The sequence below is a fragment of the Notothenia rossii genome (genome assembly GCF_949606895.1).
Source record: "Notothenia rossii genome assembly, chromosome: 1".
Classification (NCBI taxonomy): domain Eukaryota; kingdom Metazoa; phylum Chordata; class Actinopteri; order Perciformes; family Nototheniidae; genus Notothenia; species Notothenia rossii.
The window spans coordinates 87,239,234-87,383,412 of NC_136912.1; the positions used below are offsets into that span (position 1 = coordinate 87,239,234).

Sequence of the window (144,179 nt, forward strand, 5' to 3'; positions counted from 1 at the left end):
CCACAGCATAAAGATTTATAATCTTTGATTTCCAGTGGTGAATACTGTCTAAGTACATTTTTAAAGTGTATTTTACTTGACAATGTCCATTTCTTACCACCTAATACATCTAACTTACATTTACTTTGCAGATTAAGCATGGTTGAACTTTCCCACTCTACTATTTAACAGCCTGCAGGTTTAAAGTGAGGGAAAAGTTAAGGGGTGTGGAGCAACACCCCTTCAAATTGCATGCCTGTGTGTAAGGGTTTTACAACTTGGTAATTTAACCATGATGTTTGAAGTTTGCTTTTTTAGGAGCTATTTCGGGCTGTGTCTTGCCTAAGGACACCTCAACATCAGAATACAGGAAATGCTAATACAAATACATTAATATGTCACACTGGAAGACAAGCAATGGCTGAATCTAAACCTCTATCTGTATCACCAGAGAGATACCAAAGATTTGTACATTTAACGCTCAAATCTCTTCTCTAAAAAAGTCTGACTGTCCTCCCCTCAGCAAAAATAAATAAATAACCCTGCCTCCCATAGTAATTAGTGTACAGCCCTGTTAAAATAATGTGTCTTCACTTCAGATTGGAATAGGAAGTAATCAAACTTCCCACCTCAAATACACCAGACTGCACTTTGACACCTTCACCCACGATTAATTGGCAATAAAAAATGAATCAGACCAATTTTCTCTCCATGTACTTCGTGAGGTGGGAGAACACAACACCCAGAAGTCAGGGCAGAGAAGAATGATGGTTCTCCTGTTTAATTTAATTGGGTCCTGTGTGGACACAGTCACATTTCTAGGCAGCTCCTTAAGCTCCACTATGGAAAAATAAATGTTCCAATTCAAAGACTAACCCAATGAAACACGATGGGCTGATAAATAAATGGATATAATTTCCCCTGTGACCCCAAAGACAGGTCTGAAGCAGGTCGTAGTGCAGTCAGAAAAACATGTGATAACGGGGAATAAAAAAAGATGATTGTCTTTAACTTCTGAGTGCCTGCCCTAGCGCTGACAGAGTCTGTGATGGAGAGAACAGATTATAAAGGGCTCTGGAGAGGCTGTTACACGTAGCCTCTGTCACCTTGTTGACTCACCATGAAGTCACTGCAATAAGTGAGGGGGAAGATGAGAAAAATAGTTTCATAAGGAAGTCTAAGCTATTACAGTAGAGACGGACGTACTGGAAATGATGCTGTACTACGTGAGACCATGTGTATTTAATTAAATCAGGATCTCGAAAAAGAATTGGAAAATTGTTGTGGTGACTCCTACACAGAATATGCAGGAAGATGTTAATAACTATCATTTTGATTCTGCAGTCAGCCATTAAAGATCAGTCATGAAAATGTGTGTAAATCTGAACGTGTGTGTGTGTGTGTGTGTGTGTGTGTGTGTGTGTGTGTGTGTGTGTGTGTGTGTGTGTGTGTGTGTGTGTGTGTGTGTGTGTGTGTGTGTGTGTGTGTGTGTGTGTGTATGTGTGTGTGTATGTGTGTGTGTATGTGTGTGTGTATGTTGTCTTGCTAGGGGGCTGACATTGGCAACATGCTGCAATTAGCCAAACGAGAGAAAATGACATATTGAGCGCTGCTAGCACCTTCTGTTAGTCATCCGGAAAATGTCTCTTCAGGCCGTGGCTGTGCTGCTGACACAACTACAGCACCATCCTGCACAGCATCACTCTCTCATGTTCAAGCAGGAAAAGTCAATGAGTTGATATTACTCAGCCTAATTCAGTGCTTTTTTCCTCAAACCAGTAAAATGTGATGCATATTTGGAATATACAACATACCAACTTAATGAATTGGTCTTTGGTTTCCAAATCATTTTGAGGAACTGACCTGAAAAGAGTACTGTATATGCTGTGGACAGTAGGTCAGAAGGTTTGTTGAACATACAACACTGTGAAATGTGTCTACAGGCAAGCATATAAAACATATATGAATAATAATTTCAAACTCAACTTTCATGAATAAATCATGACAATGCATGGCTTGGGTTTTAAAAAGAATATTCCCATTTTTACTATGAAAGTGCATGAAGTGCATAGTCCTTTCCCAAAAACATCTTTGAGAATGATTCAATACAGACCCATACAATTAAACTTTAAGAAAGCTAATATCATAACAATGACAAAAGCACATAACAAAAACGTTTTACCGTAGCAATCTATTGGTTGTCACCACTGCAAAAAACTGAAAAAAAGCAAGAGCAGCAACAAGAACAAGATTTGTGTAACCTCTTTGTTTTGACTGTGGTAGACTGGCATTATTGTCCAATAGCATCCCATCAGCTTATTTACACACAACCACACTCTTTTGTATTCTACTTAGCCCAATCTCTTTAATATTTGTTATAGTTACAATAATGTTTAAGTCCAACGATTAAATACTTCCTTGGTCCATTGTTCTAGTGATGTGACGTTCTCGAACGATCTAATTCTTTTGAACGGCTCTTTGGTACGAACGAAGGGAACCGAGTCGTATTTGGCCGTTCTTTTTATCGTTGGTTAACTGCCTGCCATAAATCCACTCGCCTTTACTTAAATCCCACGGACCCGCCGAAGGGGCCGAAATCACAACATCTGCAAGCAAAAGTGTCTGAGGGCTTCTTAAGATTTAATAAACTATGAATGTTTCATATCTATGTAACGGGAAGAAACTCAGTTAGCTGGTCTACTAACCCATCATCCAAGGGTAGTTTTCTCTTCACTATAAGTACAAAATAATCTTTGGACGGACACTATAATTTACAGTTTTTTACTATGTTCAATCTGAATTTTTCTTTAAAATAAAAAACATCTATATTGATTCTGACTTTTCTACATCCAACTCACAGGTTTATCATTACTTTGAGAAAAAAGATGATTAATTTTCCCCTTTTAGAAGTGTAGTTATGGTCATTTGTTCTGGAAATGTCATTTTCGAGCCTGAGACCTGAAAAACAGGCTTGGGGTCCAACTCAAAGAAACTTGCTTTCCTGAATGCAAATGTTCCATAGATGATGGCATAACGCATGCTGCTTGAGTAGTAGTTTGGCTGGCTGAGGTGTAGCAAGTTATACATTTTTTGTGTTGAAATGACTAATTTGTTAAGATAATATTACCTATCATGGTTACACCAAATGCAATCACAAGCCCTTAGCTTTTCTTCTGAACCAAGCTTAAACTTAAAGCTATGTTATTTTGTCTCTATTAAGGGATACCACTTTACAATAAGACTACCCTTATAAAGGATTCATAAAGGGTTTATAATTAGGTTATGAATTAGGTTGTAAACCCTTTATTTATCATTAAGAACCATTTATAAACCAGTTCTATACATCAACACAGGCTCATTATTTGGCAAGATGACTAAGCCTTATATTGGCTACTTAGCGAGAATCAACTCAGTGAACAACAGATACCAAGGATGCTGGCTGATGAAGAAGACGAAGTAAGCTAAGTAGCCAATATAAGGCTTAGCAGTACAGATAAATGTGGGCTCACTATTTGGCAAGCAACCGGTCACAGTTGCCCTGTTTATCTCATGTCTTATAAAAGTTGTTCACAACCTAATTAATAAATGAATTACAAACTAACGTAAACGTAAACCCTTTATAAGGGTAGTCTTACTGTAAAGTGGTAACCTATTAAGTGATATTTTTGATCCGGCAACCCCTATAACTGTGATATTCTGGCACAGACCAAATACGCTCTCTTGTTTGTTTTTACTCCAAGTGTCACAGGATATACTGTAGCAAGAGGCAAACAAACCAAAAGGCGGAAATTGCCCAACACTTTGAAATTGAAAAAAACATCATTAGCAGGCTATTATGCTGTCATCAGGCCCGCTCCTGTACCAGCCAACACTGCCGTGATAGAGTGCCTCATCACATGGGGGAGGGGGGGGGAAATCATTTTCTATAGCAGCTCCTCTCTCAGAGTGGTTAAATCAGGGGAAAGGTAAAGAGGGACAGAGAAAGTGGAATGAAAACCAACAAGGAGTGTGTTAAAGGACTTAAGAGGTGTGTGTTTGCTGTGTGTGTGACACCTGAGTGAAAGCGCTGAATTGGAGCAAGACTCAATCTGCTGATATTGTCCCTTGAAAATGTTTGGCACAAACAGCATGTCTACATGGCCTTCAGTGAAAAGAATGGCCATGTAATGTTACTGTCGCCCTTGATGTTGCCTTAATATTTAATACAACGCGTTTCCAGTATTCTCTCTGCACTCGTTTTAGATATTCTTACTGATGTAGTACTCAGCTGCACTTTGTGAAATGCTCAAAGAAAAGCTACAGAAAAAGAGGAAATAAATGTGTTAATCATAGTTCCACACCACAATAACTATATTGAAATGCACAGAGACATTTCAATGTTTGCTTTCTGTTGTCTCTATCTCATGCAATAATAATGAGCGAGGCATGAGGCCAACTCATAAATGGCTATTCACAAAGCCAGTGTTGCACAAGTTGATCTTTTCAGAATTTATAATTCATTAAATGATTTTCTTTATAATTTACCACTTTATTTTTTTTTAACTCCAGGCCTCAAACTTAAATCAGTTTCTATAAGTATGCCGGCAATTCTTAATGCTGTTCCTTTATTGTCAATAGAATGAAGCACATGGTTTACATTTTTTGTGAACATGTTTAATATTTGTTATTTTAAAGGCCCTTATGGGACGGGCATCGTAAATTAACAGTAGCTATAGATGCTGTGATGTATAGTATGTACAGCTGTTGTGAATATGTATCTTGTATTTATCCATAATAACTAAAGACTAAATGAGTGGATCTGCTGTGTCCGGCCCCTCCTCTGCCCTTATCCTCTCATTACTCTGCGGGGCTCAGCCTAATATAGCACCACACTTACCTGGAGGGGGGATGACATCATTCTCCCCGGAGAAGGGCTCCCCTCCTCCTCCTCACAACACAGCATCATCTGGAGGAGAGGACAGAACATCTATTGATGCATTTTGTTTTGATACATGTTACTCTTTGATTTTCCCTCCCTCTGGAACTAAAATGTATCTCCCCGTTCCCTAGAATAAAGTGTCTTTCTGACATATAATTTATTTTTAATCAAGAGCTCACTGGCAGGAACAAAGACGACACGTCAACGCTCTGACAGCTTGTTAGCAGATAAGGAACAAACCCACGGATCAACAAAGGACATACTGACAAAAGTGGGACAAAGATGTGTATCAATCGGTGTGTGTGTGTGTGCGCGCGTGTGTGTGTGTGTGTGTGTGTGTGTGTGTGTGTGTGTGTGTGTGTGTGTGTGTGTGTGTGTGTGTGTGTGTGTGTGTGTGTGTGTGTGTGTGTGTTGTGCAGAGAGTCGTGACTAGTCTCCTCTCATAAGGGAGTATGCCCTTTGTCTTTCACACTTGACACACAGTCCACTCAAGACACTCGCATCCACACTTTATTAAGCCCTGGTGGCTACAGTTGGCGCTTATTAAGATTCACCCCCCTCCAGACTAGTATGAATTGTATCTTAGTCAATCAGGAACATCAAAGTAAATGTTTAATTCAGAAACATTGTGTGATTTACCCTTTGTGGACATCCATTCCTGGTATCAAAAACACACTTTTTAATGTGGTTTTTACATAGTTTCCCCCAAAAGTGAAGCCAATGCAGAAATGGCTTTAACTTGCATTTTCCCTCATAGCCAACAGGGGGCACCTACATTAGTTATAAAAAGACAAAGTCAATTGTATGGAAGTCATTAAGAAAATGCCCATATTTCTACTTCTGTCTTACTTTTCACAAATGTCCTAATTGGTTAATGGCTTTAATCACCAGTTTGAAATCTTCCCTAATCCAAGTTCCTGTCCCAAAAACATAGTGAAGACAAAAAGGGAGCATGTGTCTTAGGACGTAGATACCTTGCGATTGACAGGTCACTACTACAGTGTTGTCTGTGTTTTTGATTTCAAACTCAAACCCCTTTCACAGTGTGTTTCCAGTTCATGATAGTTAAATTCTACCATTTTGGTCGGCAAAACAAAATGGTCCGACACAAAGATGGGGACAAGCAAAATACCAAACTTGAGGCTTATGCTGTATCAACGAACGCTTGGTTGAGAATACAGGCGTCTACTTCTAATATATAATCTTTGGATAATTAAAAGCTGATGAACAGCGAGCTATCAATATTAGCATGTCACCCACAAGTTTTCCCTCCAACCTTCCCTCTGAAATAAAAAAAATGGTCATATAAAGAACCATTTTGACATTCAACGTGGTAATATTCAGGCAAAGCAACAGGCAGAGTTTATAATAGAAGGTTTCACAATGGTTGTATTCACCGTCACTTTAGAACTCAATGTGTCCCCAGCAGGTGGCTTTCCCTTCTTCACATTACGCATCTCCCAGGAAACAACAATGTCCTTCCAACTGCCAGAATTATTGAGCAGCCCACTTCTTGAACACACACATCCTCTGTGAAAACAGTGAGTAATGTTTGGAGATGGAGGGATGAAGACCTTTTTTTTGTAATAGATCCAAGAGCACGAGTGATGCCAGCTGTTCCACAGGGGCATGAGGTAGGTAGGTTGTGTGTGTGTGTGTGTGTGTGTGGTGTGTGTGTGTGTGTGTGTGTGTGTGTGTGTGTGTGTGTGTGTGTGTGTGTGTGTGTGTGTGTGTGTGTGTGTGTGTGTGTGTGTGTGTGTGTGTGTGTGTGTGTGTGTGTGTGTGTGTGTGTGTGTGTGTGTGTGTGTGTGTGTGTGTGTGTGTGTGTGTGTGTGTGTGTGTGTGTGTGTGTAGAGACCTTTTTATAACCTAACTGCATGAAGTAGTATGTATGTGTGGGCACAAGTGTGGAAGGTGTGAGTGGTGAGTGTAGTGAAGAGTGTGTGTGTGTGATGCGTGGGAGGTGCATGTGTACACTTTGATAGTCACACACACATGCAAGGATACATTGGTTGCTTTGTGTGTCTGTCACATGTTAAGTCCATGTTTGTTTGACTTGTTATTGTCACCGCTTTATACTTTCCCGTAATTGTCGATACCCATTATTTTTTCAGAAATTAGTTTTTCTTCCTTTTTCCTGTGCTCTTCTATCCACTCTAGAGAGTTTAACAGCTCATCCACACCTCCACCACTACAGTTACATACAAAAGTAAAAAAACATTGAACAGGGACAGTTTTCTGTGATTCCACCAAGTTCAACAATGAACACAACATTTCTTTAAGAGGAGTGATTTTGGAGTTATCCTGTACTGAGGACTTCAAGGTTTCAAATTCTCTAACCTTGTTAGAAAATGGATTTAGATACTTTCGAGAACAAAAAATAATTTTCATATTAGTTGAACATATTTATTTTGGAGTAAATACATAAAACATATATCCTCTATTTATTTAGAAATTGTCATCATGACCAAAATGTCATGTTTAATTGAATGGCTGTAAAAGTTTTTTTTTTCTTTCTCCAGTTAGCCCATGTATTGTTTGTACTTTGACTCTTTGTTATTGAGATTAGACTTTTTTCATATATTTTCTTGTTAACGAATACAAATATTTCTTGAAACATGTTTTTCTTTTCTTGCATGATAAACAACGATATCCAAAAAGCTCATTTATAGATTTTAATGCTCCTAAAGGGTAGTTTTGCTTTTTGAGTTTTATGGATAAAAGAAAAAGTGTAATTGTTCCTATATTTAAACAAAACGATTGAATGTTTTCACATTTTTTTACATTGTGTCCAGTGTTTAAACATGGGTGTGTAAAAACAACATGAAAGTACATACGCAGTATACAGTAGGTATCATCAGCGTTTCTGACCATATCTTATTTGGTTTTGGATAAAAAACAAATGTTGTGGTATTGCCTTCTGCTGTCTACAAGAAGCTTTTATTAAACCAGATAATCTCTTGAGTGTGTTCTATAGCTCATGTAAAAAATCAGTCTTTGAAATGTTCTGAATCAATGTCTACAATATAGTAACTCACATGATCCCAAACTTCATCATGTGCTGCATAACATTGCTCTAAAGGCCCGACATTTAGGCTCTTACCTTACTAAGAGTGCTGTCAAGTATCAATTACAATTATTTCTTATAGCAACAGTAGTTCTGTGAAGCTTGCATCTGCAGCCCGCTGAACATATTCCACTTTAAAGAGGTGTTTTGGCTGCCGATCATTAAAACTGCATCGACTCCAGCATGGTGCCTTGACTCACCGTAAGTGGCCCCTCATGTTCATATTTACAATGAGCGGGGTAATTAATTCTACAGATCCATCTGCCCTTTTGCTTGTTTAATTATTTATACAGCAGCCATTTCTTTTCCATCTACCAGTTATTAAAATCCTCTGTCGCCTGTTTTGCTTGGCACTGTCAGGAAGCAGCGACCATATATGGGCCATCAATTGATTTCATTCTCTGGAATAATGCTGTTAATGACCAGAGGGAGGAAGCTCATTACTCAGCTTGTCAAACATGAAGCTGCAACCAAAACTCATCAGCAAATCACGTGTGGTTGTGTAAAATCATGCTGGCAGTGCAAATAGTAGTATCAGACTGTGAACTTGACACATGAATGTGGCTCTTATGATTCAGTTTCACCCTGAACGCATCGAATCAGAGTCACATGGTCGCAGAGCTGTCACATGGAGCTCATTCGTGAAAGACAGATAAAAAACTTTCCCTCCTCTGTTTTGGTTTTATTTATCTGTTTATGACAGCTTTCAATGCGACGGCGGCAACAAATACATTTCAGTCATTTGTTGCCATGGTAACTGCTGCCAGCATGAGTATCAGCGTGTGTGCAGCCAAGAGTCTTTAAAGGGCTAGCTCATAGAGACACACGCGCTGGAAGAGATGGTATAGAGATGTACGATTAGTCAAACAACATATATGAATGTGTCCTTCCAGTGTGTACGCGGTGAAGCTTTAAATCCCCTGTTATTTCCTTTCACAAAAACTCAAAGTGAGGCATGTGTGTACTACAAATAAATCTGTGTTTGAATATTATTTCTTTGTAGGTCTTTGTCCGTATTTCAAAGCGTGAAAAAGCTTGTTAGAGGTCATTAAAAAATATGATGAAACATAGACAAGCCTTATTGTCTGTGTTGGAGCCATGAGATCCTGCACTGAGGTTTGACGAGTGAAGATGAAAGGCTGGAAGACAGACACGCTTCACTTCAACACAAAACAGCCTCGAAAAAGGGAGCCAAAAACAAGGGGGCTTAATGCAAATGTAAAATAAAAAAAAGCTTGTTTTCACACACACACACACACACACACACACACACACACACACACACACACACACACACACACACACACACACACACACACACACACACACACACACACACACACAAACGTTGTTGCATTTGATTCAAAATGTAATCTTCACTTTTAAGGAGCATGTGCTCTCAGGCCTGTGTGCAAGTGAGTTGAATTGCTGCTTCAGAGGCAGAGAATGATTACTTGCTCACGCTGTGTGATGTGTCATATCAAGAACCTCTCTGCTGGCTCCTGTTCAAGCATCGTGAAACAACAGCACACGGGCACAGTTTCAGTGTGATTTGAGGACAAACATGTTCCGTGCTGATCTCAATGTTTTGTCACATAACTGTAATAACACAACATTTTCCATCAGACAGTGGTCTTTCAGAAATATAATCATCATTATCTTTCATATTTGTTTTTGCCATCTATCCAGCTATTATGTTTTCTTTCATACCTGCAGCAAAGGGAACATGAATGTCATAATGTTCTGACATATAACCCTTTGGTTGTATAAAGTGAACATAAGTGAGAAAATAGCCTTTACAGGACACAGACTGGCAGATGTCTATCTATGACTCATACAGATGCAACTACAGCTGACATTGTGGGACTGTTTTCTTACCTGGATCTAAAATACTCTCCTTATTTGCGCTAAAATTTGATTTCTTTCTCTCATCACAATGCAGATCCCCAAGCAAATGATAAAAGCATTTCCACTGGACTCCTTTTTTATTTGATCAACTAGTATTGATTAAAAAGAGATCTACCTTACAGCAGCTCATCTGAAACAAGAAGCATAGAACATTGATGGATTATAGTATTCAACATTTACCCTGGTATATGAATTAAGTGTTAAGAAATAGCTGAAAAAGCACCATATAAGATTTCAGTAAATCTCATTAAAGATATCTTGCCAGTAGTGTTAAAAAACCTATTAACACCTCTGATGAAGCTCAAAAAGTAATTTTTATCAAGACTTCCAGTTTGTGCTGAATTAAATCGAAAGTTTGTATTGCTGTTGAGCAAATATCTGATTTTGCGGGTGCAGGAAAGACTCTGAAAGTCCTTATTGTCTTACGTCTGTGTTTGACTTTTGAGACTTTTTTCCCTCTGCACATTACATAACTTTGCAGTTTCTGCCATTGATGCAACAGCAATCCAGTAAACTGCTACTGTAAGTAGTGGCTGCCTGCCTACAGTAAGTGAGTCACATCGAGTAGAATACCAATTAGCTGTACGAACTGTGGCAGCTTTAAATGAGGTCTGACAAACACTGTTTGTATAAGTGAGCTCCCAAGGCGACATAAGGCAAAGTGAAGTGTAGAGACAGCAGATGGTTTCTGGCACATCAGTTGTAATCTGACAGACAGGGTATGTACTCGTGATCAGGAAGCAGCTGAAGTCAGCACTGGCAATGTGGAACTCACTTTATAAGGGACTTGATCAAATAAAAATGTATAATGCTGCTCCAAGTCTTTTGATTCATTTAATGTAAATAAGGACGGTAAGGTTGACAAAACTGATGAGTGAGTTTCTAACTTAATTTTCATTCATTTAGAGAACTGCTATTGGATCCCACAGAATAACAAAATCAGACCTAGAGTTAAGTTCAATATCTAAAACGGCAGGCTCTGTACAACAGAATACAATAAAGGAGATATCAATATCTCCTCCTCACACAGAACTTCTGCAACCCCCAGGTCAGACGCTATCTCTCTCTCCTTCACTGTGCGACTACTCAAAAATATATTTTAGTAACTTACTAACTTGCAAAAAAAGAGACACAGCATTTCAAAAGGAATAGTTTGCAATGCTTGTTTAACAAAAGAAATGCAGTGGCAATTATTGGCAAGGATGTAGTTAACAAGTAATGACATGGCAAGGGACTACACAGGAAACCCTTTCTCAGGAAAAATATCTGGTATTTCCTGCATCCCCTGATCCCCGACACACTCAGCAGTTTATCACAACATAACACAGTTAAGAAACTAACCACCTAACATATTTCAATAGAACAAACAACTATTGACTGAGGCCATACTCGGCCATAAAAACGGATTACAAACATTCATCACCCAATATGATATTTGACACAGATTGTATTTGTTGTTCAATATGTTGGATATATGGATGTACTGACTTATTATTAGCATCAGCAAGGCAGCAGTACAATTACTATTAGTGAGAAATTACTCGCAACTTTTTAAGACGTGTATTTCATTATCATCGATGTCATATGTGTTAAGTCTGGACGCACCAGGGTTGTGAAAGTCTATTCTTTTAGTTGAATAAAAACTATTGAGAGCTTGTCCATCTTGACAGGAGGCATTCAGCCAAGATGACCACCAGGGGTTAAAAACAGCCTGCTGGGGAAGGGCAAGAAAGATCCAGAGCGGCACACAGATGGAGCTCAATTGACAGGCGCTCTGACACCGAGGGAGACCCCTAGTCACGACCACGTCAGTGCCCTGCTCTGATTACGAATTGAGCCCCGAAAGAGGGGGCTCAAGAGAGCGGAAAGGGCGAGATGGTGGCAGGGAGGGAGGGAGGGAGGGCAGGGACTGAGGGAGGGAGAAAGGTGAAGAGGAAGAGAGTGCTGTTTGTATGAGCAGCGCGTGTGCCGACATTAACCTTCCCCATTAATGAACCACTGGAGGGACTTTACACGGTCAACGTTTAACACAGGTAGGAAGCAGGGAAGAGGAAAGTTGTGTGCAGAGGGGCAGAGGGGGGGATTCTATCCGGTCTTGTCACTTTCCTACCCTCATTGCCGGTTCAATCAGTAACACACATTAGGGGTAAATTGAGTGGATAGATGACGCAGCTGCTTTCAGCTTTCAGGGCAGACAGAGCAATTACCTCTGCTGAGCCCTGTTTAGCCGTGTGACGTTCACAGCAACTATGACTTCAGAAAGGCCAGTGGGTGGATTGAAGGAGCATGTATATATAAACAAGGGCTTTTTATCATGTCTTGTAAAGTCCTCATTTCCTCAATCAGTCAAGAGTGCAGATTATTTTACCCGTAAAATGAAGAATGTTCTTCACAGAATAGCTACAGCGCTTTTTGAAATGTAATTCAGGGGAAATAGCTAAGTATCTTTCAACAAATTGGGGAAATACATATAAGAGATAAATTACAAAACAGGAGGAAATAATGTTGAATATGTCAGTCACCATGAAGTAAATCAGCTTTTTGGTGTCATTCAGTAACCACAGGAAGCACATGTGACTAATCCTCAAGGTCTAAAAGTCATCACACTGACCTGTCAGCTGTCCCTCCTTATGGGCATATCAAGCAGATGACAGATGTAACTAGGAGAGACTGAGAAAACATAACAGTTATCATCTGTTGATGTCCGAAATTAAAGGTTAAATACTTTTTTTAAGTTAGGCATATGTTGGCTTTAGCAGGCTGCAGAGATGGACAAACATTGTCTGAAGAAAGGATGGAAGATGGAGAGACAGGCGAGGGGCGCCCCCATCTGGTCATTTAGGTTGTTTGCAATGGTAACTAATGTAAAGCAAAGTTGCAAGCACTTCATTGGTATTATGCAAGGACTATTTTAAAGGTTTTATGCTACATGTTGCCAAGTGTGCATGACTGTAAGATATCCTTAAATTGAATAAATATTCATCATCACATGAAAGATATCAGACTTTGGACTATCCACTTCAAGACACTGGTACTTGCGTACCATGCTGCGAATGGTTCTGGCCCTTCCTACATCCAGGACATGGTTAAACCGTACACCCCAACACGTGCACTCCGCTCTGCATCAGCACTGCGAGGGGGACCCAAGTTCCCATCAGCAAAAACACGTGGGTTTGCTATCCTGGCTCCAAAATGGTGGAATGAGCTCCCCATTGACATCAGGACAGCAGATAGCTTACACATCTTCCGGCGCAGACTGAAAACTCATCTCTTTCGACTCCACTTCGAGCGATAGAATTAATAACAAAGCACTTATATACTAATAAAGGACTGGCTTATCAAAAGCCAGTTGAGTAGCACTTGAAATGTTTGGCTCTATGAAACCTGATGTACTTATATGATTCTGTTTTCTTCAAGGTTGTATCTTCCTGGTCAAATGCACTTATTGTAATTCGCTTTGGATAAAAGCGTCAGCTAAATGCAATGTAATGTAATGTAATGTAATGTAATGTATTTTATCAACACACAAGTTTGTCATTTTGTTCACCAGTTGAAGTAGATATTCAGATGTTTGACATACAAATCACAAACATCTTTATTAAAAATAAAAAGTGACTTAAAAAGTTATTGTCGTTGACACCGCCCTTCAAATCCAAATCATATGTAGGCCTAATGCTACAGCTATTTTGCCTGCAGGCCCAAACTATTTAACTGCGAGACAAACAACCGTTAGCTAATTAGCATGAGCTTTAGCTAGCGACCAGGATACTCTCACAATGTACTAGTGAAAGCTACACTTTGTAATTATTCCGGCTAAAGATACTACTTAGCAAAATGTTGTATGAAGGTAAATTAATACCAAACTTCCAAAAAAATGCTATTTTTCTGGCTTACTTCTTTGGCCTTGTCAGTTTACTTGGAGTCATTAGCTTACTTTGCTAATGTTTACTAGTTTACTGTGTAGCCTAGATATTTGAAATTAATAAAAGTACAAATAGCTTCGCCTGTACGTATTTTAGATTTCAAGGCAAAAACATGGATCAGGGAAAATAAATGCTAATGAATTCACTTGTTTCAACCGTGGCGTGTAGGCCTATAGGGTTGTATCCATAGACTGTATATAGGCTCCTACTGTTGAAATCTGCCTTTAGTTTAGATTGAAGACGAATACTTGTATATGCAGCTCATGTTTCTCATGCTACTGTAGAATATAGTAACGTATGCACAAACTCTACTTACATGAGAGTTCAGTCAGAAAGTTAAATGGGAGTATGGGACTCCCATCTCTAACACTGCTTTCCACAAACCTGCAAACTTCCTCCACTAGATGGCAGTGGTGCTTTTATCTTTTCTGTTATACAAACAGGCAAATAAGTATGTTATGACAAACTGAGCTCCACACCTGCCCTGTTGAGATGCACAGACTCTATTTCACATTAGAGAGTCCACCGTGGGATTCTTTAATTTCATGCTTCCCTTCAGAGCTCGGCCACTTGAAAGACACCAATATATCTCAAAGACGGGACACAGTAAGCTGCACCCTAATACAGATCCTACATTTGTGGGTGCTCCAAAGTCCCCCCACCATGCTGCATTCATTTGTATGGCTCGGCAGTGATGATCCAAACCATATGAGGAGCTGAGTGGATCTGCAGAGACCCGGTGAAGAAGCAGGCCACCCACAGACACCGCTCACTGCTCTCTTTTCGTCTTTCCTCCCCTCATAGGTCAGGCAGCATTCCTTGGGTACCCTGGGGATCTACGCTGAAGCAGGCAACATCATTCACATAGACTCAGATACAAGCTTACTACTATCAAAGCATATGCTACTTTTATTGATCAAAAGGGAACACATAAAAAAAACGGTGACAGATGGGCAGACTCAAATAACTTGGCATTAGTGAGTACCTCTCAGTGTCAGAGGGTGAATGAGTGCAAGAAGAGAGAAAAGTGCAGATGTTCATATCAAACATGATGATGATGCACATTAGCCTTTTGTTACCTTTTATTTGGGACTTTTTTAAAAACTTGATGGTGTCTGGTCGACAGATACTGTAAATAAACCCACACTATTTCAATGATTTCAGTCTGGTCTGTTGTGGTCGTCTGTGTTTAATCATCAACTTACAATGAGGGGACATGAATGTTCTTGATAAGCTCCAACATTGTCGTGTTTATTGGAGTTGATATATTGCTCAAGGGCAGACCACCTTCACTCCCATATGTCAGTATTTTTTGCAGCTGTAGTGTGCAATATCAGCATTCATTGATAAACCCAGACAGTCAACAAAACAAGGTATAACGTTGTTGGGGAGGCAGATGACTTCATTTATTCATGGGCTGTCATATAGAATGATTTCGGCACTTGATATACATTTCATGTGGCATGATACGGATGAAAACCATTTGAGAATAAAGTAACCACTTTTCTGCGGTGGTTTTACTTTACTCTGATTTTACACTACAAAGAAGCAGAGTTTCAGATCAGAGCTGGATCAAAGCTGCTTCAAAGGACTGTTGTTTGAACAGTTTAATGAGATAAAAAATCAGTATATCATTTCCCTCCGAAAACCACAAAGAGCAGCTTCTAGACAGAAAACTACCGCGATCGAACTGTATGTTATTTATGAGGAGAATACACTTTTGAGGTTGTCACATTACAAAGAAAGAAATGACACCATATCAAAACATCCCACCAGACAAATAAAAAAGTTGAACTGCTTTATTTAAGGTCATATTCAGAGGTTATGCTGAGTAAAGTATTCTCCCAAATACTTAAACTTTTAATCAAATGTGTCCATTTAATAGGCCATGTGACGAAAATTTGATTTAAAGTTTAAAGAAACTCACTAAACCTTTTCTTGGACTTAATTAACCTTTAATGGCCGTAGGAATATGGTGTGAACATTTTTAGTGAGGTCATATAAGTGCCCCGCGTCTGGCACTGGAGGGCATGGATCATTTCCCGACTCTGGAAATTGAGTCAGAGTCCCACTGTGTCCTGCCCTGGCTTATTACTGGCTGAGAGCATCGCCCATCCCAGCAGCACAATTCCATCTGGGCTAAATATTTATACAGAGGGGGAACGACATCACTTATCCACAACACATCCATTCACGTAAGAGAGAGCTACTTCCAGAGCTGAGCTAGAGTGATCCACTCTGTTTGCCAGAGAACATCACTTCTTTTTGCTGATAATTTGCAGAGATAAACTTTCAGAAAAAAGAGTTTTGAACAAAGTAGAGTCACAATGATCTTTTTTGTTCCTGTTGTTGCTGTGCTTCTCACTTTGTATCAGATTGGGAGGAATCCTGCCAGTGGTGAGTGGACTTTTTTTTTAGTATTTTGAAAAAGTAGGACCAAAAGAGGTCAGAATTTTTAACATAATTGTAAGACTCCTTTTGCAGTTTTCATAATGATTAAGTACTTTTTCCAGAACTCATATTTATTTCTGTTATGTACCTTTTATAAGCCCTTTTTAAGAAGCTACTACAGGAAAGTCATGTACTCTTTCTTAAAGAAAAACTTACAATTAATATCAGTGATAATGTCCTTGCATAGTTGCTAGGTTAATTTTCATTCAACTACAGTTCTATAATCAACCATTGATTACAAAAAGTCCAATCATCAATAATTCTGAATTATACACTTTTTTCTGTATTTATATCAACGTTTATGAGTCAACTTATCTTATTGATGTACTTTCTGCAGCGGGGATGTGCTGGCTGCAGCAGAGTCAGGACCAGAGGTGCGACATGGTGCTGATGAGAGGGGTGACCAGAGAGGAGTGCTGTGCCGGGGACCGCCTGGACACAGCCTGGTCCAACTCCAGCCTGCCCATGAATGAGGTCAGCCTGCTGGGCTTCCTCGGAATTGTCTCTTGTAAACCATGCAAAGGTAAACAAACAAACATTTAAAAGATTAGTTGAACCTGCCAAGTAGAAGGAATCCATTAATGGTGCTTTGATTTGGTGTATCACTGCGGGGCATGGAATTAGTCATTGCATGTAAACCAAAAGTGAAATGCTCTACTTAAGTACCTAAAACCCACATTTAAACAATTTACAGTCACATTGTGAGTAGACTTTTGAAGTTTTACAACCGGAGCAGGCTGTTTCTGTCAGTAGTAGTCTTAAGGTAAGTACCGGGAGTTCTAATCTCTGCTTGGATATCATTTGCAAAGGCTTTACTTGTGTTTTAAAGATCAGAGGGACAAAATTGGCTACTCTGTTACACAAAATGAGTCTTTGGGAGAGTTGGTGAAAATGAATAAGAACCATTTGGCAACTGTAAATCAAGATATGTACACAATGATTTCCCGGAGAAGTTTGCTAACAAAATGCAGACCTGGATCAAGGAGAGCTGTTTCACATTACTACGCCCAGCTGTCCTAAAAATGTTCATCCTGTTGAATCTCTGCAAGGTTCATTCTGGTTCACTTACTGATAAATTCTGTTTAATGAGCAGTACTTAAAAATGAGATTTCTCCACGCTAATAAGGTCCAGTAAAAATCAACACATTTTTGGCAAACCCACACAACCACAGCCTCCTAAAATTTGGATTGTATTTGTACACAAAGGTAGCCTGTTGTTCTGTCAAAAAGGACTCACATGAAGGTAAACAACTTTTACACGGAAAATGAATAAAAGTTGGGTGAATCACAACTTAAATCGCCCCCTTCCCTTTTAAAAAAAAAAAGCTACTTAAAAAAAAAAAGCCTGTTTGGGTCCAAGAGCAAAATAAGAAAATACATTCCTGCAGGCTGGAATAAATGCCTGCCACATGCCCAGAAGTCTGGGACTCATAATGTGCTTCACTATCTTGATCATTTAGAATTCTGTGGAAGGAAATACGCTGTCGCTATCGTGAATGTCCCGCCAATAAAGTCGACCCTGTCATCATCCCAAGACTGTAGTTTTTATCAAACATTTGCTTATTGGTAACTGCAGAGGAGATATAAAAAAAAAATTCACCAAGAGACAGACGGAAACCACACAAAAGTAAGACCAGAAGAGTATGAGAAATAAAAAGCACATCTGAAATAAAACAGGATATTAGGTAAAGACTTCAAATAATAAATACATTTTTATAGTTTACAGAATCCTCAGGACTCAGTGCTGATCAGGCATAATTTCTAAAGGTCCTGGGAAGAAACCTATGGAAGAAACATGTGTGCATTGTCTAACTCAGCACTGTGTAAGATTACAGTTCCCCCTGTGCTTTGACATTATGGGGTGTCAGAGGAGCCCGGGGGCTTCCTCACTTCTGAGCCTGTAAACTTCTCTGACAGCTATTTGAGCTCCGTCTACCACTGAGCCCCTCCGTCCCTCTGCAGGAGCTTAGCCCAGTCAGTGTGCCGCCGTACACATAGATCTGTTATGAAAACACGCCAGCCTCACATTCCAACAGGCGAGATACCCCTGTGTGTAACGGTCAATAAAGAGATGTGATCATTGTAAATATTGTGCAAGGTGAAAATTGTGTTATGGTCTGGGAAAACCCCAGATCCCGAGCTTGTTTTGTATGAGAATTCCTGCGGATCACCTGATGTCTGCAGACTTGTTAATACAGTAACATTACACTGAAACTGTGCAGTGCTCACGCATATATGAAACCACTGGCTGTGCTTTTGTAGAGACTTGCGATGGAGTCAAATGCAGTCCCGGGAAGGTTTGCAGAGTGAAGATGGGAAGGCCTCAGTGTGTGTGCGCTCCAGACTGCTCTCAAATTACCCGGAAGCACGCTGTGTGCGGCAGCGACGGGCGGTCATACAAGGATGAGTGTACTATTATGATGGCGCGCTGCATGGGGCACCCCGACCTGGAGGTCATGTACGAAGGAGACTGCAAAAGTAAGTAACATGTTTCTACTTCATGCTATTTTCAAGATACGCCGTTCTGCACAAAGCAAGTTTAGTTACTATTTGTATTTGTTGCAGAGTCGTGCTCTAACGTGGTGTGTCCCGGTACCCACACCTGTGTGACTGACCAGACCAACAGCGCTCACTGTGTCATGTGCCGCACAACTCCCTGCCCAATGCCCATGCTATCTGAGCAGTCAATCTGTGGCAATGACAACATCACTTACCGCAGCGCCTGCCACCTCCGCCGCGCCACCTGCTTCCTCGGCCGCTCCATAGGAGTCCGCCACTACGGCCAGTGCAGCAGTAAGTCAGCCAAAATACCTTCTCTTCATCAAGTCTTACTTGTCTATAACAATGACAATTCTGCAGCTTTGATGGAAGCACATTTTAACCCTTTTTTTTGTGCAGATCCTCCTCGGAAACCTCAAGATTTCGAAGGAAGTGAAGAGAACGCAGTCTAGATGGACAACTCCTGACTTGGTCCTTTTTCAAGAGACAACTTGGTCGACAAACCTTTCAAAGTGTCACACCACTAGCTTACCATGAAGACCTCTTTTTTGGGCAATCACTCCCTCAATCCTTTGTGCACCGATGACCATATATTTGGATCTCTGTTGGAATACATTATATAATGTAATTTCCTCCAAAATAGCTATAAAAACCCTGTGAGAAATGTGTGCTAATCTTGTGTTAGTTTGGAAAATAGAAGCAAATTAACACATGTTTTGAGATACAAATATCTCAGGCTCTTTGGGAGATGTGTGCATATTGTAAATAGAATACCACTACTATTTATTGGAGAAGGTATCAAACTCTATTTATGTTTTTATTAGTTAGTTACAGCTCCATATATCCTTGGTAAAGCTGATGCATAAAACGTATTTATTGTGTTCGGTTTATTGTGTTTTTACAATTGCGGCCACTGGCATTTTTACAGCTTTTTTTTAATACCGTTTTTACAATCTCGATGCCAAACAAACAAAGTGATTTTCCCAACAGGCTGATGGAAAGCATCACTAATATGTTTGTAAGTTGTAATCACTTCCAATGTGGATTCAATTCCCCACAAACAAAAAGTACTACAGTTGTACTGCTTCTACTTTTTGTAGTTCTCGTCTGGAATTGAGGAAGGGGCTTAGCCTAAACAAACCTGCATAGTCTCTCTATCCCTCCTACCACACATGTTTACTCTGGATCCTGATTCAAACTCTTTGCCACCCGCAAAAATTAACAGTTTGGTTTTGTTTGGAGTTTCAGAAGACTGTTGGTACAAACCCAAAGTCCTTTACAATACCTCCTCTGTTGACTGCTTGGCTTTGTTTTGTAAATGCATTTTGGAAGGTTGTGCTAGTTCAATCTGTGGCTGTTTTGCTGCTTTTAATTCGATTGAAATATTTCCAAGAATTGCCAGACAAATGTAATCAGCATCGTCTGATTGAAAGGAAAATTAAATTTGTCTGGGAATTGACTGCAGTTATCGCCAACTGAACATACATGGTTATACTGCTATCGGAGATGAGTCAACCGGTTCATCGTTGACACTGTAACATATCGATAGAAGTCACCAATTTCCAGTCCAATTCAATCTTTAAGCTCAACGCAGACTTATGAACTACTTTCAATAACACTTATTGTGTATTATGCAACATCTCAATGAATCTCATGTAAATAACAGACTTGTGTGTACCTGCCTGTGTACCTACTGTGAAATGTGATCGACAAATGCATCAACATATTTTTGTATTTTTGTACTGCCATTTCAAAACTACATAAAGTGTATTATTTGTCACAATGTGTCCTCTTTCCTTTTTATCTTTTATAAGGTGAATACACTGGATTCCCACTTTGCAATTGGTTTTTTCTCCAATCCACGTCATCACATCATCTGCATTTGATTATAACACAGTTTGTCATGCATTTTAAAATATTTAGATTTTCGACAATTTTTGAACAGTATTAATCATCAAGCAATTTTCAGCCAAATGAGTTCATACTTGTTTCCTAAAGTTAACTGGATGGTGTTCTTATGCTCCAGCAGCCAGGGGTGCTCCCCTTAAATGCATGCAGCGGTTAGACCTTTTCTCCTGTGCGTGCCGTGAGTCGCCTCTCTGACAGGCCTCTCAAGGCTAAACGTGAGAGGCGGCAGGGAATCAAATCCAGGCTGAGCAGCTTTTTCTCCCCTTGTCTCCTCAGGGATATCCCCCTGATCTGGGGTAGGTGGGTGGGTCAGGGGGTTGGAGGGTGAAGAAACGTAGGAATGAATGTTTCAAAGTGCTGAGGCCTGGGTACTGACTCACTCCCCTGTAAAAAAGTACCTCCCTTGTTTTTCTGTCTTCTCTCTTTCCTCTGAATCCTGTTCTCCGCCATGCTGCAGCATCTGGTTCGACTTTAGGGAGATGTTTATATTCCTGTCCAAGAACCCTTTTATTACACTGGGAATGGAATTAGATGTTTTGTTAGTTTGAACAGGGCAAATAACAATGCCACTGAGGGGCTGTTGTTGTGCCCACACATAAAACATAACACACATAATTGGCTTTTTCAGATATATTTGTATGTTTTCTGTACATTGTGTGTAAAATTCCATAAGAATGATGGATCCAAAGAGCCATACAAACATAATGGTCACATATAGTCTCCAGAATGGTAGATGTGACTTCAGAGGGACCCTCTGTACTTGTCCAGGCAGAGGTTTACTTCTGTAGATTTAAGCCTCTCATTTCAATTCAGTTTTTCATCTTTGGTTTTATATAGAAACCTAAACTTTAACTGCCTAATCTACACCTCGTTATGAAGGATGTATATGGAGAATGCAATCTTAAAGCCAATTATCCCCATACCTTTATGAGTCTTCTATAAATTCCTCTGCGACCCACACAATAAACTCACCAAACCCGTGTTTCTCACCATAGTTTAAAAAAGTGGCAACCCCACAGGAATTTGCAGTGAACACCCACTTAAATAAAACATTTGTCCGCATTTTGCGGTACATGTGTTGAAATGACATGGTCTTCCAGGAAAATAAACAAACTGAAAAATAAGTTGAGACAGCACTTTTGATAAATGTATCTGGACAAACAATCCTGATGATGGATAAGAGACAAATCCCATTTGCTGTTGTCATTATGACTGTGTAATACATTCACCAGGAGCAACCTGTATCTCATCACCACACAGGCCTCTGACTGATGTCGGATATGAAGCGCCTGTGTCACACCAGCGGTGGGAAAACCACAAAACCACAGAGTAAACCTATGAGCCACTTCAGAGCTATCCACATTACACTTAACATGAGACGTCAGGAATTCTCTGCCCACTTTACTCCCTAATTCACTCTTTTTTCCTTTAAGTTATGGTTTGTGGTGCAGCAAATGAGGAGTCAGCCTCACTTGCACTGGAACACAGCTTTGTGTGTGTTTGTCTGCATGTTTGAGTATGTGGGTGCAATGCATCTCACCTGTTATGAGCAAGGGATCAGTCACACACATTACATCACAACCTCTAGCTGAGTTGTTTATTTCCCTACAAACACATGGGGCTGTGATGTGACGACGCCCACACTGACATTGCAGCGGTGCGTAATCACCCTGCTCTGAGATGTCGAGCGTCTTTCTCAACGACGTCCACATGGTATCATTTCCGCCAAAGTTGCTGTACTACTTCCAGTAAGTGAACAGCCAAAACTTAGATTCAAATGATGTTGTGATGAGACCAAGGCACCGTGGAGTGTTTCAGACCACCCACTCTCCGGATCGCGCCACTGCATTGTAAACAGCTCAGACTCACAGCTGAAACTAATAGATATCAGATCCATCACTCCATCAGAATATATCTGCCTCACACTTTATTTACTAGGCTTGCTCTGTAACACGGCAAGCCTTTTACTTTCCCACATGTGCATGAAATTACATTTTGACAATTGATGATTAAACTGACACAATGGACCACTCTTCAGTCTTAAAGTTTATACTGCAGCAGATGACGTTCTATGAAATTCTCAGAAATGCTCTTTATTTTTTCTTATCCCTGATGTGGAATCATGTATATTTCACTGAGTCATATTTTAGACTACCAATCTGTCCAACTTCCATCATCGAGTGCTGCTCATATAAAGATGATGAAAATATATTGAGAAGAAGAACGGAATTTGTGACATCTTTAAACCCTATAATCACAAAACTATAATGATCATGTCAATCATCCTTACAAGGCTGTAGTGCTCCAAGATGTTAATGTTTGCCAGGCGTAGGACACGTTTTCCCTTGCCTGGCAAACATTAGCTTTACCTGTCAACACAGCAAGTGGTTCATTTGAAACCAAAGCATGTCTCACTTTGCGCAACAACTGAAACTCCAGGTATTCTTGCTGCAAATTGTTAGTGTTTTTCAGGGATTTGCCCAGGATCCGATCACCGATAAAAAATCGGAGTTAGGAAATTGTGCAAATGCAAATTGTCCACAATTATTCTGGGGGAATTGTCTCACTTCCTTGTCCAGACCTCTGGGACGTCTTCTAGTCTGTGTGTGGTCTGGCCCATAGCCTATATGTACTGCCAAGAGGAAAATGTACTGGGAATAAAACGTTAAAGATTATATACTGTATGTTAAATGTAAATATAGAATATTGATTTGAAAAAAAGTCAACTGTAAACAAAATCACCTGCTATTCCATTTTTACGGTATTAAATAAACATTGAGGTACTGTGTGAGACTACTCAAGAGTTTTGTAACACGTGTGCCTGAGACAATATGAGATTGTTGGCTCCCTCTGCTTTGCTCTGACAGGTCATTTAACTCAGTCTGGTTTGAGTTCATGTTGAATTATCTAGCCACACAACAACAAAACATTCATTGAGGTGTGAAAATTGCGCTCAAATTATGTCAAATTGTGCAATTAGAGGCTTGGAAAAGTTCCAGGCCTCGTTTTTTCACCATCAGCTTTCTAGGTGGCTCTCGCATAACAAGAAAATGCATTTTTTTACATGAGCCTTGTTTGCATCAGAACGTGGTTGCTTGTAATGAACAGTTGTGCTGTCTTGAGTGAAAGTATGCAATGTAAACTCAGCAAAGTGAGAAAGTTCTAGATAGGATTTAGTTATATCTTGCCCACTCAATATCAACCGTTTATTTTAGTTGAACAGGGAGCCACTGCAGGACAAAGCTAAATCTTTTAGGAAATTCTCCGCTTGCTAAAGTAGCACAGTGTACCACAAATGAACTCAGAGGCCCATATGGTATCTATTGCTCCAAACCACAGAGCTGCACATCTTGTAAACACACCGATGATCAGTTTTAGATTAGAGGAGTAACTGCAGCCATGCATCATGTCATTAGTTCCACTGTTGTTGTTGTGTACTGCGGAGGCTACGAGACAACTGCGTGCGCAAATATATAAACACTTTCCCATACTGTATGTACAGCATGCCATGGTGAAAAAGTATTCAAATCCTTTCTTTCAGTACAATAGTAACACCATAATGTTCACATTTTATACACATGAAAGTCCCACTTTCTAAAACGTTACAATTGAAGGAATGTTAGTAGGGCCTACTATCACCAAAAGTAAAGTATAAAAAGTGTGTATTCATTTTGAAGAAAATAAATTGAGTTTTGTCTATTTATATGAGGCTTCTTGTTTGGATAATATCGCTGCTGCATACATGTGTATTCTGCATCTTTGTGCTTTGTTCAAGGTCAGTCACGAGCAGAGGACGTTAGAGGGGAAGGGGCTTAACTGTATAAAACGACACATCGGCGAGTTTTGTTACTAATCTAATACAAATATGCCTAGAATGACTAATTTTTGTTCAAGCAATATTAAATTGTATGTTTTTAAAACAAATCACTTTACACACTGCTTCATGACAGCTATTTAAAAAGTAATTGCAAATCAATTAAATGTATTTCTGTAAATTCTTCTAGTTACTATATTCTTCAGTAATAGCAGCCACTAAGAACATGCTAATATTGTATGTATTAGACACAGGTTTAGGTTTCTCAAAGATTCTTTTTACATAAAAGGCAAACACACTAAATACAGTGCAACTTAGCACAATTGTCTTTGGAAGAAATCAGATTCAATAAGCACATGACATAAAATACAAAACACAACTTATTTTGCTTATGAAAACTGTTCAGTAGCACAAGGAACTCTGTGAACTGGGTTACATGTGCACACAAAATATAAAATATATTTGAATTTATATTCTCTAATAGGAGGGCAAAAGGGCAGGTGCTGAAGCCCCCTTTGGGGTCTATTTGTGCACGTGCCTGTTCAAGGTTGTCATAATTCAACTCCGTTATAGAATGTTGGCTAGTTAAATCTACAGGGAGAAGCACATATTCCTAAAAAAGTCAACTTTTCATGTGCTCAGATAAACATCCCTGTGTGACAACGCATTTTCCAGCTGATTCGGGATGTTTTTATTTCGTGCATTCAGTTTAAGAAGTACAATTTTGATTCAATGGAAAAAGAAGAAAAAGTAAATAGGCTTTTTCCTTGGAGAGGAAGCGTGTGGAAAAACTGTAACCTGAAAAGTAGTAACTAAAACTGAATGCCAGCCAATAACAATACTCCATTAGATAATATTTTGAAGTGTTCCTCTTGTACACACACTTGTTATTGTCCTTTTTCTCCTTCATTACACATTCATCCACCTGTTGGGGAATGATGTGGAAATGCTATAGGCTTTGTTGTTATCCTTGGGAACTTTTCTTCCCTGCTGTGGAGGTCTTTCAGTTGGTGTTGATGTGTGGGATGGGCTGGGTAGAACAGATAACATCACAGTATGTCCTTCCAACATGATATGGTTTGTATCTTGTGCTCAGTGTCCTTGTGTTTCCTTTGACTTTACACTATATTGCACCATTCGAATTTTGTGAATGATTCTTTATTACTCATAATATCATAGACAAGTTAGGATTTTTTTTTTTTAAAGGGGGACCAATCATGCTAATTTGCAGCTTCATATTTGTGTTTTGTGCCTCTGCTGTGACATGTTTACATGCTTTAATATTGAAAAGTATTTTATTTGCATACTGCCTGTGCTGCAGCCCCTCTTTCCACCCTCTGCCTAAAACCAGAGCCCAGTCTGCTCTGAGTGGTTAGCTGGCCAGCTCTGTTGTGATTGGTCAACCGCTTAGAGATGTCCTGGCCTATCATGTGTCAGAGCACTCGGTTACAATGTGATGTCACTATGTTACGGAAGTAAACAAAGGAGTCCAATTGAGGCATATCAGGCGGGGGGGGGTTGTGTGGTGTGGGAGAGAAACTCCCTCTGGAGGACAGGGAGTTTAGCCTTTGAAGACACTTTACATGCACAAAAACCTACATAACACACTATAGGAAAGGATAACCCCCAAAAGCTATAGGACATTTATATGAATAAAGAGAATAAAGAATAAAAGTCCACAGCTATGCTAGCACGTCTGTGAGGCTAGTCATAGCAGTCATTTCAGCTTAACGCAAATGTTTATCAAGTATAATATTTCCCATGTTCAATATCTTTGTTCATCGCATGAGAATGCTAAAATGTGTTAATTGATACAAATGTATTGAGTAAAGCTGAATTGGATGGGAATGACCATACTGCTAGTTTGCACCTTAAAGTGTGAAAAGAAACTAAAAGAGAAGGCTATAAAAAAAATTGAAAGTAGATAAAGTCGAACTTTACTGAAGCATCTGAAGCATCTGACCACAAGCACTCTGCTAAAATAAAGCTTCGAACTTAACTTGCTAACTGTACACATATGTTCCTTGAGCAACATCTATATTTTGTTAGCTGCCCAGTGATGTAATCAAAAACACTGATGTGCCGATGAAGTACCACGGGATTATGTTTTGGATCACAGGCAGAGCAGGAAAACACTGTGGGATATCTGCTGGGATTTAAACATGTGAGGATGCATGTTTAGTAAGTGTGTGTGTGTGTGTGTGTGTGTGTGTGTGTGTGTGTGTGTGTGTGTGTGTGTGTGTGTGTGTGTGTGTGTGTGTGTGTGTGTGTGTGTGTGTCTGATGCACAGCTGTGTGTCTGATGCACAGCTCTTGTGACACATGGCCTCAGACAAAGTGCGTCTGGAGGGAGAAAGAGTCTTCGACGGGTTGGACTGAAAACAAGTGACGCATGACTAAGAGGCCCAGGAAGTTCCAGCAGGCGGCTGTTGTTACTGAGTGTGTGAGCGTGTGTGTCTGTGTGTGTTTATGTTTGTACCCGAGTCTGATTAGAGGGGCCCAGAGGGACTATGTGGGGCAATCCCGGCTGGAGTGTCTGGAAAAACTCTGTGGAGTGACAAAAGCAGCAGTGTCCCTGACAGCATATCTGTCTGCCGCCGTGGCTGCAGCACTTAATTGCCTCATAGTGTAATTGAGTGTAATACATAAACCTTAGAGAACACAACAACAAACTGTACGTGGATGTATTACAGCATGTGATTTTACATCGATACATGTGCAATCTAAAAGTGGGTTCATCACATAAGCAGGAATAATTCAAATCCCTTGCAGAGTTTTACAGCATTTATGCAAATAGCAGCATGAAAAAATCGAATGTATTAATATTTCTTCAAATACCACAACTCAAGTACTACGTGATCATTGCTCTGTCTGGTAAAGTTGTTTTCTCCTGCTCTCACGACCTGTCCCTGACCCAAATTCACCCACTCCACAGATTGAATTGCTACAATGAGCATTTGACTGGGCTGGAGGTGACGCACTGGGCGCGGAGAGACAAAAGCTTACCTCAACCAGGCAGACATAGCAAACCTCAATACTATCAGACCCTCTCTAATCTCAGCCCATGGGACAGTCGTGTCTTTCTCGCTCCCACATGGCCAGTTCAGACATAAGCCGGCCCAGAGACGAGTTAGGTTACACTGTGAGCTTTGAGAAAACATCCATGCCTAATATAACTAATCATATTTTTGTTAAGCCTGCCAGGTTGGGAAATTAAACCATTGGGCCACTTAACATCTTGCAGTATTAGAACTTTTGACAAAAATGATTTTCTGCAATATTATGAATACAATAGAAACTAATTGCATCCAGGGTTACTCTCATCTAGAAAAAAAAATGAACATTTTAAAATAAAAATCAGGCCAGATGGTTTGAGGGATGTGATTGGCTGATAAGAGGTCGGATGGGAACTCCTACTTACTCTCAACATGTGACGCCAAGCACCAGAGATAGTGCAGACATTTTTACAGCCGTCACACTGCAGTTATATGGTAATCACATTATGGATACCTGTGAAACAAAAATATTGAGGACATTTTTAATTTACAGCCTCGAAAATAAAAACTGACCCAAAAACAAAACAAAATCAATCATTTTCTTCTCCAGTTTTTATGCAACTAAGCAAGAACTTCACTGCTATCACAGGGCCGACAGATATCCGCCAACAAGAACTTGGCTGTGTCCACACAAGACGAGAGAATGTCTTTCCCATGTGAAGGGCTATTTGTTAACTGATTTATTTGTCTGATTTGACACTTGATAAAATGGTTCCAACAACAACTGTCAAATAATCAAGGAAACACACAAATCCACCTTCGACGAGATGCGTTTCTCAAACAAACAGATGCTACTTTTCAACACTTTAAGTATGACAGTTAGGCTCAAGAGGTGGTTGACAGGAATTCAATGGAAAAGTAAAATGTGTCAAAATAGATCAAGTGCAGTGCAAGATTGCAAAAACACATCTCTGGTTTATATGTGAATAGGGACAGAAGAAGGCCCTGATCAGGAATATTACAGGAGTTCAATGGAGACACATTGTGGTGATACATAATACAGACTTTGTCATTGGTATGTGAGTATGAATTAAGGACAACTAAACCTGGTTAACCCGAAGATATTATAACCTGAATTAATATTTCATAATTTCTAAGTCAATATAGCAAGAATGTATTGTGTCCTCAGTCCCTGGCTACAATGTGAAGTACAGTACAACTCTTCATCAATTGGTACACAAAAGCACCACCATGTGGCCATATTCTTTATCACACATAATGGTTAGTCTTTTGGAAATGCAAATACATAGATAATTCAACAGTAAAATAAGCCTGGTTTTAATTTCTTATGTTTACACCTTTTGTAAAATAAAAAGCCAAATTACTTCAATATAGTCAATTTTTCAAATTCACAATCCTAATCTGTAATTATAGGATAGAATATATAACGTATATCCATCCAGTAATGTTGATTTTGCTTGTTTTTTCTACATTTTCATCTTTCATATATAACACATTTATATTGTAGGCCTATTATTATTAGTAAGTTTGTTGTATTTTCTCGGTCCGTCAACATTGACCTCTCCGGTGCTCCGTAGTCCTTCCTCCACCCCTCTACCTGTTTAGTTGTTAAAAATGGCTGAAGCTCCTCCATGGCCCAGCCGGTTCTTCTGTCACAGATGCTCCGCAGAGATTAGTCCTCGGCTTCCCGTAAGTACCGTGTACATAAAGTAAACATGGATTCAGTTGTACAAATGAAAACCACAGTGGTGTTGTCGTTACTTTAGTGGAAAGCGTTTTAGCAACGGCCCCAACAGTTAGCATGCTAACAGTGTTAGCTGGCTACTACGAGGGTCCCGTTTATCTTGCTAACGCTAATACAGCGTTAGTTAGCTTGTTATCTAAGTAGTAGATCCACCAGCATACAAACTTATACTACGTAGTCATTACCCAACAGCCACTGCTGCTTTGTCATGTGTCATTTATAACATCGTTTGGCTGGATAATTCGTTGATTACTCTGCATTTTACGGGGTATGTTAGCCTAACTGTTAGCTATATTCACTAACAAAAACGGTCTACTCTTTAACACTGATCGCCTCAAATGATCGAATTCAGGTATTCGTTTCATTTGTGAGAAGCTGTCCTTACTATGTTTGCTTGGTTATTAATCACTCCAACAGCAACAATGCCATTGCATCCTTTTCTTGTTTTGCTATTCAATAAAAGCACACAAGTGGCATGCCTGTCAGGGGCTAGAATGATCTGTCACAGAGCTGTAAATGTGCTCTTCACAATACAAAGCTCAGCCATAGGTTTCTGTAGGATGCTGGTTGGGCCTGTGGCCACATTAACACCCCAACTGCTGTGTTGTTGTTATTAATAGCCACTTATTTTAGTTATTTTGAGTTTAGGTTAATTTTATTTTGTAATTGCAGCCATCTCATATGCATCTGATTGACACATGGCCATCATAAAACAAACATAAGGACAAAACATCTATATATACTAAGAAAAAGCACAATACCAAGGATGATGTGGTGTGTTTTGAGCCTGGGAGAGAAGTCGTAGCTCATTCTGGTGGTTGAGCGTATGCAATCCACTACCTGATTTACATCTCTGCCGGTGGATGTCCTAAATGGATAAAAATAAAATCCAGTTGGTGACCTGCTGACCTTTGTGTTGGCTTACTGATTACAGTGTCCTTATCAAATAGTGACACACGAAACAGCCCAACAGTCTTTTGTCAGACCTTCAAACATTTCACACTGCTTTTCTTTGTTTAGATGGTAGTGCTAAATTAACAAGGCATGCTGGCTTTTACAACCTTTTGTTTGTTTACAGGAGTACACATGTCCAAGATGTGATTCAGGGTTTATTGAGGAACTGCTGGAGGAGAGAAGGTGTGTATGCATTTTATATTGAGCCCAGTTTTCCTAATCAAGGCCCTTTTTTGTGACTATTACACTGTACCTCTAAGAAAGTTATGAAAAGTATTCAATCATTCCCTATGTGTAATGTAACTTCATAGATGTTCTTTGTAAAGGAAATTATTTATTCTCTAAATGTCCTTATTTTCATACAATTAATAACTGTTTATACTGTATAGTAGGGTTCACATAATTGGCAAATAAAGCCGATTATGAACATGCCTAAGCTGATATATAGTATAAGAACCCCTTAAACCTTTTACATTTGAACACTTGCATATATTAGATCAAGTAACAATTGGGGAATAAATAAGTCATAGAAAAGCTTGATTTCATAATTGCAAATTATGTAAACTATGATAAAATGTAAAGCATCCCTTGGTAACCACTTGTCCCCTGTTTAGTGCTGACAATGGCTCCACGTCTACCATTTCCAGTGCCCCCCAGAACCAGCAACCATTTGAGGTATCTAACCCCTTTTTTCACTACAAGGTTTCATAATGTGTCAGAATGTGCTGAAATGGTTTCCATCTGCATGTTTTGCTAATCTAGAACTGCACAGGATGGAAGTCTTGTCATAGTTTCCACTTCTGCTTTTCTAACAGAACAAATTCTGTCTCTGTAATGTTATATCGGATTGATTGGGCTGTTATAACTGTGCCCAAAGACAGGTAACAGTGATGGCCTGATATGTAGGTTATGTTAGTGCTATAGGGTAACCTTTAAATGTTACTGAGGATGTGATGATGATGTTAATAAAGTTAAAGGGGGGTTCTCTTTGCCGGCATGCATTTCCATCGGTTTGAAATTTGACCTCACTGTCAACAAAACTCTAGTGCTTCAGGTGTTTGTTGGTACAATAAATAGCTGCAGGTATGTAGAGGACTTGCAAAGCTTCACATGTTTCTACCATCAAGATTACAGCAATCCGGTTTTCCTGTTTTTCTCCCAGAATCCGGACCAGCACATGTTTACATTCCCTTCGGGCTACGGGCAGTTTGCCCTGGGTGTCTTCGACGATCGCTTCGACTTCGGAGCTGGCCTGGGAACAGAGGACAACAGGGACGCAGAAAACAGGCGAGAAAGGGAAACGACATCGCGGCAACGATATGGTGCTAGGCAACCGAGAAGTCGTCATGGCTCAAGGCGACAAGCAGGGAGGCCAGAGGGAGTTCCCACTTTAGAAGGGTAAGAGTACAGACTGGGACTTGATTCAGAACGCAAGCATGAGTGGGACTAAGAGGTTCCTTAATAGTGGATCACTTGTTCTAATTTATAATACTGCTATCTTTTCTATTATAGAATCATTCAGCAACTGGTGAATGGAATAATTGCACCCACTGCAATGCCAAATATTGGTGTTGGACCCTGGTGAGTATCAGGCACGGATCTATATTTAACAATAAAAATGAGTTCTCCACAAAATGCACTAGGTGTCTCCTAACTGCTCTAATGTTTGATTGTTCTTTTTAAGGGGTGTCCTTCACTCAAATCCTATGGATTATGCCTGGGGTGCTAATGGACTAGATGCAATTATAACTCAGGTATTTATTAAGAAGTCCTCATTGTTTTAAATTGTTTCATGTGTGATTACTTCCAGTAGGGATTTGTTTGAACATTTTGCATATGCTGTATGGAAATCTGCAGTATTATGCATACAAACTACATTTAAATAATTGTCCATCTTTTTTTCTCGTCTTTAGTTATTAAACCAGTTTGAGAACACGGGTCCTCCGCCTGCTGATAGGGATAAAATAAAAACCCTTCCTATAGTTCATATTACAGAGGATCACGTTGGTAAGTTAAACCATTTTTTAGAGTGTAATATAATGTGTTATGGCTGGTTTTCTTTTTCGTTCAAATATACAAGATGAAACATTGTTTGTACAGCGATATCCTTTAATGTTGTATTGAAAGTTGAGTGCGCCAAATACATCAGTGGTATTTCAATGCATGAACCACTTTGCCAAACTAGCCACCTTCAATCCCTTTAGCTTTAAACATTTAAGAATGTTTGATTCAAGTTTTTCAACAAGTGAGCTCAAAGGGATGATTCTGTAAAAAAGTCGTCTTGGAGGTATAATCTGACTTATTGGTAGACAGAATGTTTTTTAAATTCAAACATGTTTAAAGTCCATCTATATGTGCTGTTTTTATAGTTATCATCCTAGGTACTGAACACACCCATCGCATCCTGTTTTAGATAGCACAGCATCCTACCCTCTTTCTGAACAAAACCAACCCTTCATTATCACATCTTATTTTAAACATTTCTGTTGCCGTTTGTTTTTCTTTAAACCCCTTGTCCCAAACTACTTGACAAATCATATAAAATAATGTTATTTACACATTTGTTTTCAGCTTCAGGACTGGAATGTTCAGTGTGTAAAGACGATTACAGTGTTGGAGAAATTGTGAGGCAGCTCCCATGCAATCACATGTTCCATAATGACTGCATAGTCCCCTGGCTGGAACAGGTAATGAACCTCAGCTTTCTTATGTCTGATATATCAAACTGTGTGATGTGGAAGTATCATCAATATCCGTTACAGAGCTTCTTTTATCACTCTTTCTCTCCAGCATGACACCTGTCCAGTGTGCAGGAAAAGCTTGAGTGGACAGAACACGGCAACAAACCCTCCAGAACTATCAGGGATGAACTTTACCCCCTCCTCCTCTTCCTCCTCCGCCTCTTCATCTTCCTCTACACCTCAGTCCTCGAGTTCGACCAGCAATGAGAACTCCACTGATAACTCATAGAGGACCACTTGTCCTCATCACCCTACGAGCTGTTTATAGCTCCTAGGCTGCTGTACTTCAGAGCTGTAACCTCCAGTCCCGTCCCTTCCCCCCCCCCCCCCCCCACGCCCCCCCGCTGTAGGGTAGGGACCTGAGCAGCGGCCAGGAGCACACTGGAGCCTGATCAGGGGTAAGTGATACGTGAGGTCCATGCAGTTCTACCTGCCCTGCTGCTCCCACCTTGATCAGGGATCTGAACAAAGGAAAGGCCGAGGGAGTGCAGCTTCTGTCAGGGCGGATGTGGAGAAGCATGGAAACTTCAAAAGGCCTCGATCTGCCTGAATCCCCTCATACAGGAAGAGAAAACAAAGGGATCCAAAGGTAGAAGACTCGGGACAACGAGACAGTCTCTGATTTTCTTTTCTTTTTTTACACTCAGACTTGTATGATTTAAAATTGGCCCACTTTTGCCAATGAAGCAAAAACAAATGTACAGTTATTCCTTTTTATAAGTAGCATTCATATCTCTGATAAAATGACCCTAAGTGCACGATTAGTGTGCATTTAAGGTTCTTCGTGGTTTAGAATATTGCATTTGATTTGTTTTTAATCTCAAAACAAAATAGTTTATAAAATGATTTTATTTTCAAGATCCACTTACAGATGACCTGAGACCATACAGGTACTGTTGTTTGCACTGAAAATGAAGCGTCAAATTTTGGATAATGGTGTGGAAAATCATTACTAAATTAAACATAAGGATTTTGTTGTGTTATCTGCAAGCTTAAAATAATTAGAAACATTTCATAGCTTTTTTGCATTTTTAACTTAAAAGGTAAATTAAATATTTTCTAAAGTTGCCAGTTGAAATCTATTGATTTGCAGTATGGTCGTGTCAAAAAAATAAAATGATATGAAAAATAAAGCTGTTTGGGTGCTACCACTCAAAATTCATGTAAAGCATTCTCTGTGTCTGCGTTTGGGTGTGTATATAATCCTATTGGAAGTCTTATCATGAAAATCGAGCTTGTTTCATAAAGTGACAACATACATGGTCAACCACTGGGACAAAGTCTGTTAGCTGCACTTTTAGTGTGAGTGCTGCGGTTAGACACTAGATGGAAGTACGGTGAAACAAGAACATTTTCCAAAATGTAGTTGTTTGTACAGCAAATCACAATAATTGAACAAAAAAATATGTAATACGGTAAAGCTTTTTTGAAAACAGGCAAGCTATAGTCTGATTTTCCCCAGTATAATTTATATCCTTTTAAGGACATCTTGGCGGCTCTTGGACCAACCATTATTATATAAGGTTTCGTGACCATTTTGTACTTTCAGAGAAAGTTCTGAACTCGTGAAATGTTATCAACAAGCCAAAAATATTCTGCTTCCTTTTATTGTTAAGCAATATGGGTGTATTTCCTCTGCATTGTACCTCTTCTCCCCGGGGGTTAGGGTTCAAAGGCCTTTCATCTGAGGGGATTGTTAAGAACAGAACATCTTGTGTAACTATTTACCTTAAAAAATGAAATGGTGTTTTAATGTTCAGTGACTACAGATTCAATGTCTAAAACCACTATTTTAGCTCGGTAAAAGTGTGTGTGTATGTGTATCTTTTTTCAGTGTTGCAGCTCATTTCTAGAAATGATTCAGATTTTGTGACTAAACAAATAATTCAAACAAGTGAAAACATTTAAAAATGCATTTTTTTAATAGGCAGGGTTGTAGTAGTCTTAATTCAACAATTGGGTTTTCTGGAATTTGCCTTACATGTGTTTCATTGCTTTCTCTACAAGTTTCCATTTCACAGCTAACTTCGTAGAAATATTTCTATCATCTCGATATTTCTTTGCTAATATCTCAATTGTGTTATTTGTCATTATGTTACGTCACTGATTACAGCCTACATTTTTTAAATGGTCAGAGATGAATGCTGAGCCTGGTCCATGCCTTCTGATCAATTGTTTCTTACCCAGTACTAACCTCATAAATCAGATTTTAAATAATGCAGACAATTCATTACCCAATTTTTGGTATTTACCAACATATGGGTGAATTTCCTTTAGACACTGTATTAAGTTGACTGATGTGCATGCTAGTCCTGTAAATATGTGATACAAATGGTGTTCTCTCTTAAACATCGACATAATTATTCTGTTTTGACTTTATTATATTTGACATTAACATCCCTTTAAAATGTTGTTCCCCTGAAACACATGGAAATGGAACTTTCACCACTTTTCCTTTAATACCATTAGATTGAGCCTATTTTTTTAAATAACAGAAATATGATCATGAAATATCTGGGGTGGAATGTAACTAAGTACATCTACGCAAGTACAATTTTCAGGTACTTGTATTTCACTTATTTTCGCATTATGCTACTTTATACTTCACTCTACTACATTTTGGAGGCTTATTACACTACATTCTTTTTCTTTTTTAAAAAATAGTTACTAGCTACTTTCCCGGTATGGATTCACAATAGAGAATATAAATCAAACAATAAATCAGTATAGGTTAACCCAACAGTAGCCTATAGCAAGTCATTTCAAAAACCTAAACAAAAATGTATTTTTAAAAAATCTGATATGGTCCGATATGTTACTGGAAAATGTGTGCTTTTACTTAGTACAATTTTGAATGCAGGACTTTTACTTCGTAAACAGGGTATGTTTACAATGTATTATTGCTACTTTACCTTAAGTAAAACATCTGAGTACTTCTCACTGTTAAATAGGTTTAGAAAGCATTAAGAGGTCTTATTATCCATTCATGGTGGCGACCGAGAGCGTGGCCACGCCTCTAAAGTATTACGTCACGTTTACGTGCTGATCAGGGCGTATGCGTGAGGTGCAACCAGAGGACGACATCAACTGAAACATTTCAGCGTCCACATCTCGCTGGAAGTTCAGAAGGAAAAGGAGGAAGAAGATTCCGACCATCAAATTAAACATTGTGTTTATTCGACGGCTTAGTTAATATTTAATCATCCACCATGAACTTACTGTGGGCTGTCAGTGCCCTGCTGTTGAGCTGTTGGCGAGCCAATGCTTCCACAGGTAAGAATTGTTTGTCAGCCATGTTGGGAGAAAATGTATCGTTGACTTTGCCCTTAATGGTTAACGCTAAGAACATTCAACAATGGTTAATTCTGCTTCTTATTAGCCAGTGTTATGAAACGTATTTTCTCTGTCGAATATGTTTTCGCAGCTACAACTATTACGAAATGTAACCAGCGTGAATAGGAAACAGTCACGTATTAGAGCTAGCTGCATTGGGTTAGTGTTATCGCCATGGACACATTTAACGTTAGTCGGAAAATCCTTTTGGAGGATTTACCAGGCCGTTTCGTGATAACACCATTTACATAACGTTGGATTTGTCTTTTTATCTGCCTTAGCTTTAAAGAAACGAGGTGAGATTGATAAAATGTTAGCTGTGTAAACGGTCACAAGACGTTCATTTAAAGCGTATGGTGGTTCAGTAATGTTTGCTGTTGTCCACTGAGATAAATGACAGTTGCGTAAGGTTGGTAAGTTACGATAACCGTTAGTAATTATCGTTAACTGCTGTTTTCACGTTCACCCTGAGGGTACAATAGTAATTTTAGATCTTTAATAGGTTTCCTCAGAGCATTTAAGGAACTGGAGCCTTGCTTTGTGACGTTAGAAGAGCCCCCCTGGGCATAGTTGGTGGTTTGTTCTGATAGACCGGCCATTGGTTGTCTTTTCTGTGAGCCAGTAACATTAGGCCCAATCAACATGATGCGTATCAGCTGTCACAATACAGTATTTGCAGCTGTCTGTCATTTTCTGTTGCAGTATTTGTACTACTATAGGAGGGGTGTCCACACATTTTTCCCTGAGGGCCACTCACCTAGAGATGATGTATGTTGCCCCATACATTAAGTTATAAGTAAGCAAAATCAATCACATGTAAGTATATTATTCTTGATAATTGAATATGCTTAAAGAAAAAAATAGTCTCCCTCCCAGCTTTCCAAAAAGGGTAGAGATGTTGTATTGAGGGTCTTAAAATGACCTGCCACTTGTCCTCCTTTGCCCCACACTTTTTATGGCATGGGTTGCATTTGAATAACATTACTGTGCAAGAGCAAGTCTGTATTCATATATGAAGCTATTTTCTTAGTTACAGCAAGCATAATATATTTATTTTAGAAGTTCAATATAGGACAAGCACAACTTTCATATGTGGGCCGTATTCCATTATACTTTTAGAATTTGCTTCGGGCCAATAAAAAATGGACGGTGGGCTGCAGTTTGGACATAGGGTAGAGATGTTACATTGAGGGTCTTTGAATGACCTACCGCTTGACCTTCTTTGCCCAACTCCTATGACGACATGTGTCACATAATAACATTGCTGTGAAAATAAATCTATTTTCTTAGTTACAGAAAGCACAATGAATTACCTGTTGGTTGCGTCACGTGACATGGGTGTCAGTATTGGCTATTATGACAAATGACAGGCTTGGCTTAAATGCTCCTTGGAATTGGGTGTGAGCCATATTTATGGGGATGCTTACTGCGTACTTCTGCCGTTAGCTGTGCATATAGCAGTTGTGTTTTACATTTTATAATAAAGCCACCTTCAAATTGTTACCCTAATGCCACATCTCTATGAACGGTCATCCCTTAATGAGCTTGTAAGCCTTTACATATAATAGTGAACACATAGGACACCATTTATACGAATGGGAGTTATTCAGTAGGATTTTGATGTCTGTTTTCATGAAATATATGCCTTTTTTTACGTAATATAAAATGAAATACTGTTGAAATGGGTTCATGCTTTGTGAAAGAGCACACTTCCTATTACTCAAACTGAGTCCTTTTCCTCTGTTTTGTCATTTAAAGGCTGTTAGGTGAGATGTGCAAGTACATACACTGACTCAATATGATGCTGTTATGAAACTATTTTCTTAGCCAAATGTCCCCTTTTATTTGGTATGGTTTTCTAAAACACGGGTAAGACCATGTAACCTTGTTTTGCACGGAGTTGGTCCCAGCAACCAGACGTTTAATGAATGTGTACGTGAATTAAAACACAAAGCCCTCACGCCATTCATTGTTCCCGGTTTTGGTAATGACAGATATTCTAGAGCCTTTTCTGTGGCTTTACCTTTCATGAACAATGGGTTAAAAGGCAGGCAGAGAGTTAAAACTACATTGAATGAGAAAGACAGGAAAAGCTTGTTTTTTGTCACATATTTAAAGTACTGGATGTTTGGTCCTAATCATTTGCTAAACGGTAGGAAATACAGACCACCATTTATAATCCCGGCTGCTCAACCTGCTTCATTCAAATGATTCTATTGCAGTCGGCACAGTAGCACCGACAGTGACAGGTTGTTGTATTTTGGTTGTGGGAGTTGACATACTACTTATAGTGTTGATCAATCTTTATTCCACCACAACTGAGTGACTAAAAGGTTGGCTACTAGATCACTCTACACTGGAAACTGAAAGCTTGAAAAATCTAGTCATATTCAAAGGATTTTATGTCTATAGTATTTGAAAGGCTGAAATGAATATCTTAACAGTGTGCCTGTTTTCTACGAGTGTAATTGGTTTTTGCATGTTGCACCACTGGCATCCATTTTCTTTCTGGAACGGTTCTTGCATTGTACGAGGAGTGTTTCCCACATTCTTTTGTTAGATTTTAGGTTGGGTGGAGTCATGCATTTTAAAGTTAAATTAAATACATAAATATGGCGCTCTTTAACGGCTACATTTGCTCTTTGGTGGTTCCCATTGAGAAGTGTAAAACTATTTCGAATTTATTATGAAACTGTAGTGGGATAAATCAAACGATGGAGGGTTGCTGCTGTCTGGGTCACTAATGGAAATCACAGACTAGCTTTTCCTGTTCAGCTTAAACCTGTCAATACACTTTGTCACCCAACTGTTGAGAGTGGCATGAGGATCACATGTTTTAAGCTTTGTGTGTACCCTTTGACTTTTTAATAGGATCAGTAAATTCCTGCTTGAGTTGTTGATTTTCCAACCAACTCTTTCTCACTCTAAGTTATGAGCACATATCCTCATGGTTATGGTTTATTTGCTATCTCTGCATGACATTTGTTATTATGTTTTTCCGTGTACAGTATGCTTTAAGGTTGTCATGCTCCTTGTACATTATTCAGGCAATTCACTTAATGTTAATCATACACAAAGGTAGAATATTAGCTATGGCATTCTTTTTCTGAAAGGGCTCCAGGGCTAAAGAGCAGAGTGCTAAAGTTAATCATCATGTGCTACGAAGTTGACCTTTTATGTAGTGCTGATGGAAGCCACCAAGCTTCCTTCATAGGTTACATGATATTTGAGAAGAGAACGAGGGTCTCGGTGAAAGTGATCTAAAAGTGGTTTGTTTTGTCTGATTGACTCTATGTTCATTTGTGGCGTTTTTATTCTTGGTTTTCTTCTGCTCTATTTGTTAACGTTTTTATGAGAGGAGTTGAAAAGCTGTCCGTGCATTGGCCTGTAGCGTGATAATGGTATTTTCTTTTTGACCCCCTCCCCCCTGGCCACCACTGAGTGGACAAACAAGTCCTCCCTGCCTATTATGAAAATACAGATCTTCAATTCTCGGAAGAAAACAAATGTTTAAGTTTAAAGTAAATCCATCAGAAAGGGATTTTGTATGTTATGAGACTACAATTCGTGAGCATAAAGTCAAAGGAAAAATAATTCCTTCACACAGCTCAGTCAAGTACAACCAAAGTGCTTCAAATGTTTTCCCTTGTAAATACACCAATGGCAAATGCTGAATGTTGGCGCCTCTCAGTGGGGATTGGAAAAATAGGTGTTGGCACAGTCTAACACCCTTACCACTGTTGGATGTCACGAGGCAACAGCCCGAACTGTTTGCCTGTCCAAGGCTTTCATGGATTTTTCTTAACGTGTGATATGTTTTTCATTTGAAGCTCATCTGCCTTTTTCTTTATATTTCATTCATTCCACATTGCTTTGATTTCATGGGAATGCTTTTAATGTCTTTGTCTTTGTATGCTTTAACTCTTTTGGGGATGCCTTGATCAAGCTTATTCCAAGATTGACAACATTTATTTTTCAATAATTGCTAATTCAAGTACTTTTAAAGCCTTTTAAAACGGCTATCGCACTGAAATTTAAAAGACCAACTTGCTGTTAAGTTTTTAAATATAAAAAACATCAGCTTGGCTCATCTGTAACTACCTCTTTAGGTTGCATTTGTTATTTGTCAGAGTGCCAGAAACAAATATTTAATTTACCAAAATAACTTGTGGAAAATGATGCTCTGATCTTTGTTCTATGTTCTTCATTTCATAATATTCATTTCATTTGTGTTCTATTAACTTTGTCTCTTTTTCTTTCTTTTTCCTTTATGCTTGTCTTTTTTCTATCACGGCCTTTTATCACCAATCCATTAAATCACATGGCTTGCTTTAAACCCACCGCCTTTAAACAATACTTTAAAATCTCTGTTTGCTGGGCTGGCTGTACACGTTGCTCAGCGGGATTTATCAAATCCCCCATGTCTCGGATGAAACTGATGAGTGACAGCGCAGAGCTGCACTGTGAAGTGGTTGGGAACCCACTCCCTGAAGTGCAGTGGTGGTTTATACAGGGTGAAGAGCCCAACGAGAGCTTCACCCAGCTCTTTGACGGGGCACACGATGACCGTGTGCTGATTAATGCCACATATATAGCACACGCCACTAGCACCCTTCACATCTCTAGCCTCAACCTCAACGACTCGGGCATGTACGAGTGCCGAGCTTCCAACGATCCTGACCGTAACGATCTGAAGAAGACGCCGAAAATCAAGTGGATCCGCTCGCAGGCAAACATTATTGTGATTGAACGTGAGTGGCAGAGGAAGCATGAGGAGACTCCGGTCAAAGTAGCTTGGCTGTTCTCTCCTCATTACTGAAGTCCTGGACATTCAGCTCCAGTTCCACTCCCAAGCCTCCTAGTTCCACTCCCAAGCCTCCTAGTTCCACTCCCAAGCCTCCCAGTTCCACTCCCAAGCCTCCCAGTTCCACTCCCAAGCCTCCCAGTTCCACTCCCAAGCCTCCTAGTTCCACAGTTCCACTCCCAAGCCTCCCAGTTCCACAGTTCCACTCCCAAGCCTCCCAGTTCCACAGTTCCACTCCCAAGCCTCCCAGTTCCACAGTTCCACTCCCAAGCCTCCCAGTTCCACAGTTCCACTCCCAAGCCTCCCAGTTCCACAGTTCCACTCCCAAGCCTCCCAGTTCCACAGTTCCACTCCCAAGCCTCCCAGTTCCACTCCCAAGCCTCCCAGTTCCACAGTTCCACTCCCAAGCCTCCCAGTTCCACAGTTCCACTCCCAAGCCTCCCTGTTCCACTCCCAAGCCTCCCTGTTCCACTCCCAAGCCTCCCAGTTCCACTCCCAAGCCTCCCAGTTCCACTCCCAAGCCTCCCTGTTCCACTCCCAAGCCTCCCAGTTCCACTCCCAAGCCTCCCAGTTCCACTCCCAAGCCTCCTAGTTCCACAGTTCCACTCCCAAGCCTCCCAGTTCCACAGTTCCACTCCCAAGCCTCCCAGTTCCACAGTTCCACTCCCAAGCCTCCCAGTTCCACAGTTCCACTCCCAAGCCTCCCAGTTCCACAGTTCCACTCCCAAGCCTCCCAGTTCCACAGTTCCACTCCCAAGCCTCCCAGTTCCACAGTTCCACTCCCAAGCCTCCCAGTTCCACTCCCAAGCCTCCCAGTTCCACAGTTCCACTCCCAAGCCTCCCAGTTCCACAGTTCCACTCCCAAGCCTCCCTGTTCCACTCCCAAGCCTCCCTGTTCCACTCCCAAGCCTCCCAGTTCCACTCCCAAGCCTCCCAGTTCCACTCCCAAGCCTCCCAGTTCCACTGTTCCACTCCCAAGCCTCCCAGTTCCACTCCCAGGCCTCCCAGTTCCACTCCCCGGCCTCCCAGTTCCACTCCCCGGCCTCCCAGTTCCACTCCCCGGCCTCCCAGTTCCCCTCCCAAGCCTCCCAGTTCCACTCCCCAGCCTCCCAGTTCCACTCCCAAGCCTTCCGGTTCAATACCCTCTCCAACCCGGAATACCCTCTCCCTCTACTCTCCTCAAAAGCTCCAAGGATGTCCTGTAGTTGTGTCCGAGCCTGGTCATAGAGTTTGGCTGGGCTTTTTCCTAATCCTGTGTTACCTGACACAAAACTGTGTCTTTAATCTGATGCCTTTTTTTCCCCCTTGTTTCAAGCAATAGGCACCACAATGATACAGTTTTAAAATATAATACTGGTCATAAGGTTGAACATGTGCAAGTGGCTCCTGCAGGAAGGTTATTCCATGTGAGCAACAAAGAGGATTTAATCTTTTAAAGACAAACAAAAAAGGGGTGTCAGATTTCTTGATTAGCCTTTCTTCTTCGTAGACATTAATTAAAGCTATCATTTTCCTTAATAGGTACTAACATTGGCAGTGCCCCCTTTATTTCTGCTTTTAGACCATCCCTGTGGCTTATAGCATACTACACTGTATGCACAGAAGATGGCAACTCATTATTACAAATCTCAGTCATGGGCTGTCTTTCTTCCTTCTGCTCCAGTATTATGTTTCTCACTTTGAAAGATTGGTCAAGTTATTCAAGCTGTTTAAGCAAAAATATATATTATATTTCAAACCACAGTTGTTGCATCTTCTGCGTATTTATTTAAACACATTTTCCCCATGACCTTGTAGACTACTGTATCTGCTAGGTGTCCAGTAGAACTCCTATTCTAGCCTCTGTTCTACTGTTGTTGGGACAGACCACCCCAATTAGGGGAGCTCTTTCCTACTTTCTTGGAAGTTCTGTGAATTTGTGTCGAGCCTGTATTTTTGTCACATTGATATCTTGGTTTCATTTGTGAGAAGAGATTTGTTTTGCTTTTCAAATGTGGTAAGTTGAAAGTCAATGTGATGCCTTGGTAATTTTTTTCACTTAACACTCAACAGTCACCTCGACTAAAACTCTAATCTATTCACACCCTGGCATGAGCAAGAGGTTTTTATTTCTTTGCCCACAAATTCATGTGGGCATAAGGCTGTCATGTACATGATAGGCCCTGTTGCATTTGAGCTAAAACATCTCTATTTTCTGTAAGGAGAACTGTTGAGTGTCAAAAGCAAACATACAAATGAACTATATATTACAAGTGATCGCACTTATTGATAATGATACATTTGCAATACGGTCAGGGATAAAGAAGTACAAAGGCATTAAGACAGCCATTCTGCCCTGAAGGACAATAACTGCACACCAAAGTGCAGATACTACATTTTGCTCGTTTTTTTAGTTACCTCATGAAAATCACACTAGTTTGACCTTTTTAGGGCAGCCTTGATGTCTAAACTTGTCTTAAGCTAGAATTCAACCATTTTAGAAAAAGGGTGTTCATATCTTATTTGTTCTCTCTCTTCATCTTAAGCTCCAAACATCATTACCGAACCCTCTGAGGTCAACAACCAGACCTCTGCAGTCCTCAGCTGCAACCTGACGGAGACCACCCTCCACATCAAGGGCTCCCACTGGGTCTACAAGGGCAAAGTCATTGAGGATTCCGACTCCAAGGAAGCCACGGCATACACAACCCTCCAGTAAGTAGCTATATCCCCCCCCCCCCCCCATAGTGTGCCATATGGGCATATCTGCCCTGCAGTTACTATGGCACAATAAAGGAGCTCATCCTCTAGTTGTGATGTATATGTCCTTTGTCTTGAAACCGGTCATTAACATGCCGTTTTCCACTAGCTTGTATTGAAGAACAATGTTTTGCATCACTCCCCAGCCAAAGGTGACTGGTTACATTTCAACATTACGAACAAACGGCTTTGTGTGTCTTGCTCCAGCCTTTTTGCTCTGATTCTAATGCTGTCCCTTTCTAGCTCTCACACTACAGTCAGTATCCATCTTCATCCTTAGTTCTCTCTCACTTGCACGTTTGTGTGCCTGTTGTCCCCCCCCCTCTCACACTACTCTCTCTTCCTCCCTGGCTGCCTCCATTAGCAGCAAAGCTAGAGGCGCCATTCAGTGCTCTTGATTATCGGAGAGATGGACCGTGCAGTCGTGCAGCTTTGCCTGTAGTCTTGGCAGCGCGGATAAGCGCCCCTAGCAGTGTGCTCACTTGCCATGACCTTAATTCCCCGTTAGAGAGAGCGGGCAGAACTCTACGGGACAGCAGCACCGAACAAAGCGGGATTGTGATTACCAGGGGAAATCTGAAATATTTGTTGCATGAACAAGCAGCTTTATTTGTAACCCCTGGCCACTGAGCATTAACGGGCCTCTGTTGAGAATGTTTACTCTCACTGATTGGATAACTGATCGCTGCCACATGAAAGTGTTTTCAGAGGACCTTTTAAAAAGTCACCACCGGTTTGCAAAGAGTAATGGAATCCCTCTTTCTTTTTTTCTTTCAATAGTTTGAAAAAGATCAGCCACACTTCTGCTGGGAAGTATGAATGTGTGTTCCTGACCGAACCAGAGGTGAAGCAGACTATTGAAGTCAAAAGTGAGTTCATTAATATCACAGATCAAAGTTGCATTCATCGATCGTTTTAATGTCAATTCAACTCTATTTTTACATATGGGAGTTGCATGTCAATTGACATTGGCAGACTACTGCGCTCTCAGGTTGCCATTCTAGTTTGATGATGTGTTTCTCTTCTTGCCGTAGTCCTTCCCCATGTTGCTGCCTACAAGCACTCCGAGCACGGCAATGAGAATGACATAGGCGTGATGGTGTGTGTGAGCCACGGCTACCCACTGCCCACTGACTGGACCTGGTTCAAAGGAGAAGAGGGCAGCCCCCCAACGGTATTTGTTTCTTAAGCTTGGATTATCTTTAAATGATTCTTGTTAATTATCCCCTGTACTGATACATGCAAATAACATCAGTCAACTTAAATATTGTGATTACATCTTTTTTTTATTTCCAGTACTTCTATTGTAAAATAGAAGGAAAATCATGTCAAATACCTTTCTTGCATTTTGCATTACTAACTTATTAATGAAAAATACCCCTCAGCCTATCATCAACGGCACTACCGACAAATATGAGATCAAGAGCACCCCCAACAAGACCACCCTGACCATCAATGACCTGAGCATCGAGAACGACATTGGGGACTACAGCTGCTCTGGAACCAATGAACTGGGCACCAACTCTGATAAGATCCACCTGCGTGTGCGCAGTCGCCTGGCCGCTCTGTGGCCCTTCCTCGGCATCGTGGCCGAGGTCATCATCCTGGTGACCATCATCTTCATCTACGAGAAGAGGAGAAAGCCCGATGACGTCACTGACGGTACGTACGCCACGCTGCCCACACCACTATATACTACATCAAATCGTAAACATTGTTGAGACAGACATTAGCCTTCTTATTCACTGTTATGAGACATTGTGTCTACAGCAATGTATGCTGTCATAATGAAGTCAGACAAATCGGCTTCTTTAATCCTAGGTCCTCTTTAATCTTCTAACTGACGTCTGAAGCCTACACAACTCCACCACTGCTTTCCCCTTTAGTCACTGTGCCTTTTGTTTTTGGTGTGAAATAATGACACAGGTTTTGATAGTAGAAAAATGCCCATATATCAGGAAAAGATTCAAATTGGCTTTGGTAAAAATAACCACCAGCAGACGGTAATTTCCTACTTGTGCTCAACTTCTCTTGATGCGTAGACTAAAGGAATTTATAGTAGCCTCTTAAAAGTCATTCAACTTTCAACAGGAGAAAAGGGCATCAAACTGTAGGCATTGTTTATTTGACTATGAGTAGGAAAGATTGAGTCCCCCCCCCAGTGGAATTCAGAGACCGTTAGGACAAAGCGTTTTCCAAAGTCAGAGATATAAATGCTGTAGTTGCATGCATTTATTCTGAACCCTTATTGTCTATGGTTTGTCTGTTATTTGTATTTTTTTTTAAATTATGACCAGATGTTAGATTCCCCCTTTTTGTGTAAACGATCTGTGATAGAAACTATTATTTTTATTATTTACATTTTTACTTCTCTGTTCGCTGCTGATTTTGCATTTTGGTAAGTGGACAAAACTGCATGTCAGACTGAAGTGGTTGAGCTGAGGTGACCGCGTGGAAACAAAAAGCTATGGGAGTCTGAATGATCTGCTTTCATAGTCACCACTTCTAAGAGGAATGTGCTCAAAGATTTGGTCACTCTTTCACTGGCCCTGCAATCAGAGCGAGCTTCAAAACATGTTCCTTCCACTCTCTATTGACCCTTTTTAAAAAACCATGTGTTTGAGCCAATGAAAGAGTCAAATGAGACACATAATCTAGTGTAATGGTTTGACATGAACACGTTGAGAATGTAGAGGTTCAAGCATTCTGTCTGCATGCCCTCCGCATCTTGTACTTTATGCATGAAATAGGCTCGGTACTTCATTTACATACGTCTCATTCTCATTGGCCACAGATATAGGGTTTCTTTGTCAATATGTTCTCTTGCTCTGGTACACGCCAGGTTGTGTGTTAGCTCTGTCATATGAATACAGCCAATGCCGTGTACCTCTTGTGTGTTTTGCTTGTATTGCATGAGCCTCTGATGCTAGGGAACGACTGCACCACGTACACACATTTAGATTCATGGGAGTTTAAATATTATAGAGCCAATAAAGAGACATACGCCAGTCCGTTAGGTGACATTTAGTAATGTGTTCTTTGTATTAACACAACCAGGGAATGCAGTTTTAAAGGTCCCATGTCATGGCCATTTCCACTGATCATAATTCCATTGTTGAGGTCTACTAGAATAGATTTATATTGTGCAATTTTCCAAACTCACATTGGTTTCTCATACAGCATCTCTGTAAACACTGAATTTCACTCTCTGCCTTTAACGGCTCGTTGTAGCTCCAGTAGCTCCAGCCCCCCACCCTCCCTGTGAGCACAGTGTGCTCTGATTGGTCGGGACGTTGTGAATCGCGCTGAGCTCCGTGGAGGTGTGGTTTCCTTGTTTAGCGATACACAGCGAAACACAGCCAAACTCACCCTGAGCACACACAAAGTCACAGCCGAAGTAAAAACAATAAGTGTGGCTTGATATTGAGTAAGAAAAAGGTTTATAGGTTGATAAACGCTGTGAGAATGGGTCTGCAGAGAGCATTTTGCCGCGATCCCAACTGTCTGTTATCAGCCTGCAGCCAGGGAGGAGAGATCAGCAGAGCTGCCTGCACTGAGTGTGTGTGTGAGGAAGTCCGTGGATTGGTCAATTTGGACCAATCAGCGGGGGCTTAATGTAACGGCTCCGCAGACGTAACGTAACGGCTCCACGGATTGGTCCATTTGGTTCAGGGTAACGCATGACATCATGAGTTACCCGGAAGAATCAATGGACAGTGACGTATCTCCAACGAGGCGTTTTGGGGAGGTATTTTCTGTGTTAGAGTTTTACTCGCTACAGGGTGTACTTTGAGGGTTTTGACTCTGCAGACCGTTTACATGCATACAAACCTTCATAACACACGAGGGGACGGGTAATAACTGGAAAAGCATGACATGGGACCTTTAACATTTGCTACTATCATCTGTGGGAGAGGCATGTCTTGCTCACACCAGTAACACATGAAACTGTTATTGATAACTGACTTGTTTTTTGTTTTTCTCCATTGACCGGTTACTGCTGTGCAGATGAGGACTCAGGATCTGCTCCTCTGTAAGTACAGTTAGCAACTCACCAACTTCATTTTCTCAAGATCTTTTATTTTTATCGATAACTCATGCTTGCCTTTATGGATTTTTTTTTTTTTTTTTTTCAGGAAGAGCAACTCTACTGAAAATCACAAAGACACGAATGTGAGACAAAGGAATTCTAATTAGAAACTGAAAGAGGTGCGTCAAAGTTATTACTTCATTTAAACTATAATTAGAAAAAGCATGTATTTCTTCCCCACTCTGTATATTAAAAACAAAATGGAGACACCTTTTTGAATTCTTCATCGTGCAACTTTTCTCTATCCTAGATGGACATCCAGACGGCGGTCCAGGACTCGGCTGTTGTGGCACATTATACCGTGCACCCTGCATTCTGAAGAACCTGTTTGTGCTTGGGTGTTAATGTTTTAAGAAACTGACTGATTTCCTTCTTAGTTTTGTTCTGTATTCTTCTCCACATTGTGCAGCCACAGAACATAGTGTGAAGTGTTTTCTGCTTGAGGCCGCTGGGCAAATATTGCATGAGTGTAAATTACCGGTATAGCAAAGTGTTTGTTTGTTTGTTGTAAAATCATTAGACGGTTCATGTGAAGAATGCCTCTTTGTGGTCGTTTTGCTGTTAATGCTGACGCTCCCTTCGCTGGCCTCACAGTTGGCCTCACAGTCTGTGCTTTTTATATTCTCCAATCTGGAAGACTTCTTTGTAAAACAGCACAAGTCCTGTTATGAGGAAAACTTTTTTGATCCTAATCACTGCCATTTAATATCAAAACAACAAGAGTGTGTTTTTAAATAATCCGAAGCAGAGTTTCATACTTTGCCTTTACAACCACTATTTAGCTTTTGTGTGCAAATGTGACACTTCAAATGGAAATCAGACATCTTTTGATTTAATGTCTTTAAGGTTTTGTTGCCATAAGAAATTACAGTTCTTTAAGTGGGAAATCATTGGTCCTTTTTAAAATCAAGCTTTTATTTTTCCGTTAACATATTTTTTACATTTTTAGTTTGTCACTTGTGTTTTTGTTGCTAATCTCACATCCAGAGTAAAACATATATTCTTAAGGACTAAGTGCAAGAGATGTAACACTGCTTATGTTGAATGCAACTTGAATACAACACACATGTTTAATTTAAGTACAGAAGATAAACACTTAATTGGATGTTTTTATTGCTCACTCGATCAGATCGGAGACGAGACAATTGTGTGCGATTGTTGGACCGTTGTCTCTGTTAACTTCACTGTGTAGATTATGCAGAAGCCATATGTTCCATTTAACCGGATTAGTGTTGTGATTGGATATTGCGAATTCAGAATTACACAGATATTAAGATCTAGCCAGAATTGTTGTAAATGGAACACCATCTGATGTACAACTCACAGAAACTGAATAAAGGCATTCCATTTGACATGCTTGTTTGTTGACTTTCTTACATTTTGCTCAGATCAAATGGTGACTAAGGTCAAGAAGCACTGTGTTTAAGGAGAGCCTCATCATCATTTGTTAGTAGGATTTATCTTTGTCTTAAGAATGACCTATTACACAAACAGTTACTGCTATGAAAATGTGTTTTTGATAAGAAATGTAAAGCATGTCATTAGGCCTGACATCCAAATGCTTTATGCCTTTTAGCCTGTCTATGATCTGAGAAGGAGAAAAGCTCTAGACTGTTTTTTGCCTCAACAAACGCACACATATTTCCCCCAAAGAAACGTTGAGTGTTGTATTATTAAACATGGAGAGCACATAATTTGTAACCCCACTCCAACAATGTTTTGGGTGCTTCATGGGCACTAATATTTAACAAATAAAGATTGAAATGAGCTCAACCGTGCTCTTGAATTGAAATGACCTTGTATGAATGATAGTTATCTTTAAGAATCTGAATTATCTTGGCTAATGTCATTACGAACGTATTATTTGTTGTTCGGAGGACTGGCATTTTAGGAGGCTTGATAGTGTGCAACGTGTATATTTCTCCACAAGGTGGAGCCATTTGACCAATAATCTTGAACCCTTGACCCCTGACCTGCCCCTGACTGTTAACACAAAGCAACAGGCTGCTGTAAATACAGCCTCTCTGAGAGGAAAGCCTACATCTGCAATTATTATGGATCACCTGACCAGGGATTACAAATGGTTGGCAGATGGTCTACCTGGGATCAGCTGTGCATGACAACAGATGGAGACCTTGATAGTTTCTGATGACCTTCTGTCACCTCTGTCCTGCCTATCCTTGCTCAGATCAGGTGAGCAATGAGCATATATTTATTCATAGATTTGTGATTATTAATTAGATGGGAGTTTTTTTGATTACACTGCCAGGTTATTTTGTCCACATAGTTTCTTCAATATCACCAGGTGTTTACGACCTAAAGGTGTGGTCTCTTGCTCGCTCTCTTACACACACACTATTTTTCTAACAGCAGCGAAGTTGCAGCCATAGCAACGCCACCGGTGCTCTGTTATCCTAAATTGGTGTGTGTGGAGAGCACAGGCTGCTGTTGAACTCCTCACTCTCTCCCTCTCCGCCGCCGCCCAGTCTGCCAGGTTCAAGGTACGGGGAGTGTCTCCGTCTGCCCCTCTTCTCTTGGTTCCGCCTGTGATGGACGAGGCGGAGGACGGCGAGGAGGAGCCCAAATTCCAGCAGCCCAGACCGCCTCAGGTATACAGTTTGGACCGTGGGAGCTGTGGAGGAACCAAGATGAAGAAATTTACGCCAGGAGGCGGAGCCGCGTCCATTACGCGTAAAAACTCCAACAACAATGAGCAGTGGCTCCTGCAAGAGGACGAGGACTCCGGACCTGTCGGTGCCAGTGGCAGCACCACCTCTGCTCTGCTGTGCCGGAGGGATGCTGATGCAGGGAGCGCGCTCCTAGAGGCAGGCGTGAAAGGAGAAGGAGCCTTCGTTATGATATGCAACAAAAACGGAGACTGTAGAAGGGACCCGGCCAGTTCAGGGAGCCTCTCCTCTCTCATCTCCAGGCAGGAGAGGAAAACAGATGGAGTAGTGTCAGCTGAAGACGGGAAGGGACAGTTTGCAAGTATGGACGGCTCCATCACTTCAGTGGGGTCCCTGACACAGGGTCCAGTCGCCGAGGTCAAGACCGGAGCAGCGATGGAGAAGAAGGACTCCAGAGTTTCCTTCTCCAACGCCGCAACTAGTAAAGGACAGACTCCGAGTCAGCAGTCGAGAAATTCATTCACATTTTCCAAAGCTGAGGATGGCTCTCAAATAGTTCCAGATGATGAAGACCTCAGGGGGAATCAGACTTACATGCAGCGGCAGTTTAGCTCCATGCTTCAGCCTGGAGTTAACAAATTCTCCCTGCGCATGTTTGGCAGCCAGAAGGCAGTGGAGAAGGAGCAAGAGCGCGTAAAGTCAGCGGGTAATTGGATTATCCATCCATACAGCGACTTCAGGTATGGGTCAAATTGAGTTAGATTCTTAAACACTACTCTTATATTTAATGGTGTTCATACAGTAGAAGATACAGATCCCTGTTTGACATTAGCCAACTGTCCAGTTGTCTTCTCTAACTTTATGTAAAATAACAGAGAACATATGATAAAATAGATTAAAATCCATATTTATCCCTTCATTTTAGAATATCTTTGAAAACCTGAAACTTGCATTGGGGTATAATCTGATCCATGAAAAACACTGTGAAAAAAAAACATTATGGCAACTAAAATATGTCACACAATTATAACGAGCACATTTCCTCTAAAAGGCTTTGTTTAATGAGTTTCCTATTAAAGATGAACTTGATGTGAAGTCTGAGAAGTTACATCCTTGAGTCTGAATGCTTCTTAACATTTTATTTTAGCACCAAGGAGAGCTCCTCCAAATATCCCTTATAATAAGTATGACAAATAGCAGTCTGAAGATAAAGCCAACTATTTGAGCTCTTAACAGGCTGTGCTCAGATTTGTATTAAAATATTTTATTATATAATTTTGGTTAGTGTTTTTTGGGGGACTTATGTCAACATTCATGACTCAGCAGCACTATCCAGTCAGCTCCCTCTCTCTTCTTTGTAGGCACTAACATCCGCAGCTACTTTTTTTTTAACTATTCATCTGCTATTTATGTGCTTGATTTAATGTTTGCTGTGTTACAAAAAATCAGTTTCTTGAGGCTCAATTTGACGTCTTCCTATTTGTCTAAGCCAGCATTTCAAAGATATTAATTTTAAGATCACATAATAACACAAACATGCAGCAAAGCTCACATTGAGATTACAGGAACTAGTGTTTTACATTTAGAAGAAAGGATAGGCCGATTGTGAAAATAGTTGTTGGTTGGTTCTCTGTTGATGTACTGTCTCAGCTCTTAAAAGAAAGGCATCACTCTTATAATGTAGCTCTTAACTACAGGTCGATTGATTTAGTATGACTAAGCATTTCAGAGGGGTTGTCTTGGACTAAATGCAAACAACTATAAATCAGAAATGGAACATTAGTGCTGGAATAACTGCTGACGCATCCTCCATCAGGAGCTTTACTGATATGGGTGTCTGTGTCTTTTGTTCTTTGTGTTGAGATGAAGTGCACCCAGCTTATCTTCCCTGTTCTATTCCTGTCCCTTTGCTTGTCCTTGGCATGACCTTGTCTTGAGTCAGATGGCATAGGTTACCTCATTAGGAGAATACAGTGCACTTAAAAAACAGGCATTTCGATACAAGATCAGCCATTTGTCACTCCCCCCCCCCCCCCCCCCCCCCCCTAAATATAATCTTCTACCCACTGCTCTACCCTAACAGGTTCTACTGGGACTTCACCATGCTGTTGTTCATGGTGGGAAACCTGATCATCATCCCCGTGGGCATCACCTTCTTCAAAGACGAGACCACGGCTCCCTGGATCATCTTCAACGTGGTTTCTGACACCTTCTTCCTCGTCGACCTGGTGCTGAATTTCAGGACCGGCATCGTGTTCGAGGACAACACCGAGATCATCCTCGACCCCAACAAGATCAAGAAGAAGTATCTGAAGAGCTGGTTTGTGGTGGACTTTGTCTCGTCCATACCTGTGGATTATATCTTCCTCATCGTGGAGAGAGGGATGGACTCGGAGGTGTACAAGACGGCCCGGGCGCTGCGCATTGTCCGCTTCACCAAAATTCTCAGTCTGTTGCGGCTGCTGAGGCTGTCCAGGCTCATCCGCTACATCCACCAATGGGAGGAGGTAAGCTCAGATTCAATTTTTATGATCCAATGAAAGGGTTTGTTTGTTACTCTGACCACACAGAGACAAAAGCCTTAGGTTGGAAACTAATCTTTATGATTTGATTTTAGATATATAATATATTGGAGCAAATACACAAGGGAAAAATACAGCATGAGCACCACTTTTGAGGATGTTGTGCTATATTTAGTAAAAGGAAGTTGTTATGCTAATCTATTCCATCTGCACAGCTGTCACTGTCTGTTACCAGACTGAAATTGGGTGATATATGGGCAAATATTTCATATAAATAAAACATTTTGGTGATAATACATCAAATGTTATCACTCAATCATTTTGTTAAATATTTGACAGTAACAATAAATGTCATATTTACTGTAGCTGTCAAAATAGGATAGCAGCAAACATTTTCTTACATTCAAACTTAAAATATTGAAATTGAAAATTGAATTCCTGTTCCTTTTTGGTTGATAGGTACATGACATAACCGATATATCGGCTAAGCAACAACGGCCAATATATAGAAATCCCTGAAATATTGGAAGTTGAGATTTGTTCATTATGAAGGTTCTATTAAAATAAGTCTTACCAACGTAATGCCTGCCCCTGATCACAGCCACCACTGCTGTGTTACTGATCACTGGCGTTTCAGTGAAGAAGTAAGCTGCAGTTTGGTTATGACAGAGTATTCCCCCATCACTTTGATTTGTGTTTGCTCATAAAAAGAGAGTCTGACTGTGTTCCAATTAATAATACAATATTGGATTCCAGGTCAGTGTTTTGTGAGTATACAAGTAATTGTGTTTGTACTTCAAAACAATCCTCCCTATAATTACTTCCTGACACTCAAAAACAGAGAGTTTACCTTGTTGTATAGCAATAAGCCGGAGAGCTGAATAATAGCTCATTATATCCCAGTGTAGTGATGTAGTTAAGAATTCATTAAATATGAATATGTGCCTATCAGTGGGAAAGTGAAGAGGGATTTTCCCAGGAATGAACACAACCATGGGAGACACTAATTGGCTTTTTATTTGTTCTCATAACAACAGATACATTTTTCCATTTCAATAATCGTTTTAATGCAACATTGCAACTACACAAGCTTTCTGATCTCATCATGGGCGTAGGAAGCATCCTCAATGTGGGTGGGACAATTTGACAGGGCGTGTGGGCAGGTGGTGGACCTCACTTCCTCTAGGGGGGTCCAGGGGCATGCTCCCCCGGGAAGATGATTGTTTAAATATGGAAGTTAAATGCATCAATCTGCTGCACTTTGAGAGCCAAATTAGGGACTAAATCTTTGGATACATCTCAACACCCATATGAAACAGAACTGTAAACAGATTTACTTTTTCTTTATGCATATTTTAAAAATCACTCCCCTTTTAAACTGTATTCTTGTGTTACTGTCCTATAGTATGAGTTGGAATTATTTCATACCTGTTAGTCTCTTGTTTTTTATAACTATAATGATCATATAAAAGTGTGCCTTGGAAATACTTATTTACATAAATGATTACCAAACCGTTTGAGACCCACTACTTAGACTAAAGTGAACTATCTAAACCCTCAGAGTCCTTTACCTCGCTGAGCTGTAGTTATCAGCCTCTCAGTCTGACAGGAGAGAGCTCTCCCTCCACCTCTTTAATAACAGCGCCTTATATCTGTCGTGTTGTTCAATAATACACGTGAGTTCAACTGTGACAATTACGTGTCTCTTTATTGGTAGCTCACATGCTAGAACACACCTAGCTCACATGCTCCGTTACCCTAACATGTCGTCTCCCTATGACGTCACTGAACCGTGCCCGTAAGGATTCACTCCTATTGGCTAACACACACACATACACCACAATATCCGGGTGCTAGTGGAGCACGCTCGTGAACTGTTTGCGCCGGAGCCTCGCAGCGTGGAAACTGTGGCGGGCATAATTTTACGACTAAAGACACAGCTACACAAAAAACGCAGCATGTGTACAGCTCATGTGTGTTCGGCTCTGAGAATCTGCCTTGGTACAAAGTAGCAGTGAAAACATGGTACGGAGTTTCATTGATTTGGGCATTCTCACAATAAGCAAGCGGAATGGATTTGATAATGAAGCACTGACAAAGCGCTCTACAAAGAGTGGCGAGTGGACTTTCCACATAGTAAAAGAGGGGGGGTCTAAACTAATCATTTTAAAAGGTGGCGGGGACTTGTCCAACCCTCAATCAGGGCTTCTTAAAATGTAATAGACTATTCATGTGTCCTACTCATTTAACGGGAAGAAGCTCAGGTAACTGATGATATGAACCATGTTTACCGAAACAAAACACAAGTCTCACAAGAAGCGTCTAAATGAGCCCTGAGCGAAAAAATGCTAACGCACTCTAGGTATAAATCAATCGATATACTTATCGGATATGCACAAAGAAGCTCAGCTAACAAGCTGAGATTCCACAGATTCCAGAAATATAAGTATCATCACTGAGCAATCAGAACTCGCGACAGGGGAAGCAAATACAGACATTGCACGACGTAGCTTTAGGTAGCAAAACACTGAGATATGCTCACCTTTTGCTGGTATTCTGATAAAAAACGAGAAAAACGCGGCTGAAGGTTAATCCATAGGTTAATCCAATGTGTCTGTCACTTTGCAAAAAATTATTGATAATCCATAATTATTTTTTTATTTAATTGTTTTGTCTCCTTGGATACGAGTCCAAACAACTCACAGGCTGCACCGGGCGCTGACGTAGGCGCCCCTGTGACCATCAGATTTGACGACGCTGATTGGCTGAAATTATGTTTCGGGGGCATAGTTTAAAGATAGCAACAGTTGGCTTCTGCTGCACTTGCTGGACTCTCGTCTGGGCGCTGTGCATAGCGCCCAGACGAGAGAGGGCAATGATACACGGGCAAGGCCAGACAGGAAACATGTGACTTATCAGTAACTTTAGACATCGTAACACAATTTTAAACGAGATTTTATTGTAGATTATACATCTTACTGATACCAATTATATAATATTTACCTTGTTTATTAAAAAAAATATATATATATATATTTGTTAAATATATATTTTTTTATTCTTTTTATTTTTAATGTGGGAAGAGGGGGGGCGGCGCCCGTAACGCCCCCTATGGGCCGGCCGTCACTGACCCTCATATAATGGCTGCGACGCCCATGGATCAGGGAGTGCATTGTATACCTATTTAAATAAACACAATCTACCCTGGCCTTCTAGGTGCTTGTGTATATAAACTGAGGATCCCTATTTGGTCTGACCAAGCATCCCTGAATAGGATTGTGTGCCCTCGGGCTGAAAATAAACACTGCTCTTCTGATTACAGAGTGATAATTTGAGCTCCAGGAGAACCCTGATTACTGAATCAAACATTCACAATGAGCGCTGATTTTCTTCGACTCAGCCCTGCTCTGATCCGCTTATTCCAGCCGGGCTCTGCTCAGCTCGATACGAACGTGGCTGGCAGTGTTTCCTCTCAGCTCAGCTCGGCTCAGATCGGGGTTTCCTCAAAGATCATGTGTAATAAATTATAATTTCACCGTTTAGCTCAGCTGCAGTGGGCCGACCGAGTGTCCAACTGTGCTCATAATTAAAAAAAGAACGAGCATGTTGTGTACTTTTTAGACGTGATGTTTGAATCGACTGGTGTTTGTGCTTATTGTACAGCCAACAGAGAGGCAGAGATAAGCGTTGTCGGGAAGTAACAAGAGCAATTTCCTGACACAGGAAGCTGATATCGAAGCTCTCCACTTGCTGGCATGCGTTAGAGAGGATGCCTTTTTCATGAGCCCGACAATAATGCTGAATGGTTGGAAGCAGGTTTGTATGCATGGGAGCAGAGATTGGCAGTGGGAGTTATATTCATCAGATTCAATATTTATCTTTAAACGTTGTCATTTTAATCGCCAGGATCACCGTGTCATTGACGATGTGCATCAGACAGGAGTAGACAGTTCTTTATCTGTGTTGCTCAGAATGTGAGTAGTGGTCACAGTATTGTGCTCTGACCCAGATTGTGGTCTGACAGTGACACATGGCCAGGTGCTGTTCAGGTGTCGGGGGAGGGGGGGGACATTAGTCCTGGAACCTCATTAATCATGATGGGAATGCTTCCTAATCACAGGGCAAGGCCTCACAGTGTGATTCGCGTTCTCCCTCTCCAAATTAGCTACGTCCATTGCCCATTATGCGAGGAAAAAGTGTCAGTATCTGCAATGTGCAAGGGGGAGGAGAAACCTAAACAAATATGTTTGATTCAATTTTGAATAATGATGTACCATCCTTTACCAAGTAGAGACACCTTGATGTTGAATATATATGATATTCTAGATGTTCTTTGTTAAGACAGCTAAGATACAATTTTCAAGAGCATTCAAAGCACTTTTCATGTAAATTGCACAGAAAAATTATTTAGCAAAGGCACATCATTAGAGAAGGAGTGTGAGCAAGAATCATGGACATCAGTGCATCGAGTTTAAAATGTGGGTCGGTCTGTGTGGACGGAGAAATATGTTAGACCAGTCAGCTTCAATCAAATTGTACATTTAAAACAGAGGACCCTCACACACAGTGTATGGCCTAGTTCACATGTAGGACAGCTCTCTAGTTTCAAGTGAGACTTTGTTTTTGATATAAGAAATAATCAAACCAGGCCCATAAAGCAGGACTTTCCAGTGTATTATATATGATATATGACATACATCCACCATCTGGCCTACATGCCCTCTAAGATCAAACTCTTTCCCAACCGAGAAACAAACTTTAGCTTATGATTCAACAAGTGCATTGGAGTTAACCTACTCTCTGCTCACATGGTGGTATCGGCCTGGCCAACAGCCAGCAGGAGCCGCAATGAGTGGTGTTTACAAGGCTGTGACCACAACACCAGCTCCACACAGATGAGCCTCCATACCTGAGGGGAGTAAATCTGAGAAACAGCAGAGAGAGGCCGACCGGGCGGCTGATCAAAGCTTTATCAATGTCTTCATTCATAACACAAACTCTTGTTCATTTCCCCCGACTGCTTTAAATTTGTAAACCCCCAAACGGACACTATTATTCTTCTAAGATTGATGAGGAATGACATAGCATTCATTCCTTTGTTACTCATTATTATTGACATCATCATATCCTGTTTGAACTTTTTAAGTGTATTTCACTATTTGATATATAGTGTACATGAATTGGAAACCCAACTAGTTTTCAACACTTTCTATTTAAACGTATAGCTCTCACGCTGCTCTTTGCCTAGCTGTGGTTTTAATTATCCGCACTAATCAATACTTTTATTGTAATGGTGAATACATTGTTTTCAATTTGATGTATTATGTATGTTTTTTTGTTTCTTGTCTTAATTTAGAATATACTGTCTCCTGTTGGAGTTCCAACTTCAGCAATTGTGAACAATTCAGACTTGATTTGACTACAAAAAAACAAACTACATTCATTATCATCTTCATTATCAATAGGTGGCTTATTTTGCTAAACTCAAAAATGATTTCCAACCGACTAAGCAGTTCCCTTCAGCATCTATCAGCATTTTATACTTTATTTTCTGTTCCATAACACTACAGTTTTAGATTATTCTCACCACTGTCATCAGTGTTTGAGAAAAAAAGTCTAATTTGAGATGCATTGTGGGACATGTAGTTTATGGGTAACATGCTTCTGTAAAGTAGCATGTAACCGTATAATGAATATATTATATTCTTTGCACGCTCTTGTGGGGCCACATACAATGAAGCCGCAGGCCGGATGTGGCCCCCAGGCCTTGAGTTTGACACCCCTGCCATAGAGCAACAAAACATGGCTTAAACAGAGAAGGTGAATGTTGGAATTAAATTATCCAGTTGTCCTGAAACACAACCCCACATGATGTTTATAATTAGTTTTTATTATGCCTCCTGTAGCACCTTGGGATTGCTGTTAGCAATGAAAGGTGCTTTAAAAGTCGAATTTTATTATTATTATATTATTATTATTACATAATTACTTTACAATTAAAAACATGCTCACCGAACATCTGATTTTCTCCTCAGCAGTAATACATGCTGGATGTACTTTTTGTGATTCCAAAGTTTTTACCTCTATCTGTAAAAAAATACATTTTATTCCGCTCACACATCTATTTCTGTCTTTTTCCCTCCTCTTCACTTTGATGACCCTCTGACTGCCCGTCTCCTCTGTTGCTGTCAGATCTTCCACATGACCTATGACCTGGCCAGTGCTGTGATGCGGATTTTCAACCTGATTGGTATGATGCTGCTGCTGTGTCACTGGGATGGCTGTCTCCAGTTCCTCGTCCCCATGCTGCAGGACTTCCCGTCAGACTGCTGGGTCTCCCTCAACAAGATGGTGGTAAGCAAAATGCTGTGTGTAGTGTGTGTTTATGTTTGCGTATACGTGTCAAACAATACCACAGATATCAGTATGCAAAGCTGTTAAGAACAACTGTTAAAAGAGCAATTACTGCACAAACCCAAGCACAACCCCCCCCCCCCCCCCTCTGTGGAGCAAAAGGGTGTGTTATTTGCAGGCAGATCTATTTAAGGATGAGTCTGCAAAAACACACACACACACACACACACACACACACACACACACACACACACACACACACACACACACACACACACACACACACACACACAGGCTGGCCTCAATTAAACGCTATGCCGTGTACAGAAACCAGGAGTGATGGATGAGAAAATAAAGCCTGTTTTTACTCGCTCGCACACTACATCATGTGTTTATTCTTTAGCTGTTCTCTTCTTTATCTCGCTCTTATTTACATCTCCTCTCAGATGTCGGTCTCTCCTTCTAACTGGCAGGTAGCTTCTAGCCATCTGCTGATAGACTGGCTATTAGGAGAGTTTTTTCCTAAATGAATTCCGGCATGAAAGAAAAACTCTCTGGAGAGCAGTGTAGTGCAACAATCAAGCTGCATGAAAAATTATGATCTAAGCAGATCATTCATGATGAAGAATCCTTATTAAAAGCATGTTTTGAACTTCACACCTTTAACGAGCCAGCATCACATGCTCAGTCAACATTTCCCCTCTCAAGGGAGTTTAGATGTGGAATAATGAATCAATACATTTAAAAGTAACAGAATCTACCACACCATTAAGTTGAAAGTTTCTGTCTTGATCACTTTGGCTTAGACCCTTCCTTCCTGTCTGACTCGTCATTTTTTATCAGAAATACCTGACAGCGAGTTTGTGATTGACAGAGCCAGATGCAGAGAGAAGCTGTGACACCTGTCTGTTCTCATTCATAACACTCCGTTCGATGTCTCACTATGGGATGCGCCTCAACGCGTATGCAAACAGAAGCATCAATCTCATTACGCCAATCCTGATTGGCTGGTGATCTTGACGTCTACGTCAGGGAATCCACCCACCCTTTAAGTAGCTTGCGCTACGTCGCAGCGTCATTCAAACACCTCTTCTCGCTTCAGAGCACATCTCGAATATCAGTAGCCGGGCTAGCTTAACGGTCCACAGACTGAACCCAAGCTAACATTCAGTCGACGGGCGTTTGCCGGTTACTTTTTTGCTTTGCAGAAGAATTGAACAAATATTAACACATCAGTTAATATTGTAATCTGCCCCGCCATTTTTTCTTTCGAAATAACGGTAAGGTTTGATTTTTTTCTTCAAACAGTAACATAACTGTTGCTAGTTTATCCCTCCGCGCCGACACCACGGCAAGCGAGGACGGACTCTTCTCTCCCTCACACCAGACCAGACAGAGATAAGAAAGATATTAACACACCAGTTAATATTTTTTAAAGAAAAATCTACCCCGTCGTTTTTTCCTTTCAGAATAACGATAAGGTTGGATTTTTTTCTGTAACATACCTGTTACTAGCTTGTCCCTCCACGCCGACACCCCAGCAAACGAGGATGGACCCTTCTCTCCCTCACACCATAGGAGTCGGAGAGTCTGAGGCTCGGAGGCTCGGCTCAGGGTTTAAGATCTCGGGCACGGACTCACACCAGGTCTGCTCGTCCTGCCTTGGGCTGGAACACGCCCAGGAAGCTATCGATACCCCCGGTTCGTGCGGGCATTGTGCCCCCTTTACCATCAAGAGCCTCCGCCGACGGCTAGCGCGCCAAGCTAGCCTGTCGGGACAGGACCCCTTCATGTCCGTTGATTCGCCGGCCGGCAATCGGGACATGGTGGCGACCGCCGCGGAGATTGAGCCCCGCGCTGTGTCAGGCCTGTGCTCAACAACGGCGGTAGCCGCGGAATCGGAGCCCCGCGCCATGTCAGGCTGGGGCCCGGTGGCGGCAAGAGCCGCGAGAGCGGAGCCCCGCGCTGTGTCAAGCTGGGGCTCCCAACTGAACCTCACCGTGGTTCCACCCCCGGAGGATGTCCTAGATCTGGATTATATGGAGGAGGATGAAGAGGATGCCTCTGAGTTCCTCTTATCCGACTCTGATGAGCACGAAGATGACATCTTCGTTTCATCTGCCCAGGCTGCCAAGCCGGAGGCGATGTCCGCTCCCCCGGGCGAAAGCACACCAGCTTCGCCCTGCATCAGTATGGACTTGCAGGCCGTGTGCCAACGCGCTGCGTCCAGGCTGGACATCCCCTGGCCTGAAGTGGCCAAGGAGACCTCCAGATCTTGCTATGAGGGGAAGACCTTGCCCCAAGCAGCGAGGATGAAGAGGCAGCTTCTCCCAGTCTTTCCAGAGATGCTGGACGAGGTGTCGGTCTCGTGGAGAGACTTGTTTCAGCAACAAGGCCCCAATCCAGGGTGCCTCCTCTTTGGACTGTAACGGTATGGAGAAGCTCGGCCTGCTCCGCATGCCGCCCATGGAGCCGCTGGTGGCAGCCCACCTCCAACCGTGGCTGGCTTCGGCACCGAGCAGGAACCCCACGCTACCGGCAAAGGCGGACCGCTTCCAGTCAGCAATGACCGAACGAGCCTATAAAGCCGCAGCTTTGTCCGACAGGGCGCTCAACATCTCCTCGCTGCTGACCGCCTACCAGGCGGAGCTCTGCGAGGACATGACGAACAAACCTGAGCCTGTCGTGTGGGACGAAATCGCAGCGATCACGGACATTTGCTTCCGTGTGCAGCGCTGTGCAGTCCAAGCCACGGGCAAAGCACTGGGGATAATGGTGGTACAGGAGAGAGCCAGGTGGCTTAACCTGACGAACCTTCCAGACCGGGAAAAAGAGGACGTCTTGGACATGCCTATTGTTCCCGAGGGCATATTTGGCTCCGCTCTAGCTTCGATGCAGCAGCGGTTTGAATCCAAAAAGAAGGAGGATAAGGCTCTCCAGCTTTGTGTTCCCTGAAGGGTCCAGCCGCCGCCTTCAACGGCCCCGCGGCAGTCCTTCGCTCAGGCTGCCTCAGGTCCTGCCCGTTTCAAGATCCCGAAACAGCAGAGGCCACAGCCCGCCCCGGGTCTCCAGCCCAGACACGAGGCGAGGACGAGCTGGCCAAGAAAGTCTCCGGTTCCGGCAGCAGCCGCTCAGGCACAGCCGGTCCAGACTTTCAGCCACCAGACGAGGAAGAAGAAAAGGGCGGCTTGACAGCCTCCTCTCCTCTCCTCGATAAAAGAGCTGGAAGTTCCCTGTTCTCCAGCTCCAGAATACGTTCCAGTGTTAGATGCTCATGTGTTTCCGGGGTGCAACTATGCCCCCATCTTCCCGCCGCCTCGAGTGATGTCAGAACATCATCCTCAAGTTTGCGCCATGAGGGAAATGGACTTAACATCAAAGACAGCAAGCTCCGCTGCTCGTTTAAGTCACACAAACACATGTCATCACTATTGTTTCTTAATAAATCATTTCCACTGTCGTTTCCAGGCTTAAAGCCAAGGGCGCAGTCAATAAAAATGAAAAGAAAAACAATAAAAACAATAAACAGTCTGACGTCTACCCCCCTTCTAAGAGTGGCTGCTGCCTCTCTCAGAAGGCGGAAGATGGACGGGGCTGTGATGGTCACTATGAAATGCGTAATGGCACTGCGCCATTGGCTGCACCCGACTTTTCTAGTACGGGGCGTTCCTATGGGTGCTGTCCTATCGCGGAAGGTGGTCACCACAGACGCATGTCTGACGGGCTGGGGGGGTATATACGAAGGTCGACCTGTGAGGGGTCTCTGGAGCAGAGACCTCCAACGGTCACACATAAATTATCTGGAGCTTTTAGCGGTGTTTCTCACCCTGAAACACTTTCTGCCTTTTCTCAGAGGACATCATGTCCTCGTGAGGACAGACAACACGACCACAATATCGTATATAAACCGCCAAGGGGGTTTGCGTTCTCTCCGGTTACACATGCTGGCACGCAAACTGATCTTATGGAGCTGCGGACGTCTCCTCTCTCTGAGAGCGACGCACGTACCAGGAGTGATGAACCTCGGGGCAGATCTGCTGTCCAGAGGTGCACCACTATATGCAGACTGGACTCTACATCCAATAATTGTGAGTCAGCTGTGGGTGCGTTACGGCCGGGCCGCGGTGGATCTGTTTGCATCAAAAGAAAACGCTCAATGTCAGCTGTTCTTTTCAATGCGCGATTTAAAGTGAGTGGTATAACCTGAATACAGTGGGGCTCCTTCGGAAGGTGATAAACACTATTCAGAGTGCAAGGGCTTCCTCCACCAGGTCCCTCTATGACTGTAAGTGGAGGGTGTTTGAGGAGTGGTGCCTTCAAAAGGGACACATCTCTTTTCAATGTCCTGTCGGGGTGATTCTATCATTTCTACAGGACCTGATTGAGAAACATAGAGCTTTCTCTACGATCAAAGTGTACCTGGCTGCTATTGCTGCATGCCATGTGGGCTTTGAGGGAAAGACGGCTAGCCACCATCCCTTGGTCTGCCGTTTTATGAAAGGGGCTCGCAGGCTCTTCCCTGTTTCCAGGTCACTGGTGCCCTTATGGGACTTGGCAGTGGTTTTAGATGGGCTCACTCGACCTCCATTTGAACCCCTGGAAGAAGCTGAAATGAAACACCTGTCACTGAAGACAGTGTTGTTACTGGCTCTGGTATCTGCCAAGCAAGTCAGTGACATTCATGCGCTCTCTGGGCATCCTTCATGCACTCAGTTTTCCCCGGGGCAAACGAAAGTGTTGCTGAAGCTCAACCCTGCCTTTGTACCTAAGGTGGTTGGCTCATGTACCCCCATTGACATTGAGGCATTTCCTCTGCCACTGTGTTCCTCTGAGGAACAGCGGCCGAATTTGCTGTGTCCAGTTCGTGCTTTACTCACCTATATGGACAGGTCAAAAGAGTTTCGATGCAATGACCAACTCTTCGTATCCTGGGCTAAACCTCATAAGCCCGTTACCAGGCAATGGCTCTCCCACTGGATTGTGGAAGCGATTGCGCTGGCTTATACGAGTCAGGGTTTGCAGGCACCAACGGGCCTGCGTGCTCATTCTACTCGTGGACTGGCTACATCCTGGGCTTTGTTCAAGGGTGTTTCCATCCAAGACATTTGTGCAGCAGCGAGCTGGTCCTCACCGCTCACTTTTGTCCGCTTTTACAGGCTAGATGTCTCTGCTCCAAGTGTGGCCCGCGAAGTGCTGGGCCCCGTGTTGAGACAGGGTTCTACCTGTTAAGTTCTGGTTGTTTTGTTGATTTCAAGATAAGCATGTCTAGCAATACGGGAGTTTCAATATCCCATAGTGAGACATCGAACGGAGTGTTATGAATGAGAACTATAGGTTACTTACGTAACCCCAGTTCTCAGAGTAACATGAAGTGAGATGTCTCACCTGACGGCCCTTCTTGCTAAGGCGAAGCGAGAAGAGGTGCTTATTTTTGAATGACGCTGCGACGTAGCGCAAGCTACTTGAAGGGTGGGTGGATTCCCTGACGTAGACGTCAAGATCACCAGCCAATCAGGATTGGCGTAATGAGATTGATGCTTCTGTTTGCATACGCGTTGAGGCGCATCCCATAGTGAGACATCTCACTTCATGTTACTCTGAGAACTGGGGTTACGTAAGTAACCTATAGTTCTCCCTGTTGCTCAATACTCGCATCTGTCACACTGATTTTGGTTTTTACACTGTATTACACACAAATATACACATTACACATGTTGCCTATAATCCCAGTGTCAGGCCTGTTAGTTAGGACAACTAGAGATACCCACCACTCAAATTCAGATTTGTACCATTTTGTATTTGTCATGATGATCCATGTATGTTAAATGATATGGTGTATTTTATTTGTGGGATATAAATATCTATTCACACAAAATGGGTATATACATCATCTAAGATTCTGAATTAATTTAAAAGTCAATTCTTAAAAAAAGTATATTTCTTTCTTCAAAATAGCCCAGATATTGATAAAGACTAACAGTAAAACCACACACCAAGCATAGGTTGTGCAACACATCGTTGTTTGATTTGTTGCAACAGTTTTACCCTGTTATTTTGTGTACAAGAATATTCTTGAGAAATACTGAAGACTATTGTTGTTGCGTAATGTACCGAATTGATTTTGAATTCAAAATCGAGAATACATTTTGATCAAAATGTGACACCAGGTGTAAAAAATAAATAAATCAGGTATCAATTTCCACTTTTCACAATATGCAGATAAGTCAAATTAATGCATTTATTGTGAGAGTGTTTTATATCAAACCTATGTTGTCCCAGTTTTGAAGTCTAAGTAAGTTCAGTAGACTGGATGATTCCTTCCTCTCACATTTGTCACCTAATTTTGGCACATTAGTGACATTCAGCCTTTAAATAGTCCTCTGAAAACACTTTTTACTGTCACGTGTTATTGTGTGTGTGTGTGTGTGTGTGTGTGTGTGTGTGTGTGTGTGTGTGTGTGTGTGTGTGTGTGTGTGTGTGTGTGTGTGTGTGTGTGTGTGTGTGTGTGTGTGTGTGTGTGTGTGTGTGTGTGTGTGTGTGTGTGTGTGTGTGTGTGTGTGTGTGTGTGTGTGTGTGTGTGTGTGTGTGTGTGTCCTGGTGTGAGATATTCAGGAACAGATGGATCTCACACCCATTGACCCTGGGGGACATCACTGTTGACTCTTTCTCATTCAATCACTGGTTTCATTTCTGGATCCATCTTCTTTTCCCACTCTCACCCTCTACAGACACACCATATATGCGTCTCTTCTATTTCTATAGGGGCCACAGAGCCACTGCTGTGTGCCAACTCTGTATGTCAGTTCTCACCAAAATGCAGTAAATTAGTCATGTCGTTGCTTTTCGCTAAGTAACCACATATTGGATGTCACTAGGCTCCAGATGTATTCTGCACAGTGTTCAGACATGCCTGCCCCCCCGACATCACCCCGTTTCTTCATCTCACATTTGCAAATATAGACGTGTTAATAGCCAATTTGAAGCTACATTTGGTGTTGCTGCCCATGTTTTCCATTCTCTAGGAACAGGCCTTTTTGATATTGCTTGACAACATTTTTTAATGTAATTATCCCCAAAGGGTTTAATGCATTGAAAAATATATTTGTTTCAAGCCGACGTCTCTCCTCGCCTCTCTTCCTTTCCCCTCGCCGTGCTTACTTCAGTCTTGTCTTTGAAGCCTCAGAGTGATGTGCTTCTTTACGCTTGTGTGCAATTGTCCAAGGGAGATGCCACGATGCCAGAGAGCACCCCTGGGTGCTGCTCTCCATCTCAGGGTAATCAAGGTCAGAGATCCTCTTCAGAGCGGCTGCAAAGGAGTGACGCAGCGTTAAATGATACTCACCCAGGCTGTCCGCAACACTCTACCTTTCTTTTTGCATCCTCCATGCACTTAAGCTATCTTAGGGTCATTCACTCGCTCAGAGGGCACTTTCATTTGCACTTTCATTTGCCTTTCATACCCTCTTTTAACCCTCCTGTGGTGTTTGTTTGCCCCCCCTTAAATGGTGTTCGCCGTCAAATTTGACCAGTTCGGTTTTAACTGCTATTACATTAACACAAAAACCGTTAATCATCACCACATTTCATTTAACACCCTTTCAAACTGTAAATATTGTATCAGACTACTGATATGCATGAAAAACTGCAGTAAATATACAATGAATAGACACTGAACATGTATTGCGTGTGCCAGGTGGGATTCACATGGGGGGATGGGCACATAAGAGCGGGAAATGTATCAAATTGTTCTGTGTGTGTTTGTCTGTGCCAGGTGTGATTCACATGGGGGGATGGGCACATAAGGGGGGAAAACACATCTAGTGTATGTGTGTACATTTTATCTGATCCGGATGGTTACTAATTCCTTTTCTTTATGGCGGTCATTTTTGACCGGGAACACCATGGTTGTTACAAAGTTGACTAAATCATCCAAAATGCAATGAAAGTGGTGATCAGCAATTTTATATGTTCAAATGTCTACTGTGAAGGATATCATGAAGCCTTAATGCAAACGAATGTAAAACAAAAAAGTTATGATTGATGGAAGTAGTAAATCGGTCAGATTTGACCCGAACACAACAGGAGTGTTAATCATCGGTCTGCCTTTGTGTATTTGATATGATAATCAAAATAGCCTCCTCCCAAACCCTTTCCCTCCCGTAATGCATTAGGCTCTACCTCAAAACAGTCAATAACAAAATCTGCGACTCATAGAAGATGTGCAATTTGTTGTTTATATAATATAAGCCTGATAATTACTCTCCTGCAGTGAAGTGATCAGGTACCGCATCATACTGGCCTTTCATTTAAGTTGATCTCTGTTACGTGAATCACGGGTAGGTCGGCCATATGCCTCACTCTGATTGGCTGCTGGATCAGCGGAATTAAAATAAAGCCTCTCTGTTTCTCCTGTTTCAATCTGAGCTCTGTTACTGTCTTCCATATAAGGGCAGCTGAGAGACATTTTCCAGAAGAGGAAGAGTTGCTAGAATTTCATTAGTATGCCAATTAGCTATTATCTATGGATGTGCACTGTACTGTACGCACATCATGATCCACAAATAGGCACTTCATGAAAACATCCTGCTGTCAGAGTTAATAAGGATACCCCCCCATTCTCTCAATAAATGAAGTGATCTAACTGTCGGGCAGGCCTGTCAGCACACACAAGCATACGTCTCATTTGAGATCTGTGTGTGAAGGAGGGTGTGTGTGAGTTGAGTTGAGTTTCAGAATGAATTTGGTACATGTAACAGATCAGTGTGAAAGAACATCCATAATGACAAGATTTGGAACATAATAAGGTAATAGACGTGAGTGGCATATAGAAATGGATTGGATCCTTAATTTATAAAGTTCAGGAGACTTGAAACTGGTAAAGTATTCATGTGTATTTGTTTAGATATAATCCATTTTTAAATAAAAGTAAAATTGAGGGAAGTTTGGTCAATGTTGACTTTATTGAAGAGGGTATAACTAATCTGAGTGTCTGTGAAACCCCATTTCAAGAAGGACTGTCGTTTTTGTCATATTGAGCCAAGAAGTGATATTCAGTGTTATAGACACAAGTTCAGAGCACCCTAGAGGTTTTCTTTGAATTGTAACCTACCGTCTCCCCCTTTTCTAATTATCATAACTACAACAACTACCATGTCTCTTTCACTGTCATGAGATGAGCACAGATGCTTTAGGCTTGCGTCCTTTGGCCTCGGCTTGCATCATCAACCTGACAGATTCTCTGGATGCTCCTGATTGAAAAGCAACTGCAGTCAGGAAACTCCAGCTGTGTCTGAATTCAGAGGATATGGCCTACAGAGAAGGGTCCCTCAGAGGCCAGGCTGAACCTGCTCCTCTTCTGCAAATGATTAACTCATTGTAATAGTAACCATTGTGCACCTATGCTTTGTTTCCCTCTGCACACCTGCTCTACAAGGCAAAATATGGTTTCTTCAAAAACGGCAGAACAGCTTTCAGTTTTTTATATATTGAAAGGCCTGATATAGACGAAGAAATATACAAACACATTTAGAAATAGTAAATTAGCTCGGGTCGGCCATCATAATAAATCAGACTTAGAAAAATAAAGATTTTTATCAGAGTACTTGTCAGCATTTCTCATCAAAACGGTGATGATGCAGACACCAAACCATCCTACAACATTTTTTACTCCCTTGGTTTTAAATATTGTATACAAACCCACTGGTTCTAAATAATTAATCTTAACAAGGCTAACAAGGTATTTTACGGCAATTTACATATTCAAATTTCAATGTCAATATTGTCAAATGTCAGTCCTTTCAAGCAGACCAAACTGCACCCTGCAAAGAGGTGCTCTGCAAAACACACACACACACACACACACACACACACACACACACACACACACACACACACACACACACACACACACACACACACACACACACACACACACACACACACATGCACTCCCTCATCCTTAAATGTATTATGTACAATTAGCTGCTCAGTGAAGACCGGTGGCAGATAAAAATGAACACCAGAGCTAATTTCATTTGTTTCCTCTTTTTTCCTCCCCTTCACACAGGGTGGTCTCCCTGTAGAGTTTCTTTATAGTGTTACTAACTATGAAGGCTGTCATTTCCACTAGTAAGAGATGGCTGTGCACATTGTCAGTTTTCATCAGCAATTATCTCAAACCTAAACACACCATGACCAGTTACAGCTGGTCGTGTTTTGTCTCCATCGCTAAGCTGGTTGCCAAGGTAGCTGCCAGGCAACAAGAGCAAAGTATCCCAAAAGTTACAGCGCCCTGTCAAGAAGTACAAAATCTCATTAAATACAACTTTTTGCATGCACAAACAGAGGATAAACAAACAGGATATGAGCTTTAGAGGGGCTGTTGGATAGAAGTTGTCAGCTGTGGATAGCTGGAACCAGGCTAGCTGTTTCTCCATTACCGGTCTTTATGCTGAGCTAAGCTAACACCACAGATATCGATCTTTTTATTTGACTCTCGGCAAGAATGCAATAAGCACATTTCCCTTAATGTTAAACAATTAAAGAATACATCAACTAAACCTAACTAAAGTACATGTAAACATTCACATAGTTTGTATGCATCATCCAGTATCAATTCTGTCTCTTTCAGGTCAAGGTGACACTGTGTATTTGTATGGAAATTAGTGCAGAAACACTGATCTGCTCACTAGGCCTTGGGATCAACAACAACATTTCTAGGAACACAGGAGAGTGGAGCAAATGTATCCCCGGTCGCACGGCCACACTGCAGGCATGAGTAATCCACCCTCTTGTCATTGATGAGTTGTATTGATTCACCCTTTATCTGTACCTAGCTAATGCTGGGGCGTTCTAGATGGCACCGTGTGTGCCGCTGCATCTCATCTTTTAAAATGGATAATGAAAGTTCCACTTGCAGTTTTCCAGTTTGCATGTTTCCATTCCATCATGTCACAGCATAAGTATGGATGACACATAGGCCGTTTCTCAATGTTGAGTATACCTGCTGCAGAGCCACTATTTCAAGTATACTACGTCATCGAGTGGCGCCGAATGCTGGGCATTTAACATTCATTTAAACAGTCCTTAGGCGCCACTCAATGACGTAGTATACTTGAAATTGTGGTTCAGCAGCAGGTTTACTCGACATTGAGAAATGGCCATAGACAAGCTAAGAGCTATTCCTTGATTTTTAACTCAGAAGGATCTCTATTTAAATTGTTTCTAGTATTCTTGTTATCTTGTTTTACTTTGTACAGAAGATTTTACATTTAGGACGAACCCCAGTGACGCTTAAGACAATATTTTCTGAATCTCTCTCCACTGAATCACTCTATCTTAATTTGTGTGTGTGCCTGTAAGAGAGTAGGACCGAGAGACAGATGCAGCCATGTGTTAGAAGGTGTTTATTTCTTTGCCCCGGGTCCTCACATGCTGTTTATCCACCAGTAAAGTTCCAAGCATTCTGATGGCTGACTGGAGGGATTCAGCTCCGGGTCTCAGTGGGGGGCAGTGGGGATGAGAAACAGACTGAAGCTGGGGTGTTATATTAGAGTTTTGCTTATTATACTGGGCTTAAGCCTTAAGGATGACAGGGAGACAAGGATTGCAGTAACAAGGTCAGTTTGGAAATAACCACAAAGCTAGATATGTATTGATGATGCTTACAATCTTAAAGGCTTGTCGCGGCTTTTTCTGTCTTTTATCAAAGATTATAATGCCCAGTTTTATCTCCTTATAAATCTAAACCTCTGATCCAGCTGCCAGCTCAAACCGATAGGAAGCTTAGAGTCACACTCACAGAGTTTCTGGTTGCCCTCCTGCCTAAGGCCAAGTGCCTTTAAAATCTCATCATCTTTCCTTCCTGTTCCTGGAATCACCTTGCCAAACACACATTTTCATTTGACGGCGCCTCTTCCCTGTACGTCCCGTTTGACCTCCTCCAAAACAACCTGAATTTGAATCTCAAATGAAATGCAAATGCCCCTGGAAAAACCCAAATCAGATACAAATACAAGAAGTCAATCAGTGACTGAAGACACCCCAGCTGTTTGAGAAGAGGGTTTGAGGCGCAGTGGTGCCTATGGAGGACTTTTTAATGAATCTAACACTGGAGAATTAGAGCTGACTGACTGTGTGAGCGCCAATCAAAGGCAGACTGAAGCAGGCAGATGTACAAGCTCCTCATTAACTCTCACTTTTCCCCTTCTCCTTCTGCTCTGGCCGAGACGAGGCGAGGCTGCTCAGTAATAATGATAACGCTCTCTTCCAAACCTGAAACATCCCCAGACACAGAGCCAAACACTTCACCACGAACACCTTAGTCTTTATACCTTTTTTCTTTTATTAAGTCATCACTTATGCTAACCTGTTTTAAAGGTCAAACTCATTGTATCATGACCGTAACAATATAAAAGTGTGAAACTATTCTCGGAGAACAGTTTCACAATCTTACCTGCTTGCAATCTTTCCCTCTCTCCACACAGAATGACACTTGGACCGAGCTCTACTCCTTCGCCCTCTTTAAGGCCATGAGCCACATGCTGTGTATTGGATATGGAAGACAAGCCCCGGAGAGCATGTCCGACATCTGGCTGACCATGCTCAGTATGATCGTGGGAGCCACCTGCTACGCCATGTTCATCGGCCACGCAACCGCACTGATCCAGTCTCTGGACTCCTCCAGACGCCAATACCAGGAAAAGGTAATAATCGTATTTTTTTCTTTTACTGGATGTTTACTGCTTGATTTTACTGGATGGCTTACAGCTAATGTATATAGTGTGGGACAGATAAGGTGTGAGTTCAAACAAGAAAATCAACAACCCTTTGCAGACATGCAGATAGCTGTGTAGTTTTACACAACTATGTCCAGGTTTTGAGATTTCCATATTGAGATTTAAGTGGTTAAATGAACTTTGTGTTCAAAGCATTCCATTTTCATTTAAAGGTGGGGTAAGTAATTTTGGAGAAACCAGCTCGAGTGCGCTAGAAAAAAAGAAAAAAAGTTCAAAAATTTGAAAAAATCTGCCACTTCCTTACAGAGCCCCTCCTCCAACACACAGGAATGCGCACATGACCAATGAGGGCACGAGGTAAGTTTGTGCACAGATGGAAGGCTGACAGGCAGGTAGGCCATCCAGTTATTTTAGCCGGGCCGGCTCAGATGATTGGTCGTGCTTTTTACAGTACTACGGCTTCCACAGATGACCATTTTTTTATTGATCTTTTGTCAAATCACATTGTTATCGGGATGTTAAGAGCATTCCATGGAATATAACAAAAAGTATATTTCGAGCCGGTTTCTCAAACTTACCTACCCCACCTTTAAAAGAATAGATCAACAATTTCTGAATTTCCCTTTTCTGGTCAGTTATGAGAAGATCAATACCACTAATGTATTATGTATAGATAGTGAATACATGCATTAAGAAGTTCGTCCAGGCCAGCTGTTTCCCTCTGCTTCAGGTCTTGATGCAGAACATCATCTGTTCTGTACCAATCTTAGTATGTATTTGAAAGACATACATAAGAGTGAGATTTTCATTATCATATTCAACATCTGAAGAGGGAAAATGAGTGTAGCCTACTTCTTAAAATATTTTTTAGAAATCCAGCAGCGACACCACTTTTCAGAAATCATGTACTGATAAATCCACACACTGGGCTGTGTTGTAGAAAACCTTCCACCGGAGAAATAATCCTTATGAAACCTGGGCTGTGTGTCTGTGGATTATCGGGGGTTACTGGGAAACTTTATTTGGAAAGAGATGTTCCTTTTGATAGTTTGGAGCACCACAGCTGTATTGAGGTGGTGTCAGAAGTCTCAGAAAAATACATCAAAAAAATGAAATGTTTTTGCCACATGAACCACATGAACCAACTTTTTGAAGCAAGTACATTTGCTAGGGTTATGGAGAAAAAGAAAACTGGAAAAATGAGGGATGTATTTTCCATGGTCTATTCATAAATCAATGTTGAAATGAATCAGGGGTAAACTACAGAATTACCCAGTAGTGATGTTACCATCGCAAACGATTTGATTCTTTTGAACGGCTCTTTGGTACGAGCGAATGGAACCGAGTCGTATTTGGTGAGAGCCGTTCTTTTTATCGTTGGTTCACTGCCTGCCATAAATCCACTCGCCTTTACAGGAACTTGCTTTCCTGAATGCAAATGTTCCATAGATGATGGCATACTGTAACGCATGCTGCTTGAGTAGTAGTTTGGCTGGCTGAGAGATGTAGCAAGTTGTACATTTTTCTGTGAGTAAAAGTAGATTTCTGGCAATACAGTCAATTATTATCCTGGTGATTATTTTGCAGATAAACCTATTAACCCCGCCCCCTTAAAAACATTTGTATTCCCATCACTATTACCCAGGTGGTCCTCCAATCCAGATCATGGCAAGAAGCCATAAAGAGGCTCAATAAGGAGATTTAAAATACAGTGTGTGTCCTGTACAAGGATGTGATTAAGTTGATCACATTTGATATAAACAGAGAGGGTTTGCTCATTTGATCCCAACCAACTTTGATAGGAAACGCATCTGTTCTACCAGTTTGATATTCAGCAGCAGCTCGTTTTCTTCAGCCTGTCTGACATGTATCTCTACAAGATGGTGGATCAAAGCTTTGGGGGTCTTCAGGCCAGCGAGGGGGGGGGGGGGGGGGGGGAACGCTCCTGCTGCATAAGGCCATGGTGTCAGTGGTCTTCTGCTTCTTGTTAGCTTCCTCAGATCCTGCATGATGTTGAGGTGTCTTCTGCTATCACTCATAAACACTCACAAACCTCCGAGTGATTGGTGGAGCTTTGTTGTTCAGTCGAAGTCTCTGGCCAATGTTTAGAACGAAGGGTGATCAGGTTTACGTCTCTCTTATTGAGTCATATGCTGTTTCACCCTCAATGTGTAGCTGTATCATATTACTTAAGCTCGATCACGTTGAAGAGGTAATCATCTTTCTTTACTTTCTAAGTCATGATTACATTGAGCATCCTTGATGATGTGGAGTTTATAGTGGAACAGCAGTCCTGTAGGAGGGGCGGTGGTGTTTAAGAAGTTATGAAGCTACCGTATGTGTCAGATTAATGAGCGTTGCTACTGCAGCGAGGAATGGATACATTATAAATGGAGCAGCAACTCTATACGGTTGAAACACATAACATGTCACCGCTGTGTGACCTCAGTTTCACCTCAGTGATGTTTTTCAAAGACAAAGGTTTGGTCTACTCAAAAGACATTGTGTTTATGGCGATTACAGTTGCAATAAATTGCATTACAAAACTCAACAGAAACATGTCTTTTTCATAAACAGCTCCCCCTTAATCTGGATAATCTGTATACTTTCCTGTGCTAACAACTAGTTTTTATTTCGACCTTTCAGACCAGGAACAATTTAAGGTGCACTTTAAATATATTTTATAATGCTTTTAGAAACTTACCTTGTTACTGCAATCCTTGTCTCCCTTGACATGCTGAGTAGTTTTTAAAACTGACACACTCAGACAATGATAGTGCTTTTTAAGTCAGTGGCCTCAGCGTCCCCTTATCAAAAAAACATCTTTCAAACCCACTTCTGAAGATCCACTCTCAAAGACTTTCGTTATGTAATTGCCTTCTGATCTTGACAAGTTTAACCGTGTTTTGTTTCCCTGTGCAACTTATAAAAGTCTAATTTCATGTTCCTCTTTTGATCCTGTTTTCCATTTTGATATCTCCATTGTGATTCCTCCTTCATTATCTTGTCTTTTTTCTTGTCTTCAAGCTTTCCTTTTCTGAATGTTTTAATATGTTTTCAACAGTTACATGAGAGTTATATCAAGGTTTTACATCAAGACAAGAAGTGATTAGTGTCTGGCAAACATATTGATTCAAAAGGACTTCTGGGCGGATATTCATAAAATATGTTTGCTTCAAAACTCATGACAATAAGTCCTAAAGGAATACTTCTTGTTTTCTTCTTCTTTTTTTGTCCAGGCTAGACAAAAACATTAGTCCTACAAATGCCATGCAGTCTTCACCAAATGTGGCCCGTAACTTGGTTGGATGAACTTTAAAAAGTTTTAAAATGATACTGTAATTGGTTTCTAAATGGACTTGACATTAATGCTATAACTCTGATTGACCTCGACTGCAAATAGAGTTAAAGGGTAAATAAGCTGCTGAGCCTCAGTGCAGTCTCTGTTTTAAGTCAGTTATGTGTATCTGTACTCTGTCAGCGGTGTTACGTCTGCAGCCATCAGTCTCATTCTGCTCTTCTTCCATGATGCACAGCAGAGAAATAATGATCAGAGTGGCTTCACCCTGCTAGGCTACACTAGGAAAACTCATCCAACATAACATCCCTCTGACGTCCCCCATGACTGTTTGTTCATCATTACCCAATGATGTGAACCATGCTGCTCTGCAATAAGCAGCGCCATCAGATGACAGACTGGAGACAGAGTTATGGGCTGAAACTAGCCTCTCCAACAAGATAGATTCTTTGTTAAGATAATGCAAATCATAGCAACTTGTATTCACATAACACAGAGTAAACAGTTGGCGTCATGCTCGGCGTTGAGACAGAATGTCATAATATCTCCAGCACTAAGCGTCCTGTCCTGTATTAGAGGTGTGGATTATTTACTGAGTTAGACAAAGCATGCTGGTGTGTTTCTGCCTTATCAGAATGGATTATGGTGTTTGGTCACTGGCGTGTATAGCAGCTCTAGAAATAGAAACATAAATAGAGACACACAGAGCTGGAGATAAGAGGGGGATGTTAATGAGAACGACTACAGTGTTTAATTTATAGGACTGAAAGAGACCCGCCCCTTCAACCATTTAGTGTTTCAGTTGTTAATCCATTACTTATTGCAAATTATTTGACCTGCTTATCCATTCCCTTAAGGTAATTATATACATTTGTTTGTCCATTATCCATTAAACAAATAGTTATTTACTTTTGTGAGATGAAGCTAATTATTGTATCTGTTTATCCATTACTTTTAGGAAATCCTTTCACATTTTCTCTTTTAGCTCTTTGTTCAATTTGATTATCTATTGCTTATGGCTATCTTTTTCAGATGCATCTGATACTTTTTGCTCACTATTTAAGATATATATTTCATTCGTTTAATCATGACGTTTCACTATTTTACTTTTAATTCCTTATTTTAAGCGAATTATTTTCTAATTATCACTGGCTTTAATTTACTTCCTTTTAGCTAATTAATTTGTTTATTTATTACTTTTAACTAATAATCTTCCCTTGATCCCTTTCTTTTAGCAAGACTTCTAAATGAATTGGTCCATTACTTATGGCTAATTGTTTAATTTGTAATCATCACTTTTTGCTCAATATAACAGGAACTATGTAATGCTGTATTCACTGCATTCAGATTATGTAATTATTTGATTATTACTTTAGCTATATGTTTTTGTATTTTTTTAAAACAAATCACATCATAATTTCTGTTTCTTTTTAAAATTACCAAGTCTCTCTAAACTCTATACATGGTTACAAATACCATGGTTTGGCATCTTCGTTCTTTCAATTATTATTTTTTTAAACATGACCTGGCTGGAGTTAAGGAGAGGTCACATTGACTGACATGAAGTTGTAGACGTGTTTCTCCACAAACAGTATTACTACAGTGAGGTGGTGACAGCAGCTCAGTTTTCTCTTGTCCTTCCCCTCCTTCACGTTGAGGTGACTGCTGCTGCCTTCATCCGGTGTTTCTCCACACCAATCCTCCTACATCCCCCCCCCCCCCCCCCCCCCCCCCCCCTCCCCTGCTCCCATTCACCCTTGACTATTGGGCAATACACCATCTGCCACCGGCACTGGACACGGACAGAGGGCATTAGCTATTATGTAACTGATCTCCTGCTCCTCCTCCCCATCACTTCCTCCCCTTCAGGAGCCATAGAGCGGCATGTTCGAGTTATAGTGAGAGGAGTGAGATGTGACCCCCGGGGCCTCGGGTGATGAACACTTGGCAGTGACACATACAGTAAAACAGTGACCTTAGGAGCTGATCACTTTATAACCTGGATGACCCCTAATGCCTGGCTTGGGCTACCTGGATCTTGGACACTTATCAAATATCTAATTACATTCATGGTTCACCACCTTGCTTTTTCTTGAGTTTTCAACCACATCTCATTGTCAGATATGGTTGGAAGCTCCAGAAATAGTTAGTGCACCTTGAGTTAAGAATCTATTCTGGGTGGCCACTCTCTCCATAGTCAATGAGGTAGTTTCAGAGTGAGAATATCCAATGGTATTGAGGGAGTTATAGGCTTTCCTCTCCCTCTTCTGACTTACTGAAACTTTGTTTCAACCAGAAATATCCCTCAAATTTTAAATAATTACATATTCATCACTCATTCAAAGATCTTTGATCACACACACACACGCACGCACGCACGCACGCACGCACGCACGCACGCACGCACGCACGCACGCACGCGCACACACACACACACACACACACACACACACACACACACACACACACACACACACACAGATAGGACTTGTCACATCCTGAGCCCTGATGCTCAGTGACATGGCACATTAATGGGAAGGCCAATTCAATTTCTCCCTTCCCTCTGTGGCAGCTTACAGTGACAGCCATGCTTCAAGATAGTAGCCACCAACTCGGGGCTTTATGTCCCATAAAAGAACGTCTGTGCTGCCCCTTAACTTAGTCCACAGGCGGAGAGGAACAGATTGGATTTCAGAAATTTAATGCAATGGTAGTGTTACACAAGTAAAGCAAGAGGATCTAAGTATAGTCTTAACTTCATTCCCCAACCACAAAATCAGATTTTACAAAATGGACACTGTATTATAAAGATAGTTGGATGTTATGTGTGTCTAACATGTATTTATTTTTAAACGAAATAAGTGTAATATAGCGAATGTTTGAAGTTCCGAAATGTGCCAACTTTGAGGGTAAATATTCATAGTAGAAGTGAGTATATTGCTATCAATTTGAGAATTGGTTTATAGATTAGGTTATTTTTATTAGAGTTTGTTTGTGGGTTATTCAGTGTGACTCAGAGCATCATAATTAACGGTTCAGGAGATCAGACCCCTCATCTCTCTCTCCCATGTTCCCTTTTAGATCATGGCCATGTGCTAACACAGCATGCATTATGGATTCCCACAATATATATTTTCTTCTTTTTTATTAAATTTCCAGCCAAACATAATTTGTTGTATTTAATTCAGCTTCACTACAACTGTGTCATACTCCACATGTTGTAGCTTAAAAGCTTAAAAGTAGTAAGAGTAGATTTTATTTATTTTTTCCAACATGAGGGCTTTTGACACCCACTCCCATTTAACTGACTTTGAGTGACATGGTCTCTAATCTAAAACTAACGCTGAGAAAGTCTGAAAGTCAATAAGACTCCTTCAGCAACCACTTTTAAAATAGTGGGTTATATATATATATAGAGAGAGTTGTCATTTCAGTTTAATAGAGACTGCCTCACACTGAATCCTGGGGCAGGAAACATTTATTGGAAGCATCCTAGTTTACCCCCAGGCTCAATTAAATAAGCTGTATTCTCTGGACGGTGGCTGCATCTTTAATTGTTACTGACACACGGCAAATGGGAAGGGATTTGTGAAGTTTAAGGGAAATTGAAGTCGTTTTTTTGTTCTACTTGGTGAGTTAGGGAGACACACATTTGGGGAATCCCCTCTCATGTCCTTACCTTTTTATTTAAAAATAAAGTTCAGTTTTTTCTGTATAATCTCTCAACCTTCAAGATGTGTTCAAAATGTGTAAACATGGTTGAAGATGAAACCAAGTAAGGGTTCATTTTGCGCTGCCATGGCTTTTCGAGCTAAATAAACCATGGACAAAGGCAATTAATTAAGACTGAATGAGATGAGATTAAAATTGGTTTACGTAAGAAGGAAGAGGATGCCGTTAATTGTTTTGCAGATGTAATTTAATGATGTGGTTCATTAAAGTAAGTGATACACTAGGATTTTCATTTTGTCATGTAAGAGGCAATGCGGTTCTTTTTGCATGTGTCTTCATTGTGTAATATATATATAAATCACAATGGAGAACAGTAAGATACTTGGCAATTATTAGGCAAAAGTGTTTAAAAGAGATAGGGAAATGGAAAGAGTGTGAGGAATGTGAACTTAAAGCGGAAAGAGAGGGATTAAAGGAGATGGAAAGGATTTATAGTTGTTTAATTAAAAATAAATTATGCTTCCCTGAAAATAAGGATGTATATCACTCTCTTTCACCAATGCTGCAACTCTTACATAAAAGCAAGTTTTCTCTCCCACTGCTTTATATTATGCAGGATAATCCTACTGTATGGAAACAAAAGTAATGCTGCCCTACCATGACAGCCAGTGTGTCCTGTAGAAAGGATAATGTGATTTAACGTGACACCAAAGGCACCAGGGTCAAGCCTTCATTTTCTCCTCTAACCCATATGTCACCTTACGGTGTGACACAATGTAATTTCCTGTACAGAGAGCCACCCTATAGTATGTGCGTGCCATCGACTGTTACAAGCAAGGTCACTGTCATACAGGGTGTGTCCACATGAATCCTGATTGGCTGTACTCACAGGCAGGAATGATTTGCTTCTCTATAAAAGATTGATTTTATATCTGCTTATGTTGGCCATCCAGGGACTTAACGAGATACAGATATGTGTCAAATTAAAGTAAAAAAAATAACAAGCCATTGACAGAGTGTACAAGTCTTTAAATTGGTTTTAAAACATGTTTGAATTTATTTCATATTGCCCACTCCTAGGTAAAGCATGTTGACAGTCATCTAAACTGAATCTGTATGGGGAAAGTTTATCTGACTGATTTCAACAGCAACGTTTTATTTTGTCATCTTTTCTTCGTAGATGTTTTTCTTCAGTTGAGGTTCAAAAAGTATAAACTGACAGCTATAACTTCAAAGCAGGAAGGTAAAGGAATGATTACTCTGCTGATTAATATTGCCAAACCACAGGTGGGCTGTAAACAACGACGGCTTTGCTTGACAGGGGGCAATCCATTTATTTTGTCTTTTATTTCCACTGACTTTAATTGGTACTGCATGGCTGTTTGATCACGCATATCAAACCTTAACATTTGAACTCTGTATAGAAGATTTGAGCTGTGTTTTGTATCTTTCGGTGCGGTGCTGAACATACATGGTTCTCCTTTGACCCCTTATTAGGCGCATTCACACCGCAGTACTTTTCCCACAAAGGTTCATGAGAACTTAGTTCATCAGAACTCTTTAGTTCTGATGAACTAAGTACAGATCGCGTTCACACCGGAATAAGTCCCTGGGGGTGGATTAGGCAAATGAAGCCGCTGACGTCACTTCTTCTTCTTCTGCTTTGGGTTTACTGGCAGGCCGCAAACAACTTCACGACGTATACTGCCGCCCAAAATCCCCGGCCGGAAGTCTCCGGTTGTTGGGGACTGGCTTCAGTAGAAGCTGCTGGGATCTCCACCGCTCCCATGTTTTATTTTGTGTTGCCATAAATTAGTCTCTCTGCGTTTCTGCGCTGGGCTAATGCTAATGCTAATAATGCTAATAAAATGGTGGCTTCACAACACTTCTTTGGAGTTTTACGGGGCGTGGTTTGCAATCCGCCCAGCCAATCAGAAATATAGCTTTTTTCTCACAAGAGAGCCACATGAGAGTCCCTGCTCTCTAGCAGGGACGGAAAAGGGGGTAAAAAGGTTCTCATTAACTAATTTTAGTTCCGCCTCTTTTTGGTGTGAACGCGACATTTCGGAACTATATCGGAACTAAAGTGGGAAAAGTACTCCGGTGTGAACGCGGCTATTGAAACCTACCACTTATCCAATTGACAGTTTATCCCCCGGAGGGATGACGCACACTACTTAACACACATATACACTTGGGAGCGAGACAGACCTTACGTAACACTTTAAAGTTGCTCCAACAACAGAGCCACGTTGAGGCACAGTATTGATCGCTGTTAAAAAACAGATTTGTCTCCATAAGTATTGTCATACTGATATTCTGTACAAACTGTGAAGTCCACTGAGACAAATGTAACATTTGTGATATTGGGCTATATAAATAAACATTGATTGATTGATTGATTGATTGATTGATTGATAAACAGCTAATTTAATCATATTTTTCCTGCTTGTATGTTGCATACTTGTGAGTCTGATTCTGATATAAAAAGGAAGTTCACAGCACTAGTTAAGTTTGGATTAGATCAGCGATCAGATTTGACTTATTGTCATTGCATAAAGTACAAGTACAGAAACAATGAAATGCAGTTAGCTTAGCATCAAACCAGAAATGCAAAACAACAGTTAAGCGCATCGTATCGTGTGATTTAAGTTAAATAGTATGACATGTATAAAAAAGCCAAAGGGGTTGTCTTTTTGGGTTGTTGTTCTAAAACAGAAACCATGTTTCCATTTCTCCCCTCAGGGTGTTGATGTTTTGCACGTAGCATATATATTTACATTGGAAGGTGTTGTTGTGTGAAATCACAATAAATTGCTCCATCTTCCCGGTATAAATAAAGCTTAGCAAAGGGGTGTTGGTGTACAGTGAATGTGAAGATTAATTCCCCAATTCACACAGTGCCATGCAATTCCACCTCTCAGCAGAAGCTGTACAGTAGATCCAGCTGCTATTTTCACAGGGAATCCAGGCATGAAATGTGTTATGGAGCGGCATAATGAATTGAGGGAAGTGGACACTCAGGGTGCATGTGATGCAGATAAACATAACGTTGGCGAATATGTGATGGCTTGAATCATATGGGTGAGCAGACACGATGCGCTGCTGCCAGCCAACCTCCATATACCGCTCTTTTTTTTCTATCCACATTGTAACATATTTATCAACTCCAACATACATAACAAACATCTTCCTTTCTCAGTATAGTAAGCCGAGTACACAAAGGCCCACTGTTCTATTCAATTATTTACCTATGTCTTTTTTACTCAATTTACCAGATCATGGATGAGTTGTTTCATATATTTAACTCATGAAAACACATAACAATAGTATATATTTTCCATTTCAAAGCCTGATAATATGAACTGTATGTTCGGCCCTTCAAAATAAAACATTTAGTCACACCAAAGTTTGTGGATAGGATGTACAATAGCAGTGTCTTCCTCCTCTGAACACAGTAGAGCGTGATGCATCCTCGAGGGATATACAGAGCTGTCATGTTTCATCTCAGTTTTTCTCACATAGCTACAAGATATAAATGTTGTGTCACAGGATCTTCATGTTTGCAGAGCTGTACATCCCAGTATGGCACACATGAAAGCTACAGCTGGTGATTGAGGAAAAGTATTTTGGGTATAAATGAGAAGTGAGTGGTGTGCCTACAGCTGCAAAGTAGGACATACTTCAAAACTTTTCCCGCCACAATTAACAATAGAGATGCTGAATTTTGTTTCTCCTCACCTCTTTCTCTCTCCATCCTACAGTACAAACAAGTGGAGCAGTACATGTCGTTCCACAAGCTACCAGCAGACTTCCGACAGAAAATCCATGACTACTACGAGCACAGATACCAGGGCAAGATGTTTGATGAAGAGAGCATCCTGGAGGAGCTAAATGAGCCTCTGCGCCAGGTACCAAAACAGCAAAGCATAATGTGCTCATACACCAACAAACACACAGCGTTATCCAATATGTTCTGCATTGATTTAGTTATAAACAGGGGTGCACACAGCTTTCTCAGTGAGGTACTCAGATGAGCACCTGGAGTCAGTGTTTGGTACTCCAACTTCTGGCTCCCCTCAAAGTTCCCATGAAGCCCTCTGTATCGCGAACGTTGTGATCAGCTGTTTTAGCGCTGTGCTGCTGTACGGACCGACGTTAACAGCAGCCCTGTCTGTGCACACGGAAACCGACTCTGTCGTCCGGTGTTCTAACCGCCTTCTGGAAAAGCTTCACAAGTACGTCGTTACGCAAATGCGCTTTGTGACACAAGTGACGGTACGCATTTCAGATTATTGCCGCGCATGCGCAACTGCGTACCACTTATGTGCACCCCTGGTTATAAACCTTTTGTTATTTACTTTTTACTTTCTGAAAGAATTGACTTAATATTTATTTCACCCAAAAGTTGTTTTCCCTGCTGCCAATATATATTGTTTACTGCATTAAGCAATAACCAATTCCCTCTTGCTTCAAGGATATGATGAATTGGAAATGGGGGACCCGGATGTAAACAAGACGAAAGTCTTTCTCTGGTCTGCATCCCCTTAACAATTGTATGTTTTGAGCTGTACTGTACTGTACCCAATATACAAGCTGTTAATAAACTTTTCAATCAATCAATCAATCAATCAATCAATCAATCAATAAAGGACACTTCAGGGTAACAGAAAATAAAGAGAAAACTCAAATGGAGAAAATTAATGATATCTTAAAATCATGTGTTTACCCAGAACATATTGTGAAATCAACAGTTTTATAAGTTGTTCTTCCTGAGATACCAATACAAAATACTCCTTAATGCTAAATCATTTATTCTCCACAACAGAACATTGCAATTGGTTTTGGTATTCATGCTGTGTAACCTCTAAACATTGCTGCATAGAAAACACATGCATGCCTACCAATCCCTTACCCTGACATTATGATCCACAGCTGTTTCCTCTTTTAATTTAGGAAATCGTCAATTTTAACTGCCGTAAGCTGGTGGCTTCCATGCCGCTGTTCGCCAATGCTGATCCCAACTTTGTGACAGCCATGTTGACCAAGCTGAGGTTTGAGGTCTTCCAGCCTTTAGACTACATCATCAGAGAGGGCACCATCGGCAAGAAGATGTACTTCATCCAGCACGGCGTGGTCAGCGTCCTCACCAAGGGGAGCATCGGCATGAAGCTGATGGACGGATCCTACTTTGGAGGTATGTCACTGACTCGGTCATCGTAGTATCATCAGATGCTGCTCTATATTATTCTGTTCTGCTCTGATTTTTGTATTCGTCTTTTCTATTATTTTATTGTTTTGTTATGGTTTGTTTTTTGGCCTGTCCTATTCTCTTCTGTTCTTTTGATTTCTTTTATTTTGTTGAATTCTATTCTATCATAATGTAGTAGAATCATAGAAGTAGAATTGAATAGAACAGATTATTGTGTATAATGGAATACAGTAGAATAGAACATTTGTGTTATATCTTTTCTATTCTTTTCTATTAAGTTAATATACTCCCGAGGCAAGGCAAGGCAGGCTCAATTTTACAGAACATTTCAACAACAAGCCAATTTAAAGTGGTCTACATTAGCTCTTACAGAAAGGGAAAGTAAATTAAGTTAAAAAAGAATTGAGAAAGTAATAACATAGAATTAAAGTTACATTGCTGTGTAAGATATGAATAGTTATTTGTTATGATAAAACATATTTAAAAAAGTCTTCAGCCTAGATTTTAAAGAACAGGGAGTTGCAGCAGACCTGCAAATTGGATATTTGGAGCATGAAAACTGAACGCTAATTCTCCATGTTTACTTTTGACTCTGGGAACAGAAAGACGACATGTCCCAGTCGACTTGAGAGGTCATGATGGTTTATAAAGAACAAGGAGATCTCAAATATATTCAAGCCTTAAACCATGCAGTCCTTTGTAATCCAGTAGTAGTAATGTAGTTTGACGGACAGTGTAAAGACCTCAGAACTGGACTAAAGTAATCCACTTTTTGATCTTAGGGAGGACCAAGGACCTGATAGGACCTCAAACTTAAAAATCATTGTGTCTCCTTTGTGGAGGACACAACACTGAGGACTTTATTTCAAACACCATACAGTACATGCAGTTTATTTGAGTCCTCATGTACTGTGGAAAGCACCTCAGGGCTTTCTAGTGATGTAACACACATGGGGATATGACCAACAGAGCACATGTGAAGTCTTTCAAACGTGGTAATGTTAGCAGTAAGGGAGTTAAGTGGTCAAATATCTAAAGTCATAGCTGTTTCTGTTCTTCACAAGGATGCTGTTTTTTTTATTTATGAGTCTTAATATATGATATAAAGATGTTAGAACTCTGTGTTCATTGGCAGCCTCTTAGAATACACATTTTAACCCAGATCCTTTGCAGGCTATACTGAACCTTTTCCCCTACATCGGGGAAACAGAGCAATGAGTGAGACAGAAAATATTTAGTCTAAAATGGTTGATGGATGTTTCTGACATTGGGTTTACATTTTTTTGTTTCAATGTTGATCAAATGCAAGATTATTAAAAATAACTTTTGATTTTTTTTCAACTAGCAAATTATGCCTTACCGCATTACTTTTCCAAGTGTCAGGAAGATTACTTACCTGAGTGAAATAGAAACAGAACAGCAGTGAATACAATTTAATAGAATAGAACAACAATAGAATGTTACACAGGAGGAACATATCTCTATTATATTCTGTCCAAATCTATTATTTTCTATTTATATTACATTATATTCTATTGCTGGGGGATTCAACTAAAATTCAACAAGGTCCAGTTAGAGAAAATCTCCCCATGCAAAGGTCCGGAACTTCAAAATGTCTAAGTTTCTTTATGAATTCGTGTGATATATATTGAAGTAGCCGTTAGCTTTATCAACGTCTGCATGTAATCAACAACTAACTGCCAATCAAATAAAGAAAGTACAATTCATAAACAACAATATTTATTGTCAATCAACATTGAACTAAACAGATATACAGTAAATACTGTGGATATGTGTAATGTTCCTCTCTGGCTGCATTTAAAAATAAAATAGGATAAAATAAATAAAATAGCTTTTGAAAATATGTGCATCTTGAAAGTGCTTAATTTTAGATAAATAAAATAAAGTGTAGCAGCAGCTTGAGTTTCCCTTTGTCTTTGTTAACCGTTTCACATCATGCCTTAACAGTTTGAGACAATTATAGAACAATATCAGTCTTTACACATCATAACAGTTTTAAAGTTTCTCTTTCTTTCCCTCTTATATTGCAGTCCCTCGCTCACTTTTTTTTTAATTCAGTGCGAGAATTGAGCTCGAGCTTGTCCTGCCAGGAGTTTAGATCTGGGCTGAAATGGTGTCAGGGCCGTTCTCATACACACATGCAGGTGCTCATTGGTTAGCCTGGAATGATATTTATTTTTAATGTTAATCCTGGTGGACTGATCATATTGGGCTCTGCTCTTATTTTTTCTGACCTCAGTTCTGACTTGAGAGGGAATGTTTGGTCAAACACTTTGTGTTTTGTCTAATAGTGGCGTTTTTTTAATGAGCGCCACGGTCTCTGAACAAATGAGACACACTGGTTCTGTGCTCCCAGTGGGCAGGATGAACATGAGTGAGTCCACGCAGGGTTAAAAGCTCTGTTCTCACTGTCTCCTTTCCTCTTCTTGGAGAGTGCAATGTGTTATTTGTCTCTCCCTGTCTGCCGCTAGCACGCCTGTTCACTCTCCTCTCTGCTTCTCTCCCTGTATCTCTTCACTCACTTTCCTCTCCGCTTCTATCTGCCCATGTCTCGTCTCTTCTTCTGTGTTTCTCTCCCCGCTCACTCGTCTCTTTCGCACTCTGTCGGCAGCGGTTAAAATATAATCGTGCCGTCAAAATTGAAATCCCCTATTAATGTATTGATTATAGGTCCGGGTCCGTTAGGTCGCCGTCTGGGTCCGGGTCCGGACCGCGGTCCGCCTGTTGCCGACCCCTGCTCTATTGTATTATTTGATATTCTATTCTATTTCTATTCTATTACGTTATTTTCTATTTCTATCCTATTCTTTTCCATTCTGTTATGTTATATTCTACTCTTTTCTATGCTTTTCTATTTTATTCCATTTCGTTCTGTTCCGTTCTGTTCCGTTCTGTTCCGTTCCGTTCTGTTCCGTTCTGTTCCGTTCTGTTCCGTTCTGTTCCATTCCATTCCGTTCCGTTCTGTTCCGTTCTGTTCCATTCCGTTCTGTTCCATTCTGTTCCATTCTGTTCTGTTCCGTTCTGTTCCATTCTGTTCCGTTCTGTTCCATTCCGTTCCATTCCGTTCCATTCTGTTCCGTTCTGTTCCATTCCGTTCCATTCCGTTCCGTTCTGTTCCATTCCATTCCATTCTGTTCCATTCCGTTCCGTTCCATTCTGTTCCGTTCGGTTCTATTCTATTCAATTTATTTTTGTTCTATTCTATTTCTATTCCATTCTGTTATGTTATGTTATATTCTATGCTTCCAGGCATGTGTAATTCATACTTTGAGACCCAGTGGAATCCACTTCAGTAATATCACAGATGTGTTTACTATACAGATATAAATCTTGGCAACAAACAGTTAAAGTATAAACTCAGTGTTACCTCAGCCTCCTCTGTCCCATTTCCCCAAGCTGTCTTTTGCTGTTTGGAAACATGTTGGTTTTGTGTTTCTGTTGCCAACCATAAACACACATTCATGAGTGAGTTCATGGGTTTGGGCTGCGTTTTTTTACATCTGGCGACCACAGATGCCTGGCAGTTATGTTGCTGTTCTGCTGCTCATGGCACTGTTAAAGAGGCACAAACACATGCCACACACACACACACACTCATACGCACATCCTAATAACAGCCAATTAGCACAGCACAACAGCTATGGCAGGGCTATTTGTAATGTCAAGCAAATGTTTTTCATAAAGGGAAATCACAGGTCTCCCTTCACATAACTTGCATTGCTTGGAGTGAGGGCACAACATAACCCCTGCAGTGTGTTTGTGGTAAAATATCTCAATTAGTAAGTAGCAGTAAGAACATGGTGATGTCAGGTCAAACATGCCCTGAGCTCCAATTCATATTTTTAGACTTTAGCTCTGTTGACATGAGTGATTATAAACATCAGGTCGCAGTAGTACAGTATTCTGTAACATATACTATCTATATTGCCTTTAAAATGTATTGGCATGAACTGAATTTATATCCACATTATCCTTTGCTAAATTTGTAAATTCTTTGCATAAATAGATTAAGGAAAAACCCAGAGTTTTGTAAACAGTTTTCTATGGCTTTAAAAGCAGCTGAATCTGCAGACTAGACTTTGGCTACTTTTATAAAATTGCTGTCTGGCAGAACAATGCACTTCATTGGTTCATTAAACATCTGCTTGTGTACAGTTTAATATTCACTGTCTGAGAAATCTTGTAATTCTAACCTTTATTTTTGACAATATAACAGACGGAGGAGCTTATTCACTGATTATCTATAAACACATACATATTTCAGAATCTAGAAGAGTAGAACTGGGTTAAGAATATTGTTATATTTGTATCAGAAAAATGTTTTCCTGGGAACATAAAAGGAAAAACAACTGTAAAGAAACATCATATTTAAGGATGATAGCTACTCTGCTACAAATGGTTACCAAGTGGTTTGAAAAGCTTTTTAATTAAGTGGTTTCATGAGAATAATATTCTCTCCCATGCAGCATGTCCTACTAATGATGAAATAATATGTAAATGTATGTGATATGGAGCAGGAATATATAATATCCCAATATCCCAAGTGACAATTTATGAAAAGACGTCTGGGGCTTCTTGTGGATCTGAGGAGAGGTTCTTCCACAACTCCAAACTTTATAATGCTAAAAACCTTAAACTTTAGTAAGAAAGAAAACCTAGAAACGTTCTTTTTTTCAATGACTTTTACCTTATTTGACTACGCTCTTTACTCAGTATCACTAACGTGTTAATCAATAGCCTGAGTACTGGTATGAGTACACATCCTGTTTAAAATGAGTCATACCCTTTTACTTACATTACCGCAGTTGACCATGAGGAGCAGAACATACAGTAAGAGGTAGAGCGTCTATCTGCGTATGCTATTAATTATTAATCTACAGTGGAAATATAAATCCTTTATCAGAAAGGCAGAAAACATGGTTACACTCCAGGTTACCCTTTATTGATCCCTGGATAAAAAGCTGCTGTAACCTGACTCATAGTCAGTGAATGTAGGCGTTTATGAATGAACTGTATGCACAGAATCTGTTGTATAGAGACAGGGATTGTGTTAATTTCTAAAGATTGACACCAGGGTTGCCAACTTTGGGTACCTGGCTGGAGTGACATTTTGATATCATGGGTTTAATACACATATGCGCACGAAATGACTGCTATCGTGTCAGCAGCGGGACCTTAGCATATATATAGGATATATATATACAATATAACAAATACACAATATTGGACACAGACTATAAAGGGCACACAGTTTCATTCACTAATGAAAGTCAAACACATGTTTGTTTCCACTGTTTTATTGTGTGCCTGTCGCGATAAGCAATTAATTGACGTATCGTACGATAAATAAAAATGAACTCGATAAATTGCCATTTACATGAGGATGTGACTAGCAGTTTGAAAGGATGTACTTGAATTATTATTATATATTATCATTATGTCAGTGGTCTAAAGTGGTCATACAACGGTGCCGACAATATTATCGCCATAACTTCTGGGAAAATGTATCCAACAAAATTAATTATCGTGAGAGGCCTATACATGAAACACACACACACACACACACACACACACACACACAAACAAATCTACAGACTTACTCCAAACCGCCAAATACAGGACTGTCTCAGAAAATTAGAATATTGTGATAAAGTTCTTTATTTTCTGTAATGCAATTAAAAAAACAAAAATGTCATACATTCTGGATTCATTACAAATCAACTGAAATATTGCAAGCCTTTTATTATTTTAATATTGCTGATTATGGCATACAGCTTAAGAAAACTCAAATATCCTATCTCTAAATATTAGAATATCATGAAAAAGTATACTAGTAGGGTGTTCAACGAATCACTTGAATCGTCTAATTAACTCGAAACACCTGCAAGGGTTTCCTGAGCCTTGAAAAACACTCAGCTTGGTTCAGTAAACTAAATCACAAGTATGGGGAAGACTGCTGATCTGACTGCTGTCCAGAGGACCGTCATTGACACCCTCCATCAGGAGGGTAAGACACAAAAAGAAATTTCTCAAAGAGCAAGCTGTTCACAGAGTGCAGTTTCAAAGCACATCCACAAAAAGTCTGTTGGAAGGGGGAAATGTGGCAGGAAACGCTGCACAACCAAGAGAGATGACCGCAGCCTTAACAGCATTGTGAAGAAGAGTCGCTTCCAGAATTTGGGGGAGCTTCAAAGACAGTGGACTGAAGCTGGAGTCCAGGTATCAAAAGTCACTGTTCACAGACGTGTCCGGGAAATGGGCTACAATAGCCGTATTCCCATGGTCAAGCCACTTCTGAACTCAAGACAACGGAAGAGGCGTCTGACTTGGGCTAAGGAAAAGAAGCACTGGACAGTTGCACAGTGGTCCAAAGTCCTCTTTTCAGACGAAAGCAAGTTTTGTATTTCATTTGGAAGTCAAGGCGCCAGAGTCTGGAGAAAGGCTGGAGAGGAGCAAAATCCAAGTTGCTTGAAATCCAGTGTGAAGTTCCCACAGTCAGCGATGGTTTGGGGAGCCATGTCAGCTGCTGGTGTTGGTCCACTGTGTTTCATCAAGCCCAGAGTAAATGCAGCTGTGTACCAAGAGATTTTAGAGCACTACATGCTTCCGTCTGCTGAAAAGCTCTATGGAGATGAGGAATTCATTTTCCAGCATGATCTGGCACCTGCCCACAGTGCCAAAACCACCAGTAACTGGTGTACTGACCATGGCATTACTGTCCTCGATTTGCCTGCAAATTCCCCTGACCTGAACCCCATCGAGAATATGTGGGGTATTGTGAAGAAGAAGCTGAAAGACACCAGACCCAACAATGCTAATGAGCTAAAGGCCGCTATTGAAGCATCCTGGGCATCCATAACACCTCAGCAATGCCACAGGCTGATTGCCTCCATGCCACGCCGCATTGATGCAGTAATCCGTGCAAAAGGATTCCCAACCAAGTACTGAGTGCATTAATGGACATTTTCAAATGTTTGATTGTGTTTTGCTGTTATAAATCTTTTTTTTTTACTTGGTCTGAGGAACTATTCTAATTTTTTGAGATAGGATTTTTGAGTTTTCTTAAGCTGTATGCCATAATCAGCAATATTAAAATAATAAAAGGCTTGCAATATTTCAGTTGATTTGTAATGAATCCAGAATGTATGACATTTTTGTTTTTTTAATTGCATCACAGAAAATAAAGAACTTTATCACAATATTCTAATTTTCTGAGACAGTCCTGTATATTAATTAACACACTCTCACTCTCATATACTAGTAGAACAATAAGCAGCAGACTTTTACTTTTTTATAATTCCTACTGGATTTTAGATCTGCGCATACGCAATACGGGTCGGCAGTTGTGGCTCCAGAGTATTTTTGTTGGGTAATCTATGGTAGGGCTAACCCATACAGTGGTGGGGTTCAAATCAGTCATCATTTGCAATGTAATTACATACACGCTCCACTTGACAGTGAAACGCCACGCGTGAGGTTTAGATTATTTCCCTGTCTCAATCCAAATTGAACTATATGAAATAAAAAGGCACATTTGTCTTGTAGTAAATAAAAAGGGCGACCTGGAGCCAATCCTGCAATTTCTCCACAGGTGAAAGAGTTGACATGCTGAAAACCCAATCCCTGCAGGGGGGTCTGGGGGGATTCTCTCCCAGGAGATTTTTTGAAATACAAATATAAAATACACATTCTGGTACTCTCTTGAGAAGAAAAATAAATAAATCTATTACTACAAGACATAATTAAAAAAATGAATGCCATTTTTGTTTTTTGTTACTTTGTTCTGAAAGCTGAACCTGCTGCTCCTCACAGAGAGAAGAGGGAAGAGGCTGTGTGAATTACTTTAAATTGTGGATAAGGGTGGATAGCCCCCATTGTTCTGTGTGTCAAAATGAAAGAAAGCCCACACACCTATCAATCATCAAACCGTGGGGTTTCATTACTTGTTGATTTCTATCAACACGTAATGTTGTATCGATGTATATAGAGATGTACTACAGCAAAAGTATTCTCCGTCGGGACTTCCTGCAACAGCACCACGCCGTTAACTTGATTCTGATTGGCCAGAAGACATTATCAAAGATGTTCTATTGAGAAGACAATCACTACCTGACAAAAGTTTTCAAAACCGTTTCTAGTCTTCGGTATTCTTGTTTTTGGCGTGAGAATAGTTTGGGCACTGTGAGAGCGTGAGATTGAGAGTGAAAGCGTGTGTCACACGCCACATGCGTGAGAGTTGGCAACCCTGCATTGACACACTGAAAGCTGTTGCATAGATCCTATCAACACTTACTACTTTTTTTGCCTTTGAAAAAGATAGAAATGTTGGAAAATAGACTATATTTCTTATTACCAAGATAGAGATGATAATGATAATACCATCCTTATGTGTGTACATTAAATATGAAGCTAGTGCCAGCAGATGGTTAGCTTAGCTTAGCACAACAAATGAAAACAGCTAGCCCGACTGTTAAATGTTGCCATCTAACTCTTTTATATGAAAGTAATTAAGCATATTTCCTAAAATGTCAACCCAGTCCTCTAATGAACATTGCAAGGTTCCACAGCAATGGCAGGTTGCCAGGTTGCCATTGTTAACCAATTCTTGAACTTTGGTTGCTATCGGTGAACGCCACATAAGAATGCTGTTTTAGTTCTAAGATTAAAGTCAGAGTTCTGAGCAAAAGGTCAGAATACTCGCAGAAATCTCATTTAAAATATTGGAAAAATCCCTTATCTTCTTCCATATGTTACTGTAATGAAGCTTTTATTATTTTACTTCATACTTTCATTACGTATAACAGCACAGTGTCTTAATCATTCAAAAAACATTTGACTAAAAATCCATATTATCATTTTTGGCAACCAAAAGTGAATGCCTGGTTGTCAATCGTGCAAACTATTTTTAAAGTTAGTGTTGAGCTCTGTAATATTTTAGTCGTATTGTATATTTATATAATTTCCAATGACATGTGTAGGTTTGTGTGTCTACTTTTGTTCTGATGCCGCCTTGGTTTGCTTTGTGCATCTGGAGACATCACAGTCATGAACAGACAGTCACTTTGCATTCCACTGTAGCACCTCTACTCATGTCCTTAATGTAGTCTCCTCGTGTTTCGTTATTTTTCGCCCTTTCCCCACAAATAGTCAGAGGAGGTTGACCTTTCATGGGAGTAAAAAGAGGGCATATAGTTGTCAAGACAACCATGGGAGCAACAAGGGGAACAACTGAATGTAATGAAGCTCAGCTGAACATCTCCAAATATAGAGTGTGCTCCCTTCACACAGCTGTCAGCACAGTGGAAGACATATTCAGTTTTACTGTCAGTGGATCAACCTGGCTAAACACAACCTCCAGAGGTGAGAAGTAATGGAGTACAAATACTTTGCTCCTGTACTTAAGTACATTTTTCTGGTATCAGTACTTTACTCCACTACTTATTTTTCTGACGACTTTCTACTTTTACTTCTTACATTTTTAACACAAATACCTGTACTTTCTACTTCTTACATTTTTTTCTTACGACAGGCTCGTTACTTTTTTTAATCTGTGTTTGGTGGCGTGATCATTATTATTTAGAGTCAATGCGTGCCTATTGATTTGAACACGATCCGTGTATCCATCATTTCCTGGTCTTCTCTAAAGGAGAGGGACCAATGAGAACTTTTTCATGTTGCCGTTGTTCATCATGGAAACATTCATTAGCTGACATTATTGTTCTATTGATATAAAGGGAGGTCAGGTACTCTTTAAAACAGTTGGTAGTTATGGGTACTTTTTACTTAAGTACATTTCAAAGCCCATACTTCTTTACTTTTACTTGAGTAAAGAAGTTCATTCAGTACTTCTACTTTTACCCGAGTATTTTTAAATACGAGTATCTGTACTTCTACTTGAGTAAAGGATGTGTGTACTTTTGCCATCTCTGACAACCTCTGAGCACCTGTACCACTTCTGATCACACATTAGTTCAAAGCCTAGAGTTCTGGGATGTCAGTTTCAGACGGCTCAACATATGTCCTGATTTATATCATCTATGTTCTTTTCTCTGGAACTGACACTCTGAAAACTGTCACTTTTTTTTTGATCTGATCATCTCCTGTCTGCTCTCTCTTTCACCTCTCCAGAGATCTGTCTGCTGACCCGAGGCAGACGGACGGCCAGCGTGCGAGCGGACACCTACTGCCGCCTGTACTCGCTCTCTGTGGACAACTTCAACGAGGTGCTGGAGGAGTATCCCATGATGAGGAGGGCCTTTGAGACGGTTGCCATTGACAGATTGGACAGGATAGGTAAGAAGGCCAACTTGATTTGTAACACCACAAATAAAGTTAACTTTATCTGATTTTTTAAAACTCATTGTTTCTTCACAATTTACTACTGTCCCCAAAATGACATATGGTTTAGTTAATTTTTTTCGGGTCCATCCGGGCAGAAGATGCACACTTTGACATTATTTTTCTCAGATCTTGATCACAAAAAAAATCTATTTCATTTTTCCATTCAGACCAAATGTATAAAATGTTTCTTGGGAGATTTAGTCACGGATAATGAGCATTACGCCTCACTGATAAAAGCCACAGGTAAGGTGTCTATATAGGCATATGAGTCATTCATAAGATGAAATGAGGCATAATGGAAATGTATTAATTCCTTAACTTGAACACTGCACTACCTGACAGCTGGGATCCGGTGTGTGAATGATCCTCAGAGAGGAGTCGATGGTGAAAATGTATTCATGGCTTTGAAGTTATTATGCGGTTTCGTGGGCATAAATCGGTCATGAAAATGGAAGACTTCCTGTGGATATCTGCCATTTTGCCAACTGTTATTTAACATACCGTGAGGGACACTTATGACTATCGTGGCAGAAACCACTGAGCAAGATTATGGTTTGAACCTCTGTAATATTTCTAGATGAATGGACTGATTTGTTCTAAGTGATCACTCAGCAGAGACTCTGTCTGAACACTGAATCACATACGCACTTAAAGGTGCACAAAGACTGATTTGTCTTCGAATCCGCGGTCAAGATTCACATTGAGAGATGCAAACTTCTCTACAATATCGGCTCAGTTAAATCTGCATTTTTTTAAATGAAATTTGGTTTGTTTCAGATATTATCGGAGTCTGCATGTCCCAGAGAATGTCGTGGCTGTTCAGAAGAGTAATGTTTTGTCACATAATTTACTGTCACATTTGAAACAAACCAAGTATATTAAAACATCTGTTAATGGGGCCCTATTTAGATTTGTTGGGATTTTCCATTTCCTGTAGTGTGTTTTATAGGTTTTGTTTATGTGAATGGTCTGCAAAGGCTCTGGGCTCTGGTTTCAGACAGAGGGTGAAAAGAGGTGCTGAGGCACAGGCAGGCAGTATGCGAAAAATAAATACATTTTTGAACAATAAAGCACAGCAACATTACAGTAGAGGCACAAAATACAAATATGAACTTACAAATTAGCATAATAGGGAACCTTTAATAATCTACAAAGTTACGGTCCATTTAGTAAAAAAAATCTACATTTAATACAATATACAGCACACATAGCATTGGTTTACTATAGCGCACCGATATGGCGGATGCAAAGACGCATGGTGGCGACAATTATCAGCCCCAAATATTTTCTTTATCTTTATTCTTTTAAGTTGACGCAAACTTGTTATTTTTTCTTCACAATTCGAACAACTTTCCCCTCCCTTAACACCCCTCAATGTCAGTAATGCTGTTGATGTCAAACCCCCGGCCCCCCCTGTCACATGACCACACTTCACATATTTACAAAAGCCCTGGTCAGCCACCTGCCAGCTGTTGCCATAGCAGCCAGATTCCACACATGAGCAGCCTCCAGTCAGCCTGCTCACATATTTTAGGGGGGAGACTGACGTGTGTGCTCCAGGACATACGGTAACCACCGACCAAGTATTCCCACTGGGCTCCTTGTGCACTTGATGAATATTAATCACTGATAATGTGTACTTTCGTTTGGCTTTGTCAATAGTGTAAGTTATAAAGCCTCTGTATCAAACACACAGAGGGCTGTCAGAAGATAAAAATATGACATTTAAATACAGACTTTCTAATACATTTCAGATGCTTTGTTCCTTTCATAATAAGAAAAGATTGTTGATGCATCTCCATAAGGTCTTAAGTGTGGAATAAGTCACAGTTAAGATTTTTCATTGAGCATCTGTGACCAGGATGGCTTATTTAGGAACAGTTCAACCTGAAGGAGCATCATTATTCACTATTCTGATGGAACCAGGCTTGCTCCAATAGCAGCCATTTATACATTTTAACAAAAACTCTGACCTGGGATCCATTCCTACATAGAGAGCGGCTAATCCCTTGTGCATTGTCTTCATACACTTAATGTATCGCATTGTAAACAGTGTCACACAGGATCAGCAGCATAAGCAGTATTGCTGTGATTTAAAGCGGGATGGAGGTGTTACTTGATAATGAATAGGCAATGCAACTGATATGTGAGATAACACCTGCTCATTGGCTCTGACTTCTGAAAGGCTGATAGCTTAATGAAACTCTGCATTGGCGCCACATGTGTGTCTACCTAACAGCATGTCCTGTCTCCTTGTCAACACACCCTTGAAGTGCCAGCAGAGAGTTATTGTTCTTATATGTTGTCTTTGGCCTCTGATTGCCCTTCATGGTTTGGTAAAATGTTGCTGCATCTCAACTATGTGAACCAAGAACAAGCCCCAATTATCTACGAGGAATATCTAGAATTAATCCTTAACGAAAAACTCTCTCAAAGTTAGACCGGGGCTTTTCCAGGCTGCAGCACAGCAAAAGAGGATTCTTCTGCCTCCTTCCTGTCGTTATAGTGGACCTCATCACAAAACCTCGATGGCCAACCGTGTGAGTTTTTTCAGCCACAGATGGAACTCATGCAAGGGAGTCTTGGCAGTCTGGATCTGCCTACTCCCATCTTCCTCCTTCTGGCCCTGCGGATGACTGTGCTAGAGAGAAACAAGTTCATCAGCAACCTTTTTGACCTCTTTGTTAAATGTGTATCACTCAGGCTGTTGTAATGACTAACAGCCTTGGTTCAAAGCCAGCTCCCTAAACAAGCTGCTGCATCAGAGAATCTTGGAACAGCCCCTCTTCAACTCCAAGTTACAGCAGATGGTGGATCATCTAGGTTCAGCTCAAAAGGCCAACAAGCAGCTGATATCTGGTCTTTGATCCCAAGCGTCTTCCCCCTGCAGTGCTTGTTAAGCGCTGCGATTGGCCTTTAGCGTCATAATCGCCATTGGCCGTCTGCTTGAGGTATTACAACTTTTAGCGCTCCTATGATAGTTGCCTGGTTAAACCCCATTGGTGCCATAGAAAGCCCAATACAAATAGCATAAAACGTGTGTAGTCCAATCCAGTTCTCATGTATTTAGTCGTATGCTGACTTCTTGCCAAATTCGCATAATCTCTAAAACCTAAAACTCAACGCATAACAGCACTTCTTTTTCTTTTTATATTTCAATTTTAAATTATTGTCTTTTATTGTCATTGTAGTAATGTGTTTTTATTACATGTACAGCACTTTGGCTCGACCAAAATTGCTTTTAAATGTGCTATATAAATAAAACTTGATTTGATTTAGAAGAAGAGCGCCTGCATAAGTGTATGAATGTTTATGCAGAAGTGTCGAGATCATACCAGTTATGCAAGTACAATGTGTCTAAAGCATCTGATCAGGCATGTTTTTATCTTCACCACAATTAGAGCCAGCACCAGTCATTTCTAACAATATGAGCACAATACAAGAAAACCTGTAATCACCTACAGGAAGTATATCCATAGAGGCACAAATGAACAGATGTGTTGGCAACAGAAATGCTCTCTCACTCTCAGCTAAGTGAGTCTGCAGAAACCCAAACAGGCACAAACATTAGCCCTGTGATGGGGATATAGTGAGTCAGTGTAAAGAGGATGCTCTTTATTTCTCTCTCTATCTTTGTTGTTTGTGTTTGTCAGTGATGGATTTTGTGTTCGGAGGAAACGGTGGATAGTTCTATATTTAGGCTCCGGGAATAGAATTAAGGGTAAAGGTAAATGGTGATGATGTTTTTTCTGTGTCAAATAGACGCTGAGACTAAGAGAAGGTAGAATAATGCTATGTGACCTCGTACAACTAAAGCTGTTTTTCTCTTAGCAAACTATCAAATAAACCTACATGCTGTGTCCTTGTCATTGCAGGCAAGAAGAATTCAATCCTGATGCACAAAGTACAGCATGACCTGAACTCAGGGGTCTTCAACAACCGCGAGAACGAGATGATCCAGGAGATAGTTAAATATGACCGGGAGATGGTTCAGCAGGTTGATGTTCCACGGCCGCGGGCCATGTCCATGACGCCTCCTCTCCACGGCAGTATCTTTGATTCTCCGAGCTCCTCCTCGCGTCCTCAGAATTCAGCGATCGCCACTCTGCAGCAGGCCGTAGCCATGAACTTTTGTGCCCCTGTGCAAGGTAACTCGATGGGAGGGGGGACCCTGCAGTCGCCCAGGATGGTGAGGAGATTCCAGGTGCTGGAGAGTGTGCCCAGCCCAGTTTCAGCCTCTCCCCTGCAGTCTCAGTTCCTCCCTGCTGGTGCCTTCGCCTCCGCCCTGGCCAGCCCCTCGGTCCAGAGCCCGCTGGCACTCGGAAGACGATCTTTCCAGTTCGGTTCCAGCATGGCCGGCCCCCCCTCAGGCTCCCAGCTCTCTCTGACCCAGCAGCACATGGCCAGCCCCGCACACCGGCCCAGCTCACACGAGAGTACTCATTCCCTGCAAATGGGCGTTTTAAACCAAGACGCCAGGGCACTGTCAGCCTCTCAGCCCTCACTGCCTCACGAGGGGGCGCAACAAGGTGCCCCAAGCCCCCCCCAGTCCACAAGAGTCTCCTCCACTTCTATTGGCCCCCCTCAGATAACATCGGGTCACACAGGGCTACGTAGCGCTATACCACATAGGGTGGTGCTGCCCCACCAGATGTCTGTGGGGGCTTTCCCTGCAGTATCCCTGCCTGTGTCTACGCAGGGTTTTGGGGCCGGTGCAGGGCTGGCAGTAGGGGGTGCGGTAACAGGTCTGGGGGACTCGGGGCTACCCAAGAAGGACCCTATCGGGAGCCTTCCTGAGACAGACCACATCAATGTCAGATCCAGGCTTTCCTCAAACTTGTGATCCTAATTAAACTCTTCTAGTGGAGTGACTCTAATGAGGGGCTGGACTGCAGGAGCACGGGGGGGGGGGGGGGGGGGGGGGGGGGGGGTTTCTGCTCTCTCTCCCACAATCTGCTCAAGTTTGACTATCCGAATGTATGAATGATAAGTGAGTGGAAGCAGGGAGAATCCATTTGGAGACACATAAAGTCTGTATGAGGACTTTTGAATCTGCAGCATTGAGTTGTTTCTACTCACAGACTTTATAGTTGCACAGTAGTAGTAACGTAGCATCTTCCTATCTCCAACGTGTTTATTTACTGTATTTTACAACATAGGCAACAACATACTGTATCCTCTTTATTACCCTTTTATCCACGTCATGTAATGCAAACTTGTGGTCGGGTGGATTGGACTAAAAGAAAATCAGGGACCTGCTTCAGATACCAGAAGTTGGATGCTACTGTATCTACTGTATGATGTGGGCTGGCTGTAAAAGACGATCATCTCACAAAGGTACAATTATTGTAGTTTTTGTAAAGAAACCTAAAAAGTTTGAACATTAAAAGGGTGTTTTTCTTATATTTCTTGAGACTATAGACCACATTTGTAAGCACAACTTGGACAATATTCCAATATGACCTTAAGTATTTCGAGCCATATTATTCCCAGACTATTGATATGAATACCATTATTTACAAATCAAACCCTGATTTTTTCTATCTAGTTGGCCTCTTTTGTAAGTCTCCCCTGCCTCTGATAGTCCCCACAAATAATGATGTGAGACCCTAGGACAGACAATTAACAACCTTCATACTAAAAGTACAGCTGTGGAACAAAATGTCTATTTCCAACCAAGCCATCGATCTCTACAGGACATTTCAGTTTGTTTGTTTAATTTAAAGTTGCGTCAATCAATATCTTTTATATCAACAATGAATAAAAGGACTAAGGTTAATGTTAAGGGAGTTCCTTACAGTGATGAAACAAAAGAGAGTCATCTGTATCTCCATTGATTTAAAGCAAAGATCTTTGGGTTTCGAGCCCATAGATTTCCTGCCATGCAGTCTTATCACGCATCAAACCTGTTTTCAGTAGCACGAGGCAAACGTTTTCAGCAAACTAAAACACATTTGTTCACCTGCAAATTGAACAAGCAAGAGAATCAGATGTTTCCCTAAGGAGTTGGTATCGACTAAACCAGAATGATATAGATATAAAAACATAGGTGGCCAGAAAGAAGACACCAGTGGTATTCAAATGTTGCTTGTGTATGCTGAAAGTTATAACATGTCAGCTGTTTTCCCTTTTAGTGGCCTAAAATACATTGGTGCAGCTATAAGATTCGTAAATCCAATAAAAATATCCCTGACTCAAAGATACTTTTTCTTGACAGCAGATTATTTAAAGTATTAGTTGAAAGACTGTAGTCATGTGAGTAGTAACAGACCAAGTATTCAAAATGTATCTTAGAAATTATTATTCACTGCCAGTTAATTACACAGAATTTTGTACGACTCAAAATGTAAATCCATTCAAACTCGCATAATGACAATTTTTTTTTAACCCTGAATCTCATATTTCTTGCAGCAGGAGTTTGGTTAAATTGTTTCTAGGCCAAAGTGAATTCCATACAGATAATGAAACGTGTGCAGAGCTCAGCCTTACTGTAAACGCTACAGCTTCGATCGACAGCCAAGGACAGTGCGGATCATTTGCAGGATGTATATTGCAGCGTGCCTCTGTCATTGACGCCTCGATAAGAGTCCATCAGACGCCGCTGAGTTGTGTCCAAAAGCATTAAAAAGGGAACATTTTGTCCTGAACTTGACATTATACTCACCACATCTCATTAATGCCTGGACCATTACTGGGTAATGACACTGGAAATTGGAATCCCTCCGGTATGTTCGGGACCGTTATTATTCTCCTTTCAGTGGATTTCATATTTCAGTGTCAATGATTTGCATTTTTTCGTTTTGCTTGGTTTCAGTCCCTGTGTTGTTATCCACCTTGAGAGTTCCAAATGGGACAAGGTTGAAGGTTTGTAAGTATTTTTATACAGTGTTTTTGAGATCTGTTGTGTTTTTGTTCTATGCCCATGCGCTTTGGAACCTATTTGAATGCCTTGAACAATTATTTATATCGAGGCTTGTTATGGCAATGTTTTACTGAACTTCTCATTGTGTTCTGGAGAGAAAGTTTCAGGACAAGAAATTAATTTAGTTACAAAACAACTTTATGGACATTTTCACTTCATTAGAAAGCACACAGTAGAGGAAGATGAAAGGATACGGAAAGGATGATTTGCAAAAAAACAAAGGGCCGGTAGCTAAACCTACATCATAAGTAACTCCAATGTTCTCAAACAACCCAACACTTTTAATAAAAGCTGAAGAACGAACAAAGCGAAACCAAAGTTTCTTTTTATGTATGCAAATGTCTAAAACTGTTGAATCATTCTGACTGAATAAACTAACTAAAAGTACTAATCAGATTATACAATTATCAAGTTTGGTAATATTGACAGCAATAAGTGTTTGATGAAGATTACGTGGTCAGATTAAGTTCTGTTTCATTGTTGAGATGTTGATGGAGGTTCAATATTTTCCCAAACTTCACAAGATTATGTCTAAAGCCTGATTTTGTAGCAGATATTTAGATTTAAATCTGTACTCTGATTGGTTATTTCTATTTGTCATCATGTAAAGCCGACTATTTATTCAGTTAGCCTAGTTTACTGTTACTGTAGACTTGCTGAAAAAGTTGTTTTAATCTTGGACAACAAATGCTTACGATCATCTGTTTGGACTCATATTACTTGAAGATGTAATTAAAGCAAAACAAAACCGTTTGCATAACAGAAGATGTATCACTTGTTTTTCTACAGTCGCTCACAGTTTGTATAATACTGTGCCAGATGCTGTGGGTTCTGCATGGTTTCTTCTACTGTGTATGTTTTATTTGTTTATTTATTTTTCTAATCTCCCTCCACAGTTCATTTGCAAATGTTAAATTTGTTGACAAATGCTACTACTGCGCGATGATTTTGCCTTCTATACTCTGAACCTCTGACATCTAATTAGCATGTTGCCCAGAACCCTTTAAATGCTCTTTTCCCTCTTTTTGCAACTTTACAAACACATTTATTAAACATATTTATTATTTATACGTTAATGTAAGCAGCTGTTCACACACATGCGTCAGCTACATCAACAGAAACATTTGTGTTTGCCACGTTGTGTGCTTTCAAACATTTTCTCCCATCCACCCGACTCTTTCTTTAGAGATCTCTCTTTTGTGTCTCCAATGTACGGAAGAGGATTAGGGCCACATGGGACCTTTTTTAAAAGATCTGACCCGAGTGAACACTTTTTTGTGTTCTGAGGAATAAGCCAGAATTATGAGAATAAGATAATTATATATTTTTTCTGAAAATCTCAGAATTCTGACTCTTGTCTCAGAATTATAATAAAATTAAAATAAATGTCACTTGTGGTCCTTATCTTCTTCCGTCCCAATCAGCGTCTCCAGAGTTAAAACACCTTCCCATTCGAATGAGTCTTTGGGTTAATCAATGGCGGTAAAATATGGAGGTCAGGGCGTTTGCATACAAGGGCTGTTCTTCGGATTGAGGGATTAAGTTATCCTTACATCTAAAATCATATGATTTCTCTCTTATTGGCCACTAGAGAGTATATGACACAATCTTATACTACATGTTCCTCAGAGATGGGGTGGTTACTAAAAAAATGTAATATATTACATATTACTTTTTTTAAAAGAAATACATTACACTACTTCGTTACTCTCTACATAAAGTAGCTCGTTACTTTACTCGTTACTTTACTCGCCGAGCACGTACGAACTGCGCATGCGTGAGCGTCAATAACTCTCCTTACCAGCAGGCGGCGGTAGTGTGTATTCCTCATTCAAAACAGGCAGCAACCGGAAAACAGAGAAGAAGAATATATATAAACAAACAACAAATAGCGTGTGCGTTAGCTTCACTTTAGCATGTGTTCTTTGCAGGTGTTTGTTGAGGTTTGACGTGGTGTTTACAGCAGTGGATAACAGCTTCTGGCCTGGACACAGTTTGCACCTCACTGTCACATTCCTGTATATTCTTCGGACGAACTCAAAATAATGGGCATACCTCCACCCCTCGAAAGTTATCGCTGACTCAGCCATGTTTATGCAGCACTGCACGTGGAAATGTGGACGCGCAGATTACGTATATATAAACCTGCGGCGGAAATCCCTCTTGTCTGTCAGTGTGATTATGACTGATTTTTAGTAAGTAACGAAGTAACGCGTGTCGGGGCAATGTTAGTAACTGTAGTGTGATTACTGAATTATAAAAGTAGCGCGTTACACTAATCCGTTACCGACAAAAGTAATATTAGTATTATGTGTTACACCCAACTCTGGTGTTCCTGTACTTAACAGTAACATTTAAAACAGTGATCACTCTGCATTCATTTGTTATTAACTTGCATTCTGACCTTTTCACGTTCTTTCTTTCTTTTTCGTTCTTTATGTATTTTTATTCTTAAATTCTTAAATTCTTTCTTTCTTTTTCTCAGACTGAGTACAAAAGCCAACTCCAATTCATACCTAAACACTACATACAAATGTAGTGTGTGGTCTAATGTTAACTGATATCTAAACCATTAATAAATAAAGATATTCCCCTGTATCTCAGGCAGTCGCTGTCAGTGAAATCAGACACTAACAGTGCAGCACAAGTGTTTCTGTGTAAGGGGCCTGATTTTCTTTTAGTGGCTTTTTCTAGTTGTCACATCCCATAACATTAACAACGTGCATACCTACAGTAGTGCCTAGCATACACTTTAGTCCTTGTGTGGGTGGCTGTAAAAATATATTTTAAAAGTAAGCTCCTCCTAGTACAATCATTCCTGTCAGTTATATCTCACTGCAACACGTGAAGAAGATAAAATAAATTGTGTTTCAGTACGGAATGATTCCTCTGCTGTGTTTTTAGTGAACACAAATAAGTTATAAGTTTGAAAATTCTTATTAGAAGCAGATCATTACTGCAGTAAAGGCATGTGATGGTGAATGCCTCTGCTTTCTGTTAGACATTATATTACAATGTGTGTCAAAGTTACAATGGCATATGAATCTCTGTTATAATTGTTTACATAATGATTTATTTAATATAATCTGATTATTTGTCTGCTTATCAAGAAAAATGACACTTCAAACTCAGTAAAAGATGAACATATTTCTCATGCTGAATTTTGGGATTTTTGTTTTGAGTATTTGAATGCTGTCGTTATTAAATTTGACATTTTCAAAGCCTCTTATTTGCCCGTTGTAATTTTTTTACATACTGTAACATAATGACATCAATATGTAACACTTGCGTTTCTATTGGCTAACAGTTTAAAACATTGTATGTGATAGGCTAAGGGGCGGGACATCTCTAAGCGGTTGACAACAGAGCCGGCCAGCTAACCAATCAGAGCAGACTGGGCTCTGGTTTCATACAGAGGGTGAAAAGCAGGCAGTATGAGAAAAATAAAGAGCTTTTTGAACATTAAAGCATGGAGACATGTCCCAGCAGAGGCACAAACTACAAATATGAACCTGAACATCTGCATAGTAGGGCCCCTTTAAGGCTAACTTATATTGATGTTTGTGAATCTTCGAAAAGCTATCAAGAGAAATTTTGAAAACCATTTTTGCTCTGTCGTACAGAAAGTGGCGACAACGCTTTTTATAAAATGCTAAAACATCTCAGACATCAAACGTTTCTTGAGTCCATTATTCTTTCATACTTAGGTCTTCTTGATAAGTCAAGAGTGGCATTTTGTCTATACTGCTGGTGTGGCAGCCAGTTTTCCCTGCACAGTTGGGACAGATGGTCTCCGAAGGGGAAACTGAAGATTCAATCACTTGAGTGATTTTTCCAATCAAAGCTTAGTGCACATGATGAATCTTCTGTAGATGTAGTGCTTTATCCTTTACAGTTTATTTTTGCTACTTTAAAAGTCCAAACTTCCACTTAATCTTATACAACTAAATATTCTAAAGAAGCCCTTTAACATCAAAATAAAAAAGCAAATTCATAGGATCCTAAGTAGGGACTCTGACACGTTTCATCTACGCAGGTCTAGTTCACTGAAGCCTCTCTGAGTCAGGCACCAGATGTGTGAGTACCGTGTGTTTGATGGTTGTTAATCAAGCCATCACTGCCTGTCAGTCAGGATATAGGTCAGACAAAGGAAACTCAAACTGACACACACACACACACACACACACACACACACACACACACACACACACACACACACACAGTACCACCTGTCTCTCTCTCTCTCAAACAGCAGTGCTCCCTCTCCCCAGTGCTCACCCCACTTCCTCTCCCCCGCTGACAGAGAGCTCTTGCCCTACATGCCCCCACCCCCCCCAGGACTGTCTGCTCCCCTGAAAGAGCCGCTGAGTGCCGACCCTGCCTGACTCCGAGGGCCAGGAGATGGCAGGGATAGCCCAGGAGCCTGGCAGGTAATCAAAGCGCTCTGAGAGAGAGTGCTGCAGCTATCTGAGAGCGGTTCCAGCTCTGGCAGAAAGCAACCAACACTTCTACTGTGTCCCCTCTCTCATGATCCTGTGGTGGTAATAAAGAGTTTGCTAAAAGCCCCACACTCATATCTCCTCGATGAGATTCACTAACGCAGGTGAGGTGTCATTCTGGGAAATAGCTGCAGATGTTGTCGACATTTCATTCAAATGTAATTTAAATGTAAAGCAGACACTATTCCATACTAATATGTCTGCCATGCCAAATAATCATCACTTTCTATTCCTTGTAATGGTGGGTTACAGCGTATCCCAGCATGCTTCAGGTGTGAGACAGGGAAACACCCCCAGTCCTTTTTTATCAAAAGGCTAACACAGATAGAGAGGCACTGACATTTCAAGCCTCAAGACAACAACATTGAAAACATTAAATGCAAATAAATAACACCAACATATTGAGATGTATGGTATAAAAGAAAAGGACTTGAGGCTCTCCGATCTGATGTCATGTTTACTGGAGCTTTGCATTACAAACAAAGGGGTACAGTTTCTTTTTTTTAATTAGTTTGGACATTTTTTGCTTGACAGTGCTTATTTTATATTCAGTACCCCAATTTTCCTGACCTTGAAAGAAGTAGCATGATGAAACAATCTTAAATCAAAGTCCACTTGTTTGTTTTTCCAGAGCTTTCAGCTGCATCCACCAGTCTTCATCAGCAGAGGCGTCTCTATCTGCTGATGAAGACGGTTCAAAGGGAATTAGGGGACTTCAAATGTATTCAAATGGCCACACATTTGTTAAAAATCACCTTCTTTTTTGCTAAGCCTACAGTAACAAGTTTAAAGAAAGGAGCATAACATAATATAATAAAATGCAGTACTCTTATTAAGTATTAAATAGAACATTTTACAACAAAACACCTCATATTATAATTATAGTATGACACAGAGTAGAGGTCAGACAGAGCTTCATTGAATGTTTTAACACACTGAGTGTGTATACCGTAAGATGTATGTCCAGAGACTTTTTAAAGCCTCTCAATGGATAATTACAAATATTCAGTATTCAAGACAATTCATATTCAAATCAATCACTTGAAAAAGACAAAGAGAGTCAAGAGACATCAGCGTTTACAGAGTCTGATCCGTCAGCATAAAACTGTAAGGGCTCACAGAGGGAAAAACATTTTCAACCCTTTGATACACAAGCTATGCATACCCCTTCTAAGGGACAACATGGGTAAAAAATGACCCGTATTGACTTACAATGTTATTTCATGCATGGGTGAGTGTTTCTTAGCTATATTTTTGGAAATCCATTTATTTAATTATTTGATATTCCAAGTATTCATTAAATATCTTGTTTTTGATCACCACACATCATTATTTTCAATCAACCTTTCAAACTGTTTTTGTAGTAATACATCAGGTTTGCACTTTGCACACATGGGTCAAAAATGACCCATGTGTGCAAGAGTGATAACAATGATAAAAAAAACATACTATAATAATAATTTTGTTAAAAATAATTATTTTATCAGTGATTTGGACCAAACAATACATTAGACTGGGTGGTGGGTGTGTTTGGTATTTTTAGCCCACATCTTTTAAAAAAAATTTTTTTATTGCACAGGCTACAGATACAAAACATGGACATTACAATAACAAAAAGAGACATTCTTATCTCAGACAACAACAACAAAAAAAAAAGAAAAAAATAAATAATAAAATACAGTCAGTTGGTCACTTCAACATTTCATAAACAAAACAAAAAATAGGTTGACAGTCCAATATCATCAAAAGCATGTATTATTCCTTTTTATCCCACTCTTCGCTAGAGCTGATTGTTTCCCATTTCATGGTGTGTTGAGTCATCCTTTGATTCTTTGTGGCAATCATCCTTTCCAAAATAAATTGTGTTTTTAATCTACTTTTTACACACCTTAAATTCAGATTTCCCCTTGATTGAGCTTTAAAAGTATTTTTGCCAGAAGAATAATTGTATTCATCAACTGTGTATTGTCCTCATCCAAAAGCCCAAACAAAAGACCAAAGGGAGTAAATGCAAAATCAATATGAAGTGTCTTAAGCCAATTTTGAATCTCAGTCCACAGTCTTGCAACGTATGGACAATAAAAAAATAAATGCATCTGGTCTTCCTCTTCCTCCTCACAGAATCTACAAAGTGGTGACGGTTCGATATTAAAAGTGTTGAGTTGTTTTTTTGTAGCGATAATCTTGTAAAAGATCTTCAGTTGGAAGATTCTAGCCCACATCTTTACATTGCTCCTGTAATGTGCTTTTGGAGTTGGGGCGTGCCCTCCACGCGCCTCTTCATTCACTATATTGACAAAAGTATTGGGCCACCGACACATTACACCTACAGGAGCTTTTATGACATCCCATTCCAAATTCTTAGGCATTAATATGAAGTTGGCCCCCCCTTAGCAGCTACAACAGCTTCCACTCTTCTGGGAAGGCTTTCTACAAGATCTTGGAGTGTATCTGTGGGAATTTGCCATTCATCCAGAAGAGCATTAGTGAGGTCAGACACTGATTTTGGACCAGAGGGCCTGGCTCTCCATTCTAGTTCATCCCAAAGGTGTTCAGTGGGGTGGGGGTCAGGGCTCTGTACGGGCCAATCAACTTCTTCCGCACCAAACTCATCCAACCGTACCTTTATGGACTCTGCTTGGTGGGGCACAGTCATGCTGGAACAGAAAAGGGCCTTCCCCAAACTGTTTCCACAAAGCTGGAAGCATAGAATTGTCCAAAATGCCATGAAGCTCCCGGCGCACAGTTTTGGAGCTGATATTAATGCCTGAGCTGGAACTCTGTAGTTATTGAATCAGCAAAGCTTTGGCGGCGCCCCCCCCCCCCTGTGGTTCCTAAACGTTTCCACTTTGCAATAATACCACTTACAGTTCACCGTGGAATATCTAGGAGAGAAGACATTTCACCAACTGACTTGTTGCAATGGTGGCATCCTATTGCAGTACCACGTTGGAATACAGTCAGCTCTTTAGAACGACCCATTCTTTCACACATGTTTGTAAAGGCAGACTGCATGGCCAGGTGCTTGATTTTATACACCTGTGGCAATGACACACCTGAATTCAATGATTAATACTTTTTTCATATAGTGTATGTGGCATGACAAGCTCTTTACCCAGTTCCTTGATGAAACGCTGCTGTGCATTGGTCACACCACCCATGTAATCAGGGTGTTGTGCAGTAAAGATGGAGTAGGCATTGAGGGTGGCAACATTGAGCACATGGTGCCAGAGCGCCATGGACCTCCTCCATGTTCTCCGCTTGCATGTGAACTCCGGCACGAACCGTTCAGGGAACCATCTGATCCATTGTGTCCACTCCTGATTTTATTATGTTATATTACTGAATCACTTCTGGTTTCTTCTTTACACTGTTGTCATCCACTGCTCTGTCATCATGCATGGTGCTCAGGAAGTGTCAGAACTCCATCACCTTTGCACTAGATATTTCCCTGATGCAGAAACCTCATCAACAGGACATCTCTCTGGAGAGGAGCCGTAATGGAGGCTTTTTGACTACTTCCTGCTACCAGCCGTGCTCCATTAGGGATACTGCAGGTCGGCTCGGTGCAGCTCTCCCATCTGACAGCAGACATTCTTTGAATAACCCCAGAGTAAATTATGCAGGCCCATCAACATTTTGCTGTATGAGCACCTCTGATATCCTGTTTACTTCCTCAGCCAAAGAAAATGGTAGTTTCTGCTCCTGTCATCTCAACGTGTTCCCTGACCTGATCCTCTGCACTTACCCTCCATGTGTTCTTCCTTTTTAACTGAAGTACTGCCAGCGTTTTAAAGCTCCTACTGTATAGCCGTCCCAGTGGCGCGAGTCGCAGCTATTGATCGAGACACTTATACCCTCAGAATCCATTCATCTATGACCACTCCTTGACATGGAGGTCATGATGTGTTGAAGCCTACAGTATAAGTCATAAACAAGTCAGAGTAAAGTATGTCTTTAAACAAGCTTTAGAAATGTCATAGCATAGCATGTCATACAAATATCATGTTGTCAAAGGTATGTCGTGTACATTCATAAATGGTCATAGTGTAGTATGTCGAAAAAGTCAGAAACTGTCTAATGTAGTATGCCATTTAAAGAAGAATAGTATAGTCATGTTAAACAAAGATGTCATGACAAATTGAAAGTATAATATGTAAAAAAAAGGCATTTTATAATTGGTCATAGTTTGAGATAATTTGCCCTAAAAAAGAAACTGTGACTATTCATACAAATATCATAGTATAGTATTTTATGAAAAAAAAGAAGGAAGGAATAATTTGTAAAAAAAAGTCACAGTATAAAAATCCTAAAAAGGTCATATTATAGTATGTCATACATTTTTTTTTTTATGATTAGTCATGAAAAATGCATAATTTGTCATAGAAAAGTCATAGTGTGTTATAACATAAAATACATTTCGTAATTGGTATACCCTAAAAAATAAACAATATTGTATAATCAGTCATAAAAAAATCAGACTTTAAAAAGTGATATTGGCCTACATTTCTCCTCTCAGCCCGGTGTCAGGGCTAAGCTGTGAACTGTGCTCAGTGTGTGTGAAGTGAGATCCTGAGAGACCTTTAAAGCTCTCTCTTTGACACCTGACCTCACAGAGCAGAGGAGACACGCTGCGCCGCCGCCACGAAGGACACCTCGGCTTAGTTTGATATTGGAAGCTTCAGTGTGAAGGACACTGAGTGGCTTCAGCAGCTGAGTTTGAAAAAGTAAAACTCAATCAAAATGGAAATGTAGTGTTTGAATCTGTGATGTAAACTTCATTTTGAAACGGCACATTACATGCTAAGCCCTAGCTTCATATTTAGCATACAGATGTGACTTCTCATCTAACTCTCATCAAGAAAGAAAGACGAGCATTTCCTACACTTTCTGATACTAACCGCGGTGAGGGTAAATGTGTCTTATGTGAAATACTTTCTAAACAAAAACATTTTTAATAGAAAATTATTTTTTAATACCTTCCATGTCATGTCACCCATATACCCCATACATTTAACATTGTTATGACAGACACCAGTCACAGTTTTCATTTATGTTATTATTATATTAAATAGAAAACACTTTTCAATAAAGTAACTTAATTTTAAATAATACATTCATTAACATCCTATTAAAAGAGGTGTGTCCTTCTTATCCAGTATAGTAATACAATTCTGCATGTATTTGAAGTTATTATTTTACAAGACATGGAAGCTATTCAAAACAAATCAGATATGTCAATAAAGAAAACCTCTACATTTCCATAACCGAAAATCATGTTATAGCAAAATCAATAACCGTCCTCTGACGTATTAAACGTGATTGTACCTATAATATGGCAATATGGCTGTCCTGACAGAAAGCACATTGAGCATGAATCACATTTAAAAGAGTATTTCAGTGTAAAATCAAGTCATTGGATGACTGCTGATTTTGACCAAGATGATAAAATAACAGGTTAAAGTAGCAACTCATTTCCCAAAAGTCTGAGCAGTATCTCTTTGTTCATGTCGCTATGCAAATCATCCCAAAAATCTACAGTCTGATCAGTGCACTATTTATGCCCCCTTGAAGATTATTTCCATTTCATTACATTGTCACTCAGCCAGCTTTGTTTGGCTACAATCTACATTTGCCTTTGAACATCAACGGCACCTTTTGTCAGAAACTGCTGTATCGTTCCCAGCAATCATCAGATAGCACTTCTGTTATTTTTACTTCTAGATGTGGCACTGGCCCAGAAAAATAAGATCTGAGTTGATTAGTGAAGCCTGCAAAGCCTTTGTGGTGCATCTAAAAGGAGGCCTTCATCTCACGATACACAAAAGACTTAAAATATTCAGATATAACAAAACAAAAAAATCAGGCTCTCATTCATCCTATTTAAGCACAGTAGGAATACCAGCCATTTCTTCAAAACCGCTGAATTAATAAGCAGACATTTTAAGAAAGTTGTTTATTTTAGAGCAATTGTCAGGTGCTTAGTCACTCCTAATAGGTAAGAATCAAGAGTTTCATGTGATACAATGTTATCTAAGAACCCTTTGACTTATCCCTCCAGATTTATCAGAGGGTCTGGTATCCCCCGGTTCAGTGTCTTTCATGTCCTTTTCAGATGCCTCTTCTTCGAACTTTATAAAACCGCATAAATATCGTGTCAGAGAGCATCCAGCCATCCAGTAAGTGATAGGATCGATGATGAGGTGGGATAGACCAGAGGCAAGTCCACGCTCTGCGGAGGTCCTCACAGCAGGACACACACACACATAATCACACACTTAATCACACACACCTCATACTGCATCACTGGAAATTACAGTTTATAGGGGGTAAAGTAAATAGAGCAGCATAATAGTTGCATAGAGATGCGGTCAGTATGGCTCACGTACACACACACACACACAAACACACACACACACATATACCTGAATATGGTATTAGCATCCACAATAAATAGGTAATTTCACTCAATGAGGTCTTTACATTCCCATCTGGTGCTGATTCTCTCATCATTTCGGCTGGATGAGTATGCCTCCTTCTCATCCATCACTCCATCAGTCCACTAGTCAGTTAATCAGGCAGGTTCACTGTGTGTTAACGCCTCCAGCAGCTCCCGTCTAGCTGTGGACGAGGATCAATGTCCCGATGTCTGAGGGAGACAAAGCCGGTGAGACCCGGGGGCCGTCAGCCTCCCTGCAGCACTCTGTCGATTTCACTCATCTCCCTCCGCTGGATCGCCCTCATGAGCCTCTCAGCTGAAGAAATAAGTGGATTCTTTCACCCGCTGCAGATCGAAGTCACCTGGAGAGCAAGAGGCGAGGTGTCAGAGCAGGTTTAGGTCTTTGTACAGTAGTTAGAAAAAAAGTACATTTGCATTAAACACAAATCTTAAAAACGAAAAAAAGTACATTTGCATTAAACACAAATCTTAAAAACACTTCCGCAAGCTACGTATGCTAACAAAGCTAATTGCTGCAAACTTGCCCGCATTGCATTGTTTAAAACACTGTAACAAACAGTTGGACTGAGACTAGGATAACAATTCATCAAATTAATTAATTAATTGGCAGTATTACTACAAATCTAGAGCAAGGCTAGACTCAGAAGCAACGTTTTTTTTAAGCTACAGTAAATGCTAACGTCAACATGCTAACAGGCTCAGAATGACTACGATAACATGCTGATGTTTTATGAGGCATAATGTTTACAATGTTCACTATCTTATATTTCGCGTGTAAGCATTCTTACATGTGTCAAATAGAACAAAACACAAAGCAGAGTTAGGATAGGATAAGTTAGTTTTGAATTGGGTCAAACTTAGGAGCTTAGATAGAACTTTTTTGTTTCCTAAGCACCAGGAAAATTCCCAAAACTTAATATACTACTTGAATTTTAATATTTGCCCTGGCCTGCACTCTGTGTGCTTTTAGCTTCTCTGTCAGCGGCCTACACCAGCAGAAGCTTCATCCTGAATTATTGAGGAAAGGACATAAAAAGTTAAGGAATGCTAAAAATGGTAGCAAATGATGTTGAGATGAAACTGTCTTTTTCTCATTATAATCAGAAAGATCTCCCAGCAAAGAACTCTAACTTCAATCTACTCCATGCAGTATATTTGCACTTTTGATCACGTATTGCTCTGAATTTAGCGTGTAAGAAAGTACTTTATTTATTTGCTTAAACACAGACATGATTGTATGCCAAAGTAACATCTAAAAATAGAAGACGTGTTTCTTGACAACAACTTGTATGGTTCTTACAAACTTGCAGCCAACATTTACTAATCAAATAAACCGAAATCCTCATAAAAGCCAGACCCAAGCTGTTAAACACAGTAATGGAAGTCATCGGTGTGTTTTGCAGCATTTCCCCCTCTGTGTGTACAGATCTTCCTGATTCATCGGCTGTCCTGCTGGATTACACACTGAACAACCTGATTCACCTCAATAACACGTTGAGGATGCTCCATGGTGAAGATTATAGTGGACTTAAATGCAGATACAGTGGACTTTCCGGGCCACACACAGACTGACGAGCACACCTGACTGGTCTCAGCCGCATAAGCTGATTATGCAGAGGAGGGACGCAATTAACAGTAATCAATTTATACAACCCAGCTGTCAGGGCCAAGCAGACAGTCAGTGTACAGATGGAGACGGAGCGATGGCTTACATAACAGCAAAGCCACCGTCCACCTGACCAGCAGAGCATCAGTACCTTCACTGGACAACAATAGAGAGACCCTCGCAGTGGCCCTCCACTCGACAAAAGCTTTAAATTCATTTTAGTCGAAATAAATGGCTTTTCCAGTTTGAATGAGCAGGCTGGGCTAGACAAGAAGCTAAATGCAATGGGATGGCTTTATACAATACAGGGAACAGCAATTAGCAAACTAGATAAAAGATTGAATTAAAACCCAATATAATAGCCATTCCCTTATTCCTGCTAACCTCCACACACACACACACACACACACACACACACACACACACACACACACACACACACACACACACACACACACACACACACACACACACACACACACACACACACACACACACACACACACACACACACACACACACACACACACACACACACACACACACACACACACACACACACACACACACACACACACACACACACACACACACACACACACACACACACACACACACACACACACACACACACACACACACACACACACACACACACACACACACACACACACACACACACACACACACACACCTGTCTGGGGCACTGTGGCCAGACACAGACTCAGCTCCAAGTATTCCTCGGTCTTCTTCTTCTTGGCTTCCAGCCTGCCACAAAAGAGGACAAAAGTTCAGTAACTCTGAGAAAGACAAAGTTTGTGTTCAAAGTCAAAGAGTCGTGCACTTCCTGGGTTTTCTCTGGAACTGAACTGATTATATTCAACCTTCACAGGATATAAGATGCGAGTTGTTTTTGAGACCAGAGTCCGTACAGTGAGTCTATGACTTCGGGACACATTATCAGTTCTTCCAAAGGTGGCAAAACATACCTGTTACTTTGTGAAACGTGATTAAGACACTGGCAAATGGCTATTTAAATGTTTCACCACTCACTGTTCTGCCTGCAGGATGATAAAACCAAATGAAACTTTCCCCACTGCTAGTTCAGTCAAACTTATGAGAGGTAGGGGGAGGGAGTAAGACAAATAGTAAGGGAGCTGCTGTGGAAGGCTATAGAAAAAGGTGTCCAATTATCCAGGAGAGAGAAACACAGAATCAGATGATGAGCATAACCTAGCCCGAGGCCAGCGAGACAGATGAATGGAGAAAGAGAGAGAGAGGGAAAGTCATTTTGTATCTAATGTCACAGACAAGTGGAGGAACACATCTGGCATGTTAGTACAACTTTGACAATCTTATATCTAATAACCTCTTATGTGTGTGTGTTCCTTTAGTGTGGAATGTGTTTCTAACGTATGTACTTGTGGGACGTGCATGTTCAGTGTATCGTGGCCGTTGACTATACCATACAAGTCCATAGAGATCCTACGGTGTTGCATAAACACAGACAGAGAGTCTGAAGGCTCTGAAGGTTGTTGTGTACGAACAAAAGAAATCAGAGGAAGCTCAGAATGCAGTTGTTGGTAACTAAGTATGAAAAGAAACATGTGAATATTCAATTATATTAAGCTAAAACAAAGAAACTCTGATAATCATTTGTTCCTAAATTGGATCTGCTGCGAAAAACCCCGATTTTGGATAACCGGCCACAGTGTTGCTCCTGAGACTTAGAGGAACTGCATGTGGGTGAGAGGGCACAATCAAAGGTGTTCCTGGTGTGTAAACTCACGGGATCCCAGTGCAGTATTTCTGGACAAGGTAGTTGGACAGCTCCTGCAGGATTGGCTGGCTGTGCAGGGCGACAAACTGTTCCCGACAGATCTAACGGGAAGAGGAAGTCACAGAGTTTTTTTTGTTATTCGTACCCCAAAAACTGAATCGACAAGCTCAAAACAACTCGGCCTTGCCTGTGTATCTTTGACATTCTTTATTAAAGTATGTGAACACAGAGAACTATGCTCCGCGAAGAAAAAAAACGTAGAATGTTAAATGCCGGGTGAAGTGTTGATTTGAATGATATTGCTGACAGTGGGGAAAAAAGAAGAGCTATCATTTCTCTGCTGGTTGCAGGATCTCAAAATCATCCCTCAGCAGGTGTTAGAAAACATGTTGCCACAATGAGAAAGACATTTGAAGTATTTATAAGTGAGGAACACATCTGGATTGGTATTCTGCACATCTGGTGGCGCTGGCTAGCTAACTTTACACATTGAACAAACCCAAACACAAGAAATGAAAGCATAACAACATGTTAGCACATACAGTTTGAACTTCCTGCTGTTCATCACCAAATATATAATAAGTTTAATGATGGGAACATGCCATTTAGCTTCATGTATTTATTTAAAAGGAAGTCGCATCATCAATCTGGTATTCGTTTGTCCTCACTATTTTTCATGTTTGTCGAGATTTCTGTTTGAATTGTGGAATTTTTGATATGATTGATAATCCAGCTTTGCCATCAAAGCTTTAAAGCAAGTGGGAAATGCATAATAAAACTGGATGGAAACACATTTTCTGTCACCAGAGTGTTATTTATCAGCCACAGAGGATTATCAAAAGACAGAAAACAAGCTCTCAAGTCGTTCTGATTTATTTTTCTTCCCGCATGTGTGAACAAATCTCCCAATGACGTCACGCAGGAACCCTGCTGGGTGGTTCAGAAAGGGCGAATGAAGGATGAAGGAAAGATCAGTAGCCTTTAAAATAAGGACTTTCTGAATGGGCTTCGGTGTTGACTAAGACATTGAATCCCCCTCCTCTGCCGCTGTGTTCAATTACCTGTGTAATGAGGAAAGCGTCACACATCGAGAGAATATGAGGGAGAACAAATGTACTGAGAGGGGATCGCTTCATTGGTTGTTACTCCTCTGAGATTGGATGAAGACCTAAAGCTGGGACTGTTCTCTAAAGCTACGGCTAAAGAGGACTGCCGACTTTATGGTCATTTGATCAATTTAATGCTACGCTGTGTCTCCGTCAGGGCCTCATGACAAACTAGTTTCAGCAGGCAGGGGCAGACGGTCATTTATTCAGCACAACAGGCTCTGGTGGTGCTTCCTGCACCCAGCAGCCTGTACCCATTTAGCTTCACAAAGCTCTACCTTAGCAGAATCACTAGTGATGCTACAAAAAGGAAATACTGGAGGTAAAAGCAAGAGAGACCCAGGAGACTTGAATCACTTTTTCCACCTTAAGCTTCAATTAATCAACAAAAAAAAGAGAATGATAAACTCCGATAATGCGTGATCAGACAGGATTAAACCGCTCAGAGTCAAAATGAATTTCATACCTTGTTCATGGTGTCCACTGTGAGGGCATGGGTCCAAAAACAGTCGTGAACTGAGACGAACGCCAGGCCAGCACTAAGAGGATAAGAGAGGGAACAGGGGATTATCAGAGTCTGCATGCAGGGGTTTACTTAAGAGGGAGAACAGATGAGGGGGAATAGAGTCATTCAAAAGAAGAAGACTGTATTACAGTGACGGTAATTGCTAAAACCCTGCTATGTTCATTTAAAGCCAGCGTGAGTTGAGTTATCACACCTGTCAAGAGGCGCACAGCGTATATGTATAAAGCCGCATCATACACTTATCTGAGGTGATAATTGCATTCAAGATGAGAGGGTACATTTTCTAAGCCATTTAAGGTCAAGCTTATTTTTAAGTCAATGTCAAAAGCAAAATAGAGACTGCCTATAGAAGACGGACTCATAAGAATAGGCAAAAAGGTGTACCAGATATCCATGCTCGAAGGACAGTTTGTTAAAGGGGCCGTATTTAGGGTTGGGGGTTTTCCCTTTCCTGTAGTGTGTTATATACTGTAGGGTGTTGTGCATGTAAATGGTCTGCAAAGGTTAACATCCCAAAGTTTCTCTTCCACACATCCCCGCCTCATCTGAAACGCCTCCATTGGACTTGTTTGTTTACTTCTGTAACATAATGACATTACTATTTAACACTCACGTTTCTATTGGCTAGCGCTCCAACACATTGAACTTGGTTTCAGACAGAGGGTGAAAAGAGGTGCTGCAGATCAGTCAGTATGAGAAAAATAAAGAACTTTTTAAACATTAAAAGGTGGGGTAGGTCATTTTGGAGAAACCAGCTTGAGTGCGCTAGAATTTGAAAATATACACAGCCGGAAAAAATCTGCCACTTCCTTACAGAGCCCCTCCTCCAACACACACGAACGCGCACATGACCAATGAGGGCTCGAGATAAGTGTGTGCACAGATGGAAGGCTGACAGGCAGGTAGGCCGTCCAGTTATTTTAGCCGGGCCGGCTCAGATGATTGGTCGTGCTTTTTACAGTACTACGGCTTCCACTGATTTCTTGTCAAAGCACTTCAGATATTCATTGCTATCGGGATGTTAAGAGCATTCCATGGAATATAACACAAAGTGTATCTCGAGCCGGTTTCTCAAACGTACCTACCCCACCTTTAAAGAATGGAGAAATGTCAAAGTGGAGGCACAAAATACAGATATGATCCTGAAAATGAGTATACAGTAATAGGGTGCCTTTAAATGATACCTGTAGCAGTGGAGAGAAGTCAGCATCATGTGTGTGGAGTCCAGAGAGTGGATGAAGTTTGGAGGGAAGGCATTCTTCTGTTTAACTGTGTCTGGCATCCTAAGGGGAAAAAGAAAGCAAAGCAAAGACATATAAAACACTCTTTGTACTATAAAATGAGATGTTTCATCAAACCTATCCCAAGTCTGAAGCAGCCTTGCCATGAACCTTGCCGATAATTCCCAGGGAGACAGAAAGCTATCCTATTCTGATTCCTCTTTTTACGGCTGAGCAGTATTTGCTCTTAACCCTTGTATGGTGTTCGGGTCTGTGGGGCCCGTTTTCATTATTTAGCTAAAGAAAAATGATAAGATAAATTATTTTTTCAAACCCAGACTCAATGGCCTTGGCTCATTTTCTGTGAAGAACACATATATCAGAACACATTTTCAATGACCACCCACTGTACACCCCCCCTACACATTTACATTACATACAGGATGTTCGGGTCCACTGGGGGCTAACAAAAGTGCAGATATTGTAGGTCCTGTGCACCTGTCTGGGCCATCTGTGTGTGTATGTGTATGTGTATGTGTATGTGTATGTGTATGTGTATGTGTATGTGTATGTGTATGTGTGTATGTGTGTGTGTGTGTGTGTGTGTGTGTGTGTGTGTGTGTGTGTGTGTGTGTATGTGTGTGTGTGTGTGTCTGCCATTCCTGCACAAGGTTGCAACATTGTTGATAAATTCGAGCAGGGACACCTGTCTGCTCTCACATTCCTGCATTATGTCTTGCGGGAACCAATCTTTATTTTTTTCAAATTCTATCCAAGCTGCAAATTTGGGGCAAGACACAATAAATAAAGCTTCGCCAGTTTGGGTCCTTATCACAACTGATTAAGATGGCCAAAAGATTCTCTGCTCAGAGGGCCTTGCGAATGATTTTGGAAGAGAGAGAACCATTGGATGATGATGTAGAGGGGAAGAGGTTTCAGAATGTGAGGATCATATTTCTGAGTCTGACAGTGACTTTGAGGAAGAAGATGAGATTGAGCATCAGCTAGACGAGCCACAGGACCAGCCGGTCAGCGGGCCAAACAACAAGTAGCACTTTAATTCATTAATGTGATCTAATAAATGTAAAAGGGCAAATATTAACCATATACGCTGTTTATATTGCGTGTAATTGGGATGAAGTAAACATCTGTTGAGTATTTTAACATAAAATAGTTTGATTGTGTTGAATTGAAGCCCAAAAAGGCAGCGGGTCCACCAGACCCACGAACACTGACTGACTAACACAAATATGAACACCACACAAGGGTTAAGTGAGCATTGCATTAAAACCACTGTTCCCTTGACGATGTTTACGAGCATGATAAAGTAGCAGTACATTTGCATGTGAGGTGAAAGGGGGAGTGCATCAACACTCCTAAAAGCCATTATACAAATAGAACAATAAACTACATTTTAAACACACTTTTAGTCAAAGCGGTATTTTATTTGCAGTATGTACACTATATTCAAGTTATGACGCAAATGTGCTTTCGAGTGGGAAAGTCTCATCAAACATTATGTGATGCATTCCTAAATATAAATGGAATTTGTGGACCGACAAGATATATGTGGTTGAAACCTTTAAAGTGGTTGAAGCTAACTGCCTATCTAACTCACTGCTAAACAGGAAAAATGTTGAATGTGTTTTTGAGTTCTTTGTCAAGGTCAGCTGCTTACATGGTAAGTCTTACTAACAGATAAGCAGCTGTAATTAATACATTATTGATAATACTCATCCCCCCAGTGCTTTTCCATGTAATGTCAGCCTGCTGTGAGGAGGTCTGTTTGAGTGCATGATTTCAGCCCCAAGATGTATTTTCTGCCATGTGACCTCCAGGGGAATCTGTGGCCCTGTGCTTTCTCAACATTAGTGAAAAAAGAGAGCATACAAATACAGAAATGATATAAAAGAAAAAGTATGCAGTGCTGCTACTCCTGATGATGGAACTGGCTGTTCAAAAAAGCATCCTGCCAATCTGTATCCCCATGTTCCCATTACCCTGAGCCTGTGCCATTCAAATCCTCTGGGCTGCCGCAGAGCAGAACGCACCTCTAATGGGAATGGAGACAGAGCGGAGAGAGCGCCCTGGGCCTAACCCAAAGCACACACGCATCTAAATATTTACATATTTAGACGCTGGACATGCTTTTTTTGGATCTTTAAATTACAGCCAGTGCAGAAGAGTGTGGAGGGAAATGCCGAGGAAAATCAGCCATGGTGATTGTGTCAAGTTTAGCTCAGAACGTCAGCCTGTGAAACACTGATGCTTCCTCTGACAGTGAAATCTAAAGTTTCACGAGACAGCCTTTCTGCGCGACATCCTGCCCTCTCTCTGCTGCCTCTCAACTTCCTCTGCTTTCACTCCTCCGGCTGCTTTTTAAGGATTCACACTGCTGGATGTGTAGAGCACTGTAGATGTCAGATTGAGGACAGCTGCCAGTCTTTTGTCATCTCTGTCATAAGTGATCTCACTCCAGTCTTCCCTCGACACACTGTTGATGACTCTCTGTGTCCTCTGCTCACCTCTTTTCCTGTTCGTCTTTTGAAATCCATACATTTTTATCAAGCCCTTCCCACCATTGAGAATAAATGGCTGACTGCCACTCAGGGAATCACAGGTGCAAAAAGAACCTGTTTAACAATTTAACGTAATATGCTTACATGGTCTTTTCAGAGTCAAACATGTGTAGGGGTTACAATCATACACATGGACATTGTAATATGTGGAATGAAGTGTTTTACTGCTAGTCTAAATTGTATTTATACTACCACTACAGAACATTAGTTTATTTAAACCAAATGTTAAACAAATGATTCCCATTATAAAAACATTTTGTCATTTAGATTCGATTTCGACCATTTTTTTTAAATGTGGATTTTGCTGCTGACTTTCTCGCATAACCCCCCCTTCAAAATAGATTTTGGTTGTCATATTATTTTATAAATGAAGCATCTGGAGAAAAGAGTTTGAACTCATTTCTGTTTGTGAAAGACCCATTTCAACTTATTGTATCTGAAGCTGTTAGTGTTGAGCAATGCTTTCAAAGAAAGAGTTTGAAACGCTTCTGATGCCATTTCCTACTTTATGACAAATGCAAAGTTACATCCGAGGAGGCAATTAATGGAAATATCCACAGGAGACAGAGCTATGGTGCAGCAGAAGGTCTTGAAAGTGTAAGCTAATTGCCTCCAGAGAACTCTACTTTCTGCTCCCATTCACTTCTAAAAGCTAAATGGTGATCATCTCCAGCAGTCTGAAGCTACATTTGAAAGCTTGTGACTGCAAACTCACAAAGAGTTCAGACAGAATGGCCTGCAAACATGCTTTCTTTCATCAGAGATGTTCTGTCTTTGTTTCTGGTCACTGATTTGACACTTCAGCACAACATGTCAAGGAGCACCATGAGAGAATAAAGTGGTAACATTACATCTGCTGTGGCTCAGGTTCAGTATGAGAGTGGAAAAACCAGACAGATGTTAGTTGCAGGAAGACTTACTGCTTGGTGTCATAGTTGATCGTGAGGAAGACACTTTGGAGCTGACTCTTTAACTGCGGGCAAAAGAAAGACAAACAAATGAAGGGGTTAATCATCTCAAGTCAACTCTGTACTCAAAGTCAATATCACATTGTTCCATTTCAACTCAAAGATGTTCAAGACGTTGCAATTACTTAGATCTATTTGTAGAGTAAATAATCAAACTGTGTAAGTACTGTTAGTTATTGATCAAAGCCAGATTTACCCGATACGAATAAACAGAACATGTGTAAGTTTGAGTCTTCCTAATTAATAACAGGCTCCCACGTGGATACAGATGCATTCATTTCCTTTTATGTAGGTCAAATATATTGAAATGCATCATAAGCAAGCAACACAAAGAAATACATGAATTCACATTAGGCAAAATGGGGTCCTTTTCATGTGGTGTTTACATGTTTGTGTTTTCGTAGGTTAGTTTTTGGTTTGCTTTATACTACCATTACATGGCTGTAAACTAAATGTGTTGCTGGATGGGGTCTTAGAATTCAACTTCTTTTATGTCAATAACACAAACAACTACTTCAGATATGAGCTCAGGAGACCACAGCTGTTCTGACACCCTTAGGAGTCTTTAATAAGTGTGTGTTTGGTGCTAATGTCCTGCTCTTTTATTTGATCTTGTTTGCTTCTGAACACTGAAATCACAGGCCCTTTGAAGTGCACATCCCTCTGCGATTTGAACCGTTCCCCAATCTGCTTTGTACTCTTTCTAAGTCTACAATGTCCTCCTGCAAAAGCTGAAAACCAGAACTTTTCAAGTGTGACGATCTCCTGAGTGCTGTAAAGGTTTTAGGAGGACTGCAATATCTCGTGGACCCTAATTGGGAGGTGTTCCCACATGGTTAAAGGAAATAAATAAAAAACTCCCAATAGAAGAATTAAATTGTGCTGTGTCATGATTTTGGTGAAGTCACTTCAGTTAGCATTGACTATACATGCTGTGTTGGGTATTGGGACATTAAAACTGTAATTCATATTTGTTGAGTGTGGTGGACCAACCAACAGGCGGACTGACATTTCCATACTTCAAGTCCCACACCGCTAGCTGCACTGTTTGAAACTAGTAATAGAGTATGGTAAGAAATGTAACCATATTCATTTCATTTTCTACATCATCTACTTCTCCAAGTAGTAAACATGGTGGACGAGGTGCTTTGTTAAAATTAGGCTGATTTTTTTTTCCCGGTAATTCATATTTCTACGACAGCATTAAAGTAAAAATAAAATATTAAAATGACTACCAGATATGTATTCATCATGGGTGGTTGTGGCTCAGGGAGGACACGCGTCTACCAATGAGAAGGTTGTTGGTTGGATTCCCAGCCAACAATAGGCCTGTTGAATCATCCTTTGGCAAGACACTTAACCAAATCAAATCGCTCCCGTAGGAATGTCTACGGTATTGAAAAGCGATATTTTACACAAGTCTCTATGTCAAAAAGTGTCAGATATATGACCTGTAAATTAATGCAATGATCGGTCTCATAGATAGTTGATTCTGTGCCGGTCATGTATGCACAGTAGTTCAGGTCGAGTTCACAGTGAAGCAAGCAAGCAAGCAAGCAAGCAAGCAAGCAAGCAAGCAAGCAAGCAAGCAACCACACACACACACACACACACACACACACACACACACACACACACACACACACACACACACACACACACACACACACACACACACACACACACACACACACACACACACACACACACACACACACACACACACACACACACACACACACACACACACACACACACACACACACACACACACACACACACACACACACACACACACACACACACACACACACACACACACACACACACACACAAGGTTGCTGTATGATGAATGACAGAATCACAAAATTATAAAAAAAATTTTTTAAAATAGAAGTCTAGTGTATCAAAACCCCATCAGTCTGTGCCATGGCTGCTATCTCATCGATCATTGCTCTAGGAGGTCTTGTGGGGGGGAGCTGTCCATCATCCCCCCCTTTTTTCTATCCTCTCTGTGTGTTAAGGAAGAAGAAAACGCCAAGCTGTGATGCAAAAAAGGTGTAAAAGTGAAAGAGATGGAGGTTACGTTGGATGTGAGTAATGGACTGCCTCACTGTAGATGAGGTCACTACCTTACCCTGGTTCATTATAATGCATACGTGCATGATTTGTGTAACAGACCTGACTCAAACCCTGGCGCTGTGATAAATGAGACCTTGGTTAATCCTGCTGTGTGTCTGTGGGGAATAGGCTCCTCTAAATCACATGAGAGTCAAAGCACAGATGGTCATGGTTACAACAGTCATCACTAACCACATATAAGCCATGCTGCCAAAAGGGGAATCCCCATACATCACAAACCGGAGTTCAAGCTCCGTGCTAGAGCTTTTCAGGTTCAGAACCGGTTCTTCGGTTTAGCTCCGGCTCTTTTCACACTGCCCGGAGTCCGACTGGTGCTGCGTCATCGTTTGCGTCATGACGTAACCGTTTGCGTGCCTGCTTCATAAAGCCAAACCGCGCGGAAACCCCTCACAGCTGACACCGACAACAACAATGGCCGATTATGCTCCAGCTTCCTCTGTACCTCTTCAGAAGACCAGATACCCAGTAGGTAGCTCGTCTCTTCAGTGGACCATTGCTGCTTGTTAAGTTTCTCCATCGTTGTGTACAAACTGGATAAAACGCCGGCTTTTTGTTGTTGTTCAGGAGTTGATCCCACCCCTGCCCCTGCCCCCACCTCGACGTAAGCGTGACGTATGCGGTGCTTTTGCTCTGGCCGGGCAATTTTTTGGTGCTCGAAACGAACCGGATTCCGGAGCTAAGAGGCTGCTCCGCTGCGGTGTGAACAGGAAAACCCGGTGCTTTTCAAGCTCCAGCTCCGAACCGGCCCTGAAACACCGTTGGTGTGAATGAGGTAAAAGTGGTTCGAAACACACGCCTCATCCATTCAGGTGGAGTAATTCTTCGTTACACCTCACTTCCCTGCTGTTCCGGGTCACCTGGTCCTCTCCCTCGCCTTCATCCCCTGAAGACAGCTGCAGACTCATTGTCACACACACCACTGAGTCTCGCCAACCCTCCACTGACCTTTTTTCCAGACATCCTTTCTACCAAACGTTTTGTGTCTCTCTCTTCCACTCGGGGGTCTCCTTGAAACTCAGACTGCATTCATTATTTCACCTGAAAATGCCACGAGATTCTGCGAGATCAACGAAACACTGTGTGACCCCTCGGAACCGCTCGCTTCTCATCCATGACAAGAGAAGACATGGAGGGCATCCCGCGACATTTAGGGAAACGTATCCCCAGAATTAGAAAAGAGGACACACTCCGATTATACTGTCCCAGAGAATGTTTCCAAATCTGCAGTCATTTTGCTTCCATACAAAGGAAAGGCAGACTAGACAGACACTGACTACATACGACACAAAATGACCACAAACTATCAGAAAACCCCCACAAAAAGCTTCTAAATGTGTCTTTTGATGTTGGTGTATATGTAGAATGGGGCCTGTCTGTGCACAGGAGGCTCATGGTCTCATAGTCTGTACATGATGTTTAAACATTTTCATTCATTCCAGAGGCTCATACTACATTATACTAATCTATTGATTGATGATGACAGTGGATTTTTGTATTCAAAATAAATGTGCACAATGCGTTAACGTCCAGGGAAATAACCAAATCCTCTCTTTCCACACAGAGGACACCCAGCTTTTAGTCACACTATACACTCACAAATCCAGCCAATCCAGCTGAGAGCTCCCTCGTGTCTCCATCCCCTGAAAGTGAGATTTCATTGTAACCTTGCATGAGAGTGGAAAATGAAAACTAAAGGAGGAACCTGAGCCAGAGTGACCTCTGATCCGATTAGTATCTCTCAATCCCGTTAAGCAGCCTCCCTGATGTATGTGTTTGTGCTCCATTCAGCTACTCCATCAACTCTAATTTCCTCACCTCCCATCAGCCATGGAAACTACTCGATTACACTGCTCTGCATTTGTACTCTCCTCTGTATGCACACTGAAAAGAAGCAACACACTGCACACACACTCCTTTGTGAATGGATGCTATTGTAGCTTGTTCTCTTCACAGCCTCACACTTCATCTTCCTGTTCTATCTAGAGTAATTATTAACGACCCCCAAAAAACACCGCAGCCTCGGATTTAAGAGGCAGAGAGGAGACGGGGAGATTGAATTGAATCCAGCCATGACTGGAAAGGTGACCTTTCTGCAAGTTTCATTTCTGGTGCTCAATGATGCAACTGGATTAAAGAATGAATGCAGGGGATGAAAAAAGTGATCTCTGAAATAAGACCTTGATGGTCCATCAAGTCGTCGCTTCATTCATTTATTCATCTTTAGGCCTTGGAAAAAACTCACAGGCTAATCAGCTTCCTTTTCCCTGCTGGACATTAAAAGAAACAGATCCAATCAGAGTTCTACTTCATGGACAGAGAGAGATGCAGCCTCAGCGCACCCACCATCTGTCACCCTTGCTCTCTTGCACTTTCTGATGAGGTGTCAATCCCCCTCTAAGCCACCTTCTGCTTCATGTCATGCTAAAAGAGCAAGTGGCATGTGGAGCCAGCCTATGAGCTAGCTGTCTGCATGAGCTTTGTTTACGCTGTGTCTGTTTCCTCCTTTCACTTAGTTAATGGACTTAAGGATAAGGAGGTCAAATAGGATTTTATATAATGACAGACTTATGTATGATTTCTCACACACACACACACACACACACACACACACACACACACACACACACACACACACACACACACACACACACACACACACACACACACACACACACACACACACACACACACACACACACACACACACACACACACACACACACACACACACACACACACACACACACACACACACACACACACACACACACACACACACACACACACACACACACACACACACACACACACACACACACACACACACACACACACACACACACACACACACACACACACTTAAATGGGAGAAACACTTTAAGTTAAGGGGCCTAGGCTTGGGTCATTTCTTGTTTTTCGCTTATTTGTTTAAATATTTCTTTAATAATGTGTGCTTGCCTTTTTCTTTAATTGATATGTCTAGTCATTTTATTTATGCCTGTAGTCTGCACTGTTTCTTTGCTGCAGTGAAGCTGTATCTTTGCCTACTGCAGGACAAATGAAGGATTCTGATAATATAAACGTATTTTTGATGTTTTACGCACAAGTCTATTGACGGGACTGTTCCAGATTGAAATAGACTACTTTTCAGCCAAACAACAATCAACATGGCTTGATGATATCATTCTTTATATAGCCTTCCTATCAATTGTTTTGAGGCTCCATAATAAACACAGATAATGTTTGACTGGAATTCCTCCCATCTCTATGGGACATGAACATTTTTCCGAACCGGCACGAAAGCGTTGACAGGCATTCACACACACACAAGCATGTTATCTGAACTCAGACTTGTTATCTTTAAGACATGCTGCTGTCAGGACTTCCACAGTGACGGAGAACTTTAGTGATGTTTTTGAGCTCCTTCAAAGTTGGGCCACTCACAGCAATCACATCACACCATCAGTGGTGAAAGCCCAGCATCCAGGACAATACTCATGATAAGGTGCATGTCTTGCGTATAATAAGAGTGAAACAATAATTATTTTAGGACGTTTGGAAAAAGAAATTGAAAAGAGACTGAGGGAGGGCAATAAAGAGAGTGGACTATTGTTCTGAACTAAAAGAGCAAACACCAACAACACTTTGTGAATAACTTTGGTTTTAGCCAAAGATAGTTTGAGTCCAACACAAAGGGATGGGGGGATGGGTTGAGGACACACTAAAATAAAAGCCAAACTGCAGTGAGTCTCGCAGGCTCACTTTTTGTTTGAGGTATTTGTCTAGGAAATAAATTCACGGAGCCCTGGCAGGCTGCCATTCTGTCAAAGAGCTACAACCAAATTAGTTATACTGGTGGTGGTGGTGGTCTAATGGATAGTGGTGGTCTAATGGATAGTGAGGTGGGCTGAAGACTGGAAGGTTGTGAGTCCCGCCTGGAACACCACTACTAGTGTGCCCTTGAGTAAGGCACTTAGCCCTTAGTTACTCCAGGGAGAATGTCCCTGTAAATCGGTAATTGTAAGTTGCTTTGGATGAATGAAATGAAATGAAATGTAATGTAATGTAATGATATCCTAAACAATGTACAGAGTCCAGAGGATCCAGTACTGTTAACGTGTGTGCCATGAAGAGCACTTGTCAATTATCTATCTGTTGGAAAAGGCTGATCAAAATGCACACTTGCAGTTCCCTTAATTTGAGCAAATGCATGTTGGGCCTTGCCAGACCATAATAAGTGGAGCCTTTGTGGGCAGGCTGTGTGAGCATGATAGATTGCTCTCATAACAGCTTGTTATAAGATGACAGCTATAAAAAGAACCACTAATCTTAGTTTTAATATATACAGTATGAGTGTAAATACTCATTTGAAATCATATATGCCTGTCTATTTAAAGTCAACCAACGCATCACAGCTAACCGGCCATTTATTATCAGCTTCATCAGAAATTCCATCAAAGCCCAATGAAATCGAATAAGTGGAAATGAAACTCTGAGATCATGATAATAGTGAAAGCGATGACCCATAGCATCTCACTGCCTCATGGAAATATGAGAACGAAAAGAGGAGGAAGGAGCGGTCAATTTGGACACACATTACAATATCAGCAATAAGATGGTGGTCAGTAAGCCAACAGAGGGATAAATGAGTACTGTGTGCTAAGGTGAGTCAAAAACACGGATACAACGTGTGCTATAAAAGGTCAGTTTTGCGAGTGGTGTGAAAGGTGAGAGCAAAAGTAAGGAAGAGCAAAACACATGGTGTCAAAAGATAACGATAAAAGAGAATACATAACGTATCAAATACAGAGAAATAAAAACTGGCCTGTAATTGGCAAAACTGTCTAACTTACGGTGTACGAAACGATGGTGAACGGCACCGTCTGAGGGTTTGAAGTGGTCGAACTGATCAGTTAAAGTCCACTTGTTTCTAGATTGGACTCCCAATCAAACATGACCTGACATGTCCCGGCATGAGACTCTGTAACGGCCCGTCCACACTACAGCTTCGACAGCTTCAAAAACGGTTTCCAACGCGTCTGCCCATTCACTGGGGTGACGTCACGTTGCCTCGCTTTTCGCCGAACCGAATTGTGGGTAGCAGAGCGGAGCTTTCCTGGCGTTTCAGGCTGCAGAAGTTGAGCAATGTTCAACTTTTGAAGCTTCTGAAGCTTTCGGTGGAAGCCACAGCCAATCAAATCATATGCCAGTACAAGCTCTAGCCAATCAAACCGCTGCTTGTGTGTCAGGGGCGGGAGATTCATGTGATTGGTTGTTGGTCGAGCTTCAGACACGCCCGCCGCCAAGCTTTTTTTGAAGCTGTAGTGTGGACGGGCTGTAACACCTCTGCTGCGCTAGTTGCTTTATTCTATATTTATTTAGTTTACTTTTTTATTTTATTTATACTTTCTGTATTATTATTAGTCTTGCATGACGTACCATTGTTAATATTTCCTCGTGCAATATTATATTTATTTTCTATGTAATGTGCACGTTTGGACCTGAAGCCCTGCTACACTTGGCATCTGTTCTAATTCCAATGGTACAAACGTAGCTAGACATAGCAGAGATGCGTGTGATTAATAAAAAGTAACTTCTCTGAGAAAAACGAGTAAAGAGTATCTTCATAATCCGTCGTAAGAGACTTACCACTAGGCGGCGTGTGCGGTGGTAGGGCTGAATGACGGGCAATCCCAGGGGAGTCACCCACTGCACAGAGTAGCCAGCCTTGGAGATGAGCCTGGCGCTCTCGGTCAGCCATTCCTGCAACACACAGATGCAAAAGCAGAGGTAAATTGAGGGCACATACTGGATTGTGAAACATACTCAGAAAATCAAAGCCCGCCAGCAATCAAGAGTGTGAGCCTGTCTATTTCCTGTGTAAGTGTGTTTTATGTGGTTCAAATCAGTGAGTCTGGACCGTTTGTAGGTGGATGTAATTAATCGGGCTTTAAAAAGAAAGAACATCATGGTGCATTGGGAACAGCAGAAAATACACTGCATAAAAGATGCATAATGTCTGCTGTTTTACTTCTTGAAACGGCAAACAAGTGTTGCAAACTTTCAGAGGAACAAGTGAGAAGTTGTCGATAAATATCCGTAAGTTTTGCACAAGTGTCTGGCAAAGTTTATCTCCAGGAATAGAAGCCCTGTTAATGCCCCAAAAGTGCCTCCTCACACATGCAGGCACATGGAGAGCTGTAGGAAAGATATATTTGTCCTAACAACTCGAGATAGCAGTCTGGCCCAAAGCCGCACCATTCATCATCACCTCTCTCCTTTTACTCTCAGGTACATCGAAAAGAAGATAGTGTGGAAGCAAAGAGATGGGAGAGTGAGATTAGATAGTGAGGAATCCGGAGAGATTGACTGATCAGTCAGTAATAGATTGATAAGCAGCAGAGGGAGGGAGGGAGGGAGGGAGTGGACAGACACAGTTGGAAGGAGAATAAATGGAAAATAAACAGGGGAGGAGGGGTCAGGGATGACAGAGCTGCTTCTCTCTCACTCATACTCAACTCACTGCTGAAAACCCAGAGGATGTGACCTGTTTGAAAGCAACAGGTGCACACACTCACTCAGACACTTACACACACACACACACACACACACACACACACACACACACACACACACACACACACACACACAACAGCATTAGGTGGGCACCAAGGCATGATGGGAAGCGTATTTTTCATCTCAGACTGGGCCATCCCCACTCATTTCCCAGAGGACACAAACATGGTCGTGGGTGGTGTTTCTATTTGCTTGCCAGACTCCTCTCTGCCTGTGGAGATAATATAGTATCCCCCGCCAAGGGCACATCCTAAATCTATAAAAAGAGTCTCTGTGATGAATGGCTGCAGTAGTCACGGTAGTGGTAAAGTAAACTAGACATTATTAGAAAATGAAATATCATCTTATCTAGAGTAGTAGGTCAGTAGACAAAAGCTTTTATATTTAAGTCTTTCCAAAGAAGATACGTAGGGGGAAAACGTAAAAAAAAAATGAATTACAGGGAACATAGGAATTGTCTTTTGTTATTTTTATTATCCTACAAAAATATTTAGTCCGATAATCTGGGTTTATACTGTACATAGCAATTGATTGCAGAAACATTTATTTGTTTTTAACCTACATTTTATTTTATTTTATTTTATTATTTGAAACTTTATTCTTCATCTTGAACCTTTTATTTATCAGTCAACCAATTTTCAGAGTTCGCATTTTTAGCTGATCTGATGCACATTAAAGTCTCTAGGTTACACAGACAACATCATTGGATTAATTACATGTACGTGTCTTAGTCGACCATTGTCTTCATTTGACCCATAATAATACATTACAAATGATCAGGCATCATGACATAAACTTTAATTATATCACCTAATGGTTATGACTTTAAAGGTCCCCTATTATACTGTTTTTCATCAATCTATTATAAGTCTCAGATACATTAAAAACATGTCTCTGAAGTGTTTGCCTCAAAATACCAAACAGATCATTGCAGAATTACCCATAATCCCCTCTGTTTCTTCAGCCCTGTTTCAAAAGTTCTGATTCTCTGTCTGTTACTTTAGATGAAAATAAGGAGCCCCTCCCCACGCCCCTCTGAGAGATATTTGGTTAAAAAGAACTCAATGGTGCTCTAGGAGGAGATTCAGGTGATAAGGGGGGGGGGGTTACCTTGGTTGGTGATTGGCTAATGGTTACAAAAGCCAAAAAAATCGTTATGACATCACAAAGTGGCCAAAATCTGATCAGCTCATTTTCAAACAGGTTTTTACATAAATGGGTCAGGACAAAAAGAGAGAGAATCTTTTTTCTTGAAACTTTCAGAATGTCTTTACACAGAGGGGACAAATGATGTATTGATGTAGAAAAGAAATGAGGATTTTGCATAATAGGTCCCCTTTAAGGTGTTGGGACTTATTGCATGAGGGATATAGATTCTAGTAAAAATAAGAACAACTGTACTTTGAGACAATATTTCTACTGAATGTCAGCTCTGTTTTGCAACTAGTAAGAAACAAATGTGTTTTTTTTAAATAGGTGCGATAAACTCACCTGGATCTCTCTGGTCCCTGTGAACATCTCCTTCAAGCCGTTGAACACCAATCGCACCAGGTAACGAGATGCCTCCCATAAATGCTCCTGGAAAACAATACATGATTATGCTTTTGTACTTTTGCACACATCACCTTCTCGCTTCACTGCATTCCTCATCAATACAAATGAAGTTAGTTATTATTAGCTATTACATGTATAATGCAAATATGTGGGAAAAGTTGCAGCACTGAATGAGCCTGGGACATTTCAGATATCATTACAGCGATACGATCTCTTCCTGGCATACAGCTTCCTCCCCCCCCCCCCACATCCATCCCCCTGTAATCACTCACAATTACACTTCCCTCCAATTCTGTGTTTAAACAATTAGGAACATTATACAGGAGTCATTTAGCACAATCCTCTCTGGCTGTGAGATGGCAGATACACTGACAGCAGGATCATGTTGGTTTTATCTAAACAGACAACCAGAATAACTCCAACTATTGTAAGGCAATATATGCAGCTATTTGACAAATAATAAGCATTACAGAGCTGTAGGAAGATTACATGCCTCCCTTTCCCTGCCATATAATCATGTGTTCCAGTCAAAGAACCGGTTATGTCCAATGAAATCAAAGTGCAGTGGTTCTGAACTAAAAATAGATTTATAATGACTGTGCACAGGATATCGAATATAGCTGTTGTTGTATAACACTGCTGGCCTCCCTGATACAACCATGCTATATCTCATTCCACTGCAATAACCCATAAATAAACTTGCCTAATAGGAATAATAAAAGCTAATGTTCTTGCTCCACCAACAGCACACTTGGAGACAGGGTGCTAGGAGTCTTAATGTCAAGGTCAAAGCTACTGAAATCATTTGCAGTCACTGTCAGCTGTGTGATAAATGCCTCCTTGGACACAGAGGAGACAATGGAGTAATTACATTCAAGGAGGTTGGATCAGTTGTATTTCATTGAGATTCAGTATGGGCTGAGTGTATTCATCTCTGAATGTGTAACCGGAGAGGAGACGTAGAAGGATATAGAGTAGATCTTTCACTAAAAGGCCACTCTCTCATCCCGCGCTGATACAACACTAAAAATAAAACACTATGCAGTGCGAGGGGAGCCCACATCTACCACATAACCGTACCTTGGGGAACTCATCAATCTCCTTCAGTCTTTTCTCTATCTGCAGGCGGCCCCCGTAGCGTGTGACCCCGTACACCACAGTCATCACGGTCTGCTTCACCACCTTCCTGCTGATGACGCCCTCCAGGAGCTGGGCGATTTTCACCCCGTTCTTTGCATCCCGCACTCTAAACTCCTCCACCTGAAACACATGGACATGTCGGGCATATTAACAGATGTGTTATTGGAGAATATTTAAATGCACAAGCCCAAATACATATAGATCAGGGTAGAAGTAGTGATGTGCAATACAGCCAAACTCTTCTATCCAGATATTGATTTATATCATGATTTGTTTGGTAAGTCAATAATTAAGTAGTATTTATCTAACAACCAGATCACAACAATAATCAGCTAACCAATCAGAGCAGACTGGGCTCTGGTTTCAGACAGAGGGTGAAAAGAGGTGCTGCAGCACAGGCAGTGTGAGATAAATAAAGGGCTTTTTGAACATTAAAGCGTGTAACAATGTCACAATAGAGGCACAACATGTAAACATATATTTGTCATACTGAGTATTTTTTTATTTAATAAAAAGGAACTTTAGTAATACTTTAACCGTTTCAAGTTGATTTGGAGCGAGAAATATATTTCTATATAGCATCTTTTGTTGATTGCATTGACTAGGTATTGAAAAGTGTGCTGTCAAATGAAAGAAAAATGTTTGGCAAGTTTCCTAAGAAATAATGACATTGTTTCAGCTGAAGATTACTTTTTGAACAGCCTATCTTTACGAGTTAAACATATATATTTATCCAGGGGGTTGGTTAGTTCACAAGCATGATCTACAGTATCTTAGGTTCAAATAAAACTGTTTGATAATGTCTGCCTGCATTGTCCTGCTCTCTCTTACAGTCAGTCGTCCAGCTCACTGACAACTAGGGTTGCAAAGGGGCGGAAAGTTTCCATGGGAAGTTAAGCTGGGGAATTTTGGAAATATTTGATGCAAAATTAAACAAAAAAACATGACATTTCCTTTTTTTTTAAAAAGTAGAACAGAACAAGTTTTAATTATTTTATTGAACAATTATTTGTTTCATTGAAGAACGAAAACAGGAATGTTGAGTTAAATGTTACTCATCCCCCCCAACCCCACTCATTCAAAATGAACAAAAATGCACCCCCCATCCAAAAATCCCCACAAAGTCCCATTCCAAATGTTAAATGAAAAGAGCCCTTCTCCCTCCAAAAAGTCCCATTAAACATGAAAATCTTCCTTCAATCGATCCTCTGCATTTTGGCTAAACCCTTTCAGTCAACGGGCTCTTCCTGGGCCTCATCAACATCTAACTCTGAGTCTTCCTCTTCAGTGTCACTGTCCAGCCTTGTTGAGGATGGCTCTGTGTCAGGCTCAGAGAGCCTTAGGTTTTGCCAACCTTAGGTTTTGTGTGGTCTCAATAGCCATGCAGTAAGCAGTGTGCTATGGCATGGATATTCAAGTGTACTTGAATGGCATCTGTTTGTTTTAGTCAAGATTATGCTAAAATATACTTTCCCCGACTATATTTAAGTTCCCTGTGAAGAGCCAGCCTTCAATTTTGAAAATTCCAAGTTTATTCCCATAGATTCCCATGGAAAGTTTCCATCTTTAAAAATTCCCGGAATTTTGCAACCCTACTGACAACCCACCAATGTACTTTGCAAGTCACTGCCCTTTGATTCAGCCGCAGACAGACTTTTTTCCCCAGCACACTCTGATTTTCCCTGTACTGAAATGTCACATAACAATTAGCTTCAATTATTCCAGCCTGAAAAGTATGCAGGTTCACAGCAGGCTGGGTTCTTTTATAGCATTGTCTGTGCACTTGCCCCCTTTGAGCTTTTGGATATGAGCGTCTACTCTCAATGCACTTTAATGCAAGGCCTGAAGAAATGAAACACCTTTTTTTAGATGCTAGAACTGAAGTGAGAAACTTGAAATATATTCTCAATGTTTAAACTGTCACTAACTCATGGGAAACAGTAAGAGATTAACAGTTTAGCGGTACCACAATTTGGTTACATTGTGCAACACCAAAGCCATCCAGTTCAAAAAGGTAACAAAAACCAAACCAAGCTGACCTGCTGTGCGACTCCACTGTACACATCCTGAGGCAGCTCACAGGGCGTGAGGTTGACTGATGTGGCACCAATAACATCTCTGCCCAGAGCAGCGTAGTGCTGGAGACCATTACAAGAACCGTCCTGCAGGAGAAAAGGAGAGGGATTAAAGCGAGGAGAGAACACAGGCAGAAAAGGAATAATCAGCACACAATCAGAGCGGGCAGCACAGGGAGAAAAAAGATAACGGGTGCACAAAGGAATATGGATGTTAAAGAACAGCAAACATACTAAAAAGAGGAAACAGAAATGGGGACAGAAAGGGCAATATGAAATACATGAGCATCAGCTAAATGGATGAGAAAAAAATATTTTGTTAAGGCTTTTAGTTCATACCATATTCACTCTGTCAAACCCACAAAGTGAAGCTTGCACTTTACACCAGACCATCAAACCGTCAATGAGCATTTCAAATGATCTGCACCATTCAAAGAAACATCTGGACCGGATTTGGTATCAGACTAGCGGTTAACAATTAACTGATGATATATTTGTTTATCATTTACACTAAATTAAAAGTTACTGGTGGTCATTGTAACAAAATTGAAAAGACACAACATGAATATGGCAAAAAAAGTTAGCCACAATCCTGGCAGCTGCAGAAGTTATCTTATTTATTTTATGTCTGTCCTAATGTGACATTAACCTGAATGTCTCTCTACTTTGCCTAAAGTTCTGTAACTTTCATTAAAAGTCTCTCACACAAGTCTCCTTTGGCTTCTTAGATCCTTTCCTTTATTTATTAACTCATTATCTCAGTTCACATTAGTTAACATCAATGGGACAGACTCAGCTAAAAGGCTCATTTTTTCTACAGACCAAGAGCAGATTGATGATCAAAGCTGAGTAGTTGGGTGGGTAGTCTGGCCATATTGATTACACTGCATTTCATGTTCATATAGTTTATATTATGCTTTTTACTTTGTATAAGTTTAAACTCTGGATTCAGAAACAATATGGGCACTTTCTTTACTTGCATTTGTATTGGTTTGCTTTAAAAAGGACTGGGTTCTGGTTTCAGACAGAGGGTGAACATTAAACACGTCGCAGTAGATACACTAAATACATATATGAGGGACTGCGGATGGAAATGTGCTTAAAGCTGAATCTGGCACTGTTACGCTTGATACATTTGAAGGTTTTAAGTGTTCATTGTCCCTGCCAAATAAACGATTCAATAAATATATGAACCTAGCATAGTTGGGACCCTTTCATTGAGTTTGACATGTTAATGTTTGGTATGTCATTCAGAGGAATTATATCAAATGTGTACATTCCTAAAATATCATAAAGAGGTTTATTTTTAAGTGCCAAATAAAAGGAACATTATAACACGATGTTGACGAAGGTCTTAGGGGCAGACAGTGTTGCTTTGCTCTAGAAAATAAAAGCTTGATATAATGCTTAAACCTGTATATCATCTGTATCTATTATCTGGACACCTGACATACATTTCCTCAGTAAGTGGGCTTGAAATAATAGGAACCATAAACCCAACACTGGCACTTTGTGAGGAGTTGTCTGTTGCTTTTGTTTGTATCCGAGTACAGGATATCTGAGGCTGTGGTCTGTGCGGTGAGATTAGAGCTACAGGTTTCTAACAGATACTATAAATGGCCCCAGATGGCAGGCGATGTTTTGCCTTGTTAACTTCGATGTGCCCTCTAAAACAGCACTATAAAGCATGACTGGATGATTTTGAGGATAATCGCTTCTAATCATCTTATTTTATTTTTAAATCTTTGTTTCACCCAAGAGATGAATTTAATTTCTATTCAGCAGTTGAATGACTTATTAAATAACACATCAGTAGGAGATGGGACATGAGATTCAAACCGCTACACGACTCTGTAAACAGATAAATAATGAGTTCAGGTGTTTTATGGTACCTGGTGAACAGGAAAATGAGAGATGAACCGCGTTGGGTCGGGAGATCTCACAGCGTTGGCTATCTCCATGCAGCAGCCCAGAGCCTGCCAGGGCTCATCTGCATTCATCCACCACTTCTTACCCTGACAAAGACAAACACATTATCCTGCATACATAAACACCACCGGGAAAAGCATTTTACTTTTTGATTTGACAGACATTCATATCCCCTTTAGAATGAGTCACCTCTACAGCTGACCCCAGTAAGAGAAAGGGATATGCTATAATCTGCATTTTGAATACTGATCAGTGCACTACTCATTCTTTATGACTATTGCTGTATAAAAAAAGGTACGTTTCAAACAATTATCTGGTCTTCAGCATTCATTTCTTTAACAATAATAATACGCCACTGTATTCTGCATATTGAAATATACACACGTTTTGTTCTAAAACGGAGCAAATGGCAGTAAACCAGATTCGCCCCCAGGATATATAAAGTATTCTAATTCCAATTCTGGCTGCATATATTAAAAGAATGGCAGGCTTATTTTAATAGAATAAGAAGTTTTAACTATAACCTATGAAGAACTATTAATGTCTCTCTGAACTATGGATAAACAGGACAGAGAAATAAATAGAAACTGACAGTGAGAGGGTTGTCGGCAGAGTCCAGGATGTCCTCCATGATGCTGTTGGCGTACTCCAGCCGTCCCCCCAGTGAGCTCTTCTTCTTCAGTCCCGTCAGATTGACTAAGTGGATCTTTATCCAGTCAAGTCCCTTTGGACCCAGGGGCTTCCCATCTGCAAACACGAGGGCAGCCCGTGTGACATCACTTCCTAGGTGATTAAAGTGCGGGGGACACGGGTAGGTTCGTCCACGGAAGTCCATGTTGTGAGGGAACCAGAAGATCTCATCCCGCATGCAGTTGGCGATGGAGAGTTTATAAAGAGCGTCCATTCGCAGGCTGTGCATCTCACTGCCCTTCTTCCTGGCATTACTCACCTCCCTCTTCATCTGGGCCTTCTCAGAAGACGTACTACTGGGATCTTGGGGGCTGAAATGGGGTATTTTGGGGGCTTCTGACAAAGGAGGAGGGATGTCTAGCTTATCATTACCACGATCATTAAAGATGGAGATAATAATATCCAACAAAGGCTTATTGATCCTCCATGCACAGTTGCCCAGCTGGTTGAGAGTGTCCAGGACCGCATGGAGGTTCTTGCATTGCTCCAGCAACTCCACGTGCTGCGTGGCTCCTTCCGCTGTGCGCATCAGCTGGCTAGGTGTCAGCAGGTAGGCTCCGGATTTGACTGAATTCCAGGGCACAGGAGGGCACAGCATTGGCATCACATAGGAGTCAAAGGTTAACTTGGTCTCCATGGCTTCCAGCTGGATCTGAGACAGGATGGGGTGAGGTTTGATGAAGCCGACCTGCGGGGTGAAACATCGGAGCACATCCAATTAGAAGCCAAACATAGCAGAAGAAAACATGAATGTGAATTCTCATAAATGAATACCAGTAGATGAGATAAATAATCTGTTTCAGAGCAGTTACAATCAGAACCCAACAACTAGGCTAAGCATTACTTCAATTGATATTAGTCCTCTGTTTATCACCAATTAATATCAGATCACTGACATCCACAGAATACTAAGATATCTGCTCGCACATTTTCCATTACAGACTGAAAACCCTTCTCTCTTGACCGCAACTTGGCAACAAACAAAAAAACCACTCTTCTGTAGATAGCACTTTGTATTATTTAAAAGGAGTAGTAGCAATTGGATATAGTTGGCCTATTGATAGCTTTGTACCTGCAGGATTCTTGCTTTAAAAAAAAGATGATTTCTTAATGGCTGAATGCACTCATTAATAAAAGCGCCGGCTTAATAAAATGTAATTTAATGTTATATGAGAGAAAACGTGTAGGCCAATCATTTACACCACGGCACTGGTTTGTCGCATTCATACTTTAAAAGTGGTCACGGAAATTCTGGAGATTTTACATTTGAGATGATCTGCTCAAATGTTTTCTTTTATTGAAGTATCTAAAACCCTGGTCAGGAGTCAGGTTGATATTTTGTTCCTAGGGTCACGTTTCTGATGTGAATGATTGTGTCCTAGTGATACACATACAGCATGTAGGACTGGAAATATATACCATCATTACAAAGGCTATACCAACACCTCAGCATTGCGTTGCATGAGTCAGTGTGCCACGCTGGGATATCAAATCATTAGGATGCTCCCCTGATGGGCTAACCTCCGAGGAAAGAGGAACAATAGGAGAAAAGAAAGTAGAAGGAGAAAGAAATGCATATATATATCGTTTTGTATAAAATAAACTTAAGAGTAAAAGTCTGCAACAGTGTCAGAGTGCATCAAATCCAAAAAGTCCACAAATCCCCCTCTCTCTCTCTCTTCCTGCTCTCTCCCCTGACACGGTCGGCTCACCCCCCTGCAGGGTCCCGTGGCAGTAAATCAGCGAGCCAATTAAGGGGACACTAAAAAAGGGATTAGCCACGAACCTATTCATCTTACTCGACTTTTCCCCCTGCCAATTCTCACGAGGGGAGAAATGGTTTTATTATTCACACTCTTCGGAGCCTCACGTTGAATAGGTGGGTGCACAAGTGTTCAAGGCAAAAGGCTTCAGAGGGAAAGACTGCCTTCCTTTCCACAGTGAAGGTTCAGGGATTTCCTTTGTTTCTGCTCCGCTGTAGATCTTTTTCCATATTACAATATTAACTGTATAACTACTTAAACTAGGCCTGGTTAATCTTCTTATCTGACTGAATTAGTGTCCTTTTCAAAAAGTCCCCATTAATATTATCATTTGATTTGGCTGACTGTGAGTTCTCATAATGACAGATCATTGAGTTTATTTTGAAACCTTTTGAAAATGTTCTTCAACTTTAGGTTGCTGGAGATTCTTTTAAATATAATCCTTGACCTTTTTTCCATATAAATCTCAGATGAAAGGATCTTCTTTGGTCTGGGAACCAAACGCTCAAGAATCCTGTTACGAGGTTTTCTATTTTTGCAAAACCGTTTCAGTATGATTGCTACCAACTCCAGGCTAGCAACTTCTTTTGATATCCCTGTGAGTACTTAGAGAAGACTTCCACTGTACCTGTCGTGTGCTGCGAAAGGTGTACATGTGGTAGATGAGGGGTATGAACTTCTTGTTGAAATCGGGATTCAGGATGTCGCTATTAATTTTGATGTTGCTGACCATCAGATCCACCATGTACATGCCCAGCTCCAGGGTTACTATGAACGGCAAATCGCTCTCTCCTCCCTGCAGCGAGGGGCCTGAACTCTGGTCCATCACTATCTTACACCACTGCTCTCTGGGAAGGGTGTCAAAATCCTAGAAGGAGAAGAACAGGAGTGTTTTTATTTAGTAAGGATTACGTTTTCACTCATCACAATAAGCTACTGTGTTTTTTAACGCATGTTGACACCAAAGATCAAAGAATGTGTCAAAAAAGCACTGCTTTTTGTGATCTAATGAAAAGCTAGCTTTCATATTTCAAGATATCATGAATCCTGTTAAAGTCTAGAGGTATTAAAGGTTCTGCCAAAACGAGAAACCACAGATAGGGAGCCTTCAGGAAAAAGATGATACAAGAGAATAGAGACATTAGTTGGTACTCGGACAAGGAAGTAAGAAGTTGGATTAATGATTTGTGTCATAACTAGGGATGCCAGCGATTGTTCGATTTTTTGAATATTCGTTACAGTCTCTATAATCGAAAATTATTTTTTTTAAAATCGATTTTATTTATATATTTTTTGATTATTATTTATGTTTTTCTTTTTTTTCCTGGCTTAGTTTCAACCAAGGAAAGGGCGGTGGGGGCGGCGAATAATCGATTAATATTCGCCAGGGCTTTCCGATTTTCAAATTTGATCGTGGTCAGTTTCTGGCATCCCTAGTCATAACAGCAAAGAAAATTATAATAATAGGCATATTTTTAAATACCAAGGCTGCATGTAAACAAACAACTAACTTCTAGTATAACTAGGTACAGGAGTATAATGAGCTGTTGCTCATTACAGTCCTGATGACACAGCGGTTTCGCCCCCAGCGGACAAAGACCATAAAAACAGAGTCAGTGAACGGGCTGACACAAAACTTGGAAACAGAGCACCAACTAAAATATGCATGACAACTTTATCTACATTTCTTGTTAAATGTAATGCAACTTAAAATGTCACATTAGCATAGTATCTGATGTAACAGAGCAAAACCAGTACTTAGGTATTGTTCTAAGAAAAGAAACGAGAAGACGTTGGGAATGGTGATACTCTACCTTTCCATCTTTTGCCACCAGGTCCGTGTAGGTGTCGTAAATATTGTTCAATTTTTCCACCGTCTGATTCCGTTGCTTCTGCCTCACGGAGTACTTGGTGTTGACCCTGCCGCCCAGATATTTGGCTAGAATCTTCAGCGCCTCTCCACTCGGAGGCAGTTCGTCAATACTCTGAGTTGTGGGACACAGATAAAAACGTCAAAACATTTATAAACCAATCCTTCAGTCAGAGGGGAAATCAATGTAAAAAACGGTATATTCAGAATGAACAACACATCCCGTGTGTTTGTCCGTGTTGGAAGCAGAGGTATCTGATTCAAACAGGCTCTTTGTTGCTGCCAAAGATAAAGCATGATGATTTTTGCAGCTGTTGTCACCGTCAGATACATGACTTGTGTTGTGTGGCTTTGTGGTCCTACCGCAGTATCGAAAAAAATCAGCTACAAATCGTTTTTTGTATAGTGTACTAGTACAGACGGACAGGCAAGTCTTCGTTAAATCCAAGACTTTCTGCATTTCATTGAGCTGTATGCTGGGCTAGAGGGGGTGTATTACCTGTATCATGATGTCAACATAGTCTTTATCCTCTAGCACACAGAGGTAGGGATAAAGGTTATGCCTATTGTCCGTAGTGTTGGTGTTAGCCAGGATCGTTTTACTCTCCATCAGGGCCTGGAGGAGGCTCTTGTGCCACAGGACCCGCTGATCCGCCAGCAGCTTCCTCTGAAAGGACAAATGTCTGGAAGTCATCCTCATCTTATAACAGAGACTGACAGCAGGAAACAAATAAAGAATGTGACAGTTGTCAAAGAGAATGCATTGTTGCTTGTTTATCACACACTGGATGAACCCAATTGACATAGTTATGAATTGTGAAGCAGCAGATGGGGCCACCTCTCACTAGACATTGTGTAGCATGAGAGAGCGCATGGTATTTGATGGTTGAGCTTTACCTTTAGACGAAAAGGGGAAAAGCCTTATTCTCTTAAGAGGAACACATCTGTTGTCATTTATTGTGATTGTAGTAATGTGTTTTTATTACATGTACCGTACAGCACTTTGGCTCAACCAAAAATCGCTTTTAAATGTGCTTTATAAATCAAACTTATTTGATTTGTGCCACAGACTGTATCATCCAGGACTAAAACAGGTAGTTTGGCAATGTAATAACATATATAAGTTTTCAATGACAATGGAAATCGTCAGCTGTCCTCATCCCTTTATTGAAGTTAGGCAGATATCTAAACCAACACTGTTCTTAGTTTCAAAGAAAACCTGTAAGTATTCAGCCAGAACACGCATGTGCTTCAGCATTACTTTCATTTTCCTGTGCACTATAATACATTTTTTAGATGTGCTTCTTGGTTTTTAATCATTTACTTAAGACCATACACGGAATAATGGGAAATTAGATTCTGTGGATGGGTAAGCACACTTTGTTCCTGTTCAAGAACACGGGGAGGTATTGCAGTTATACCCATGATCCGAGCACTGAGTTCATTCTTTAGTCAAAGAGTTTTATCCAGACTGAAGCAGAGACACAGTCTTGATGGTGAAGGGAGAGGTGACTGGGTTCTCTCTAGAGGCATCCATTACAATACATTATTATTCTGTCCTGCCTATCTGTAAATGCTTCCCGATCACCAGGGACTCTCAGCCCGCTCGCTTCCCGCGTAGCCCATCTGCAGAGCCAGGCGAGCCAGGCAGGACTGTAAATGCCAGAGTTGGAAAAAAAAAGGCACACCACAAGAATAAGATGTTCCTGCCTCTAACCTGTCAGGCCTAAATGCATATTATTTAAAAGTTTATAACAGAGAATAAGGAAAAACTTTACTCCTGGCAGACATTGGGTACCATTTGGTGTAGAAATGCATTACTGTCAATACATCAAAGTTACGTAAATGGTGTTAGCATAATCTCTTTAAACAGACAAGAAAACTGCCAAGATAAACACACCATCTTCGTCGGTCATTTGAGCCAGCATGGTGGATTAAGCGGGGAATCTACACGACTTTTAAAAGAAAAGAATTACAGCACAAAACAACAAGATGTCCTTCCAGTACAAATGACGCTATGTTTCTTTTTCCAAATGGAAAAGACTAAGTTTGTAAGAAATTAGGTTTGCTTTTCTTAAAAACAACGCAGCAACAACAACACT

At 40.8% G+C, this 144,179-nt stretch overlaps 5 protein-coding genes across 6 annotated transcripts in view; 4 read left to right on the plus strand and 1 right to left on the minus strand.

Annotated features, from left to right (window-relative positions):
- The first annotated feature begins 15,893 nt into the window (after positions 1-15,893).
- fstl3 (follistatin-like 3 (secreted glycoprotein)) lies at positions 15,894-20,528 on the plus strand. The gene is made up of 5 exons (XM_079648030.1): positions 15,894-16,192; positions 16,584-16,769; positions 18,509-18,724; positions 18,812-19,039; positions 19,145-20,528. Exons 1-5 carry the CDS (start codon positions 16,123-16,125, stop codon positions 19,195-19,197), a joined length of 753 nt encoding a protein of 250 aa, XP_079504156.1. The 5' UTR covers positions 15,894-16,122; the 3' UTR covers positions 19,198-20,528.
- Positions 20,529-29,036: 8,508 nt separating this feature from the next.
- On the plus strand, positions 29,037-34,093 carry LOC307036910 (E3 ubiquitin-protein ligase RNF126-like). Its single transcript, XM_079677544.1, has 9 exons — positions 29,037-29,172; positions 30,306-30,364; positions 30,796-30,856; positions 31,344-31,579; positions 31,694-31,762; positions 31,866-31,935; positions 32,095-32,188; positions 32,753-32,868; positions 32,972-34,093. Exons 1-9 carry the CDS (start codon positions 29,098-29,100, stop codon positions 33,149-33,151), a joined length of 960 nt encoding a protein of 319 aa, XP_079533670.1. The 5' UTR covers positions 29,037-29,097; the 3' UTR covers positions 33,152-34,093.
- A 1,870-nt stretch (positions 34,094-35,963) lies between these two features.
- Positions 35,964-49,240, plus strand: bsg (basigin). Of its 2 annotated transcripts, none has more exons than XM_079642432.1 (8): positions 35,964-36,195; positions 43,585-43,753; positions 44,579-44,667; positions 44,833-44,972; positions 45,184-45,460; positions 47,819-47,831; positions 47,935-48,007; positions 48,139-49,240. In XM_079642432.1, the coding sequence occupies exons 1-7, from the start codon at positions 36,132-36,134 to the stop codon at positions 47,993-47,995; spliced, it is 813 nt and encodes a 270-aa protein (XP_079498558.1). In that variant the 5' UTR covers positions 35,964-36,131; the 3' UTR covers positions 47,996-48,007; positions 48,139-49,240. The 2 variants fall into 2 exon arrangements, with proteins under 2 accessions (XP_079498558.1, XP_079498557.1); XM_079642431.1 differs by having other exon boundaries at positions 35,967-36,195; positions 47,807-47,831.
- Positions 49,241-50,159: 919 nt separating this feature from the next.
- hcn2b (hyperpolarization activated cyclic nucleotide-gated potassium channel 2b) lies at positions 50,160-99,563 on the plus strand. The gene is made up of 8 exons (XM_079647321.1): positions 50,160-51,255; positions 52,599-53,022; positions 59,230-59,391; positions 71,877-72,095; positions 82,863-83,009; positions 84,055-84,295; positions 94,460-94,624; positions 98,548-99,563. The coding sequence occupies exons 1-8, from the start codon at positions 50,438-50,440 to the stop codon at positions 99,513-99,515; spliced, it is 3,144 nt and encodes a 1,047-aa protein (XP_079503447.1). The 5' UTR covers positions 50,160-50,437; the 3' UTR covers positions 99,516-99,563.
- Positions 99,564-111,060: 11,497 nt separating this feature from the next.
- polrmt (polymerase (RNA) mitochondrial (DNA directed)) overlaps positions 111,061-144,179 on the minus strand; it is a gene marked incomplete at its 5' end in the record, with an annotated part of 40,027 nt that continues 6,908 nt past the window's right edge. The window contains 15 exons of the mRNA XM_079650816.1: positions 111,061-112,894; positions 114,854-114,927; positions 115,949-116,040; positions 117,512-117,584; positions 118,756-118,854; positions 122,291-122,343; positions 130,130-130,243; positions 132,548-132,634; positions 133,691-133,870; positions 135,790-135,912; positions 137,718-137,840; positions 138,347-139,132; positions 140,836-141,075; positions 142,022-142,192; positions 142,577-142,744. Of these exons, the coding sequence (XP_079506942.1) occupies positions 112,845-112,894; positions 114,854-114,927; positions 115,949-116,040; positions 117,512-117,584; positions 118,756-118,854; positions 122,291-122,343; positions 130,130-130,243; positions 132,548-132,634; positions 133,691-133,870; positions 135,790-135,912; positions 137,718-137,840; positions 138,347-139,132; positions 140,836-141,075; positions 142,022-142,192; positions 142,577-142,744 (2,433 nt within the window). The 3' untranslated portion in view covers positions 111,061-112,844. The remainder of the gene's footprint in view (positions 112,895-114,853; positions 114,928-115,948; positions 116,041-117,511; positions 117,585-118,755; positions 118,855-122,290; positions 122,344-130,129; positions 130,244-132,547; positions 132,635-133,690; positions 133,871-135,789; positions 135,913-137,717; positions 137,841-138,346; positions 139,133-140,835; positions 141,076-142,021; positions 142,193-142,576; positions 142,745-144,179) is intronic.

Coding starts and splice junctions, on each gene's coding strand:
- bsg (XM_079642431.1), top strand. CDS start 36,132: ATGAACTTACTGTGGGCTGTCAGTGCCCTGCTGTTGAGCTGTTGGCGA. Junction 44,973..45,183: donor AAGAGGGCAGCCCCCCAACG/GTATTTGTTTCT, acceptor AATACCCCTCAG/CCTATCATCAACGGCACTAC. Junction 47,832..47,934: donor GACTCAGGATCTGCTCCTCT/GTAAGTACAGTT, acceptor TTTTTTTTTCAG/GAAGAGCAACTCTACTGAAA.
- hcn2b (XM_079647321.1), top strand. CDS start 50,438: ATGGACGAGGCGGAGGACGGCGAGGAGGAGCCCAAATTCCAGCAGCCC. Junction 53,023..59,229: donor ACATCCACCAATGGGAGGAG/GTAAGCTCAGAT, acceptor TGTTGCTGTCAG/ATCTTCCACATGACCTATGA. Junction 59,392..71,876: donor TCTCCCTCAACAAGATGGTG/GTAAGCAAAATG, acceptor CTCTCCACACAG/AATGACACTTGGACCGAGCT.
- LOC307036910 (XM_079677544.1), top strand. CDS start 29,098: ATGGCTGAAGCTCCTCCATGGCCCAGCCGGTTCTTCTGTCACAGATGC. Junction 30,365..30,795: donor GAACTGCTGGAGGAGAGAAG/GTGTGTATGCAT, acceptor TCCCCTGTTTAG/TGCTGACAATGGCTCCACGT. Junction 32,869..32,971: donor TAGTCCCCTGGCTGGAACAG/GTAATGAACCTC, acceptor CTTTCTCTCCAG/CATGACACCTGTCCAGTGTG.
- fstl3 (XM_079648030.1), top strand. CDS start 16,123: ATGATCTTTTTTGTTCCTGTTGTTGCTGTGCTTCTCACTTTGTATCAG. Junction 16,193..16,583: donor TGGGAGGAATCCTGCCAGTG/GTGAGTGGACTT, acceptor TACTTTCTGCAG/CGGGGATGTGCTGGCTGCAG. Junction 16,770..18,508: donor CTCTTGTAAACCATGCAAAG/GTAAACAAACAA, acceptor GTGCTTTTGTAG/AGACTTGCGATGGAGTCAAA.